General features: G+C 42.0%; 1 protein-coding gene across 2 annotated transcripts; it reads right to left on the bottom strand.

Annotated features, from left to right (window-relative positions):
* Positions 1-38,193: 38,193 nt before the first annotated feature.
* On the bottom strand, positions 38,194-114,704 carry SEPTIN7 (septin 7). Of its 2 annotated transcripts, none has more exons than XM_068670430.1 (13): positions 114,686-114,704; positions 63,194-63,300; positions 57,382-57,482; positions 56,649-56,783; positions 54,503-54,620; positions 52,583-52,675; positions 51,253-51,349; positions 49,634-49,685; positions 48,883-49,008; positions 44,843-44,863; positions 41,907-42,042; positions 39,749-39,888; positions 38,194-39,214 (listed from the first exon to the last, which is right to left on the bottom strand). In XM_068670430.1, exons 1-13 carry the CDS (start codon positions 114,687-114,689, stop codon positions 39,175-39,177), a joined length of 1,170 nt encoding a protein of 389 aa, XP_068526531.1. In that variant the 5' UTR covers positions 114,690-114,704; the 3' UTR covers positions 38,194-39,174. The 2 variants fall into 2 exon arrangements, with proteins under 2 accessions (XP_068526531.1, XP_068526530.1); XM_068670429.1 differs by lacking the exon at positions 114,686-114,704 and adding an exon at positions 96,751-96,847.
* Between the last annotated feature and the right edge of the window lie 28,162 nt (positions 114,705-142,866).

The following is a 142,866-nucleotide window of genomic DNA, read 5'->3' as shown; positions in this document are numbered from 1 at the left end:
TAGGAAGGAATTTATTGAGTAAGCAACAGCAAGCAAAACAGCGCTGGGCGGTCGGGGAGTCTCGGCTCCACCAACGGCGCGCATCTCACCCCCGCCAGGGTCCCTTTTTATATCTTGGTAATTCCGGATTACGCAGCACATCCTGGTATATTCTGCGACTGCACGCACTGTTGCTAGGGGGTCGTCTCTGTCCCTCTGGTGGTCGTGAAGATGAAGGCCATAGTCTTCCTCGGCGTTGTGGTTCAACTTTTTTTTTTTATTTGGTCATGTTGGCCCAGCGTGAGACAGGAAGGCAGGATGTTGATACACTAGTTTAGCAACTTATCAGGAGATGGTTACATGAGGTTTGCAGCAGGGTCTTTAAACAAAAGAGGCAACTGAGATGCAGAAGGAGAGAAGGGGTGGGGGTTCTCTTTTTTGTTACATTAAGCAAAAGAATTTTCATAGTGTCTAGCCAAGCATTATACAGCTCCTTCCTTCAGCAGGGAGTTTTCACAACTCCTGTTCCTCAAACAGAACTCCTTGTTTTTACAAAAGACAATGAACAAACATTTATTGTGTATTACAAAGAGGAAAATCCAAATGGGGATGGAAATGCCTTTTTACAAGAATATTTGGAAACTGCCAGGACCCTCTGAGATGGGCTCAGCCCTGTCTCTGTACATCTGCACCTAATGTCAAGGCCACTGGCTGTTCCCACCAGTGTCTTGTTGCATTGTGCGTGTTTGTACTGTTTCTCATGCAATGAAGCTCTCCTCAGAGCGACACATTTTTCCTTGTGCGCACTACACAAGGGAAGTGCTGGACCTTTTAGCACATTTCAATTGCTCTGTGAAACTGCCTTTCCAGGAGGAGCTAATATCCAGCATCAAAACTGGGAATAGCTTATCTTGCAAAGGAACAAGAGGGGCAAACGTCCTTGACTGTATGGAGTCAGTGCTGTTCAGCTCTTTGCACTGAGCCCTGCCTTGGCAGTGGTGAAGGACATCACTCTTCATGTTCTGAAGCTGCTCAACTTAGTTCGCAGTTTCCTTCATGCTTGGTGACAAGCAGAGAGGACCTGCGTGAAGAAGAGAAGCTGGCTCCGATGGCAGCAGCCCATGCCTTTGAAGCAGGGAGAGCTGCTTTTTCCCCATCTGTCACTGGTGACTTTCTGAGCAACCGTGGCATGCAGGGGGGTGACAACCACTGAGACCCAGTCAAGCACTTTGCTACAGCAATGTTGTTTCCAGATTTACTGCAACAAAAGCAGGGAAGTCCAGCATAGTGTCCTTCCCAGACAGTGAATGACTACTGTGAACACCCCCCAGCAGCAGGATTGCTGCTGATTTTCCCATACTTGGACTCTAATCACTTAGTACATCTCCACTTCTCTTTTCAGTCCTGCGAACATGAATCACCTCCAACAGGAGCATGTACCATTTGCAGTATGTCTGGCAATGTTGCACAGCAGCAGGATTATCCTGTAGGGATGTCCGAACTTGTCTGACCTAATTTCAAATCCCTTCAGATACAATTAATTGGAAAGTTCAGCTCAGATTCATGCATTTCTGTGTGTGAATTGATAAAAAGTAAACAGGGAGGAAAAAATGCAGGGGAAAATGGTACTCAGCCTATGAAAAAAAAAAAAAAAAAAAAAAAACAGATAAAAATGATCATGAAATTAGAAGCCAAGAAGGGAAAGAGAAACTCTCTAATAAAGCCATAATAATCCATGCTGTGTGCATGTTATCTCTTCGAAGGAGAAGGAAAGGTCATTTTATCCCTGTGTCATCATCTGTCTCCTACCTAGAACATGCTTCCATTGTAGATTAAGGGACCACTGTAGAAACCATAAAATAAAACATTTTGGAAGCTAAGCAGATTTGTAAACCTCTTCAAAAAGTATTTAGAGCAGTTTGTAAAGACCACATTCATAAATACCTACTTGCAGAACCAAAATCTGGGGAGGCTATGGCAGATGACATCATGCTCTCACTGTAGGTGGCTTGCTCCTTTGTTGTTTTTTTTTAAATCAATAATCCTGAGGCTATTCCCCAGCAACATTTGCAGGCCCATCCAGCCTGCTTCCCCACGAAGTCCTCACTCGGGACAGCCCCAGCTGCCTACCTGCTCTCAGGTCACAGATGACTTCTGTGCAGCTTTCCATCCACACCAGGGGGTGTGAAACTCAGCAAGGTAGGTTTTCCAGGTGGAAAACTGAGTTATGGTGAAGTGAAACAACTTGTCTAACACAAGCAGCTCCTGTCTATGGCTGGAAAATAGGCTTTTGCTTGAAGAAATACATTTCTGAACATTTTTACCACTGGCATTCTCATCCTTTTGGGACACCCACCCTTAAGCCCAAGATGTTTATGGAATAACCTTTTTCTTGATATTGGGCTTCACTGTCCACTCTCACCTTCCATAAAGCTCTTAGGAATGGGCCAATTTATTATAAGCATGGATTCCCCATGGATTCTCCTCCCTGCACCCTGTCAAGCTGGTTCAACCCTCTGTTTCAGTCACCTTGTCTATAAAATGGGACTAAAATAATTTGCTTGCTTATAATAAGGGTTATTATTTGATTTAGAGTTTGTTTATAAAGAACTTTGAACATCTTACCAATGTGGTGAAAGTGCAAGATGTTGAACTTTATTTTGCTTGAATTTGATTTTGAAATGGCATCATGCACCCTCAAGTCCACTCTCCTTGCAGAAACACAGTATTACTTGACAAAAACTTCAGTAAGAAACAAACTTATCCTATTAATAAAGAGAAAATGAGTTCTATTTTACCAAATACCACTCTTTCTCTTGAGATATATTCCTCAAGTTTTTATCATGATTTATGGTAAATCAATAAAATGACTTCATTAAGTTCTTCATGGCCCACACAGCAGGTGTGTTATGGCCTGGTCTATAATTAAGCATTTTATTGGTGTAACAATGTTAGAAGTGCATTTTCCCATATTAATAGCAACAATAAAGAATAAAGGAAAGTGCACCAAAAATCCTTTTGCTAATACGTTTTGCACATTGTAGGGAATGGATGCTACTTATAGGTTGTAGGCTAAAAAATCTTGCATGCAGGTGAGATATCCTGCACAGATGAGGTGGAAATGAGCCCAGGACACCTATGCCTGCATGATATACAGCACTTCCCTTCAAATGCTCTTTCGTAAGAAAGCTGTGGTTAGAAATGAACCTTTCCTGATCCTTTTCGCACCTTCCCTGGGAAGGATACACTTGGTGAAACACAAACAGTTGGACAGTTTGGGGGTTCACCACTGAAAATCCCTCTTTCTCACTTGACACCTCTGATTTCACCTTCTAAATTGCTTCCAGATTTCTGATGGTTTGGGCAAATTCCATCTCCATTTCTTAGCTAACTGAGGGACAGTAAAGTTCACCTGGGCTTTGAGGACATACTCCTTGACTGACTTGGAGGCAGGAGGGATGTGAGAAAACCCTCCTGCTGACTGAAATCTCACCACATCTGTCCATTGGATGGTTTTCCACAGCCTTCAACTTTCATAGTTTCCTGGACCAGTGCCTGAAATCTGCCTCAGATAGCTGAGCTTTTCCTGGGGGAAAGTTAATATTTTTACAAGTGTGAGTGCTCTGGAGCGGGGTCAGTCCCTTCACTGTGGTGCGCACAGCCCAAAAGTACAACTTTAAAAATATAATCATGTTATTACTACGGAGTGCAGCACAGCCTGGGAGAGAGCTGAGCATCCTGGCCCAGCTGTCTCCTGGGGATGTCTCTTGGGGAAGACAAACCCTGCAGTGTGCTGTGGTGTCTGGGACCACATGGCAAGGCCAAGCACAAGGTGATGGGCTTTGGTGGTTCCCTGAAGCTTCTCCCCAGAGGATTGGAGCTGCTGAGAAGAAACCTGCTCGTCCTGTTCAAAAGTGTCCATTAAACTCATATTTAAGAATGTCTTCACGGGTAATTCAGCATTATCTGTAAATGTGGATTACTGCCTTTGTTAATATTTTATGATTTCAATTAGTCATTTATATTTTTAGAAACAGAGACCATAAAAAATGTAAGACATTTTGCTTCAGTTCTGCCATGGCAAAGATCTTTTTTCTCTAAATTATATTTTGTTAGAGCTTTATACGTCTGATGAAAGGAACTGTAGTGAAGTTAGAACAGATCTGCCTCGTCTCTAGTTTTCCACCAAAATATGGGTCTACCTGAGTGTATGGCAGTGTATATAGTTTCACTAGTCAAGCAGAAAATTTTCCTCTCCAGATCTCTTGACAGCACTGAATGCCCTAAATACCTCTCATTTCGCTCACTGTGTTTCTCCAGGGCTTCTCCTTTTCCTACACAAAAACATACCTTAAAAGTTAAAGCCATACCTTTGTGCTCCGTTATATTTAAAGCCCTCCTAGCTTTTCGATCGTGTGAGTATCCCTGCACCATATATTTCCACTGCCTTGGGCATGTTTCAGCACAAGGGCAATGAGAGAGTCCAAAAAGCCAACTAGCCCATGGCTACCAGCTTGCCCACCCTCCCTTCTGAGAGGCTGCTCCCCTCCTGGGGAGCCCTGCGGGGGTTCAAAGAACAGAGGCCGTGATGATCCATTATGATTTCTCTCTCCCACATCTAATTACAGGCAGGTCCAGATTTTGGTCTGATAAGCTCTGAGCACAAAGATGACCCATGGCCATCAGTGTTTGGGTCAGTTGTGGTGGACTACGTGGTCTGAAAAGTTCAAGCAGCATTACAAAGACTGAGCTTGTGCTAGTCCAGGGCGCGAGCTCTGTTCCAGCACGCAGATCACTTTAATATCCCCAACTCCAGAAACTTTCATTAAATTTTATCAAATATAATAAAAACCTGCATTCCTTGTGGCTGGCAGGCAGGAGATGGATCTGGTCAGGCAGCACCTGAACATGAGAGCTGAGGGTGTCACTGCACTGTGCTTTTGCTCCCAGCTTTTGGCCAAACTGGGCAGACTGCTAGCTTCACGCAGATCCTACTCAAATGCAACTTGCCACATTTCAAAAGATTTTTAATAGGGAGTTGGAAGACACAGTGCTGATGTGATGTTTCCCAGGAAGGGGGAGATGACTAAAGTTTTCCTAGAATCCAGCTAATTGCTGATTTGAGAACAGGCTCAAGCACAGAAACTGCAAATGCTGGCAACATCACTGCTCAAGAGGCAGACAGAGTATTTCAGAGAGCAACTCATCAGGGTTGTGGGTGCTTTCAGCAAAATGTGGCTGTACATTATCGGTGCTCTGGATCTCTGCAAACACCCAGCTGCCCCATGGGCTGTAAGTGAAATTTGGGCACTGTTGCCTTTCATACCCCGGCTGTTCAAAACCGCGGCACAGTTGCAGGCAGGAACCCATTAAGTAGTTTTTTTCCTTTGTAATGTTATTGCTCACAGCTGCTGGAAGTGCACACACTCTGGCTTCCAAATATAGTAAGTATACGTTCACTGTATATCTTCCCCAGCACTCCCATTTTTCCACAGTTTGCTTTACATCCTCCAGGTCCACATTCTTCCTGGAGCTTTACATTAGTTTCTAAAATGGACTGGAAGATCCAGGAGGCCCGTGGTGGAAAGTCACCACCTTTTAAGTTCAGCAAGAGTAAGGTGAAGCAATACTTAGAGCACTGCCAGGTTGTCCTCTGAAGTGCTCCCAGTCCTTTTGTTTGGCACTTGTGGTACACTGAAAGCATCTGGGAGGAAAAATGTTTAACATGGGAATAAAGGGAAATTCAAGAAATCACTAGAATATAAATCTTCACTGACTCTGCCCAATCTGGCAGGATCTATCTTTTTTAAAACGCTTCGAGGCTTACGCTCTCTTAAAGGGAACTTCATCTACAAGCCACAGAGTTACAGCCAAGGTTAAGACCCACATTCATCCCACAGACCTTATCCTCACAGTACAACGCGAAGGGAACAAGGCAGACAGATACAGGCAGGCCATGATTTCCAGCCACATGCCCTCCCTGCTGCATGCCCAAGGACCACGCTCAGAGATGTGCCAGAATGTGGGAAGCCCAATGCCAGAAATGGCTTTTTCTATGAAGACACATCAGGTGAGCTCCAGTGGCAGCTTTTGGTCCTGTTGTACAATACTGTGCAGCCAGGACAGAAGGAGGAAAAGTAATTCAAGTTGTTTGATGTCCGTGTGATGGGACAAACGCTGTAGGACCATCCCCACTGCCCTGGGTGGATTTCTCCATTCTGTCCCTGCTCTTCTTTGCATATTTTTGCAGTCTAAAACATTTCTGTACTGTGTAGGTGACAGAGCACTGGTGCAGGCTGCCCAGGGTGGTGGTGGAGCCTCCTCGGAGATCTTCAAAAGCTGCCTGGATGTGGTCCTGGGCAACCCATTCTAAGTGGCTCTTCCTGAGCAGGGGTTGAACCAGGTGTCCTCCAGAGGTCCCTTCCCACCTCAGACATTGTGTGAATCCTTGAAAAGAACCATAGGATGAGAAAGCAGCTCTGGGCTTTTCATTTTAAATCTTCCAAGAACTGCCTCATGCATTGATGAAGCAGATTTTACAAATGTCCTTACATCTGATAACAAACCTACACAAAGTTGTCCCCACGCTTAATGAGATGTCTGAATGCTGCTTTCCTGTCAGGGAGCTGAAAAGGATCTGCTAGCTTTCCTCTGCTTGTTTCCCCTCATAATTTATGAAAAAAATCTAGTTTCGAGCTACTGAGATTAGCTGGTTAACAGTACAGGGTCAGTCCTTCCAGCATCCATCACCCAGGGCCTCGGGTGATGGATGCTAGAAGGTGAACACCCAGAGTGACAAGGAATGTCACTCTGATAAGAGAATTTCTCCACCTTCTTTATTTCATCATAGTTTTTCTGGTGGGCCCAACAAACAAACGAACAAACAAAACACAAAAACAAACAAAAAAATGAATGACAACATTGGGGTTAGAAAACACCGCCAAAGACTAATCCATCTGGGAAAGTTTTGCTGCTTATGTAAATGGATAAAAGTTATACTAGCAAAACTAGGCCTGGAGGGATATTTATTCTGTGTGCTTTGGTTTGTGGTTTGTCTTAACCTCCTTCCAAAATGGCAAACTGGAATAAAAGCAGTCTCAGTTACATACTGAAGTAAGCCTCTGTAGGTATGTGTATAAGTATTCATATTGTTTCCTTCCAAAGACAAAACCTGAGAAATATATTAAATAACGTTCAGGAAAAAAAATGTAAAGCTTGTGATATTCCAGCAGATGAAGTCTTGTATACTACAGGTCTTAGGACAAAAGGACACAATAAATGCATGTTACAAGCCCAATTCTTTGCTTGTCTAAAGCGGCAAACTCCTGGAGCTGATGTAACAGTGGCCATGTACATGAGAATTTTGTCCATCTGGTTGGCCACATGAATAGTAACAGCATTTACAAAAAAGTGTAACATGACAAAAAAAAATGCCCATTTTATGTTTTTGCTTTTAATTAAACATGGTCACCCCCTAACAGCTCTATTTCCACCTTGGCAAATCCTCATCCTTCTCCTATGCCCCAAGCCCCCATGTACTACCTGGGACCTCATGTCCTGCTGGTACAAGACCATGTCTGCCTGGGACCTCATGAGGCTCAGGCAGGACTGGTGGCCCCACAACGTGTACCTAAGGAAATATATCAAAGTTATCACCTTCCCTTCCCAATTCCTATATCTGCTCAGTGACCTTTGCCAAGGCATTTCACCTTTTACTGCCTCTACGTCCACATCTGCCAAGATAAATGGTAAGGAAACATATGGCATGTGAATGCTGAGTGCCACAGGAAGCTTATCAATGAAGGCACTGACAGTGTTAATCAGCAAGTGAAGGCTGGGCAATAAATTACCATTGCTAAAGAACTGTTGCATTTTGCAACGCTATTTCTCTCCAAAGTATTTGTTTCTAGCTGGAAAATTTGCAGCCCCCCCACATTTCTGGGAGACAAGTTTTACTTCTCTACTAACAGCACAGAGCTGAAACACTCAAGATACTCGTATTTCACTCTGTGTGTAAGATCTTTAACAGCATAACCTGATGGTGATGGCAAACAGGTAAAGGAAAAACATGCTCAGCTTGAAGTGCAGGTTTTCATAGCAGCATGACCTGGGAAGAGGGAAAGTGCACGGCATGCAGCAAAGCAGCTCCTTGGGAAACTGAAAGGAGCTCACTTGTGCAAACGCTCTCAGGGCACACATCGTGGTGACCTCACATAGCCACGTGGACAACAAGCTCTAAGAACAGCCACACTGCACTCCCAAAGCTGGACAAACACCCTTGCAGCCTTACCCATTGTGTATATTGTTGGTCAAACCTGCCTTGATTTATAGCCCACTGTAAACGAGGATCAGCAATGGGTGGAGAGACATTTGTCAGAAATCACTGAACACCAAGAGTGAACATTCAATCATGTATCAACGCAGAGCCAGCCTAGAGACCTGGGTTTACAGCTAATAATATCACATCCTGTTAACCTCCCTGCTGTGCAGAAGATGTTTTTTGCAAAGAAATCCACCTGGCTGTAGGGCTTTCACACAGTGACTTCTCCACTGCATTCAGCAGCAGGAGACAAAAATAGGAAGAAGGTGTGAGAGACATAATTAGCACTGTTAACTTTCACTACAGCCAGTCAATTAGGATGAGCAGTGACCGCTTAATTCATTCAGAACAACACCTGTTAGGAAGGAAACTTAACTCAAAGCCTAAGAATGAAAACCAGAAGGATAAATAGAGCGTATGACGCCCTTCAAGCCACGCACGTGGGATTGCAGCAAGTGGCAAAGCAGCCCCATGCAAGGCCTGGCCATGGCTGCATGGACCACTGTTGGCTTCTGTGGCTTGGCTGACTTTGTGGTGCCTTAAATTGAGAGATGGATGGCAGGTGAAGGGAAGACAACATGAGCAGCTTGTCTGAGCACACAGGAAAATGCCAGCTTGTGTTAACCTTGGCTTGGGGAGGCAGGGAGCCCACCGCTGCTCCTTGCCCTGTGGCTTCCTACAAACCTCTGCTGCGGGTACAGCATTTCCAGAGGCAACTGGGCCAGCTGGGAAAGCACAGCAGCAACTACCAGGAGCTGAAAGACTTCTCTTTTCCCAGGGATCTTATCTGTTTCAGCAGAAGTTATGTTTTTGAGAATCCCAGCAGCCGCTGTTCAGTGACTGAAGGATCCTCAAGCCCTAGAAAAGCTGTCCTCTAATCTCCTGCTCTCATTTTCCTGTTTTACCATCAGGTGCTGTGAGAATTAATTTGAGAAAGTATCTGACTGGACAGTGCTCAAGCTGCAGTGGGCAACATAGCTGGATGCCACCAGAGACGGATGTCAAGAAATTAATTCAATTTCTCTCTGGCTCAGTATGCACCCATTTAACCAGAAACACTAGAGGAGTTTTAACCTAACATAAGCAGCATTTCCAACTTACCAATAAATCCAGTTTCACACTACATGAAAAATTTTGTGAAGAAATATACCTTAACATTTCTTAAGTGTTTTCACAAATTGTTTTAGGCTTTTTTTTTTTTTCTTCTTTTTCTTTTTTTTTTGAGAGGAGAATATTTAAGAAGATGTGTGAAAAGGTTTGAATCATCTGTATTTATTGAATCCAGCAGTAGGGCTGATACAAACCTTGGAAAGAGCCTGCCAAATATGTGTATCCTGTTAGATTTTCAGCTTATTGCTAGCACATTTCAGAGATGGAAAGCAGGCAATTGCTCTGGTTGTATTTGACAAACAAGTCTTGTGAGATGTAAATTAAGAAAGCCTGTTTCTAAGATCTGTATCCTCGTTATGCCATATTATAGCACAGAGGGAACCCTAGCTTGTGCAATAATGGCAATGAAATATTTAGATGTACCCAACAGAGAATCAAACTGTCATTTTTCAGCTTTGTCTCTGGATTAGATGCTAGCAGGAGCCGATTTTCCTGACAGGAGAACAACACTCAGTCACTGACAGCAGAAGAAAAGATCACTGAAATCTGTTGAGCTGCATGAGTCTTATGGACGCTTCACTACTTTTTTTTTTTTATTTTTTTTATTTTTTTATTTTTTATTTAATGGATGCTACATGAAGGTGGCAGGCTTAAAATGAAGAGAAAGCCATGGTTCTTCAAACACAGCCTTGTCAGAGGTGGGGCAGTGCAGTGGCAGGGTCCTGTGCACGTGAGCACAAGAAAGTGGGGCAAAGCCACCCCTGAAGCATACAGCCAAATGTAAATAGTTCGATGGATGCCAAAACAGCAGGTGGATCAGCCCTAAGATCACCACCAGGTCAAGAGCTGCCAGGCAGCTGTGGCTCAGAGGCTGACACAGACCAAGAAGGCATTTGATTGCGTTTTTCCTCGGTGATCTTATCACCTGGCTCAGCTCCTGGCATCCCAGCTCCTGACATCTTATCAGCCTTTCTCAAGCCAGAAGGGAAATGCTGAGCCACGGCAAAAAATCAAAACAAAGGAGACTGACTGTTGTGGACAGGCATTAAAAAAATAAAAAATAAAGAAAAGAGTCTTAAACTGCTGGATTAAAGAGACCATGGGGCTTTTATATTTAATTGAAGCACTTCTGTATTATCTCAGTGACAAAGCTTCGCCAGGATTATCCTCTGATTTCCAATCTCATGTCCATGTTTTAGGGCTACCTTCAGCTGGTGAAGTGATTAAGGGACCAGCCAGGCACTGGGATCCTGCTCTGCACAAGTCTGGGTCAGCACCTACTTTTGTAACAAGGGAAGAAGTCCATAGAATGTTTAGTTGTAAAGATAAAAGGGCAGATTGTAATGTTTTGTTACAGAGTCACAGAAACCAGTTCTGGAAGGGACATCAAAGAAGTCACATCCTCAAAGGATATGAATGACCTGCTCTCAAAGATCTCTAGCCATGGACCTTGTGCAGTGCCCCAGAGATTAGCACCTGTGCGGAGACATATTGGTTTTAATAAATGCTTTCTTAATTCCTGGCAGTGCCCGGGCTCCTTTCTCCAAGATTCACGTACAAAGGCAGGACAACAATGACAAGGGGCTATAACTGGATCCTTCACTGGCTTCCCCAGTGCCCGGCTCCTCTCACCTTTATAAGCACAGTGAGCTTGTAAGGGTGTAACAGGTTTGTAAGGGCCATCCCAGCCCAGTAGGTGAGACCAGACCTCCAGGTAAGCTCCTGGAGGTTTAAGATCTCATTTTCTTCTGCTTGGTTGGTGCCACGGCTAAGTCCCTACATCCTTACCCGTGCAATAAATAAAAAACTTCTGAAATTCTGAGCAGTAGTTTGGTACCGGCTTGGGACTTTCCCTGGACTTCACTGGAGAAGAATGAAGCGTGCAGTGAACAGCACCCAAGCAATGTCCCAAACACGTCCTTCCCTCACAAAGCACATACTGCTGCCAGAGACCTCCTAACGGCTGTGAGAGCTGAGCTTCCTCCAGCATGTGCCCCAGGAGGTATCATTCTGCTTCTGTGCAATTTGCGTCTCTTACCTACATTACCATTTGTCTCCTGCTTTTTGCAAACGTTACACTGGGGCAGAATAGCAGGCTATTTAGAGAACAATGGCTCCGTTGTGCTGTATTTATAAATCACTGCTGATATGAGCACTGACGAGTACCGATTGCAGAAGTCATTTGTATCTATATATGTGTATGACATCTAATAACATTTTGTTATTGTTTATAATCTCTTAAAATACATGTTTACCTGGGCACCTGTAGTTGTATCTATATATAGTTCTCTGCATTTATCTGCTAACTTGGCACCCCCATCAGCCTCCTCTTAAAAACAGCTCCAAGGCCCCCATTTCTTTATCCTCCCACCCATGTCTCCTTCCTTTTCACCTCATCTACCTCTCTTCACTCCCTAGTCTCGTCCCCTTCATCCCCACCTAGCCTCCAGTGCCCCACTGACGACAAGCCCTCAGTTAGGCTGTCTGCACAAAAGCAACTCCCTACACTTGTGGCAGAGGCGGTAGCCACAGATGAATGGGAAAATGAAGATATTACTGTTAATTCTTTCCCTGTAGACACGAAACATCGAATCACAGAATGGTTTGGGTTGGAAGGGACCTTAAAAAGTTCATCTAATTCCAACCCCCTGCCGTGGGCAGGGACACCTCCCACCAGACCAGATGCAAAATGACCCCCCAAACTCCACAACAACATAAGTAGCTCCTCAGCCACCCACAGGGCCAAACAGGGAGGGCAGAGGGACCGGAGGGCATCACGGCTTCAACCTGGCGGGCTGGCAATGCAAAACGCCCTGGCTGGCATCATGCCGTCAGAGCTGGCTGTGTGCTGGGATGTAGCCCCAGCACTTGACAGCAGCAGATCTGGGTAAACAACCCCAGCCAGCCTGTCGGGAGGGCTGGCATAGCTCTGCAGGGTGTAAAGGTATGCCCAGAGGCTATAATTAGCAAGTAATTCAGCCCCATAGGTGAATGCACTAAAGCAGCTGGTGTCCACGCGCTATAAGCAGCCCCGAGGTTTTATTTCAGATGAGGTCTGGTTCCTTGGACTCAGTGTCCCAGAGGCCAAATGAATTTTGGGGCATGCATGGATGCAGTTTCTGGTTTGAGTCCCTTTCCTTATCTGCACAAGCGAAATTCAACTAGCTCTGAAAAACCATTAAGAAACAAAACAGGACAAATTCATCAAGTGGGCGAATCTCCTGGAGGCAGCGGCATTACTCAGAGGGTCAATACCACTTCATGCTTTTCTTTGTCACGTTATGAAATATGGAGAGCAACAAATAGCTGTTTTGACTGGAAATAGATTTCACCAAGGAAACGTTCACCAATTTTAGCACCCATTTGACCTAGGACAAAAACAGCAGCAGCGCGGATCCGCGTCGGCCGCAGAGCAAAGCGAAGGCTGAGCAAATTCTTTTAGTGGTTTGCATAGCTGAGGCCCCAGATGGCCACCACCATCCCTGTGCTATTAATAAGGACTATTTTGGAACAAATGATCATTTCACAAGCAAACAATCTTATTTATTAGCATTATCATTGTTACCGCCAGCTGCAAGGTGTTTCGAGTCCCTCGTGCATTGCGCTGCAGTGCAGATGTATCCTGACCAAGAGAGGCAATGGTGCAAGGCAGGGCCATGAATTAGCCTCTCTGCTCAGTGGTACCACTGGGAAAAATCTCACAGCACTTTTCTGCCCACTTGGCTCCTTACTGTAATGACCTGCAGCAGCCGTTCTTCACTGCTAACGATAGCAGAGACGGTGCTGCTCACATTATCTGGGTTAGCCCCCTCAGGTATTGCTGTTTTCCTCCTCAGTGTGTGCTCTGCAAACGGGCTTTGACAACTCTGAGTGGCAGAGCTGGTCCCAGCTGAGCTGGGCTTCAGCCTACTTGTTGCTTTTTATAGGTTAAGCTCTTGCAAAGTGATGTATTCTGGATGCTAAATAAAACCACAATAAAAAAATAAGAGGGGAAAGCAGGGAGGGTGATGAAGTGGTGTCAGCCCAATATAGCACACTGGGGAGGTGCTCATTTCAAAGCCATCCTGAAACTTTTACTCCTTCAACTTTGACACATAAAAAGGCAACAGTGGAGCTGGGGGTCATTGTTTGGTTCCTTATATGCTAATATTGTCATTCACTGGCATGAGGAACTATCAGAAACGACAGGACAAAGCCTGATTTTCAGCCCAGATTTCCCCACCATTGTCCGGCACAGACCATAGGTGTAATGCGGGAAGGGCAAGACCTAGCACTCCCTGGGATGCCAGCAACCATTTCCAGCCCCATCCCAGGCAGGATGATGCTCCACACAGCCGGGCTGCTCCAGGCACCCTAGTTCAAAATCCAGTGATAGAGAACAGCAAAGCAACCCTGCCTCCATCCTGAGGGCTGCCTGCCTACTGATTTTGCAGCATCTGTGAACTCTTTTGTGGTCTGGGGGAGAAGCCAAAAGCAGGCTTGTAATGGAAGTTCAGCCACAGCCTTCAGCGTAGCTTGGCAGCTCTGATCCTATAATAAAATCCAAAGCACACGTGAGTCTACAAAACAGCACCATGAGCTTTCTATTCCTGTCTGCAGTATTTTTAGCAAACAGAGCAATTTTTAGCCATTGTGGTTTCTTTCTCTTTTGATACAAAGAGGTTGTCAAAACACAAGCATCTGCTTGCAGTGCAAGGAGCAGTCGGTCAATTTGGACAGACACCCCTGACATTTCAAAACAATGACTGCTCAGCAATCAAATTCCTGGCATGCTGTGAAATGTAAACATGTGAAACTGTTACCTATGACAAACATTTCTTCACTGGATCTATCACAGGACCGCAGTGAGGAAATCCGAAGAGGAGGGAAAAAGTCAGCATTTCTCTTGTGCAGACAGCTTAAGGGAAAGGAATCCCAAACTTTGGGAAGATGTTTGTTTTGCATTGTGGCAACAACATTTGTTTCCTAAACGGAGAGAGATTACAGCATGATCTGCATTTTTGTTTAAAAATACTTCTCCCACTGTCTGGGCTGCAGCATAAACAGGATGCGCTAACATTTTGGTTCATCCAAGCCATTCGCCACGGCAGGCACATGCTTGTGCTTGTAAATCTAACCCACCTCCCCAAAATAGATCTCTGTCACCCATACGGAGTCGGCGTTGCCTGCTCAGCTTTCTGGGCATCAGGAAACGTGGGGATGGGAGGCTCCAAGGCTGCAGCCAGCGAGACCGAAGGCAGCGGCCAGATCAGGGCCTAGGGGACACAGTGCTTCACAGACAGAGCCCAAGTTGTGCGTGCCTCCCCGTGCCACCGGGTTAAACCCTTTCTGGCCAGCCACCAGCAGTTATCAGTGCCTGGCCATCCCTGCAGACATGGAGCAGGTCTGTACCTCCGTGACTCATCCCCACAATTGTCACGAAGAGACCAAGATGTTTGTCTTTGGCTGCTGTTCGTGTCGATATGGACTGAAGACATTGCTAGGGACAGTCCCACTTGCTTATTTTTTCTCCATTAAAAGAAATATGACAAGAATCTTGCAAACCCCTTGGGCACAAGAGCTGTCTTCGCCAGCAACAGGCAGCAGCTGAAACACCGGTGGTTTCCCAGAATAAAGTCATTTAAAATCTACACAGGAAAACTCTGCCGGGTCTGGATCCGAGCTTTCCTTACAACATGCCTTGTACAGTGCAAGCATCTTCCCCATAAATGCTACTGCCATAAGTCTTCAGTAATGAGAATATTTTTTCTTCTCTCTTTTCCTGAGCTCTGTCCCGACACAGCACATGAGTACTTGCTTGGCTTTAGGATGCCTGTGGTCACAATGAAACCAGGAGGGTTGCATCCTTTTGCACAAAGGCACGATGTGAGCAGTAGAAGGTAGCCCTGGTGGCTACAACCACATCAGACTAAATTATGCTCCCCACAAGCTTGTGTTCCTGCTGAGATTCTCAAAACTCTGGTGAACAAGTTTATTGTCTCCAACGGCGGCATCCAATCAAGCTCAAACAGTGTAAAAAGGTGTTGGGGAAGCATATTTCACTCAGCTGTCATCTCTTTAGCAAATAAAATTCCCAGAGAGCTGTCTGGAGTTTTATGGAGAAGCCATTTGCCAATGATAAGTGCCTTGGCTGTGGGAAAAATTTTACCAGCATGTAACAACTATAAGGGCTAAGGATGAAAGTAATTGCTTAGAAAACAACTCCACAAAATGAAATAAAGATATTTGTTTCAACTCAGTGAGCATAAACTGCCTCTTGAAGGAACAATCTTCGATTTTGTTTGCTTCTTTCTGGTTAATGAAAAACCAGATACGCTTGATTTTCAATATGTGGGCAATGACTATAAATACTATGGTCCCTTGAAGCAAATCTTTGCTCTCTGTGTTTCAGCCCAGAAATTGACGGGGAATGCAAAGATACTGCACATTTTCTTACAGGCAGTTGCAAGTCCTTTAGAAAATAGGTTTATCATTAAATATTCCTGGTGCCTCTCCTCCCCAAAACTACCTTGTACTCCAGCATGGAGTGCTCCAGTGGCGTGAGTACCTGTGTAACAGATCCTTTATGTTTCCCACAGCTCAATCCTGCATGCAAAGGTGGTCTATAACATACAGGTGCATCTGCTAAGACACAGCAGGTGCTGAAAGAGGTGAAGGAGGAAACGCATAGAGTTTTCTAATCATTGTAAGGCTCGCACAGGTGCCCCATATAGACTTGGATGTCCCAGCATCAATGGAAAGAGAAAAATCTGCTCCTGTAAGCCCTGGGTGAAGGTCAAGGGAAGCCAGCTGGGATGGCTAGGATGCTTTGAGTGGGCTGGCAGGTCAGGAAGTGCACTTGGGCTTCTGCTGACAGATTTTGGCTGGTGCTAGAAACATAAGATGGGGAGGCGGTGGCAGCAGCGGGCAGGAACATTTGACCAAGCACAGCTTTTACTGCTTTGAAACAAAATATGGGAGAGGAGGTAGGCCCAAACAACACCTGAAAACCCTCACCGTTTTCTCTTTAGCTTTCCTTTAGAGCAAAGGGAAGTTTTACTGGAAAGATCACATCCCAGGCAGAACTGGCTTTATCTCCAGGAGGTGTTGCTAATATAGAAGCACAGCCACATTTCTCTCCTCAACCCAGCTTGGCTTTCACCTATGCATGACCTAGGAGTTTTTTCACATCAGACTTCTGGGCTGGGGGCATCCAAATCCAAGAAATGCAAAGGAGAAATGGAGGCTCTGGACACTGATGGAAGGGCATCAGCTCTCACTCATCACCCCAGCCTGCAGAGGAGTGCTTGAAAATGCACTTTCATCCCCCTGAAGGGGGAAAGAAAGAGCCAAGCATTTACTGCTGTTTTTTTTTTTTTTGTTGTTGTTGTTGTTCTTTTGTTTTGTTTTTTTTGCTCAGATGAGGATGTTTTTACACCAGTCGCATGTTTTCTGGTGAAGGCTGAGCTGCGTCACAATTTTCAATGCCAGGAACTGGCAAGGCAGCGAAAGCCAAGACAAAGCTGGCATCCAGCTCTGCGAAACGAGCATGCCTTTTTCCCTCTCCCCTCACACTCCTTCCCTGCACCAGATGCCAGCCGGGACATGCAGAAATGCCTGCCATTTCCCCAGCCCCCTGCACGCTGCCTCGCAGCGCAGCCAGCTCCCCACCATCCTCTCCAGCAGGGCTGCAGAGGCATCTGTGCTCGCAGCTCTCCACCCTCCGCCTGCTTGTTACACATCACAGGGGTGCCACCCTGGTGTGGATATCAGATCAATAAAGGCTGCATTAAAAAATATTAATAAAAGTCAAGGCAGGGAGGAATAACCCCAGAGGAGCTATACCAGCAGGGAAATATTAATCATTTCTGATTAATTTCTTCCTTTCAGCTTCAGACAGGCAGGATCTCCCCCTCTCTCTCCCCCCTGCTCTGGACTTTGTGCTGTTGGGTTGGTTTGCAACCAAGAGAAACACCACATGGAAGGCCACCTTCGGAGCATCTCCATCCCACATGAAAGTGGTGCACATCCAAAGGCAGCACAGGGCAACCCACTTGCATGAGACTGCGAGCCTGATATTTATCGGGAAGGCTTTGGCCATACAGAGAGCTCTCTACAACCAGAGATGCCTGCAGTGAATGTGGCTTTGAAGGGGTGGGAGTTTTCCAAGCTGCTGGGCATTGGCCTGACACTGCTCCCAGGAATGTCAGCTGGAATTTCACACCTGACTCCACTGGAACCAGGGTCAAGCCAATGCTTCGTGCTTCCCAAACTCTTTCCCGGAGCTTAGAAACTTGCTGCCCACCTGTCTCTAACCCCCAGATGTAGCTCTGTATGGGATGGCACTCAGAAGACGGGGTTTTATTCCCTCCCTCCAAGACACAGAGAGGAAGAAGTTAAACTGAAGTCCTTCAGGACCAAAGGCTACATGGAAGCCTTGGCTTGTGAACCAACCCAGGCCCAGCGGTAGAAATATCAGCTAGGGACCAGCTGAATTTGGCAGACCCTGTGCGATGCCTGTGGCTGAGGAACTTTATCCTCTTTGTCCTGAGGAAACAAGACAGACTTTGTCTGCTCTGGAGAGAGGAGAACACAACTGGAACACAGGGGTGCTCTGCCCATGGGGAGGGCAGAAAAACATAGGGATCAAGGCAGGGGAAAAATGTCTGTGTGAGCTCACCAGGCATGACACTGAGCAGGAATCACGTTCAGGAGGAAATCTTTCCATCAGTTACAGGTGCTCTGGAAGAGGAACACAACCTGGATGCTAGGGTAGCTTTTTGCCACAAGCAGCAGCTGGGGGGCTGTGCACAGGGGCACTTCCCTCCCAACACAAGCTTGGTTCCCACCTCGCAGGGAGCCTACATGTAGATGCCAAATCCCTTCATTGCACAGCTTTCCCCCTTCAGGCAAGAGCAGGTCATGGTCATGGAGAACTGCTCTGATCAGGGACATGAGATTAAATGGATTAAATCCTCTTTCCCCACCTCCACCCCTCCTTGCAACAGCTGGTGGAGAAGAGCACAGAGAAGGCCAAAACAGCAGCGAAGATGTAGGGGCTCTGTGGCCTTGTGCTGGTCACCCTGCCTGCTGCCAGCTGCCACATCTTGGCCTGAGTTTTCAAAATACATCAGTGATTTAAGATGATGCCTTTTTAGGGGTGCCCAGATTAAATATTGCAAAAAGATCAAAGTTTCAGAGGGTGTTCGATGTTTTGAAAAAGCAAGATCCTTGCAGGGTGCCTCCAGCTGGTTACCCAAATGGAAAAACTGAGCACTTTCCCTTTTCTTACTTCATCCTCATCACTGGCTAAGCAGCAAGATCATACAAGGAGCAGATACCCAGAAAACTAAAAACTGCTTGGGAAAACACATACAAAAATAGCAGCAGTGACCATTTTGCAACGCAGGGCACACAGCTATGTGAAGAATACGTTTCTGTGCCAGCAAAGAAACTCAGACAATTCTGTTAATTAAGAAGCATCGATACACGGACCTGCTATCCTGCTCCCATTGACAGGCAACAGCTGCTCTTGCTTTAGAGCTGCAGCCAGCAGGGGGGTCTGCCCTGCAGAGCACAGGATGGAGGCTCAGGAGATGGGAATTGTTAACCCTTCATTACCAGCCTTCCTGCGGGCTTCTCCAGCTGTGAAATGTGCCTCCACTCTCCTGCAGCATCCCCGCTGCTTCAGAGCTGTCGTGGTTTAACCCGGCCGGCAGCTAAACACCACGCAGCCGTTCGCTCACCCTCCCCCCTCCCTCTCTGGGACGGGGGAGAGAAACGGAAAGTGAAGCCCGTGAGTTGAGATAAAGACAGTTTAATAAGACAGGGAAATAATAATAACAAAATAATAATAAAAATAATAACAATAATAATACAATGGTGATAATAGGAAAGTAATAATAGTATGTACAAACAAGTGATGCACAATGCAATTGCTCACCACTCGCTGACCGATGCCCAGCCTAACCCCGAGCAGTCCGGCCCCTTCCCCCCAGCTAGCCACCCCTATATATTGTTTAGCATGACGTCAGATGGTATGGAATACCCCTTTGGCTAGTTTGGGTCACCTGTCCTGGGTCTGTCCCCTCCCAGCTCTTACTGCACCCCCAGCCTGCCCGTTGGCAGGACAGAGCAAAAGGCTGAGATGTCCTTGGCTTAGTATAAGCACTGCTCTGCAACAATTAAAGCATCGGGGTGTTATCAGCACTCTTCTCATCCTAAGCCAAAACACAGCATTCCACCAGCTACTAGGAAGAAAATTAATTCTGTGCTAACTGAAACCAGGACAACGTGGTCAGTAACTACAGAGGATTACAGTAGTAAAGTGAGGATATATGTGGATATTCCTTACAAGGGGCTGGTGCACTCCTAACTTATTGCTCAGGCAGGTAGCACACGGTTTCTGAAATAAGAACTCCTAAAATGCAAGCTTGCAGTAACATAGCCTCCCCTTCACACCTTTACTCAGCTCAGAAGCTCCAGTGCTTCACTAATTCTTAATCCTTCAGAGCTGCCCAAACTCAGAGAAAACCTTTGCAGGCAGAGCCAGCATCCAAGCTCCTCAGGCCTGGCCATCCCTGGGCTATTGACAGAAAAGCAGCTCTGGTCCCAGGAAGACTGGTGGTACTTCACCAAAACCTTCTGCAGGGCTGAACTTTCCCCACATAAATGCTAACTAATGCTCTGGCCAGCCACCAAATGGCACTTCTATCTCCTGAACAGCTCCTGTATCATCCACAGCTGACCCCCTGACTCTACTTCAGACCAAGGGCAGCAAGCTCTCAGGGTTATTGCAAAAATGTCAGGTCTCTGTTCACTACAGGGATCTCGGGCATGGACGAGGTGAGAAGTGTAATCCCTTCAAGTCCAAGGGCCCTGATGATGGCCTGGGCAACCTCCTCCATGCTCCCAACATCAGCTTGTGATGGGGAACGTGCCCCAGAATCTACAGGATGATGTGGGCTGTTGCTACTGTGACTGCGGCCACAAGCATCCCAGGTGCATCAGAGCATTTGTTTTGTGTTCTCCCCCACCCCTCCCTTTTGCTTTGTCTTTTTCTGTAAATCATGTGAGTGTTTCCACTCTAGGAAGCCAAAGGCAGTGAAGCAGCACTCAGCAGCAAACGGCACAGTGTGTTGCTGGTGACCATGCTTCTGAAGGACGATGGTAATACCCACTTGACTTTTCTTCCCAAACCACAGCCATTTGTTTCTGCCATAGGATTGCACACGGGGCTCACTCTCCCTGGCAGGATTATCCACAGGGTGGTGTATGTTAGCTGCCTGCACGCTCCTGTGGGGGCGCTGGAGGTGAGCAGATGTGCCCCAGCTTCTCCTCTCTTTTTGCAGAAGGGTTTCTAGGGGCCCCCCCAAACTAGGTTTTGGCTGTGGAGCATGCTGCAGGGCATATCGGCTTTGTGAACAAGTCAGCAAATGGGAGTGATAGAGTAAATAGCATTTGTCAAGGCAAAGCCAAGGCAGGGAGACACGGGCAAAGAGCTTTATGGGACTCAGGATGGGGGAAAGTAGAGTGAAGGAGGAAAAAGGTTCGGATTGGAAATAAAACAGTAAATGATGCACAAAGGACAAGTGAGAATGATAGCTAACCTGTCACTGCCAATCCAGCCACATGTGCTACAAATTTACTACTACACATCGGGCTACAGCTTGATACATCCTCACTAGATAAAGGGAAAGGGGACAGCAAAGCTGTTAAAGTGGGATCACAACTTTCTAGCCCCCTCAGAACAGGAACAGAAACCCCAGCTTCCCCATCAAGCAGAAGCAGAGGTGTTTTATTTTTTATTTTTTATTTTTTATTTTCATTTTGCAAACCCAGGAGCTCCATTAGTGGCATGCAGAGATCTGGAGTCAGGAGACATGGTGGAAAGCTGAAATCTGGGCTTGCCCCTAGCCCCACTTTACCCGGCAAGGGCAGCTGCAGCACTGGCTGCAGTACTCATCAGGAGATGCACGTGTGTGTGTGTGTGGAAGCATAGGCATCTGAGAAAGGTTTCATTTCCCTGCTGAGAGATGCACTGAAAGTATTTTTGGGAAGCCCAACGTCCCCTTGGCATGCAAATCAGCCAAGCAGCCCAGCAATAGCTGAGGCAGCCCTTCTTTCTTCTTTCACTTTTCAGCCAGATGAGGTAACCCAAAGGTCAGGCTTTGCAGTCAGGATGGGCCATGAGAGGGAGTCCCCAAAGATCCTGGTCCAACAAGGATAGGCAGTATGACTCCTACAAACTGCAGGGAAATCAAGGAAACCAGTTGCTGTCTCCTGCCTCTGAACCACTGCTGCAGCTTCCTCACCCCTCAGCTTGATGAAGTTTGAGTTTGGCCTCTCTGGCAATTGTTAAAATTCCTTTTGTAAACAGAAAGATATTATCACAGAGCAGAAAAAAACAGGTGTGGAGCATTTGGGCTGAAGAGCACACAGCCACCCACACACCAAGCAGGCCTGCTCTGCCCACAAGGCAAGTGAGGCTCTCGCTGTTCTGCAAGATGTAGCGCACCTCACAAGCTGCAGGGCTCACCGCACAGCAGGGCCTTCTGCCTCCTAATGCCTTTGCCTTTCATTTGAAGCCCAGAAGTCATTACAGTTGGGGCTACACTAGTTATAAACCGCAAGCCAACAGGAGCCTTGCCTGAGAGCTGTTGTTTAGCGGAGGCAGCTGTGTTTGGGGTTAAACAGCAGGGTCCAAGAGCTGCCTGCTGCCATGCCTTCATGCGCCAGGGAAGCAGCAATGGTGCTCAAGGACATCAGCAGTTATTTATACACCTGTAGGTAATGAACACCCTTGTGCTAGCTGCTGCTATTTCCATCTTGTGGATAAAGATGTGAGTGAGCCGTGAGCCACACCTCTGCCCACAGGACAGCAGTGCCCTCTGGTTCACACACTGCCCCCAAAACCCCCCAAAAGTATGTGACCAAGCCCCCTGGAACACGTCAGGGGTGAGCACTTTGTATGGCTTCACTGCAGCAAGGGACACACACACTGCTCAAAAATCCTGATGGACCCCCACTCAGCTTCAACAAGGGCACAAAAACACTGGACTGCCTGTCAGCTATTCCCTCCTGCAGTGGCTTGCAGCTCAGCTTTGTCTTTACAACAGCTCAGCACTTGGAAGAGGCTGGCAATGAGTAGGCACTTGCAGCATCCTGATACCTCTGCACGGTATCCTCCCTCCATGGCCAGCGGCACCTTGATATGCCAAGGAGCAGTTGCTGTACTCCTACCAGCAAGTGACTGGCAGCATTTTGGCTCAGGTGGCGTGATAAAGGACCACCCGCAGTCAGCCAACATTCTGATGGCAGAGGCAGATGCATGAGGGGTGCTGGGTCTGATGACCTGAATGAAGCCACTTCTCTCCAAATGGTGTCATTTGGGCACTCCCTCCAGGCAAAACCCGCCTCCCTTGTAAAGGTTGCCCCAGAAGTCAGAGAAGATAGTGCATTCATTGACTCTGTAAGCAAACAGTGAAGCTAAGCCCACCTTGCATCACCTGCAGGCAGCCAATGCTCGGGTGGAGAGGAGAGCAGGAAGGCCAGGGCCCACACCACAGCTCTTCTCCGCTCCAGCAGGCTCGGACAAGTGACCCCTCCAAAGGACACAGCCGCAAATTGCTTAAACAAATGCAAAGTTCAGACAACTGCAAAGGGCTCACCTCACTTGCCAAAAAATTACAAAACACCAGTGTTTGCTGGAAAACAAGTCTGCACAGCGCGCTTGTGAGAAAGGCGTGATGCCAGAAGGCAGCGAGCAGGGCAGATGAGGAAAGACTGATCCTTGCCTGGACAAGACTGATTTTTTTGGGCTAGCTTTGCTGTCACTGCCCCAAGAGAAGGGTGTGGGGTCACCTGCAGCCCAGGGCCAGGGACAGCAGTGGCCCTGTGGGGCTCGTCCTGGCTGGTGAGGCAATGTTTGCTCACACCTCGTGGAGCAGGCCCAAGGCAGCTCCTTCCATCACCCGCTCGGTCAGGCGGTGACTGACCTCTGTACGGGGGCTTTGAAGTCCTGCATTGCCTTTTAATTCAGACAGATTTGGGGATAAAAAGCTGACCGCTGGGAGCTTGTCCTTCCCCTCCAGCCAGCAGGGAAGGCACACGAGCATCGCCTACTGCAGCAGCATGTTTTGAATGACAAACTGCTGCTCCCCTCTCTGCCCTTGAAGGCAGCACAGGAGGACAGCTTTCCCCTCCGCACAGCACCAGCTGTTGCTTGTCACTCTTGGAAAAGCAACTCAACACTGTCACCCAAAAACAGTGTCCGGAGCTGTACATAAGTCCAGTGAATGAAAATCTCAGTGGCCGAGGGGACAGAGCTGTTGGTGCCAGCACAACTGCTCACACCCAGAGGCTCAGGTTGGCTAGAAGCTCCTTTGCACTGGACACAGCAGGAATTACACAGGGATTCTGCAACTCATGGCATGAAGATGTGACTGCATCTTCCCCATGCGGTCTGTCCAGGGAAGAAGAACAAGGAGCACAGATAGCAGTGCTGGTGTGGATGACTACAGAAGGCTCCAGAATGCAGAAAGCCACCTGTGCCACGGGCCAGGAGTTATGCAGCCACAGAGAACCACCTAGGTTGGAAGAGACCCTCACAGCCATCATGTCCAGTCACCAGCCCGAGCTGCTGAGCCCCACCACTAGACCAAGTCCCTCAGTGCCATGCCCACATGGAGTTACAGAGTGGTTTGGGCTGGAAGGGGCCTTACAGATCACCCAGTTCCAACCCCAAAACGTGAACCAGGCCATCAGGGCAGATGAACTCGTGGCTTTCCCCATTCAGCTGCACAGCAGCATGTGTATGGGTATGCAGCTCCTTGCATACCCCAGGGTCAGGAGTGCTGCCAGACCTACCTCAGGCAGCTCTCCAGCCAAACCACATTCCTCAGCGTGGTTTGGCACATTAAGAAACCATGAATCCATCCCCCAAGGCTGCTTTTTGAACAATTAATTTCAGCCCCTCTCACCATTAGTAAACTGTTGCTCTTTACTGCTAGCTGCAATGCTTTTTTGGACATCCACCGAACATCTCACAGCACCTCTCCTTCCCAAGCACACCATTTTGCTCCACACAGAGCTGCACATCAGCTGCCCCACAGCAGGGACTTAAAACCCTAGAACTTGTTTCTTCTTTTCACCACCAAGCCCTACAACCCGCTCATGCTTTGGTTTCCATTACAGGGACAGCAGCCCCCAGATACATTTAGGAGGTAAAACACACTGTGTAAGGAGCTATGATGAACTACCTTAAACCCAAAATCTTTGTCAAAGAAGGGTTTGAATCTCAGCACATAAAATTTGGCTTCTTAAGCTATATAGAATGAATATGAGATACAACAATTTAGGTCTAAAACCTTCCTTTCCCCCCTCACTTAGAAGGATTTACCAGTCACCCCTGCCCTCAGATGCTGGAAATCTCTCTCCTGAGGTCACCACTGCAACAGCACATGGACCAGAGTGGAAACACAGCCACAAAACAACAGCCTCTGGTTCCCTGTATAACCTGAGCCATACAACCGGCAGCTGCAGGGGATTGCATCCCAGCTGATGGGGGTCAGCAATCACTCACAGCTAACACCCCAGGAAGGTGCTGGGATCTTTGGGGTTGGTGATGAGCCTGAGCCTTTTCTGCTCTGCCCTGTGCAGCTGTTGGTGTGTTTCCAGTGCCTGCAGAGCTCTGCTCTGCTCTGCTCTGTCCAGGAGAGGTGATGCACGAGGCTTCAGAGTGCCATCCAGCCATTTCCCACCACTGAGCAGGTGTGCTAATTAAACAAGCTATGCCATTAAACACTAATGAAGATACACAGCCTGGAACAGCATGATAGCCTCCCAGCAGGGCCTGAGCCATCACAAAGCAGTGCTTGCTTTACTATGCCTACCCAGAGAGAGCATCCTCGGGGAGCATCCCCACATCTGTCTGCTGCTGGTGACCAACAGGCAATCAACAGCAACACGTAAGAAGAAGAAATTCCCATAAACACCACTGGCTGCTGCTAAAATTAAGTGGGAATAGTGCCTCTCCCTAATGCACAATTCCTTCCTGCGTTGTTCCTACCTCCTGGCTTGCAGCCGTGTGGTGAGCCAACAGCGAGCCAACACTACATGGTGTGTCAATGGGTTTTGGTGAAGGTGTTTGGCTTCTCCTGTCCTTGCCCACTAGTTAAGATAGCTGGGGCTAACAGTGCCAACCCCACACCAAAGCACAGAGTGGGGCTGTGTCCCCAGCCCAGCTCTCAAACCTGGGTCCTCCAAGCAGGAATTTCTCTTCTTGTCTGTCTTAGGATGGGATCACCAACACTCGAACAGGGATCTGCCTCTGGAGCCATGCTGATCTATCCAAGGCACCCAGGTCCCACTGTATTTCAGCAGCAGTTGGAACCAAGCTGAGATTTTGGGGAAGCTCACAATGTTTCTACCCCAAACCATCCCAACCCTAGACCTGGGCATACACATGGCCCTCAGGCATCCTTGCTGAGGCTCTCCTCGCCTCCTCATCCTGAGACAGTGGGGAGTAATACCCCAGGTAGGGCTTGGGCATGGCTCTCCAGGCAGGGTGAGCCATGCACCAAGGTGGCTGGGGTGCTACCTCCCTGCTGCTGGAGTCTCAGCCACCTTTTTTTGTCCTGTGGGATGGGGAATCAGCCAGAGAAGGAGACACCGAACTAGATGTTTTTATGAGCCTCCTTCTCCTGAGCCACCTGCAGAATGCAAGCCCAATATCTACTGCATTGGTGCCAGCTGTGGAAAGCAGGCTGCCTCTGAACCCAAGGGCAGGTAACCCCAGATGGTGCTTGCTTCACACCAGGGTTAGCTGGTGACTGGATTTCAGATACGCTTGCCACAGGCTGACGACTCCCTGAGGTAGTAGCTCAAGACCCAGAGCTGCCAAGAACACAGAGTTCATCCTGTTGTGTCTTTGGCTCCAGCCCTGCTACCTTCCCCGGCTCGGACAGGGGCCAAGCTCTTCCTCTGTGAGGTTAACGAGAAGTTCAGCACTAATATATCACCTCCCAACACCGTGCAACCAGTTACCTCGTGCTCCTTGCTGGGCCCAAGGAAGCAACCTTCATCTTTACTACGCCAAAAGCAGTGGCACAGGAGGCTTTGCGTGAGGCATCATCTCCACCCAGAGGATGGAGACTTTGGTCAGTGTGCAGCACCCAACCACTAACCCACCATCTCCGTAGGTAATGAGGGGTTCATAAAAACATGGAAGCTGCAACCCAGTTGTTTCACAGCTTATTTGGCAAGAGCTGGCTGGGAACTGAAGTCATTTGGGAAGCTGGTGGAGAGCCATCCCCCCTGCCAGGTGTCACCTCTTCCATGGGCACCATGTGCCAAGCACCTGCCACATAATTTTGCAGTGCTGTCCATTCAGGAATCTTGCAAGTTTTTGTCCGAGAAAGTGTTTCTACCTTCCTGTCCTGGTGTTTCAGACTGAAAAGCTGGTGCCTCTGCAGCACGAGCAGATTGCTTGAGGACCCCCTGAGCCAGCAACAATGGTGGGCCCATGGCCAGGATGTCCGAGCTGAGCTCCTGCATGGCATGGACCCAGCCGCAGTGTCACTCTGCATGGGTTGCTCTCCAGGGTTGGAGCCAGCTCTGGGTACTTGAAACCAGCCTAGTAAACAGAAGCTGATAAGATCAGGAAGGACAGCAAAGGTGGGTTGAGGACAAAATGCAAAATCATGGTTATTTTTCTGATAAACGATATCTGAAGGCTGTCTGTGGCCCTTTCCGCACAAGCCTGTGCACCTGCAGCCAGAGTCAGGCTCTTGACCCAGCCAGATGCAGAGCTGGCAAAAAAAAACAGCAAGTAAGGGATGGGGAGACAGACCTCCAGCAGCTCTCAGCACCCCAAGCCCAGCACCCATTCCCACACCACTGCCTCTCTACTGGGGTCCCTGAGAAGGAGAAAGCCATGCTGATCAGCAAAATTTTCACTTGCTTGCCAGGTTGTGGTGTACCACCTCCTGTCCATCTCTGACCCTGCTCCCAAGGGACCCACAGGGATTTAACATCCCTGCCCCAAATCCCCCCTATCTGAAGGCAGACATCCCCTAAAACCCAGCCCATGGTGCAGCAAACCAGCTCAGCACCCCCAGCACTGAGCCCCACACTGTGCCCATCCCACAGGGCTCAGCAGGGCAGGATGCTGCCAGCTGCATGCCCACCGTGGCCAGCCACAAATTTGGGCCCCACTGCCCCACAGAGCCATGACTACCACAGCAATGACTCAGGACCCAAAGGACACTGCAGGGACACCAGAGCCAGGCTGCTGGTGTGGGATGATGAGCAGGGACGGCACTTGCTGGCCCCCAGCTCCCGAATTAGGTCAGTGGAGTTGTAACAGCTGGCAGCGGAGCTGCCTTTCTGCAGGAATTAGGCCCAAATGCCACTCAGAGGCTTTGCTGTAAATGAGCACCCACCCTGGAGTGGAACCAGGGGAGCTTTGATGTCCCCCCACAAACACACAGCATCTCCACTTAAGCAGATAATTGACAGACAGCAGCTTTGCAAAAACACAGGCCAGACCCCTCAGCCCCAGAGGTGCCTGTGCAGCCCAGCCAGTCAAAGGGACATGCACAGCTCAGGTTGTCTCAGATAAGCCCAGAGCCAGTCCAGTTCCTCCAAAATGTGACCATCATGTCAGTCCAGACAGAGCCACAGCTACCACTGGTGCCACAGGTTTTGAACACTGGTGCAGGAAGAGCATGTGGAAGAGGAACTGAAGTCATCAAGTAGGAAGCAGCAGGTGTTGAGCTCGTGCCTTTTATTGTTGTGGCATATTTAATTTCTAAGTAAATGGGAATGTTTGCTTGCATTCATCTCCATGCAGCTGTATTACCACAGTTCCATATGGCTGGGGATTGTCCTCAAGGATGAAAAGATTGATAGACATCAACATGGTATGTACAAGAACAACATTGAGAGCATGTTTTAAAAGGAAGACTTTGAGGCAAATGGAAAACTAACTGAAGAGTAACGTGAATCCCATCCCAGAATGACAGCCACTGCAAGAGCACAAGATGAAAAAGAAAGGGGAAGCATCTTTGTTGCCAGTGCCCAAAATGAACTTTGCTACTTAAATAATGTGATTTAAGAAACTGGTCTCCTCACCACTTTCAAATGTCATCTGCTGGGTTTTGAGGCATTTACTGCTGACCACTCATTTTTATGCACAGAAATATTTTAGTAGCCTTTAAATCCTCTTCGTCTCTTTGGGAATTTTCAGGACTTTCTGGGCTAGCCTTTACTGTCTGCATAGCTACAGAGATGACCTTTTGTTATACCAAAACCTTGTAATCTGACTTCATTTTCTGGCTGCTGTTTTGTCCATAATAGCCTCACTTATTTTGTCAGTTCTTGTGTGTTTAAAAAAATATGTGACCTCACCTCTGGACCTCAGGGTTGTCTGTCAGTGCCCCAGATGAGATGGCATTTACAGACTGTGCTTTTACGGAATATTATTGTCTGCTTTCTTGGAGTTGAAGCTCACTATGTAGATTTTGCACCATTCTGTGCAGCAACTTGTCTGCACTGTTAGCAGCTACTGCCAGATCTGAATGTGCCATGCAGAATTGCACTGTATTCAGAAGGGGAGTTGGTTGGTTGGCTTTTTATTATTATTGTTTTTAAACATCAAATTTTTGCACATCACGTTGTCCCTCATCCTTCATACCCTGGACATTTTGGTTTTGCTAGACAGAGGCAAGGAAGAACTGGACCATAGAGATGCTTCAGAAGAACAACAGACACAATGGGAAGACTTTAACCAATGTTCTTTGAGTAATCATAAATCACACTATTAAACCACTCTTGTATGGACCCTGGCCCTTTTGCCTGTTTACCTGGATCCTTTTTTTTTTTTTTTTTTTTTTTTTTTTGCCACGAATGCCCTAATTTTAGGCTTCTTCCAACAGCTCCCATTTTAAAAAGTTTTGGCCTTCTCCCTTTTGGGACTAGTCCTAGACACCTGTCCAGATGCTGGGGCTAAGTCATGTCCAAGCTATCAGCTCTGGGCTGATTACAAGTTTGTGGTCGATGAACTTGGAAGGCCGAGAGCCAAAGTTGATGAAACCTGGGTATCTCAGGTCTCAGCACTGTGGCATCAACACGGTGCCAGGAGATTCCAGGTCAAGGCTTGAATCCATGCTTAAAGGTCTTTGCTTGCAAGCCAAGGCCCACACAACTGTACTTCGTGAGGAAGCTGAGATTTCGTGGTGGAGCTAGACAAAATAATAGCAGCAACTCCATCAACACACTGTTAAAGGAAATACAAGAAATACACTGAGGAAGAGGAGCAGGAGGAGGAGGAAGGTTCTGGAGGAGAGAGGTACCACCAAGCACTTCCCTGCAGGGAAGTGTGGGTATGGGAAATTGCAGATGTTTTTTCAAATCATGCATTTAAGAAGCCATTAAAACACACACATGAACATCCCTGTGTTCAGTGAAAGCTTTTTTCTGCATCTTTCCCTAACCTTGTCAAAGCTGTCTTGTATGAAATACATTTGTCAGTGTGCATGGAGGCATTCCCACATGCCCTCACACACCACTGACTATTTCCAGGGAAAACCATTTGACCTATAGGAAAAACAAAACAGCAACAACAACAACAAAAAAAAACGCCTTCTCTAGAGAGGAACTGTAGTCCTACTTCAAGATACATGTCCACTGCATTTCCAAAGGTTTTCCTTTGGAGTCATTAGCAAGCTGCTCCTGAGAAATGTAGGGGCTGGAAACAGAGCCCGCTGTTTCTTCAGCTCCAAGAGAAAGAAAACAAACCCTTTGAGAACTTCAGTAGAATTTCATACCGTAGAGGATGTTGCCACCTGCTGTTTAAATACAGGCAGACACTAGTTCCCCTGGGCTTTGGTGGCTTTTGGTCATTTCTGAGTTTTTGCAGCCTGTTAAGAAGCCTGGTTGGTGGTGGGGAAGTACTGCACTTTCTGGTCAGGGCACTAACATTTAACCTTCCATGCTTCTAAATCAGCCTTCATCAGCTTCTCTTCCACTGTACCCTGGCAAACACTATGACCTGTGCAACAGTCCCTCCCTGCAGAGTTTCTTCACTGCAGTCAGGATTTCAGCTGGTGGTCTGTCACAGCAAGCAGACAGCAGCAAAGTCTCCAGAAGAGCCCAGGTAGGTACACAGGGGGCATGTCTGCTTTGGTGCCTCTTCATAAAATCATAGAATTGTTCAGGTTGGAAAAGACCTAGATCATCTGGTCCAACCTCCTTTAACCTAGTTCTGACAAGTCCACCACTAAACCATGCTAAGTTCTACATCAACATGTTTTTTGAAGACCTCCAGGGACAGTGACTCAACCACTTCTCTGGGCAGCCTATTCCAACTCCACACAACCCTTTCTGTAAAGAAATTTCTCCTAATATCCAACCTACACCTCCCTGGTGCAACTTGAGGCCATTTTCCCTCATCATGGTACAAGGTGAAAGTCTTCTGGTATGATGAAGATAAAAGCTGGCCAAGTCTTGGGGGTCTGAAACCAAACCTGAGACAGAAGTGTTTATTATTATTGTTGCTGTTTTGAAAGAGCTATAAATAGTGCTTAAGCTAAACACACTAGGAGCAGGTGTTGAACTGCTGCCCTTATTTGCAGAAGAATTAGGTCATAGTATTGAGGATTAGAGCATACACAGCTTGATATTAAAAAAAAAAAAAAAAAAAAAAGACTCATTTTCTGAGAGGGTGGCTTGGTGATCAGAAAGAACCAAGACCAATGTAGCCTGGGCTGTTCTGCAGGCACAGCTGATGCAGCAGCAAGGCTGGTTCACTGTTCCCCCTAGCACAATTTTTTCCCCCTGGCCATCAATTACACCTGCCCCAGAGAGAGCTTTGGCTGCAGATGCAGTCATGGTGCTGGGGAGGGGACAGCAGGGCAGAGCTGGGTGTGCTGAGCCAGGGCACACCACCAAACATCCATCTGGGGACCAGGGGAGAAAATCCAGCAGAGCTCCCTGCTCAGTAAGGATGGAGATGCAAAGTGTAGGAAATCCAGCTGATGAAATCTGGATGTGCCTGGCTGCTTCCTGCAAGGTTTTAGGGCAGGATGGAGTTACACAGCTACTCGCTTCTTTTCTTGTTATCTGGGAGCTGAATCAGGAGACTATTTCTGTCAGCCTTTTTCCTGATAGGGCAAGTTCACCTTTATGGCTGCTGCTGTCACCCAGTTACGCAATCCCATGATAATTTTCCATCCCCCAAACTACTTCCATCTAGGTTGCTTTTTAGGATTTTTTTTTTCTTAAATGCAGGGCCCAGACTGGTGGCCTGCATGGTCACCAGCCCCTGGCTCCTCCTGCTGGGCCCTGCGCAGCCAAGGTGGATCCTCTCACGTTCCAGCTGTGGGACCTCAATCTCTAAAGTGCCACCAGCTGGACTGAACGCCTCTGGACAATTAGGGCACTTATGGCCAACTGCCTTTTGTGAGGCCATCGGGTGGCAGTGACTCTGGGGTGACATCACAAGGGTCTCGGGGTGCCCCTGATGGCAGCACTTACAGAAGTAACCTGTCATGAGACGATGCTGACATGAAATGGCTGCTCCACAGCAACAGGAGCAATGTCTGCCAGGCTGGGGTCCAGGTCGGGAGCTCGGCCTTTGGCCTGGGAACTGCACCTGGGAGCCAGGAATGTCCTTGACATGCAGCTGGACACCTGAGCACAAGAGACATCCAGAAGAGACCATCAGGGGGGACACAAGAATCTGGGGAACAACTTATCAGCTGGGATGGTGATAAAGAGCCTAGGCACAAGGAGATTGGCCCAGTAAAGTGGGAACGGGCATGAGAAATCAGGAGTTGTTTAAAGAATATCAGGAACATCGTCAGCTCTTGGCTGTCCCAGGAGGATGGCAGAAACGGACAGCATCTCTTGGTTACCTGAAGTGGTAATCATCACAGAATGGACAGGGTTGGAAGGGACCTCTGGAGATCATCTAGTCCAACATCCTTGCTGAGCAGGATCACCTAGAGCACGTTGTGCAGGATGGCATCCAGGTGGGTTTTGATTATCTCCAGAGAAGGAAACTCCACAACCTCTCCGGGCAACCTGTGCCAGTGCTCCGTCACCCTCACAGTAAGGATGTGACCCTTCGTATTGAGCCAGAACCAGCTGTGCTTCAGTTTGTGCCCGTTGCGTCTCGTCCTGTTGCTGGGCACTACTGAAAAGAGACCAGCTCCATCCTCTCGACACCCTCCCTCAGATATTTATACACATTTGGGGGATGAGATGCTGGAGAGCAGCCCTGCAGAGAGGGATATGGGAGCTGTGGTTGACAGCAAGCTGAACGTGAGCCAGCAGTGTGCCCTGGCAGCCAGGAGGGCTAACCGTATCCTGGGGTGCATCAAGCATGGCATCACTAGTTGGTCAAGGGAGGTGATTGTCCCGCTCTGCTCTGTGCTGGCCCAGCCTCACCTCGAGTACTGTGTGCAGTTCTGGGCACGACAGTACAAAAAGGATATAAAACTGTTGGAAAGTGTCCAGAGGGCTACAAAGATGGTGAAGGGCCTAGAGGGGAAGACATATGAGGAGCGGCTGAGGGCACTGGGCCTGTTCAGCCTGGAGAAGAGGAGGCTGAGGGGAGACCTCATCACAGACTACAGCTTCCTCGAGGGCGAATGGAGGGGCAGGTGCCGATCTGTTCTCCTTAGTGACCAGTGATAGGACCCGAGGGAATGGTGTCAAGCTGCAACAGGGGACATTCAGGTTACATACCAGGAAAAGGTTGTTCACCAAGAGGGTGGTCACACACTGGAACAGGCTCCCCAGGCATGTAGTCACAGCCCCAAGCCTGTTGGAGTTTAAGAAGTGTTTGCACTGTGCTCTCAGCTCCACACAGAACACAGAAACACAAAGCAGCAACAGGGAGTGAAGGCAACGAGCAAGCAGCTGCACTGGCTCGTGCTCTAGCAGGTGACAGGACTCTTAGCTGTTAACTGTGGCCAAACCTGCTTCAATTTCACTAATACTCACTCTCCTGCCCTCATCTCCCACAAGAAAGGTGACATTTTTGCTTTTGCATGGAGACCAGAGTATCTGTTCTCTTTTCCATATGGAGAACTAAAGAAAATAATGACTTACGTGACTCATCCAAGTTCTCAATGGTCTTTGGTAGCCAGGTGGAAGCCTGAAGGCTGTTGGCAGTTTTCAGGCTTGCGACATAAAGCACAGGCTTTCTCTTAAGGAGAAATCAGCGCCTGCACCATGCCGTGGCTCTGGTTTACCTTTGCTGACGCCGAAAGAGCAGGGCTGCTTTGGCCAGAATGAAGATGGTGGCAAAAAATTGTCTCCAGATTTTAACACCACCTTCTCCAGCATAAGCAAAATTCAGATCAGTGGAGACTTCAGAACCTCATTTACCGCTGTGCTGCTGGAAATCAGGACAGCTTCAGACAGGCACATTGCAGTTGAAACCAGGGCAAAGCTGGGGGCAAGCTGCAGCCCTGTACAATGATGGGCAAGGGAGGGGCTGGAGCAGGGCAGCCCTTGCTCCAAAAGGCAGCAGCCACCCTGCAAATGGTGCTGCCCTTGCAAGACAAGCACAGTCCACAAAACACAGCATCATTGTGACTAGTGTGGGACAGGCTGTGTAAGAACTGAAGCCATGGCACTGGGTGAGACACTACTGGGTGCCACTTCTCTCCTGAGAAGTACTTGCCATGGTTTGTGTGTGCTCACCTCACGAGCACATGGGAATGTTTCACTTTAGGAAGAAGTGATCCAGTGGCTTCCAAAGGGAAGGAACAAACTATTTTAATATCTTCATGAGAAGCTATTGGCAGTAGAAAACAGGTTCCTCTTGGCTATCCATAATCTTTAAGAACTATAAAATCTGCCTCTGACATTGCTCCACAGCTGCTCTTTCCATTCCTTGGGCTTCCATGAGATTATTGCTAGCAGACAAGGAGGGAATTGGAGAAGGCAGAGGAATAATATTCTCTTAATAAATCAAAACCACAAATTTTATCTTGACTTATGCAGTCTATCTCAGGGCAAGCTGCAAGATGATCATCTTCATTAGAAAACTGCTCTAGCTGCAAAAAACAAGCATTGTAGCCGCCTCAGAGACCTCTCCGGATGCCAGCACCGAAGCGATACATTACAGGAAGATGAGAGAACTTGAGCTGCACTCCAAAACACGAGGCAAATGGATGGAGATTTCTACTAATTTCCCTACATCTGTCAGCGGTTTCTTCTCATTACATCACTTGGAAACCTGGTTTCCTCAATCATTTACTTTTAAAAGCTCATTAGAAGAGTGCAGCACAAAGAGCAGATTATTAGCACTTGCATTAAGCAAAGCTGCTCCCTGGGGCAGAGCTGCAGGTGCCTCAGCAGCATCTCTGGCTGGCTGCCCAGCCTGCTCTGCAGACCCTGCTCCCCTCCTGCCTCCTGAGGGTCCCCAAGGTGGATCCTGATGAATTGTTTGGGCTCCCAGGTCTCACAGCTGGAGTTACACATCCTGGAGACCACAGAAAGGGAAAGAAAGACCTCGTGTGTGCTGTGCTTCCTCACTGCTGGACATAGTCAAAATTAGGAGAAGACGTAGCAGCACAATGTAATGGTGGAACAACATGCTGCTCCACAATCACCAGGTGGGTGAGGAATCCCATTCGCACCCTCTGAAGCTTACCTCTCCTGTTTTTTTACCAGGAGACAGTGCACATTTATGAAGTGGAACATTTAGGGCTGGATAAAAGCCATGGAAGCATCCAAGAGCACTAGCTGAGTATTCCCTTGGAGAAATAACCATGTGACTGAGGTGGGAAAAGCGACAAGGCAATGCAGAATTTCAGAAGTGCTCAGCTCCTGATGGTACGTGAGCAGCTCATTCCAGGAGGAGCAACAGCAGGTCCTGGTTCCAGCAGCAGGCTGGCACGCTGGCTGGCCACCAACCCCACCAGCCACCCAGCAGAACAAGCTCCTCGATAGGATATGGGATAAAGCATGATTGGATTGTGGAGAAGGGAGTAATTGCCTTTCATGAACCTTAAACAGCACAAGCCCAGGAAACTGAGATGTTGGCAATGGAGGAATGTAAACGGTATTGAGAGGCTTGAACGCATTAAGATTAAGCTGGCAAGAAACTTGAGAATTGCATACAAAAGCTAGCCCTCAAGGAAAAGCATGCCCCTTAGCTTGGGCACATAACACAGCCTGCCCTCGCTACCCAAGGACAAACTGTGTGAGCTAAGATGGACCCTTAATATACTGGTTGGCTCCACACTTACAGCTACACCTGGTTTGGCCACACCTTTTGCTTACTTCCAAAGCATAAAATTTTAATCTCCCACCCAGTCCCTGATTCCCATACTGATTTATTTGTATTGAAACCTTTAAAAACATGGTTTTAAACTGTTTGTGTTTAAGCCAGACTGAGGTGTTTCTTGAATCAAGAAAACCAAACCAACCCTCTTCTCAAACAAGTAAGGACCTCTTTGTTATGCTTTTTCTGGATATTATGAAGATCACCTCTCTCCCTAGGCTGTCAAATTGAGGAGTGTTTTTGGTATTGCTTGAGCAGCATGCTCACAAGGAGTACTCGGGTGACACGAGATCACCTGAACTCAGGAGGTACAGTATGCGGCCTTTTGATGGATCAGAAAGGGCACCAGCTGGTCAGTGACTACCAGATGGGAAAGCTGCTGTGAAAAGTGAAACCCTCAACGTCATCCCATGTTGTGGTTTAACCTGGCAGGCAGCTGGGCACCATGCTGCCATTCGCCCACTCCCCTCCTCCCCATCCCACAGAGGGATGGGGGAGAGAATCAGGGGGAAAAGTAGAACTCATGGGTTGAGATAAAGACAATTTAGTAGGACAGAAATAGAAGGGAAAATAATAATAAGAGAATATACAAAGCAAACGATGCACAGTGCAATTGCTCACCACCCACTAAGTGATGCCCTGCCATTCCCTGAGCGGTGGCAGTCCCCCGTTTTATTGCTGAGCACACCACGCTGCATGGTGTGGGACATCCCTGCAGGCAGTGCGTGCCAGCTGCCCTGGCTGCGATCCCTCACAGCTCCTGGTGCACCCCCAGCCTCCTCCTGAAGCTGAAACTAAGGGAGGCAAGAGAAAACGTCACCTGGATGCAATAGGTTTCTGACCAACTACTATACATCAGCCCACAACAAAGCCTCTGCTGCAGGTACTTTGAGTTGCAACACAAATAAGTAAGCTTAAGTTGCTATTAAGTAAAGTGAGTTTTTAGTTTACAGAAATAAAATGTTTTTATTATTATATATTCAGTGGGAGAAAAAATGGGCTGTCATAGTACTTCTTCAGCTTAAACATTTTTATTGGCTACACAATTACTCTTTCAAGGTGATTTTATTTATTTCCATTTATTACAAGTGTGGAAACTCTGAAAAAACTCTATCTTTTGGCAAACTCATACTTTTCTGGTGAAGCCCAAACTTACCATAAAAATCCAAGCATTTAAGAAACAAGTTCAGAAGGGATGCCAAACGGACAATGTTCTGTTTCCAAAACCAACTCAGAACATTTGATTTCCATATGCTCTAAATATTCATTCAAATACAATAGCTATTATGTTATGTAATATTTTATGCCCTCATACAAAGACCTAACGAGAGCATAACCTCATTTCTGATTACCCCAAATGTGGAGGGTGGGGTGAGGGCAGGTTTAAGGTAGGGACAGAAAGAGAACAAGTACAATTAAAATGATTTGCTGATAAATTAAATCCTTACTTCTGAACAAATGGGAATGCTAAAGCACAACCATTTCCATAGGAAGCAAATCCAGAGCTTTGACCAATCCTAAAAGCAATTCAGAGCTGGAGCTTCTTTTCCTTGCAGTAACTTTTGCCTGTTCTTCACATTGTTCAGTTTCATAAATTCCACTGAAACCTGAGAGGGCAGGCAGGGCAGACACAGGAGCTGTGATATATTAAAAGATGAGAGATTTTGCAATTATTTTGCAATTCTGCTTATTTGAAAGGGAAAACTATGTCTACTTATTGATGACCAGTGTCTTCTGTGAAAAGAAAGAGGCAGTGTATTTAAATGAGTCCTTTATACAGACTACTGAAAAGCTCTTCATTGGGAAGCTGTATGAATAAATGACATTTCCAATAAGTATAATTCACATAAAAGAAAGCATGGCAGCAGAAGTAATACAGTGGCATCTGCAAAAAAAAAAAAAAAAAAAAAAGCTGTTCTTCATTGTTTTGCAGGCAAACAAAAAACCAAAAAGATATAAGGAGTCTGCAACAGTTTAAGAAGTTACAACTGTTCTTTCTGTTCTTTAAATACCAAGTTCCTGACTACTACTACTACTAAAACTGTCTCAATTCACTTTGAAATCAAAATAAAAGGATAGAAAACAAATGCTTGCCAATGACAGAAGTTCCTGAAGAGGCTGCACATGTATTATAATGCAGCTAGATGCACATAAAAGCTTCTATAGGGCATAAAAGACGATGCAAAAGGCAGTATTCCTGGGCCTGGAGCAGGTCTGACACACAGCAGGAGAGTGTGGACAGCTGGTGCCCTCTTCTGGACAAGCTAGATACTTATTCAGCCAATGCAGATCACAGCTGGCCCCCGGCTACTCACTCACACAAGATTTACTAACAATTCAACAACTCACAGGCATTTCTGTACTTTAGGCTAATTCCTCAGGAAATTCAAAGACAGGTCAATGTGGGATGAAGACAAGGCCTGTGGGAAAGAGAAAACTGAAGCACTTCCCGAGTAAGTGCTTGGCTATACAACTCCTTTAAGATTTCTGACACATCACCATGTTACATCACAACATTGTTTATTATGTGACTTTTTACAATACAAACAAAAAAAAAATACAGAAATGCAGTATATGAATACAGCTAAATGCGAAATGGTGACTTTTTCTTGAGGCCATATTCCCATTTCTAGTAAAATAAAGAAAGACTGCACACAGGTAGAAACAGGTTGGTAGTTAACTCCACAATTTTGCCTAGAAATGACCTATAAATGCATTTTCCTGCTACTTACCATAAAATGTAAAAAGGGAGTTAAAGGAAAGTTTTACTCACTGGTTCCTACCATATGAAAGAAGCTATATTCTATTTAGGAGGGCCAATATATGGAAAAATATCTAAATTAAATGTTATTACAAAAATGAAGCAGTAATGAGATCCTTCAGGCTAAAGAAGTTACTAAATGAGAATAGCATATATTTAAAGAATCCAAAACATAAAAGGGTTGTTAAAAAAAGCTTAGGTGCACTTTAAGCCTACAACTTTTGTTTTTCCATGTGTACTTTTAAACAATGGAAGTGTCAAAAATAGGGTCAACTGTGTTAGACTAAATTACATTATTGTATATGCTGCACTGAATGGAATTCTTGTATTATAGTAATAAAGAAGCATTGTTTGCATCATATTATGGCAATTTGTCCTCACTAAAAACCGTCTTGAGTCCTTGCATTTTTGAATATCCTGTAAACCGTCAAACCACCAGAACATGATTGTACAATAGTAAAATGTTTTCTTTTGCATTAAAATGACATCTGTTTAAAAAAAAGGAAAAAAGGTACTTAGAGCTGTTATTTTTCCAAGTACACAACACCCTAGACAATTCAAGGCATCTCATTCTCCATCAAAATTAACAAAAATTTGTCATGCTGTTAAATCCATTTCTATGGATACAACTGGTGCAAAATTGATCAAACGGATCCAACAAACACTGATGTCCAGGCTGGCATATTGGCAACTAATACATAACTGGTGGTCAAAATGATGCATTTAAAATATCTTCCCTTTCTTCTTGTTCTTTTCCAAGGTTCTACAATGATATAAAAAAAAAAAAAGTAAAACATCGAATACATGTTATTAAATTCACTTTTTTACATGATTTTTTTTTTAAATAAGCATTTTCTCAAGTCTTACAGGTTCCAATACACTGTATGAAAATGTATTATATTCACAGCACTTGTGCATGAAGTCAAGCAGTGCATTTATCACGATACCCCATCTTTTGGATATCAGACTTAATCAGTTTAATTCTTGAAGCTTTAGCTCTCCACCCTTCAGAAGTCTGATACGATCCACCTTTCAAATACAACTTTTTTTTAGATAGATCTGGCTATGTATGAATATAGCATTTTTCCAGATTAAAACTTGCTTTCGAAGCTAATAATAATCCCAGTATTTTTGAGAGGTGTTCATCTGTACCTAACTGCAGTTTCATTTTTTTATTGGATTTTATGTGAATTTCCATAGAGGTTAAACACCACTGACCATTATTACTATGGCAATTTCCTTTTAACAGAAAGCTACAGAACATTTACCATGAACTGCAGATTAAGAATCAATTTACCTGGAGGAATTCTGTTGTTCCAGAATACGTTGCTGAGCTTCCCAGTTTGCTTTCTCATCCTCAAACTGGCGACGCTTTTCCTCTAATTCTTTGTGTTGTGCCTCCAAATTCTTTTTCATTTGCTCATGGCGTCGCTGCAGCTATAGAAAAAGTCATGAACACACTCAGCAAGGACACAGAACATTGCAGCAACAAACATCAGCAACTATACTAAAGTGAGATAGTATCAGTTTCTCTTCAGAGAAAGTAACTATTAAACTAAAAGTTCTAAGGTTATGGGTACAATTAAACACAAAGAAAAGCGTTTTAAATCCCTTAAACACGTTGTAAAGCTCACAGAAAACTCCCCAAATGCTGCCTGAGTCACAAATAGGAGTTGTAGCCAGTTACATGCAGCAAGCAACAGGAAACTCAAGGAAATGTTGGTATTTGATGCAAACCTTAAGCAAATTACAAAATATTTTAATATCAGTAATACATAACATAGTAGCTTTGACTTTGTGTGTAGGAAAAAAAACACACAGTGATTTCATCCTATAGCGTTAACTACTTTAAGGATCTGTTTGGAAAAACATTATTAAATGGATTAATTTACTCACTAATTAAATTAATTATTAGTAGTATTACTGAAGTGAATTGTCTACACTGCCAGTATTGCATAAGAAGTCTCTCCTGAAAGCTTCTGGTGATGGGACCGGCAATCAAATGCCCTGGATGCGAGAATGGAGACACTGTGAGGAAAAGTAATCCCATTCATGTGCTACAACAAGTTTTTTTAAACGAGTTCATTAAAACTCCCTCTTCTCTCTTACAAGTCCTTATTCTTATGCAAACCCTTTAACACAGATTTTACTTTTTTTTTTTTTAATATACTTTAAACTCAGCACGGTCTACTGCCTACTTATAAAGATATACAATGGAGTTTACGAAGTCATGAATGAAGAAAGGGGGGAAAAAGAACTTACCAGTTTCTAATTGTTTGTTCAATTCAGCAAGATGCTATCAGTGAAAAAAGTCGAGAGATAGTACATGCAAAAAGACATTTTTTTTGCCCTGTTTTTCATATAACAATTTATCTACAGAGTTGTTGTCACAGCACATTGTGGAAGCCAGAATTATAAATGGGTTTGAAATATTTACAGAAATTAAGGAACCAAAAGTTCATCAATGCCTAAATAAACACTGTGATTCAAATAAAACACTTAGCTTTAAAACTCCTAAATTTCCGACTGGTCTACCTTAGTATTTATATCCTTTGTTTACCTATTGACTTCTTTTAATGAACAAAAAAATAGACTGAAAAAAATGCAAGCCATCAACCTGATTCAGTATACAGTGGCTCCTTACAATGCCTAGACTGGCAAGCATTTCAACTACCCTGCCAAATTTCCTCACTTTCCCTCAAATTTGGAGCCACACTGTATCTTTATGAACATTGACTATTTAAAGCTCTTTCATTAAGCTTCTTGAGAGAAGCTGCTTACCCAAAACTTAAAATTAATTTTCTAGTTTAATGTAATTTTATACTAGTCTCTTAAAAAGAAAACACTTCAAGGACTGCTTGAAACCCATAAAAACAATTTCACTGTGAATAAAATCCATTCACCTGGATGAGACAGAAATTAGGAGTTAAATATCAATAAAATTTATATATGTTTAAATGATACAAAAATAGTGCCAACAAGATATGCCTGCCTCTTTCTTCATCTAGTAACTCTTATTTAGATTATCCCTTAGACACTGTATCAGAAGTTCCTCAAATGCCTTTTCAGTATGCAAAGCAAATTATTATTAACTAAATCAGCTTATGTAAAACATGAAAGTCTGAAGAACTTTTTTAAACAATTGTAAGAAAACAGGTATAAAATATTCCAAAGAGGGGAATATTTTAATAGTAATAATAGTATTTTAATATTTTAAAAGAGAGGGTAAGAAAATTAAGGAGTATTTTAAAATACTGTGATTGTGAAAATAAAACAAGAATGTATATGAACATTAAAGTTGCATTTGAAGTTTGTGCTTATACTATTTCAGCAAAGAGAAAAAGCTGGGAAAAATAACTGAGTTTTTGTTACACATAAAATGTTGGAAAATCTTGGAGAAAAGAACCATCTTTGTATTTGTTCACTTTCAAGCATATTTAAGACATTTTCCTTACCTCAGCTTCAGAGTCCTTCAGTTTCTGAACTTTTTCTTTGACTTTCATCTCAAACACCTGTTCCATCTCCATTTCCATTTTTTTCATTTTGGCTACATGCTCTCTCCTTTCCTCTTCCATCTGTGCCAACGGGCTCCTGCCACAAATCCAGAAGAAGTAGTTAGCTAATAATAACTTTTTTTTCTTTCTGTAATATTTGGGTATCTGTATAAAAAAAGATAAAAATGCTGAAGCATTATGATAAATAACACAGCCTAAATTCATTTTGCATTATTTCATTAACTGTTAAGCTTTCTACCAAAAGGAAATTTCATACAGTATATCTCCCCCCCTCCCCCCTTTTTGATTTATATTACATTAAGGTTAAAGAAACTCTTGACTTTTTATCTTTGGTAGAACCTGGTCATAGGTAGGGAATAAACCAAAGTTACGAGTAATAAAAAAAAATGAGTATCTTCCAAGTGATCTTCAGGCATCTTGTTCTTTGCAGTTCAAATATATATAAAAATCAATATAGAACCTTTATGTAGAACAGATTAATAAAAATTTTTTAATGGTGTTTCAGACAGAAGTCCCATTTTTCATTTAAATTGTCACTGTTCAGAGTGATAGTAAGCATCAAGTTAGCATTGCAACTGTGTTGAATGAGGTGGTCATACTTCCAAAGAGATAACATAGCAAAAAAGTTTTGGGCAACTGAACATTCATCAAAATGATAGCTGGAAGAATTTCCTTTAGAAATTTCCTTTAGAAAATTATTCATTAAATTGATGTATAAAAATAATATAATGTCATATATATATATATACATATATATATATATTTATATATATTTATATTTATTTATATTTATTTATATTTATTTAATGCTTACTACTCCTTGGAATCCTACAGAATTTTTAAAGCTGTATAAGCTTGTGACCCACACGAATGTGGTGCAAGCTCTGAACAGCAAGTTTCCCATTAAATACCCAATAAACAGGATGGTTTTGATCTAAGGATGATTGCTATATACAGCCTTATCATAAGAATTTCATGCCGTTCAAAAAAAGCAACCCAAACAAATCACTGGCCTCTTTTTTCAGTTTTGAGTATGCATGGCTTTGGAAAACATCAGTTTTAGTTGTCTTATTGATAAAAATGGAGAAAATGTATAGGGAGCAGTTACAATCAACAACAAAGGCTATCTGCTGTAATGTATGCATAATTTGCTCAGGCAAGCAAATTATAAATTAGAGATGGCAAGTTTAAGCCCTAGCAGAAATATTATTTTCACTTTCAGTGCTTAAAACAAACATAAAAACTCCAAACTGTTCTGCTTCAATTCATGCAGAAAAAGTACTCTAGGAGGCAAACTAATTAAGGAACTTCCAGCAATGACTGAAATAAAATTAGCAACATCCATTTTGATTCAGAATGTACCACTCATTCTTAAAGGAATGAGCTTACATATCAGCCATAGTTAAAATGTGTTTTTTAAGATCTGTTTTGACTGTTAATGGCTCAGTTTATCCTTATTGCTTGCTTTCGACAACTAGCCATACAGTGAAAGTAAGCAGGGTCCCATAAAGTTTAGGCCACGTGAACAGTTTTTCAAATACCAGCATTTTAAAATGTGCTTTAAAGGTGACCATCAGGAGTGGTAAGGAAAAAGAAAATGGCATTTCCACAAAAAATCTGATTGAATCTGAACTAATAGTTGCCAAGTTTGGACTGCTGAATAAAATTCTGTATTACATATGGAACTGAAACTGATCCTCAGTCTAATGCTCTCTAGCCATTCAAAAGGCCAACTGCTAGGAACTTTTGTCAAGGAAAAAAACTTGGTTAAACACGGGTCACATATAATAATACACAAAAAATATCTCGCGTAAGAAGAGAATGAAAGAGGAGGTGAGTAGCAGTATTTGTGTAAGCTAACCATCTGTCCTAATAAAACTATTTCACTGTTACTTTTAGAGGTGTAAAGTTCTCAAATATGCCTGTTCTTCAAAAATTAACTGAGACATGGATCTGAATACTAACAGATCATTGCTGCATTTCCCATAGACTTGGGAGGGAAGTAGTACTGTCCTTCTGTTGACAGCCTCATCGTCTAACACAGATGTCAGGCAAGCTTATTTGAGAATTTGAGAAAGTGGCAAAAAACAGTCCGCACAGAACATTTGATAAACTTACAAGTGAACATTTACAGCTGAGATTTTTACAACAGAGGTCACAGCTAGTTTTGTTGGGTCATAAGTATGTGACATGGGTAAGTACACATTATCCTTTATTTCAGGATAAAATAATACAAGGGGCTTAAGCAAAAAAGAGCTAAAAGCAAAACACTAAATAAATATGTAAAACATTTAACTGATTTAACAGGATGTGTGTTAAAGCAGCCCTCTAAGATCTGCAAAAGTTAAAAAGTTATTCTGCATATGTGCAAAGTGGAACCTCTGCAAGCCAGTAGTAAGATAAACCCATGGTCAGAAAAAGTTGAAGTAATTGATTTCCCAATTCAATGAAAACTTGTAAATTTACAGATAAGCATAAAGAATTAGTGGAATTTTCATAAGCATCTATATAAACATGATGAAGCTTGAGATAGAAACTGGGTAGATTTCACAATTTATGCACTGAAACAGCCTTTTCTACTCATTGTTGAAATTTGACCATATTTGTCTTGAGGCTTAGCCAAAAAGTTCCCAAAGAGAAAGGGTTTTTACAGAGATATTTGTCCCTGAAATTATTTATAAGTTCTTAAAATTTACATTAGCAGTGCTTTATAAGAAAACCAACAACAACAAAAAAACAGCTAGGGAAAAAAAACAATGGCAAGAGCTGGGTAACAGAAAACTGTTATAAATTTGAAACATTAAACAGTAAAACCCTTTTTGTGTTTAAATAATTTTTGTCTAAGTTTTTTTGGAAAAATTTAAATGACCACTTACATGCCTTCAACTGTGTCAAATCTAAAAAACAAAAAATACAAAGGCTTAGCTTAGCATGCTTAAATAAAACCACAAAACCAAAAAGCAGTAATTAAAAAAGTAAATTCATTATTAATAGAGTCCTAAAGCTAATTATCTGCTCCCCCAGAAAGCAAGTTTTTCACAGAAACAGGAAAGACTGTTAGTTAAAGCTTATTATATTTAAAGTTCAGTTAGTAAATCACTACACCGTGTAGATATTAACGCAGATTTGATGTGCAGATATTTTCAGCAATAGTTTACCTAGAGTATGCAAGCTCTTCAAGCAATTTTAAATAGTTTAGTGACACGAACAACCACTTGCTATAAACAAGTTTTATGAAACCTAAGCCATATCGAGGCTTATCTACTCATTAAAAATTATCTCCTAGTAAAGGATGTTATCAATTATGTCCTTTTATTAATGAAATTAATAATGTTCCTGTGCTGCCAAAAGAGCACTTCACATCAATGGCCAGCAGAGGTCTCACCGGAGGCTGTGCTCAGCTCTGGAGGAGGCTTCACTGCAGTTACTTCCCCTGAACTTGATGCTTTACCCTGAGCTTGTGTTGGGTTAGCATTTCACATACACCATAAGAGGAGAAAAAATTGTCTGAAAACAAGATTCTCATATTAAATCTCACAAGTAAGATGGGTTTAATACGCTAGAACTATTTCACTGAATTTCCTTCTCTCCGGTGAAAAGGAAGAATAGAACCTTGGCTTTTTGGTAAGATAACAGTAAGAATTATGGTCAAAAGGAATTAGAAGTAGTTCAAACTAGGCAGTTAGAAGGATTTATGCATTGTGTATTTTGTGACCCAGTGTGCCAGTTTATTGAACAAATCCCTAGATAAATAAGGCTGATCTTTACAGTATACAACACGACTCTCAATGAAATATGGTTTTATGTTGAAACTCACTGAAAATATCAACTTTGCATAGCAATTTAAGAATTTTATATTTCAGAGCAAATGCAAATTTTAGCATATGCCACAGAGTGCACATGTGAAATTATAGTTACTGCACAGTGTGAAGAGACAAGTTATTGATATACCTGAAGATTACCCTTGATGATTATTTATATATTATTTAAGAGATGGAATGATCTTGACAATTTGAAGGAATCAGACACTAAACCTAAAACACAAAAACACTACATAATCATGGTGCATGCTTTGGATGGCTCTTAGGTCAGTGTGTTACTTGTAGAAAAGTCGATTACAGTTTTACCAAAGCAAAGGAGGGAAAAATCAAAGAAAATTATCATCTAGACAGAACAAATTGCTTCAGTTCATCTGCACAGTATTATTAAATCTTGTAACATGGACTCATACTGATTTTCACATTTGCACTTTTGTTCAAAGAAATAAGTTAACAGTTGCCTGAAAAATAAAGATCCGCTAGGATCAGAAAAATATAGCTGCATTGAAGGTAAAAAGATCTTGTCTCCAATAGCTTTTGGAGAAGTGCAATAACCACAGCTTGTACAATCTCTTCCAGTTTACAAAAGAAACAGCAGGTTAGGAGTTTCCAGAGCCAGAGGTTGTATCTGTGTTTAACAGGATGCTTGTAACACCACCAGACAACATCAGAGCATGTCTCTATTCTCAGACAGAGACACTGGACCCATCTCCCATTAAAGAATCAGATTTCCAGAGGACAAGTCAGATATTGCTCCATTTTGAGACACAGACACTTCTTTCAAAAAAGGAAGCAGCCAAACATAAGATTCTTCAGGAGATGCACAGATAAAGCGTTAACATTCATTCTTCCCCCTTTCAATTAATTTCTAGGAAGACATGCATGGTTATTAGGAAAATTTTCTCTATGCTGATTCACCTATACTAAATTCAAAACCATGAAAGCACACTAAGCTTTAACATGCTTTTTGGCTTAAAAAAAATGCTGATAATTCAACATATGGAAAAAGTAGCAAGACAAGAATAGCATCAGCTCCTTCATAACCTGCATGTGCATTCATGATTTATAATTTTTTAAGTCACCCTGAGTTTGAAGAAAAACTGCAAAAAAATTCAAAATTTTGTATGTTTGCAATAGATTTTGCCATCTTTCAGATGGCTGAATCAAACTGTTAACTTATTTCTTGAGAAAAAAACCTGATAGCTCAGAGTGCCACCTTTATTAATTCACATCAGAGATTCAGTGCTGCAATATTATGTGCAGCAGATTTCTTAGCAAGAAAATGAGTTCCAAAAGGCACTTTTAACTATAAATATTCAGGTGGAACAGCACAGTGACCTCAGATGACAAAAAAATAAGCATGATTCTGAAAGCAAAGTAATTCCAAACATTTGGAGCACAAATCCTAGTGGAAAAAAGTTTCAGAAATTAGCAACTGATTGACAAGATTGAAAAGACTGAAAGAGGAAGAACACAAACATAGTTTCTGAAGTCCTTCTGGTACAGGTATATATACAGAAATGCATCTTATTTTGTTTGTAGTATGGGAATCAAAAAATCACTTTCTTAAAGAAGAAAACCAACAAACAGTACCTTGGATATAACTAATAGACTAAGTCTGTAGGTACAGACTAACATAAATACAAACAGGCACAAAACACAAGAAATAGTAAATGTTATCACAAAAACCAAGGTACTTCTAAATCCGAAGAAAATCCACTGAGATTCAGAAACAGAGAGAAACTGCTACTAAACACTGCATTAAAAAATCAAAACAAATTCCTATGATACACAAAAGAGCAATAAAAAGTTTCACTTTTCAGTACAATGATAGCAAATAGCACAGTAAAAAATAAAGAGAACAGTACACTAAAAAAGTATAACAATAGCAAGTTAGATAGATGCTGGAGGCAGTGAGTAATTCTCTATTCTGCATTTTCTTTAATCCACTGTCATTGAACAAAGAATTAGGCTAAAGATCTTCCAACCAAAGGCTCAAGAGGGCTTTCTTCCCTGTTGTTCTCCTAGCTGTGCTATTTTGTTCTCCATGGTGACTATTTCATTTAGTAATTTCTGTCTTTAAAACTCCTCCCCTCTCAGCCATAATACTGTACTGTCATGAGGATGAAGTGCAGCTTGAGAAAAAGTTCCAACATACTTGCTATATGTACTTAGGAGCCTTGACATGTAAATCAGGGATAACGTGATGGCAATAAATATAAGTGAGAAGTAACCACTGTGCTATAAATATATTTGAGGACTACTTCTGTCTGAGACTTGACCTCACTACATCACTAATTCATAATAATTTAATAACTGATTATTGTTGATAAATATAGAACTGGGGAAATGCATGTATTAAATGAAAAAACATGGTATTCTCAAATAGTATTGTATATGAAGAATTCAATAAAGCTTGCTTTTAAATCTTCAAATAATTTTACCGTGTTGGCAAACAGCTTGCCGTCAAGATGACCGTCAAGGTCAGTGGCCGTCAAGATGACTTACTAGCATTAAAGAGCAAAAACTGCAACAAAAATAAAAGCAAAACCCCTGCATTGCAACTTTCCTCTCACAATGGATGAAGATGTTGCAATAATTCCACTATCATGATAAACAACCTTAGAAGAAGCCATGGCAGCCATTCAATAATGACAGTGCGTCTGGATTGCCAAAGTTTCTAAATAAACATTGATCTATTTTTCTCTCAAAAACATCCCTGATGCTGACTATTGAGTATTCATACAAAAAGAAATAATGACAAAATAGTATATATACCAAAATAGAAACACTACTGCACAAAAATTTTCCAGTATCTACTAATGAAATACAACTTAGAAACAGTGAACGTATGGTTTCTCTTCAAAACTGAATCCAACTAAACCCCATTTTTTTAACCTATTCACTGAAGACTAGTGTAAACCTTTATGAAACAGAACAAAACATGAGTAAGCCAGAATTATAGTGTTCACAGACCAGAATGCAGCAAAGAGGCAAATGACTGAAGAATAGAAAGTGAAATAAATAATTCCCACCATGAAACCAACTAAAAAATAGCAGAAGGATTAAAGAGCAATACAATCTCAACAAAAACTTACTTTGTTAGCTGCCCTTTGTTTTTGTTGTTGTCAACACCGTTGTAGGTAACAGCTGCCAGTTTTCTGCTCCTATAGTTCTCATAATGTACATTGTTAGTGACATCCTTCAGGTCCTGCATATGAGTTCTGTCAATAAGTATAATTTATCAGCTTAGTACACAAATACAAAATACTATGTGCAAAATTAGTCTCTGCACCTTGTGCAGATTGACTCAAACTATATTCTGCCATTAAAGTCCCATTCCCCACAACGTTGTCATTCTTCCATTTAAATAAGAGTTGTCAAGACAGCTAAGTCACAGAAATAGCTGATTATTTTGCACTGAACTAGCAATTGTTAGAGCAGATGAACTTACTGAACCGCTGTGAATACAGGAAGAAAAATCTCTCAGCGCTTAACACAATGAAGGTTGCTTTAGAAAATGCTGACACTGAAAATTTAAAAAGATGTCTGCAACTAAGTACACGTCAGCACTAACAGACAACTTGGGTTCCTATCGTTTATCACCTTTAAAAAAAAAAAAAAGAACAAATCAGAAAGAAGAGTGCTATCCAATAAAAAAAATTCACTGGCACCACTAGCTAGATATATGGTTAAACAAATTGGTTTCAAAGAGTACAAATTTTGTTTACAACTAAAAGCACTGGATTAGTATGAACTCACAAGTTTAGATCTTTTTTTCCTCCAACATAAAACTTTCCAGCCTGTTAGACATACTAGAAAACTCCATGTTACCCATTAGTTGCTTACCTTATCAACATGTTCCTCAGAATTGTGAAGTCACAGTGTTCCCCATTTTCAACTGTGGAAAATGATAATTTTTTCTTGAGACTCCAACCAAAATATATGCTTTACTCAAAGACATCATCCACTTCCTATGCTCATTCAACAGGTTACGCCCAGACTTTTTTCACTCACACAGGATGCGTGTTTACAGTGGAAGAGAATTAGTGATACGACTTTATCAGTACATCTCACCAGCCAAGGTAGGTTCCCTTAAGCCATACTAGAAAATTGCACCCTGAATCAGTATAGCAGAATAAACCACCTCAGCAGAAACAGTTTTGCCAGTTTAACTAACTTCATGATCCCTTGGAAGCCCTGTCAGCACAGCTGTATTATTGAAGGTCAGACATTAACTGAAGACCTCAGTCTAGATCCAGTTATGCCCAAAACCTTTAGAAGACAGACTTTATGAAGTCTATTTCTCCCTCCAGCCCCACCAAAGGAGATGCAAGTCTTTAGTTCAATTTTAATGCATCTTTTGTTGTTCAACTAAACAAAGGAAGTCTGTATATTCAATTTGATGCACTTGTCTACAACGCGAGTGTGAAACATTTCTCAAGTTTGTTTTAAAATAAAGAAGAGCAGTACCATTTTGTACATTTCAAAATACTAACGCAAGAGCCTTAAAATAAAGCTTGATCATCTCTGGTGCAGCTGGTTTTTGCTTTGTGCCAAACCTCATTTCCTGCCAGACATGTACTTTAAAGAGACATACTGCAGCTTTTTAAAGTATTGGTCCATACTGTGCTTGGATTCTTTGCTATTTTGACCCATATTGAATTTATAGTCATTGCCCTTGAAAGGCAGAAATAGTGAGAAAAATCTTCTCTTTCTTCAATACATGCACACTACAAGGAAAAAACGTGTAATCATAATGGAAAAACAACGCAAGTTTATAACAATTCTTTTCTTTATATGGCATGGTGCGAGCTTTATTTTTCATGTGCTGTTTCACATAGGTAAATAGATTTGAAGCACAAGCAATGGTTGTCAGAAGAACATCGTTATCTTTAAAGCTTATCTTCTACTGTTAGAAAGATCTAAACAAAGGAAAAAAAGGAACTATGAAAACTATTCAATTCAATACAAGCTACCTTCCTGTTGCTAAGCCCCAACAATTAAGGCTAATATATTTTGGGTATTTGATAGGTATAAGAATTTGGGTATTTAAATTCTTACAGAAACTTTAAACTGAATTTATGCTAGTGAAGCTGATCAAATTAACATTTATAATGTGAATACCCTGAAAAAAAAAAGAATTCAAGAAATAAACACAGTTTATATGTAAGAAATTAAAATAAGAATGCTAGTAAACACTTGGAATTTAAGCCTCATCTTATGTAGGAACTGTAATAAGTTACTACGGGTTTTTACAGTTCCTCAGTGAAGCTTCAACAGGAATCTGCTTGCAAAATTACACGTTGCTGAACCTTTACCTTGTTCCTGTCAGAATAACAAAAAATAGTACGTTCAATAGATTTCCAATGTACATTATACCAAGCATTTTAAAAACATTTCAAATGTTTTTAAACATTTGAATCCTAATACGTTTCAAATGGCCACAAATAATGAAAAAGCCTTACCTTCTGCAACTCCCCACGGGTACTGCCTTCCTCTAACTCTCTTGCCATTGACTTCAATGATCGTATTACTACCTACCACAGCAAGAGGTAAACGATCCTACAACATAAAGTATTGCTTTAAAAATCAAACTTCTCTAATGCAAAAATATACCATAAGCATATCATGTATAAACTTGACTGAGACCAGTTGGGTGCTGTAACACTGTGGTGCAGCTTGCCCAAACAGCCAGAATAGTTGCATTCACTAACCTCTGACTTGTTTTTATTACACACATTCTACACACACACCTTTCTGAAATTCCCTATACACTGTCACATACTGTAAATCTGGGTAAGAAGCAGACACTACTGTTACTTGGTAAACTGCACAGGCAAAACCATTTTCTATTTAATTAACTTGCACAGTAATTATTTATCACTTTGTATCCCCACTGGCTACAAGGGTTGTTGTTTTGACTGGATCTTGCATCCAATTTTCAAACATTTGCCAAAAACACTAATTCAGGTCCTTGTTTTCAACTGAAGCAAAAATCTTTTCAGTATAACAAGCAAAGTAGTCAAGAGCTGCTTCAAATAGCTGAAAGGAACAGCATACAAAGCCAAATATTTTGGACTTCCATCCTTGCTTTTATTCTTCCTCTTCTCCTTTAGGCTAGCACATCTTAGTCCCAGAATAGCATTCATTTGTGCCCTTTGTGTTTTATCTATCCTAGGCGATTCCCACAGTAACAAAAGATGTAAAAGCTTTTATAGGCTGTTAAAGTTACTGAGCAAAAAAGATAAGTCCATCCACAAGATGGACTTCAACATGAAAGAACGAACCAAAAAACACAAGTAAACAAAGAAGTCATGCAACAGCCTGACAGCCCAACAGTCATTCAGATTTCCTTTAGTCATTCGTCTAAATTAAGGTTTTGGTATATCAATTGGTCAGACATCACTTCTATTGAGTACAATGCATGCAATTCATGCCACTGCACACCTTCCTTGCCTCCTACCAAGCTCACAGTCAAATGAAGTGTGGCAGGCAGGTAGAAGTCAAACAGGGATTAAATAAAAAGAAAGCAAGTGATCTGTAATCTTTCAAAAATTTATCAATGAGAATGTGATCTCATGTTCTCGTTCTAAATTTCACCCATTAAAGGACTAAAGCAAATCTGAGAAGAACTTCATTCTCTCAAATAAGAAACAGTGCATCTTTGAACAACCTCTCATCTTTTTATCCTCTACATTTTGGTGGGTTCTTCACTATCAACTAAGCTTTTCACTCTCCTCCCCTTTCCCTCCCCCCCAATCAAAGCAAAAGAGATGCAGTTAAAGATATATTTACCTTTATCTTTTTAACAATCTTACTTTCTTCTTCATCATCTGTTTCTGGAAATTCATATATTTTAATTTTGTGTTCTTGGATTTCTTTCATTATCTAAAAACAAGAACATGTTATTTGCTTGAGGTATGCAGCAAGAAATAAATTATAAGACTATGAAATCTGATTCCCCCTCTTTGCATACTAAGGTGATTAACTTACATCATAGAACTTATACACATTTAACACCATCAGGCTACTCCAAGGGATTATTAGCAGGACCATCACTCCTGTGGCAGGAGAATGTGGATTAGAGCCAAAGACCTCATAGCTAATGGAATGCTGTCCATCAATGCAAGGAACAAGAATCAACCAGCAGTTTTCTACGTCTGGGCCAACAGGGAGATTTACGTGAATGGCTGCTCCAACTGCACATGCAAAAACTAATATGATCAAACTTAAATTCTCAGACTAGTCTAGCAACTGAATACCTTATAAAAAAAAACTGAGTAGATAACTGCTGGCATACTTCAGCCCTTTTAATTCCCACAACAGCTACTGCTGTCACACCTATTCTTTTCTGTTTCCAGCTTGCCTGAGCACCGATTGCTTGAAGCAAGATCATCTATTTTAGATAGAGCTTGTGACTGATGGACTGATTCCAGTGGCAAGTTGGATTGAAAAATATTTGCAGGCACTAATGAAAATGTAAGAATAACTGACAGCCTGATCAAAAATGAGGCTTTACTGTTTTGGTGCCTGATTTGTCCGAAGCATATTTTTAGAAACAAGCTGATTAGTTTTCCAGAATTTTGGAATGGAAAAGTATTATGCCATTTAGCTGACAGCTACATTGCAGAGCCTTTGGGAATATTTCTGGTTCATGAGTTTGCAATCTTACAAGAAATATATGCTTCCAATTCAGGCAAGGACTTCTTTTCAAAGTTTCATTTTGGAAAGTCTGCCGCATTTAACATCAACTCATTGATAAAGCTATGTATGTACTAAGAAATATTCTGCATTCTACCTTTTTTTTCCCCCTTCCACACAGGGTTACATCCAAAGAAAAACCACTTGAAAAGCTAACAAAATGGACTTTAGGTCTACAGCATCTTGCCTACACTTCTCCAAGGCAGAAAATGTCATTGCATTTTAAGTCTTAAATCAAGAACTTTTTGCACAGCATTTCTTAATGCCAACTTTTTTTTTTCAGAACCTGTGTTTTTTTAAAACTAGGATGGGACTCAGTTCAACAAAATCAACTTCATGTCTCATTTTATCCTATTCTGTGTTCTCCTTATCCTCCTCCTTGCATAGCTGAAATAAAACAATCCACTTGGGAAGCATTACTACTAAATTTATTGTAAAAACACAAAGAAAATTTCATTGTGTCAATGTTGCAATTATCTAACCATCTTTAAAATACATTGCTACAGCCCAAAGCTTAACAGAGGCATACTGTTTCAAAGCTAGTATTTAATGTATCTTTACATGGCATTCACTTTCATATTGAAGTGCTAATAAAGTCAGTAACAGTGTAAATACTGTTAAATACTGTTTTTGTGTGTGTTTTGGGGATTCTTTGTTTGTTTTTGGTTAGTTGGTTTGGACGTTTTATTGTTTTCTTTTCTTTATTTTAAACAACTTCTGTTAGGCACCTAAATCTTGAAAGTTCCCTTCCTACCTTACTGATTTTTATCTCAGTAGTGAAATACTTCACCTGCCAAGAATCATGCTACACTTAAAACATCTTTCCCTGCGGACAGAAACAAGATTTCACCAAGAAATATAATTAAATCTAGAGATATAAATTACTTAGCTTTGCTGTCTCAAGTCACTGCTTCAGGGTTTAAATTTTGCATACAAGAAGTTAAATCTCACCATTTCCATAGGGACCGGCTTACTAAATTAGTCCACGTCGTAAATATTCGTCTTTCAACTCACCTGTTTTTTAAACTGTTGGCATTCCTCAGGTGTAAGTGTGTCTGCTTTGGCAATGAGTGGAATTATGTTCACTTTTTCATGCAGGCGCTTCATAAACTCTATATCCAAAGGCTTAAGTCTGAAAGACAGCATTAATTAATATAAATTGCAAGGCTTTGAACAAGAACATACAAATGATTCAGGATTTGTCCTGACAACTGTTCTTAAGGCACTGATTTATAAGTGATAGATGGTTGAATGAAATTCAGAAAAGACTACCAGCAACTGCTATAGGAATTCCTTAGCATAGTATAATGCTATGAAAGTAAATCATACATTAATGTTACTAAGCAGTCAAGAGAATTCTGTTAGCTGAAATTACATTCATTTAAGCAAGTGATAAAAATTCTTCTACCAAGGCTCGTGTCATTAGCCGGAAAATAGTTCTATTTAAAACCTGACTTGGTAGGAGTTTATAGTTGTGAATCATACCATGTTCACATATCCAGCTCTACTTTCTGAAAATTATGTTTATTTACATGTCCTTTCCTGAGAGTGAGCTGTAAGATTCTTTTTTTATATGTATTGCTAAAGACAGTTAAAACTGTGGCCTGCATACAAACAAAACAGAAGTATCTCATCTCTGAAGTACTATGTTTAACAAAAGAACATTACGAAAGAGGATGGCAATGACTTAAAAAAAAAAAAAAAAAAAACACCCACCACACAGGTACATCAGAACACCAGGTACGGGTCAAAATGGTCAATAGTTCCTGTTTGCTAAAGTAAAGCCATAGGTTTTGATGCATTAATGCTTTAGAATTATAACAAGTTCAGTCAGGCTTAAAGGATTCACTTAAAGGATTTAACAAGATTATTTCTCATATTAAATAAATTAGGATTAGGAACAGATTGATTTGGTACTCAAATTAGCTTCTCCTTGAAACCATATACATACATACATAAAAGAATAAACAAAACGTCACAGAAAACGTATTTATCTCCAGTTTAACAGCTTCTACTTGCTGCTGAAAGTCACAGCATGATTCCTTTAAATAGCTAACATTAATGTATGTCTAGTTTAAGAGCACTGGTGTGGCTATCCATTCACCCTTGTATGCTTTCCCTCCCATTTCAAAAAGCCACCTAAATCAACTTCTGGCTGATGGGCAGCTGCCAAAGGAGGAGGATAGTTCCCAACTACAGCACTTGCTTGATTAACACGCATGTTGATCAAAAGAAGTTTAGTGAAGACAAGTCTACATTAGAAAAATAGCATTTTCTTTCCAAAGTTTAGAACTCTGTGTAGTTCAAAAATGGTTACTGGAACCATTCAGATGCTAACTAGAGAAGCTGAATGTAATAACAGGCTTTTTTCACTACCAGAGGAATATTCCTCAGGATTTCTTCATTACTTCCTTCACAGCATTTTACTACTTTCCATCTATTCAACAGAATAGGCTACTTATCTTCTCCTCCTCCTGGTTTTGAAGGTACCACTTAAGGAGTCTCTGAGAAATTTAATCACTTGTAATACAATAAAATGCTAAGCAACAAATTTCAGATCTAGCTGGCCTGCATCTAATACACCCCGGAAATGCAGCTCCCTCTCTCCACCACTAGATAGAAGTCTGATCAAGTTAAAAATAGGAAGGGGTGAAGGATTGCATAATAACTGGAAAAATAAAATCCAGAACATGGATATTGCAATTGTCACTAGTCAAAGGATTACACTCCAGGTGAATAAAACATTCTTAAAAGGATGCAAGTAGCTTTCAATCTTTGATTTTATCATTAACCTCAGAGGGAAAGAAAAATCCTGTTGCCTGAGATGTGTACCAGCTTCTACAGTTGAAATTTAAATGTGTTTGGGCAAAGACATACATATCAGAAGCAATCCTGGCACTTTTGAATACTTATGTGTTTTTTAATTGTTCTATTTTTTTCTTGTTATGTTATTAATGCACCATCATATTTTCTCGTGGTCTAACTTATTACCTGGCACGCTTGCTGATGTTTGACAAGTCAAAGTAAGTTCGTCTTTGAAATTAAACATGGTCTGCAGTTAATTAAGAAGCCATATCTGGAACTTTCCATACATAAGAATGCCAAATTTGGGTGTTTGAGATATAGACAGAGAAAGGAAACAAAATACACTAATACTAACCCATGTCCTGAAGGAGCAATGAAGTATAAACAGCACTGCACTCTATTATCTGGCATCTGACGTCTGTTTACTCGAGATTCTGCGTTCAGGTAGTCCTCGAATTTACTGTCGATGTAGTCAATAACAGGCTGCCAGCTGCAGAGGTTACATGAATAAAAACCTGTAAGTTACATCACTTATGTAAAAAAGTCTGACTTTGCTAAGAATTAAGTGTACACTATTTCCCTGTGACTTTTTTTTTATTAAAAGAATTCAACACAGTATATTGTAAGCAACCAGCTCCTCAACACACTATCAAGTTACATAGCTGTACAGATACAATCTACTAGCTCACTGAAAAACCCTTTCAAACACCATTACCATCACTGTAATAGCATTAAAGAAAATCCTTAAAGAGAGTATAGGAATACACCAAAGGAATATACTTTCTGGTCAAATCTTGTGAGAGCATACAACTAGGTTTAGCATACTGTAAGTGTTGATACAGTTCTAAAGGTTCCATTCACTTTAAAGATAATTAGAGACAAGCTGATTGTGTTTCAATCAAGTCATAATGGTAATAGAAACTACAGTAGTCTAAGTTTTCAGTTAATAGCAAACTGCAGACAAGTTTAAAGCCATGAACATTTTAACTGAAGATCAAAGTGTACATTTTGAAAAAAGTCAGAATGCATTGTCTCACACATACAAAAGAGATACAGAATTTTGTGGGAAAACACAAAGAATGTCTTACCAATTACTATTATCCACAGCATCTCCAAATCCTGGTGTGTCAACTATTGTAAGCAGTAACTGAACACCACCTTCTTTGATTAGAACTTTTGACTGCTCAACCTGTAAAATGAATGAGATTAAATGCTTGGCAATTTAGCCATTGATTTTAAACACTAGGAAAAGGATTCAATGAATAAGAAGTCTGACAAAGAATTGCTGACCTTTCTGCTTCAGAGCAAACTTGCTTTGCTTATAAAATCCAAATTATTTTGATATTTGTTGATTCATACATTTTAAATTTAAATCACAACTTTTTTTTTAAACTCAGTAATAGAACCCATCTAAGCATATAAAATGTCCCAATAGTTTAACTCCTGTTCAAAAGAGGAAAAACTCTCAACAAGAATACCGATGCCAGTACAAAATTGAGAGAGAGAAAGAGAGAGAGAGAGCACTAATCCCCCCTGCCCAAACAACCCAACTAGGCTAGAAACGTAGCTATACTCTAGTCCAGGTTATTAAAAAGATATAACATATTTATTTGTCTGCTTTTAGTGCAATGCTTGGGAAAGGAATCCTAGAAAGTGAGGGTTTCCTGCTACAGAGGCAGAGAGATGGGAAGATAATGCAATCTCGCTGCAATCTGCTGTGCCAGAGGTGACGTGACTGTAATGGTTTCTGTTAGCTCAGTGCTCGGATGGAAGCCTGACTCAACAAGACAACTGCTGCAGCGCAAGACATGATGCAAGTTTTGGGTGTGGGAGCGCCTGCCCGAGTTGTGACCACCCATCTGCAGCACAGCTCCGTCCTCTTGCAGGAAGCAGGTTGTGAAACAGAAAGCTCAAGACACATGGCAAATGAATGGCTAACACTTCATATCTCAAGAATTATCGCCAATGCCAGCATCAGGTGCATCTCCCTGATAAAGCAGCATTCGGTGAAAAGAGAGCTATAAGCACTGTTGTATCCGCCAGTCTGACCCACAGCAGTGAAAAAAAAGAAAATCACATTAGCAGTTTGGCTCTTTTGAACTGCTCACATATTTAATCATGCTTTTTCTGATATTAAGACAATTTCTATTAATTATTAGTGAAGCTGCTTTCTTGACACAAAATCAATAAATTAATTATGCCAGCCATTTATTCCTAACAGCAAGTGGCTGCAAATAAGTTTGCAGATGTTTACGCCACAGTGTTGCTTAACATACTTCTTAAGCCTCCTGATCATTACCTGGGGAGAGAAAATTAAGTTAAAAGTAACTAGGTGAACCCTTAGAGAAGATGCAGTAATGAACTTTCAGAGAGTATAAACTTGGATAATAAATCCCATCTGGATGGCCTCTTTTCCAGCTCAAGATTTGAGAGATCTCCTCAATGCTACTGAAGTGCTTGCACATACCCATTTGCACAGCTGAAATGGATTGGCTCACAACCACACCTGAAACTTGTTGCAAACTCTTTGCAGTCACTGGTTATGTGATGCAACTCCAAACTACAAGATAAATTAGCACTCTGCAGAAAGTCAAACTAAATACCTCTTGCACAAGTAAAACACTGACTATAATTAAGAGGATGTTCAGAAGCACAGAAAACATCAATAAATAACTCCAAAGAAGCTGGGGCTCTGTATTTAACCTCTGAATTTGCAGAACATTATTTTCCCCTACTTTTCAGCAAGGATCCTATCCAAGCCAGACCTATCCATTTTGCTCCTAGGTCTTGACAAACAAATACAGCAATACCATGGCTGTCTGAAGCCTGCGGTAATTATGAGCTGGTTCCTAACCAAACAAAAAGGCAAAAAAGAAAAAATCATTAATGCATCTTCACAAAACAAGAACGCCCAGCTCTGGGCTACCTGGGTAGTCAGTCACAGGAGAAGGTAAATTGGAGTGGACTTGGAGGTCAGTTAATTCCATCTCCTGCTCGAGCGTGCCTAACCACAAAGTTGGGAAGGTTTAAGACACGATTAAAGAACAAACAACAAAACCGAAACACACAACACCCAGCAGCCTAAGACACCACCAAGTTACCCTTTCTATAACTGCACAATTTCTATCCTTCCAGAAGTGTCCAGTCCAAAGCAGCGAGAGCCTGGGAATGCATATGCAGCATTTGAAAAACTTAAGTTTTAATTGTTGTGAATAGATCTTTTTTTCCCTCGAGAGCGCTACAGAGAAATTTTATTGTACACAATTGATGCCAGAACTCAAGGCAGTAATCCCCAGGCACACAGTCAACTCAGCCAAGAGTTTACTACTCACAAGCTTTAGCACGCAGGAGATTAACTTCTGATTCCTTTAATTCTTTTTGCTCTCTTGCATGCAGTAACCACAGAGCCCTCACATAACGGAGCTCTCTGTAAGCATAAGAAACCTGTAACACTTTCAAAATATTGCAGATGATAAGGTTAAGAACTGTAGTATTGCCAAGTGCTACAAGGTATCGACTTTATTCTCTGGCACACAAATTCCCAGCAAAAATCATTAAATTATTACACTCTCATAGCAGAATGCTTATTCAGAAAAAGCAATTAATCAAGTACAAGTTTGAATGTGTGTTTACAACAATGAAAAAGGAAGGTCAGGAGCTCTGTAGAAATGCCACACCATACGTTTTTCCTGACCCTGTATGCTTGTAAGTGTGGCTAAATTCCTGAAGTCACCTTCTGACAAGTGGCCTGCAGTAACTGAGTACCTGCAGGCAGCACTAATACCTTCCTAGGTGGTGGGGATTTAAATTCTTACGTTTCATCAATTCATGCAGGTATCTTGCAGAGCTTTCAAATACCTACAGAACAAGAAACTCAGTGCATCTAGGTAAGTGTGCCGTGAAAGCATGGGAGACAGACAGACCATATCCACCACACACTGTAAGCAGCAGACATGGCTGGTGAGAGACAGCAGGTGAAGACCCTGCCATAGAGCCTCTGTGTCTTTCTTTCGTAACCTGGATGGACGTGCCCATACATGGTCAAAGGCACAGCAAGCAGCAACATCTGGCAAAGACCCAGAAAATCTCTGTAAACGAGTGTCATTCATAGTTAAGCATCCAACTGCATCCTATCATCTGGTTTTAGAAGTATTCCCAAGGGATTCATGGAAAACATTAGTTCAAGCCTTGGAATTTAAAACTTTTTAATGAAAATCTACTCCGAGCGGCCATTTTCCCATGCACTCTGGCTAGCTGGGTCACGCTGCTCTGTCCTCCAGCGCTGCACCGAGTCTTGTGATGCCACACACGTCACAGCTCGAGGAACTTCAGTGGGTTAAACAAGACTGCACCCATCTGACATCAAGTCATTTACTATTAGCTGTTTTCCGTGAAAGGAATACAAAGAATCTGCCTCACAAAACGACATGCTGCTGCTTTCAAACATTGCCCAAAATACAGTTTGCAATTATCTGAGTGAGTCTCTTACATGATGCCTGATCAATAAATGGTTCCCACCATGTAAGAACAGGAAATTATTACGACCAAGATTTTAGGATGCTTTGGTACCCTAAATTTTCTTTTGTCTGTTTCACCTCTACGCTACAAAACCCTTAGCGTTTTTCAATTCAGAAAGGTTTGCAGTGGCAAAGAGCACAGATCCCATGGATCCAAAGAGCAGCTTCTGCTGCTAACTCTTTGGTTTCACATTTGATTGGAAGCTGTGTGCTGGCAATTGTGGCTGTCTTGTATGTGATTCCAAGGCTGTAGTGGCAGACTATTTTATCCTCACTTCGAAACTGAAATAAGACAGTTTCATCTCTGAAGAATGCAACATGTCAGGATGATTAGATTATCTAATTTTGCAACCAAGCAGATGAAAGTACTTAACTCGGATTCCAGAAACTCCACAGACAGAGCGTTCAGTTAGTTTTCCTTATAGTGATCCACCATTAATCAGGGATGGGCTGAGTTAATTTGAAACCTGTCTTGCAATTTTTTGTTTTAGCTTGTATGTTTTTTTTTTTTTTTTTTTTAATTGGGAAAAATAGTAAAGTAATATCTTCTAATGACAGGAATCCAACTCATCCTGAAGTTATTTAAAACTATGCCTGTAAGTGAACTTGAATTGATTTAGCTTCGGCTAACAATGTGTAATCAACAATAGCAGAATCACAAGAAGCCCTTCTACCAATAAAACTCATCCTTCTGCTAAGTTTTCCAGCATTCACCAAGCTTCATCTCCTTTCCTTAATAAGCGTATCATACTAGAAATAAACTATTTGCACCTTTTCCACACCACTTAACATTTCTTTGAACCATATACCTAAACTCAGCCTAATTCAAATAATACTCTACTACCCCTACTAACAAGCCCATTTTGTCAGTCACTGTTATCTTATATTAAAACCAACCAAATAGTTTAACAGACATGGCCGAAGCTTAGAGAAATGTAAATATATTATCAAACTCTGGATGTTCAAAAACTTTCCTCCAAATAAAAAAATAAAGTAATAATAAAAAAATCAATATTCTGCAAATACATTTTTTATTAGTACTCAAGCCTGATGTTGGCCTAACCGACAAGCAGTTTTATTTAACCTTTTCAAGTATGAGCATAACTAACTTTTCCCTGGCCCTCTGATAACGAAGTAATCCAATGTTCTGAGATTGAAGAAAAAAATCCCATACTCCAAACAAAATCAGAAAGCCCATAAAACACTAAGGTCATTGGGTCATACCACTGGAGCACTGTTATCCAATTCCAGTTTAAATAAAATAAAATAAAATTAATTTTACAGCTTCTCTTTAGAGTTTTGACTACCTACTAGCTCAACATAGGCTTCCTAATCCCCTCGTGACAGCTCTGTAAGTACACCACAACTTCAGACACAGCTGAGGTGCTCTGAGACTGTCACTTTTGCAGCTGGTAAAGCCATGCTGGACCACAGCAACTGTGAGCCATAACCTGGTCTTCACCAGGGGGTGAGTATGAGATTGGATTATCACAAACTGTCTTCACCAAAATCTTAAACAAGTGACTGATGTGCATCAAGGGACATTAGCAGAGCTCATCTGTTCCTACTCAGCTGCTCAACTGCGGAGGCAGAAAGTAGCATGCTGAAGAGCAGGAATTTCCTAAATCACCCACAACATTAAGAGGACATTTCACTATTTCTTAGGATTAGGCAGTTTTCACTTTCTTTTTGAACAACATTTTTATAATATAAACAGCATACTTTTTTTTTACTAAGAGAAAAATATATTGATTCATAGCAAAATATTACAGAAAGCAAACCAATCAAGTTCATTTTTTTTGATTTAAGTGTTTCAACCGTATCATGCACTTGCAGGAACATTGTCTTTGCTCATGTAGTGCTTAAGTCAGTCAGGTTCACCCTAGGCCAAGAAGTGTCAGAACAACAACTAACAACAGGTAAAAAATGTACCATAAAGGACACAGGTTGCACAATATTGCCAAATACTTTTACATAAAAGATTTGCAGTCAGTAGAAAGACCGAATAATACAGTTTCTAAAAGCCTGCTGTAAACAGTCAGAGGTTTTAACACACATTTAAGTATTTCTAATATAGATACTTAATATTTAAATTGATAATAAGACATTCCACTTCCTGACAGGACTGCACCTGTATCACATTTGTAAAGCACAGGCAGCACACAAAGCATCTCAGGGATCCCGCCCTTCAACATCCTACAATTTTCATAACCTGAAAGTTGTGTAGTTACTGTATGCTGAGTGACACCCTGAATATTTCTGTGGTTTACACTGTGGCTGCACTTACTTAAAACACATGTACTTATGTGACAACTATAGCATTTTATGTCACTACATTGCAAGTTAATTTACTCAAGCTGCAGTCTTCTGCCCCAAGACGTACCTGTACAGTCTTTTTAATTCTGTGTGAAGGACCTGGATACTCCGGGGAATATAATTCTGTTAAGAATAATGAGTTGATTAATGTTGATTTTCCCAGTCCAGATTCACCTAGAAGAAAACAGAACAGCTTCAGTAAAACTGGTAATATCACACACAGTATAAGCACTTAGCTCTAGATCCGTGTACTCTTAAAACATAATACCTGAAAACCTTCACTACATTCCAAGGTTTTGAGAAGCTGTAATCTCTTTCAGTTTCAAGGAAAACTCTGCGTTTGTTGTTGTGTTTTTTTTTTTTTTTAAATCAGAAAATCCAACTGTCACTATTGGATTCCATAAATATTCATTTTTCCAATCACATTTTAAAGTAGTGCTAAATGCATTTAGCACTTCTCCATTGCTCCCATTACAACACTTGAAGATGATATTGCCCAAATTAAAGTTTATAAATAAGCCATCTTCCTGGTATCAGTTTCTGTCACTACACCAAAGCACACTAAGCTTTCTCCTTTATGTCAACTATTATTTGAGGGTCTTAAGGGGGGCGGAATTTCAGATTACCCTAATTACTGAAGTCACAAAAGCTAAAGAAAAGTTTTAAAAAAAAACAAAAACAAAAACACCACCACCACCAAACAAACCTATGTGATTTGCATGGGAAATTTGCAAAAGAGCTATTTCAACACGACAATTCACACCAGAACAAGAACTAGATAAAAAGGTATATGAAACTGATGCTTTCTGGTTTAATTTTTCCATGTGCAGTGCTGTGAACATGTTAACCTAAACACGGAGAGTGACACAACTTCGCTCTTAAACTAAGAATTCTGGATGCAAACTACTGTAAACGTATTTACACTAAAGGAAAAGAACCAACTACACTGCCCCCGTACTTTAAAAAGACAAAAAAGTTTTCTAAGCCCCATCAGCCACCCAAAACGATAACTGATTTTGAGACTAAACTCCCAGCTTCAAAACTCGTCCTTGAGCTCAGTGCCCTAGGCCAACACAAGTACTGCAGGGCTAGGAAACAGAAAGTAGCAATGGACCTCAGCAGACAAGAGTGTGTCTCCACTGTAATCACTGGCTGGATTTCATCCACGAGCTAGCTTATACACATCAGCCAGCTCAATTACAATTGTGGCGCTTGAAGTCTCTGCGGCATTGAGCTGAGCAATCTGATTAGCTATCCTGTAAATGGATTAGCAGTTGCTGAAATGCTGCAAGCAGAGCTCCTGCAGGCTGGCTCCGTTATTAGTGGCGCTTGTTCTCCAAGTCTGGCCCTGGGTGAGAGATGAGCTAACGCGTGCTTTGAGAAGGTCTGGCTGTGCATGAGGACAGAGACAAGGCGTTACCACCTCAGCAGAGCACTGCTGGGAACACCAACCCCAAAACGACAGCTGTACCAGGGCCAGAAGGGGCGGGTTTGCTGGCAGGCACCTCACTGCTACCATTATGGATTCTGCCTTTCTCCGTGGTCAGACGTGTCAGAGCTGTGCCTCAAAGTGTTTGCTTGCAAGGGATGAGCATCCACTGCTCTTCTGGGCATGGTCAGCAGGAGCTTAAAGGCCTTTCCCTACTGAGTTTGCACAAGACAGAAGCTCCTGAAAGACACGGCTTTCCCAACTATCTCCGCAGCCAGACTGAAGCCGTGTCTTCGTCTCAGCACCCCGCCCAAGATGCACACATTATTCCGGATAAGCTGGAGTATTATTTATCCACCCTGCTGAGCCTCCCTCTAATTCTGCCATTTATAAGATTCATATTCTTTCATCCATCATCCTGTTATATATGGAGTGGTAATTCGTGTCAAGAAAATGGTTGATATTAATAAAGGGGGAGATTTGGGAATGTGACCATGGGGGTTGGAAAACCCCGTGATTGAGATAACATTAAACTCTTAAGGACGAGGCCGTCAGGAATATAAAAGAGTTCAGAGGGAACAATGAAGGGTGATTCAGGAGACTCCATGCAGTCTCCGGTTTCTTGTTCTCCAGCTGGTCTCTTGTCCTCCCGCCGTTAAGGCATGGATGTTTCTGGGTGTTTGCTGTTGTTGTTACATTCAAAGTTGTTTGACCAATGAAAAGTTGTTTTGAAAAGAACTGCTGTGGAGAGAAGGGTATAAGAGGGGAGCCTGCCCTCAAGATAAAAAAGGCAACACGATGAAGTTACATCAATAAAGAAGCAGGAAAAAGAAGTGAAGAGGAACAGGCTGGCAGAACGGAGACCAGGATGGGAGCAGGCACATTGATTGCCTCATGAAGATAGGTTCGGCCAGACTCAGCAAACCGCTCAGAGAAGCTCGTACAGAAAGTCGCTGGAAATAGGCGCACTGGAGCTGGAGAGAAGCTCGAGCTGAGAGAAGCGGACCTGTGCACACAACTGCCTCTCGCTGGTAAGCAGTTGCGCATTATGGGGAATCATACGTCCTTAGGAACAAAGACTGTCCTGGTAACCTTACAGCTCATTCTCCTTCTTAACAGTCAGACAGTTTGAGCCTGAAAGATGAGGCCAAACTGAGGTCAAGGTGTGGGACTCTGCAACTAAAAACGACAAGGTTGCCGGGGGATTGCTCGGCACCCGGCGAGCAGTCTCCGAGGCTTTAAAAGAGCCATGTGGAGCCACAGTCAGAAGCACATGGTTTGCCAGATAGTGAGGGAGCTGCGGGCTCCTTTACTGACCCGACTGCTACGCCATGCGCCCCTCTGCTGCTACAGCCATAGAAGATTTTGAACTCTGAAAGGATCCAATGAAAACCAGGAGCGCACCCGAGATGGTTACAGCTGGAGCACTCCATACAGGATGGCCCCTGAACTACTGCAGCACCAGGCACAGACAGATCTGTGTGTCCCCAAACCCAGCACCAAGGGTGAGGTGGCAGTTCTGAGCTCAAAACATCTATGAAGGTAGTAAAAGGCTGCAGTAGCAAATACAAAATTACACTGAAACAGTAGAAAAAACACCCGTAACAGGAACATTTGGTCTAAGCTTTTGGGCAGACCTGTGTGGTGCCAGGAGTTGGACTTGATGACCCTTATGGGTCCCTTCCAATTCAGGATATTCTGTGATTTGGTACTTTACTATGGGGAAAATGCTGCTTCTACTGCTGTCAAGCAGGAGTTTCTCTGCTGATCTACAGAGGATGCAGAATTAGAGAACCCAAGTGCATTCAAACAAGTCTAGCCAGCCTCTTCAGACACATTCAAGTATTCTGAATTTATCTAGAAACGTAAAACAAAAACAAACAAGCAAAACCTTTGTTTTTCCCATATAGAAGCTTTTTCAATGCAAATTCACCTAAAAGGATTCCCTCCCTACTGGAAAGCCTTGAGTTGCAGCTACAGAGGATTCCAATAGGCTATGAATACTATGAACAAAACAGAAGAAAACAGGGAAAACAAATAGAATTTACTTTGCCTTAACATAACAAAAAGACATGTCCACAAAAAATGCTTCCTCCCACTTTTTGTACCCACTTCTAATGACGTTTTGCACTGCTGCCACACCATGAAGCCAGGAAAGCACCATGGCAGTGTGCTAACTCCAGTCACTCCATGCATCACGATGCGTTCCGAGATCTAGCTGCCTAATTCACACTAGGTGAAATTTCTTTTAGAAATGTCCTGACTTTTCTAGTTTCAGCATAAAATGTGTCATTTCACAATGAAAAAAATGAGGAAAAAAAAAAAAAAAGAAATCCTCTGACTTTGCAAGATAATTGGAAACCAAACACTCATTTGCTATCTCCTGTCTAACTACTGCTAACTGCCTTTACCTTGCCCTCACTCTATATTTAGCTTTTTCTTTTCTATTTCAAACGCATTTTTGGGTCTGAAGAGACTACCAGTAACTGCTGGAGTGGCCTGCAAACTAAGAATCATAGTCTCTAGAATAATATGAAAACAGGTAAGTACAGAGAATAAAGAACTGGAAAACAAGGAAAACATGAAAACAGGGGTAGAATACTGCCTTCTTTTTTTTTTTTTTTTAATTGGAACAAACAAAAAAACACTCCCCCCTATCACCAACTCAGGAACAATTGCTTCTGGCTATGCTATACAAATCTTTCACCTTCATTTCCAAATTGCTCATAAATTATCACAGATCAGGAGTTTTGGAAGATCAGTTACTGAATTTATCTACAGTTAACTTGCATGTGTTCAGTGCACGTTCTTCTCCTGTTCAAGTTCCATCAGCTCTTGTTGCAACTTTGATACTTTAAAGGAACTTAAGCTGCAAGCATCTCCTCCCTATAATAACAGAAACGAATTGTTATCCTTAAATCTTAATGATGCTACTTTTTTCATCATTCATTGTTGTGGCACGTTGAGAATGTGGCCTCTTTCCAACCTCCTCCAACTTTTCTACCTCCTTCATCCTTATTTAAGCAAGTACAGAAGTGGACAAGCAGTCCAATTCCATTTCCAACTTTATACCTAGTTGTTATTTGATGAATAACTCCTACTGGACAGAGCTATCTTCTCATTCACATATTACATTTCCTGATAACGCACCACAGTACATCTTCCGGCTATCATATGGCTCTGAAAATCCAGGATCAGTTTTCTATTGTGATCTCCTAATATTTTTAGAACCTTGTTTTGCTAAAATCCAACCCTTCAGCACGTAAACGTGACTTACACACTTGGATTTATGAGGGTTCATTAAACATATCAAGTGATCTAGCTAACTAATCGATACTGAAGATTCTCAGCGTGCTCTCTGCATGTTGTATCAGCATTTCCTACCCCTTCATTACTTACGAATTACTCTGGCAGAACTCACCAGCAGTCTGTCCACTCTTCCCTAACGAGTGCTTGGCTACTGGCAGTCGAACAGCATTTCATGTTGTGCCCTGTGACATACAACCACACAGCTGGGAATGCAACCACATATCCTATCTGTACTTTGGAGTTTCAAGTTGCTTTCCCAAGCCCCAAGCAGGACAATTTGTAAGCCTTCTGTTAAATTGCCCTAAGAAGCATGCTTCAGGTATTCCCACCAAGAAGACCCAGTCTCAGTGTATCTGCTAACTAGTGTATCTCCTAGCACCAACAGACTAAAAGGATGCATCAACTGCTAGCAACTGCAGTGGGTGAGAGAAAGGGGGCAGAGATTTTTAAATGCACCTGATAGCCCCAGATAGTTATTACAAAGAGATCAAATGCAACAGAAAAATGCTGCACTTCCCAACAACACAGATATACAGAATATTTACATCAAGGCACATTTTATTTTTAGCTGGTGAGCTAGGTTTTTGATGGAATTTCTTTCATTTTATGAGTTCTAACTCATGTCATTGTTTGTTAAAATATAACCCCAGTAGCTTAACGCTGGTGATTCAAAAGAGGAGAATAAGCCTGTCAGACAACAAAAATAATGTACGTCATCTCCTTTCATCCCTGTACAACTCACAGTATGTGCACACAACAGCACTTGCATCTTTATGCAGATGCCCAATGGCCTTGATGGTACTAGTTTTGATACAGAAGTGAAGCTACACGATTAATCAAAGTTCATTACGAGGCTGCAGACTAACACGTAGCACTGAGAGCAAATAAAAGTATTAAGAGCCCAGAAATGACCACAAAAAACAGAGGCTACAAGATGCTTTTAATTTTAAGGCTGATTTTAGAAACTTTTGCAAATGCTTCAATAAATGTACAGGAAAACCCAAACAAAACCTGTTGGGAGCTGGGGTGGGCTCAACACCATGCTCTGTGGCTGTTCTCCCCTGTAGCTACAGTACTACGAAGGACGGTGTCTCATGCAGTCATGCAGATAGTTCAACTTTGTGTTCTCAGACACTTATAAAGGGAAGAAATCCAAAGCTCCGCCATTTCGTAATTTATGCTCCAAATTCAAGTTATGGAAGTAACATGTGCTAGAGCCACAGAGTTGATCCCAGCAAAACATAACAGGGAAGTCTGCTGGCGATAAATTTGCTTTTGCCTATCAGCAACTGCGTCAACAACAACAAGAATTTGACATTCAGTATACAAGGAGACAATTTCATCAACTTTCTTTGAGCATAATTTAAAATTTAAGTGCAGTAACTGAGGACAGACTCTTGGCATATTGTTCTGGCCACAGATCCCATTTAAATAATTCAGAAAAGCCATTAAAAGCAGGGAAGTACTTCAGAAGAATACTGAAACGGATTCGAGATAGCATTTTTCAAATGATGTTATTCCCTCTCAAAGCAGAAGCAGTTCTCGTTTTCTACAACTTGACAGATTAAAATGGCCGTGAAGCAGTGGTTTAACTGACCACGTTAGACTTTGGCTGCTGCCAGAATGAGTGGCCCCTGCTCCCAACCCACTACTTGTGCTGGAACTCCTAACACACCATGGAGAGGCAAGAAGTGATCCTGCTAAGGCATTAGGGTGTTAGGGGTGGGAAAAGGAGGGAAAGTAAGGGCCAGACGGATGAGGTAAGTCAGGTCTACAGGTTTCCATATATATATATATATATATATATATATGTATTATTTATATACAGTTTAAAAATCTACACTTAAAATCAGCCCAGGCATGCCAAAGCTTATCTTGATTTTGTTTTTGGTGCTAGTTAAAAGAAACCCCTATGCCTGATCAAGCTTCAGTCGTACTGCAATGCAGTTTAAAAGACATTACAAGCAACAAGAAGTTGTCAAAACTGACCTACATGGAAAATCCAAATGCACAAGCTCCCTGTGAAATAACTGAGTTGAGGGATTCAACTGAAAATGACAGTAACTGCAGAGCTCCAGGACAACAACCTTCTGCGGTTAAATTCCATGACCAGCACGTACCTTGAATTTTCAGACTTCAATGAAGCCAAAACAAAGCCATCACAAGAGAAGAAAAAATATACAGGTCCAAGATGAAAAAGTGAGGAAAAAAGCTGCTTAGATGCTAAAGGATTTTTTTATTTTTTTTTTTAAGGCTAGTAAACATACATCTGAGAATGCCACTGCTTGGTCTGGAAGAACTATGCATCTAGAGGAAGCTGCAGAGCTGGGCTTGCTCTCTGGAGAGATACAAAGTGATGCATATGATTCATTACATTCCCCAGTGATATGAATTGAAAAAAGAGAGAGGGAAAGACAATGGTAACACAATTTTCATCTATACATTACTATCGGCAATGTACTATATAGCATTTCAAGCACATGGAGTAATTTCTAAGATACCTTTAGTTCTCTAGTCAGCAGATGTTAATAAACAGACCACAGATTAATTAGTCACAGCAGGATCCTTCATTACTTGGGAAAAAAAAATACAGAGCTATCTACATGATGATGAGAAAACGTTAACAAAAAAAGTGACTTGGATTTCTTTTTTCTGAATAAATTTTTCTGAATAAAAGAGACCTTGGTACAGATAGAGGACCCACACCTTAAGGACAGTATGGCTTGCACTACTTGCTTTCTACTTAAAAACAAGTGCTACAGAGCAACTCAAGCAAAAGGAGAGACAGGTGAAGCACATTAGGCAGGATGTCAAAAAAAATGAAACATCTGATACTGTTGCTCATGCTTTAGTGTATCACAGATAATTTGCAAAGGACAAAAAACCTGATTTTTATGCACACGGAAATTAGTAAGTCTTCCACATAATTCTACAAAGAGCACCTTGACTTACTCAGCACTCCATTAGCTCTTTGCTTGCAAATCACGCATGAGAACAGTGAAAAATATTGAAAATAAGTGCTGAGTGCTCTCAAAATATCCCAGGTGAAACATTCTGCTATTGAAGCGATCCACAAAACATGTCACAGGACTGAACTGAGAGATTCCTAGAGCCAGTCATAATTCTTTTCAACATCTTATACCTTGTTTCTAAATACCATCTCTCCTGAATGTCTCTGCAAGTGCTTGCTGTTGCAGGCAGCACAAAGGAAGCTGTTTTTGGACAAGGCTCTTCGTATCTGGCACGAGTGTCAAGAGAATGATGCAGAAGGCTCACTTAGGGAACTCCCCAAGTTTACCCGTGATATAATTTGGGGGCAAAAAAGAAAACAATTAGGGCAATGACCTCTGCAAATTAGGATAAATGGAGGGAATTCTATGCCTGCTTTTCAATATTTGGCTTAGTGCTAGTAAAACAATGAGCAAAAATGTTGCGGAGATGCTCTTCTGGATATGCTGCTGCCTCTTCTCATGACAAAATACACAAATTTGATACCTCATTTACTTGAGGTGGTTATATTCTTTAGTTTCCGTAAGATAACTTCCACCGTATTCCATAAAAATGGGCCTTTTGTCTCTAAAGGAGAAACATGTAAGCTGAGGTAGGTTTGGATTGGCTTGTGTTGTCAGAACTACATCCTTCTTGATATGTTAAGAATTTCTTTTGTTTAAATGCTAAGCCACTGCTTCCAAAGTACTGCCACCACTATTTGGCTTTCTAGTAATTACTTAAGAGTAAAACTGAGCTGCTTTTAAAGCCAACATCAGGAGCATACGTTTGGAAAGCTGAAAGGAAAAGAGACAGACCTGCTGATAAGGTTACACCCTAAGGTCTGTCTAGCATGCTTGCGATGTTCTGCTATGGCTGAGCATGAAGAACAGACACAGGAGGTGGTCCAGGACTCCTCCTGGAGCTCCTGAGAACTGGTGAGGACAGCCTGGAGCCCAGGAGGCAGAACTGGGCAGTCGCTGCCTTGTCCTTCAGAGCAGGTGAGGATGGTATACAAAGAGTAAGCACATGACAAACGAAGCAATTCTTAAAATATTTTCCCATAGAATTCTTAAATCATTCAGTCAAATGCCATGTTAAAAAAAAATACTGACATGGTAAATTAGTGAATATCTAGCATCTTCTCTTCCTTCTCAATGTCTGCTGAGTTGTTTAGCTATCAGTTTCTGCCATGCCTGGCACTGATGCAGCAGAAAAGTGGTGAACAAATACTTGCCAATAGTTAGCTTCCTCTGATTTAGCAATTTTGAATGTGTTCTGCATTTCTGTCAGCAATGTATACCTCCAAGACCTAAAATGCAAAGGATCTTGCTATTTCTCCTCAACTACAGTGTAACAGTATCCCTTTAAATTAGCCTTTCTAATACAAAATACCAACAAAATCTCACCTCATCTCCAATTGCAGTGCCTATGCTATTCTCGTCTCTAGGTTTCACCAGGGATTTTACAGTCATTTTCTTTTTTAGGGATAGGAGTACATAGCATATTCTAGTAATTTCCATATACCAGAACCCAAAATATTAGCATAACAGCTTTGCAGTACTATGGATTTCTATTTTATCTGAACTTCACAATCTGAGCTGAAGAAAAAAAATCTTATGTTGCTCTCCCACAGTCAGAGCTCGTGCCATCTTGAGGAACTTGCCTTAGTAACAGTCAAATGGATTCCTATTCAAATTAGTTCTTGCAGGTAAATGCTTTATCATCTACTTGTTTCTACTGAAATGGAAATTTACTAATGAGCCTACAAAAATTAAGAAAAGCTTCTGTGCTGCACGGAAGTCTAAAGAAGATACATTAGATTAACATGAAGCTATTTATTTACAATTTAACATATTTGAAAGCTCCCCATTTAATAAAAACCTTAGAGAGTCAGCTGCAAATAAAAACAAGTGAGATTTCCATACTCAACAGCTGTTTTGTTTGAAAGATCCTAAACAACTGCTATAAAGCTAAGACTACAGACACGCTAAACAAGCTATCATTCATTAAACTGATGTGTTTTTCTTTTTAAGATAGGACCAAAGACTTACCTTCATCCTACACAGGACTGGGCAGCAGCATTAATCAAGGCTTCAAAAAGAAGTGTCAACTCAAAAGTACATTGCCAAACGATGGCATTACGCATTTATTAACAGCAACTACTTTGATCCATGACTTCAGCTGAGCAGTGCTACAGGTTGTGATCCTCCTGAACTCTCAAAAATTTCAGACAGCTGCAGAGTCCACAAAATACAATTTCTAAATACTTACCACCTTGGATTATTTCTCAATGGCCGATTATTTCTCAAAAAAAACGACTGAGGCATAGCTTCACTTAGTATCTTTAATGTGGAAGGTATCCCTAGGATGATCAGCTCCCCCAGCTGCAGAGGGCTGAAGATTCTTCAAGGAAAAGTATCTTAGATCATAAACACAGATCCTTCAACGCACTCACCACAATACAGGAAGTAATTCTGATGTTAGAAGATTTTTAGCCAGCACCAAGCAAAATTCCAGTACAACCACAGTTCATTTTGACAAGTTACTGCAAAAAAAATGATTAATCACAAAGTTGTATCAACCAGGATCACCAACAAAAAAAAAAAAAAAATCCAGACTCCACATCACCTGTTCTCTGTATTTACGTGTTTTGGTGTTGTGTTTTTTGTTTTTTGGTTTGTTTTTTTTTTTGGTCACTCTGAAAGACTGTCTGAAGACTTAAACTTCCATGCTGCTCCCAGAAAATTCTCCAGCTGGATCCATACGCTAATCCAATCTGGCCAAAGCACTGTCAGTTGTCTCAGCAGCAGCAAACACTGCAGGCTGGTCAAAATCTGAACTACAGCCTGAAGAAACAGTTGCTGTTGTTGGATCACAGTTTTTCCTAATTAAACCAGAACGGCGCTTCAAAAATGCCACTGAGGCCAGTATGCCTCTTCAAGTACTTAGAAGTGACAGATAATCATTTCTGTAGTCTTATTTATGCAACTGAGATCCTCTGCAAGTGAACTTTCCATTTCTAACATCTTTAAAAGGTTGCCTGCTACATTAAGCAATGGGGTGAAAAGGGATTTCCAGTGTCTGTTAAAAAAATGACTCAGTTTAAAAAAAACCTCTAGACAGTAACTAGTCAAAAAGAGACTGACCACATAAGGAATGCACAGTTTAATTTTTTCCCTTTCACTTTGTTCTGTTTTTCATTAAGTAAGAAAACTCCTCAAAGGTTTGCAGTGAAAAGTACTTAAGTCTCATTTTCCTAAAAGTCACAGTAACCCGGTTTGGAGAAAAAAAAAAAAGCTGACACATACGTGATACTGAAATGGAAATATCCTCTTAAACTTTAGTTTTTTGAAGGAGTGTGATTACTGAAAGGCTAGACAAATGAGAAAACACAAATCTTGAAATAAACGAGTCTAATGCTGACTCTAGAACCACAAAAAGAGTGTTTTTTTTTCCTGTATAGTGTTTTATCCATTACCTTTTGTGACACTAATCATCCTTGCCATGTTCCGATGGGAAATCTCTCAAAGGAACCAGTGATCTTGGAGAAAGCAGCTCCAGTTATTTTCCACTGGTAACTTGATGCTAGTCACATTACAGAGCCACCAACAAACAATAAAACAATGGAAGGAGGACTAGAAAGAGACACTTTGCCACTTCAAATTGGTTGGTGGAGGTAATGAACTGCAAAACAGAGCCATGGCCAAGGCAATGGCAGCTAAGGAACTTGTACTGATTCTAATATATTTGAAAAGAAAGATGCAATTCTGGATTTTTCCTACCTATTTCTAAACGCTATGACTAGAAGAGCTCATTGCATAGTATGGTGTCCTTGTAAAATGGAAAACAAAACAAAACTTTTACAGTGCCAATAGTGTCATTTATTGTTGGAACTTACTACAGGGAAGAAAACAAGGCAAGTTTTTATAATTGCATATCCGTAGTATTATTGGGAACTCCACCCTCAAAAGCAAAGGCAAGACAACAGCCCCAAACCAAGATCACTTAAATGAAGGTCTGAATGAAATCGCCTAAGGAAAAGGAAAAGAAAATGAAGAATCCAACAGATTCAGCAGTCTTACTGCACCGTAAGGCATCTCAAACATCAGTCTGCATCAGAAGATACATAAGCATACACACACACACACCAGAATCAACAAAAATTAGAGGAACTTGGAGAAGAGAAAGTTGGAAAGTCTTTGAAAAGCATGAGGAAGTTGGAATAGAATTGAGAAGTAAGCTGCTAGCTGGATCTAAAAATAATAGATATGCAACAGCAGCCCCAGTCTATGCTGCTTTGACCAGAGCTTGCTGGCACCAAAGCCATGCAGGGGAGCTAATTTGAAAGCAAGGGCAGAGTCCTGAATTGGCTGTCACACAGGGAAAGTAGTAGCAGTCACCCCAGCACCCAATTACATAGAAGTCAAACAGTCCCAGAGAAAAATCAATCAGAAAGCTGTGGAAAATGGTTTTAGGCAAGATTCAGACTTTAGCAGAAATGTCCGCACTATAAAATACATCAATAAGGCCTTTGCTCTCCCAAGAATCTTTGTTCCAAAAATAAACCCACTGCAAGCAACCATAACAAGCTTCCTCTTTACGTTATGCATGGCAGGTTAACTACTTTTTACAGCCTGTTCTAAATTCGTCTATGCTGAAAAACAAAAACATCAGGGTTGTCACTACCACCCTCCAAAACGTTGTCTTTCCTTCCAAGTAAAAAGAGACTCTTAGAAACTCATCTTCAATAATGGTTCATTTAAATTACAGGATTATAGACCTAAATTTCTCCAGAGATAATTCAGGTACTAAAATGACCAACCAAAGTTATTCCTAATTGGGCATAACTTGCTATTTTTGCTACCAGAGCTCCATTTCCCAATACCATCCCATCCCCTCAAGCAGTGGCACCTGTCAGGGTGCTATGCTTTTTTTTGCCTGTACAGGCAATTTCAGAAATTAAAAAGAAAAAACTCCTTCTCTACCAGGTAACATCCTAATTACTGCAAAAGGAGTCTCCTCCTGCACTTACCCCCCTCAAAAAGGGTAAATAAAAGATGCAGGCTCCTGCCTCTTCTTATATTTCAGGGCTTCCCCTCCCAACGTCGTGAGCATGAGCTGTGTCATTTCTAGTAATTAAAACTATCCTGAAGGCCTGAACATAAAGGTAATACATTCCTTGGTCCAAAAACGTTCCTAAAACATACTTACCTATGATTCTGAAAGGAATTATTTAAGAGTATTCAGGTAGAGACTTAAGTTGAAGCATTTCTTTAGAAGTAAAGTATTTTAACTTTCTAGTCCTGAAGTCCTTGTACCAGTCCTACTGAAGGTATCTCAGGAAAAGAAAGAAAAAGTGTTTTTTTGGTCGTTTGTTTGTTGGGGGGGGTATTATTTTCTTCCATTTTACAGACTTCACTGCAATGACTAAAAGGGCTAGTCACCGGGACTGAAGGAGATGGAGAAAAGTGACCTGGACGGCTACTTCCAGTCCCGAAGTTCAGATTTGTTTTTCAAATAATAAATAGCCCATAAAGCTCTACATTAACATATTTAGAGAGATCAGACAACACTAATGCCTACAGCAAAGGAAGAAACAAAGGATATTTTCAGCTCTAGTGCTTCTGAAAGCAGACATAAGATGTTCTCTGTCATTAAGTTTATGATCTCAAATCAGGTCAGGTTTCTCAAAGGCAAGTTGATTTCACAGCACCTCTACAAGAGCACAATAGATTTGGTTACATCTTCATTACCAAGCAGACTTTAAGGAGACTTTCGCTGGTTTCTTTTTGCTATTAGGCTCAATTTCCTCACAGGTCAATACAGCTCAATCGGCCTTAATTCAGCACACATTTGGAAGCACCTCATCCATACGTTCCTTCATGCTTAACTGACCATGTCACAAGTGGGAACAAGCACAGAAAAACAGCACTAGAAACTCTCAGTCCATCAAAGAGGAAATGGATCTTCCTGCCAATTTCCTCATTAGGAAAAAGCAAACTCAGCAGGCCTACTGAGGGTCCTCGAGCGCTCTCTCTGTGCTAAACATCTTGGCATTTACGGAACTGAGAGCGACAAGCTTGAAGTTTTTTACTACTGGCAAGTTTGCAACAGTTGACAAAGTAATCTAAGAATGTTCAGAACTACTCTGGCTAATTCAACTTAATGATGCTGATGCAGAATTACATGAAATGATGGCAGACAGCCTACTCAGGCTGTGGGACGTCTTCCTTCAGTTAAGTACAGTGGCGGGGAAAAAGGAAAAAAAATACAATCACCTTTTACTGTTATGTCACGAACACTCAACACCAAGTTGTGCCAGGCCAGGTGTGCACTCATGATCACTTTAGACCTAAATGCTACAGAAGAGCATCAAATGGTAACACTCTCTGAAGGAACCCATAGCTCTTATCTCAACGTGGTGTACAAGACCCTCAGCACAATATACACGAAAGAGAACAAAGATGCACAGTAACTTCTCAGGAATGCTAATTTATGCCCAATTCTCCTCTCCTCCATTCTGCAAATTTCTGCTTTTCAAGACCTAAACTTAAATTTTAACATTATGAAATAACACTAAAATGGTGTTTTACTTGAAATGTTTAAGTTAGAGCTTACAGCCCGCATTTAAATTCATCATGTGCTTTTATGGATTCTTTCAGCATTTCTACATGTAAAAACTCCAAGCTTCTAAGATGTGTTACTAGACACGTAGTGCCTTGCTTCTTTCTCCTTTTAAAGACATCAGCATAACTTAACAGCAAATATAAACTACTTTCTCCATGCAAGAAAAGCCAAACACTGAAGAATTTCCTTAATAATTCATACTACTGGAGTTAAACAAGATTTGACCACACCTAAGGCCACGTTTACACTTTCACAAGAACAACAGCTACAATAAAAAAAATTCTGTCATTTTTAAAGAGTCAAGACGGGGTTTATCGCACGTCTACAGTAACAAAAGCACCTAGATCTGTGCATTATTACTGCAGGAGTTGTTCTGTAACTGTCAGAACCAAGCCTGATTTCCCAGACACCAGTCACCGTTGCTTCCTAAAGGAGACAGCAGCAGCTCCTTCCTTCAGCCCTCTTGCCCGTCTCTCTCTGCCTGAGAAGTGCCCTCAGCATATGCCTGAAAACGATGGGCCAGCAGCTGGAACCTGCTGCAAGCATGGTGGACACACTCTCCTGATTTCGTTCATCTGAAAGAAATGCAGTTCTTGTGCTGCAAGGCTACCCCATGATGTGGCAAAGCCCAGTAAATGGGAACAAATGGGAGCTTCTCTACCAAAACAAGTTGGGATCAGAGCTAAAACTCCATTGCAGATGCAGGCAGCTTGCATGCTATCTGCCCAAACCAGAAACACAAGTGTGACTTGCTAGCCGCTAACAACTTTGCTAACTAACCAGCTAACCAACACAAACCATAGAATAAAAAAAGCTCGTTTATACTGTCCTCCAGGGACAGAAAAGCACACAATCCTATACAAGTTTCATTAAAAGCATATACCTTCGTGAGATTCCCGATCTTTGGTACCTCTTGAAGTTCCTCAAGAGGTCCCAGTGTTATCCAGAGAGGGACGGAGCAAAAGGAATGGCAACCAGCAGCATGAGCACGTAGCCTTCCGCCCATACAGAAGAAGAACAAATTCACGGGTGTCAGACAATAGCTATGGGGAAAGCAGGACTGATATTTTATGCAGACATCTGCAGTCCCGAGGTGAACCACAGAAGCACTGATTTTAATATCTGAATGCAGAATACTCCCCCAGTCTCATGGGGCTCTTTCGCATGATCACTGCCAGCCTCAGTTATCTAAACGATTTTTTCCTGGATACATGACCCAATGGTACAGGCACGCATTTACGGGTCAATCCAGAAAGGAAACATACTTCCCTTCTCTTTCCTCAAAACTGAAGGGTCTTCCTTCCCACACCCATGGAAAGGAGTGAGGAAGTAAGCTTTTATTCAACCAAGAGAGGAACACACCCATAACAGTTTTTTCCTTATATTTCATATAGTTCTGTATTAATTCTTTTGAACTCTAGCTTCCTTACACAGAGCCTGTTGGTCTTTTAACTCTCTCACCCTTCAAGGGCAGGAAGTGTTTCAAATACAGCAGAGCAGTGCCTTCTAGTCCTCACTCCTTTCAGACTAAAGCAGCCTTCCTCAAGCCAAGAGTCATTTTCTCCCCGAGCACGGTGGCCGTTTGCCAACCAAGGCAGCAAGATTCACACGGGACAGTGGAGATGCTCCTGCTCACAGGGGACAAGCTGAAAGAAATCCATTGATGTTGGCGTCTTGGAAGTGGGAGGTAACTACTGGGAGCAAGGAGTTGACTCCACTATCAAATAGGGACTAGAAATTAGTTCTCTTAACCTTCTATGCAAGAATCCTACCCAAGAAAGCAAACCTGAAACAGCCTATATAAAGCTATGCAATTTTTCAACCATACTCCTACTCTCAAATCTGTGGTTTCATACATGTACCGTTTCATAACCCACTGAATACATTTACAGCTCTAACATTAGCCCATTCACCCCAAGAACAACAAGCTGCAGAATATGGTTAGGCTACCTTGAAGAATATTTTGTAAGACATGCACATACGCTTGCAAAGAAACTGAATTTAGGTCACAGGGGAGTGATGGGAACTTAATGCCATCTCTGTCCCCACAGTTATGAGAAGAAAGGATGGCCTAGTACAGGTGCAACAAACACACTCCTATCTGACACATGCTGTTCTGCACCAGACCTCCTAAGATTTCATTAAAAACAAGCCGCATACAACTTTTGTGTAAAACTAAAGAAAGCAAACAAACTCCAAACCACACAGAAGTGAAATTCTGAAGTTGCTCTCATCTTTTCCTTTTACTTGCTCCTTTCCAAGAGCACTATTCAACCCAAAGCACAGTTGAAATACTATTTCGGAGCTTCAGTGCACTTAACCAAGAAGGATCAACACTCAACAATTACTGTGTTTCATATATCCTCAAAGTGCCAAGAAAAACATGTATTTAACACGGCAGAAAGCTCTATTAATCCATACTATTCATAGCTTACACAAACAGTGCTTAGTTTTGATTTATAACCAACGCTAACGACTGATTAGCAGGCTTAGAACAGAGAGATTAAGCAGGCTGTTCCAAAAGGCAAGCTAGAGTCGTTTCAACAAGTTTTGAGTAGTTATCAACACAGAACAAGTCACAGTAACTATGAATGAACTCAAGTACAGCCAATAGGATACATTAAGATAGTAAAAAGCAAAAAACACCTTTTAAAAACCACAGAATGCAGCAACTTCAATACAACTTAAAAAGGTAAGACTAGATTGCATTTTTAGCAAAACTTGTACTTTACTGGCAACTTTTTTCTTCTTCAAATATTCAAAGTTTTCCTTATAATTTTATAGACGATCTCCATATCCAAGTTTTGTTTTTAAAAAATAAGAATTCCAAATACCTACTCTCCATAACTTAGAGTGAAATTATATGTCCCAAAGCAGATGGAGAAGGCAAAGAGCTTGAGAACAGCTTCAACGTATCGTTTGTATTCTTTTCAGCAATACTAGACTTCAAAAAGAAAAGCAGCATATTCTGCTGTTCTGGATGCAGCTAATTTGTTATCATCTAGAGGTTAAAGCAGAGACTTCAGATGAAAATGTTATGCTAAACCCTCTTATTTCAAGCTAGACAACTGACCCAGCTTTTCAACAAAGCACGAGGAGAAAGGAAAAAAAAATAAAACCCTTCAGAATTGAGAATATTCAATATACCCAGGGCATGATTCAGACCACGAGTGAGGAAATGGACCACCACATCTGCAGAAGAACTAATTTTGCACTTACCCTTTATGTTGCTTGCCTGTTAGACATGACTCACAGAAGACCGAAATAAGTCACCCAGATGGCTACAGAATGCATTTAGCGATACTCTTAATACACCAAGGGCAGGACCAAACTTACACGTTTAAGCCTTCGAGAGGAAACACCCGATGAGCTCACATGAAGCACAACACAAGAAATATCTTAAAGAGCTACAGAGAGGAACACACACTTGTAAAAGGGCATCCATGACGACTTATACAGACTAACTCCAAAAGCTTAAGCAGGACATCAGCAATTGAATTTATTCTGAATAGAGTATCTATGCACAATGTCCTCAGCACGGTACCCAGTAGCCACAGTCCATCAGACAAGAAGTCTCCCACAAGAGATCTGCTTGGAAATAAACGGTGTTAAATGGCAGATCTTTTTCTTACATTTGGAGGAAATGCTGAATGCCACCACCTCTACTTCACTTAGCTGCATGATTCCAGCGCATTGTCACATCCCCATCTGCAAGGACTTCAGTCACCTTCTAGAAAGACCTCAACATGGTGAGAGAAAGCTGATGGGCAGGAGGGTACTGTGGAGACCTTTTTGTGGTACACTGGAGAAGGCTGAACAAAAATCCACCTGTGTTCACAGAGATAAGGAAAATTCCTTCCCCCAGCACCGAACCCAGATTGTGGCATTGCAGCTGACAGCAGCACATGCCAGCACTACCTAGCCCAGTCACTTTGTTATTTTTAAAACATTTTATCCACAAGAACTTAATTGCTAATTATTTTTGCACTGGTTATCTTTGCAAATCAAAGTTTACTGTATGTCAAAGCTAAGTAACAATAGATAAAGTTGCCTTAGTCTTCAGTTTTCACCTGCTCTTTCTGGATTTGCTATGTCCAGGTGGGAAAATACTTGCTTTCTCTCAGAACAGCTTCAAGAACAGTAGCTTTTGCTTGCTTCTAGAAGCAGATAGATCTGAAGTTATACATATGTTCTGGCATATGCATTCATTTTGTTACAAAATGTGGAAATAGACGAAGATGTTTGTGAATACTGAGCAATAAAAAGCCTTCCGGAAAGAGTCCAAAGTACATCAACAGTAAGCTACACTCAGAAACAAGACCTTTGGACATGAAAGGATGCTAAATATACTCAACACTAGTTCTGTGGCACAGCAGCTTGAGCAGAACAGGTAGCAAGGCATGTGAGGATATGGCTCTTGAACTTCCACTCTCAGAAGCATAAACATAATCAAGACAAAGTTTAGCAGACCAGTCCTACGTGATCCTCTACAGGTACAATGACAGTAAGTTATAGTACTGTTTTTGTAGCTGGACAATAAAAATTGCCAAAAGAATTGCTTCTTTCTTTTCTTTTTCTTTCAAAAAAGATACCTAATTTAAAACTTTTTCTCTGTATCCTGAAAAGTCAGCTGAGTTTTTGGAATCCTTTTGCTTTTGATGTAACAAAACCTACCATAAAACTCAACTATGAGGATGCTTCATGTAAAAAGCCAAAATGATAATAATAATAATAATAATAAAATCTTAGCTAATTGTGACTACAATTGATTATAAGCAAGAGCAGCTATTTATTTATCCCTCCTCATAAAAAAAAGAATAAATCAGTACCACTTACTGAGGCGTTCATGTCACCCTGATAATAATGTAAGTACTGGCATGTGCACCAGAAAACACTTGCAGGAAAGAACAGGAATTAAAAAAAAATTATACTTTGTGGGAAAATTCACAGGAAATATATAGCAGGCACCAACAACCTAAATTTGGCATAAACACCCACCTCTCTAAAAGGCACCACAATCTGCAGTATTTCTAACTGTGTCAATGTTCATTTTCTATCTCCTCTGCAGAGTTTAAAATCTTATCCAATAAAAGCCAGTCTCAGACTTGATCTGAAGAGTGTTGATAGCTATCATTGTTAGATCAATGTCTACCTGAAGAAAGTAAGCAGCTTTAACGAATGTGAGACTTTTTTTTTCCCCTAGAAAATACAGGCTTTCTTCTGCAAAGGTCTAGCCCTCGATAGCTGGAGCAAAATAGCAAGCAGCTTTCTTCTTATTAAGACACACCCTACCAAAAGCAACAACAAAATGCAAAAAACCCACCTGCCACTTCTATTATTAACGGGATAGCAAAGGTGGTTCTAAAGAATTAAGAGTTGATACAGCTCGGTATCTGAATGAAAATGCAAATTAAGCCTTTAACCACTTTACGGGGAGAAAGGGAGACTTCAAGAGGGCATGCTCAATAAAGCCCCAGTATGAAGAATATGAAATTCTTCAGGTTATGAAATATGAACAAGTTACTAAATGTCTCCCCAAAAGAAAAAATGTAGTTTAAATTCATCATTTAAAGGCTAGGGTCTTAAGCCTAATGCTTATTTTTCAGTTCAGCAAGATGAAGATAACCTAACCCTAGCAAGTTATATCCAAACTACATCACTTACAAACATTCAAGCAAGGAAAGAACACAACAAAAGAACATTTAAGTGAATCATGGTTGTTTATTATTATTATTATTATTATTTTAATAGCCCATTTGAATATAGATCATATTGAACATTCATGACTTTCTTTTAAGCAGACAACAGAAGTCAGTCAAGGAAACTGGTAAATACACAACAAACAAGGTTATTTGAATAAGCAGAAGAACTCCTATTTCTGTGATCAGCTCGTCTTTCTTACCAGTAATGAGGAAGCTTTTTTTGCCCTGCTTTCCAACAGCATAATAACGAATACAGTAACATATTGGTTTTAAAAATAGAATAGGATGATCAACTCGTTTTATTCATTAACTATAAAATCTTTATTAAGAAGAGCTATATTGACAAAGGTATTAGCACTCCGCAAATTGAAATCAGTGTCATTCGCATAAGAATTACCATTAAATTAAATTTAATTGAACATAGTTTCTATCTGAAATGATACTATTTAAACTCTGATTAAGCAAATACTTAGTACCATGCCATGATTTCAACTGCTGTCATAACGCTAATTCATGCCATGATTTCAACTGCTGTCATAACGCTAATTCTTCTCTTGATTTTCTGTATTTTACGTATCTCCTGCTGTCTGTATGCTAGCCAGGTCTCAGTCAGCCACCCAACATAAATTAATAGGCATTAGAGAAGATAAATGCAGCACTTTGCACTGGGTCAAAAACAAGTTACTTCTACCACAAAATGAAGTTTCTTTTTACTCCTCTCTCCCCCCTCCCCCCCCCCCAAAAAAAAAAAAAGTAGACTGATAAAATTTAAAGAGATCAACAAAACCAGGAGCAAACGCATACACACAGAGCCATGTATCTTCCCATTCATTACACAGTACGGTTTATTTTTTGAACTTGTAGGTCTCAGCTCCTTTCTGACTAGACAGATGTACAAAAATGTTTTGTAGTTGAAGAATAAATGTTTTTGTTATTTTAAGCAGAGGCTGATTTTTTTTTTGAGTAGAACCTCAAACAGCCTGAGTATCTGCAAAATTAATAAAGTACTTCCCGAGTTAGCTTTATTTTATTGTTATCTGAATGCTTGCCATTTGACATAAGTCAACGAAAGCAGATTCACAGTCAAGTACAAATTTGAACAAACACCGTCCTCGTTCAAACCACAGTCTAAGAGCATATGCGGTGTATAAAACCCACATCCTTTTATGTGCTGTATAGACTGGAATAGCTACGATAATTCAAGGCAATTTGTTCCCATTCAAGGGATTGTTAAAACTAAAATCTGGCCTGATTATCCAGTCTCAACTCATTCGTTTCCTATCAGTCACTAAAAATATTTAATCATTGAACAACCTCACTATTAAACAGTGTCATAACTTTACATAAAAGGATCAAAGTGTACAGAGTGAGAACTCCTTTAGAAGGACAGTGTTTATTCCCCCACAAGAAATGGGCACAGATTTAGTTTCCCAACTACTAAACTGCCTTAGCCTGCTAATGGAATTAATAAGTAATGTACATTGTTTGATCAAATTCTACCTGGTTTTGCACAAGGAGCAAATTTGAAGCATATATCAAAAGATTTTGCAAAATGACCAATAGAATACTTTTCCCTGCAGTTTTTTTTTTTTTTTTTTTTTTTTAAGCTTCAGTTGGTTGGGAAGAACTAAGAGCCAAAACAAAACCTTGAAATAATCGTTCAAACAGAAGTTTTATGTACTCTGAACATCCCAGACTACAAATGAAAAAAATTCATCATGGCTTTACAGAACAAATGACTGTAAAAAGCTATCCTTATTGATCCAGAAATCTACATACAGGAGTGGATGTGGTACAGCAGGCAATGAGAGTGCCGGCAAGACCTCTTTGAGGTCTGACGTCTTTAGGGTTTCCCTAAAGCTCATAAACTGGCTACAAATAGTAGTGACTACATTTCAACTTGAACACTGTGCTTTATGCTGCACTAACCTCTCTGCAGGTCATTAAATAAAATCAACCTTAGCAATTTGATGATCAGAGTCAGGGTCATCCACTGATGCTTTGAAAAGTCCCTTCTGTCTTTGACTTGTGCCATCCTACACGAAGACAATAGTATTTTTACTTCGGGTATTACTTGAATTGCTCAAAGACCTCTTTGATAGGCTGTTAGTTTTTATGTAAAGTATTTTCTGGGGGTATCAAAACAAAACAAAAAAATCATTCATCAATGGAAAATGTAAATAGTTAGTAAGGAGATCAGTGAAGAAAAAAATAACAGGAAGCAGTCAGTAAACTTTCTCATACCTTCATGAAGCATGAACAGATGGTAAAAGAATTGCTGACTTTCAAGACAAACAAAAAAAGTTTACTCAGAAAATCCGTATCTCCCTTTTAACTCTGCAGGACAAACTTGAACAAAGTCTCCTCATGGGAAGATGATGTAGACGTGAAAGCAAGTTAACTGAATAACGCAGACCCAAACTGAATGGATTATAGATTTCTAACACAGAGTCTGAGAAGATACTTATAAATGAGGAGGTATTTATAAAGGAAGATTCAACCAGATCTTTACCAGAACATTGTATCACAGATCAACCATCCATAAGAATCTTCAGAACACTCCTGAAATTACCTCATTTTTAACAAAAATTGGGCTATTCCAAGAGAATACAAGTCCCATAACATTTGGGACAACACTTCAAAATCCTTTAACTTGATGAACATCAGATGTTGGTCTGATGGGTGAAAACCAGGTCCTAGATAACCTTTCAACCACAGTAAAAACAACACAACTTTTTGTTTTACCACAAGCTAGTAATGTTCATGAATAACAACAAAAAAAAATACAGATTTTAGGCAAAAAGAGATCCATGGCAGTATGATCCAAACATCAGAACAAACAAGATTTCAGTTGCTTCATAAACATATGGCTCCCTAACTTGCTTTTGAATATAAAACATTATTCCTCTCCTGAAAATAGGGGCAATGTGGATAAAGGCAGCAATAATAATCAATGCATGTGTGCAATCTATTCCTATTCATGTATTTGTTGTTCAAGTTCGTGCCATTTCAGCTTATCAAGTACCACCAACTGCTTATGTGTTAATTGCAACATTTTTCAGCAGCGGTTTGTTTTACAGTTCTTCGTTTAAACACAATGCTTGTTAGTCTCTTCTGGAAAGTGCCCCACAAACATTCCAGAAACTGCCTTCAGACCACTGGTTTGCTATTTAAGTACATCTAGCTACAGAAAAAAGACCCAAGATCCAGGATCAGCCTATGAATTCAAAACATAATAGATGATGACTTCAGACTGCAAAATTGCTATCTTAAAGAGAACTGAACTGCAGTTTGCAGCTACTGAGGTCATCTGAGAACGCCTCAGATTCTTGTCAAGTAACCAAGCTGTCACCTTACATAGAAAACAGCTCGGCTTCACATGCCCCAAGAAATACACCAGCCAGGTGCCGCTAGAACTGACTTGTTGCCCTTACCCCCTCGGATTTCTGCACTTCAGTTGGGCTGCGTCTCATTCCGAGGAAGGCCAACAGCTCAATTCCCTTAAATCACAGACTCTTTCTGCCCTTCTGGAGGAGTGTCTCACCCTGCAAAACACTTGCTTTTCATTAATGGAAGAAGTACTTGAATGATGCACACTGCATTAGCTTTGACACATTCAAAGTTTTGTTTTAAGCTGTCAACATAATTTTTGGCTCAAAGCCTCATCACTGATGAAGGCTGTAACTACAGTGCTCGTAACCAAAGCTGCTTGTGAAATTAGGAAGTTGGGCCCCTCCAAAAACAAACAAACAAAAGCAAAACACTAAAAACCCCAAAACCTCTTAGTTCCTTCTTTCTGTTAAGCCTGGTATGTTGAACAATGTCATTACATACTTGAGATGCTTACATCGACACTGACAGACACATAGCATCATTTCAAGATAGTTTAAGAGTTCTTCTATTTGCATTTTTGGTACATGTAACAAAAACAGCTACACCGAAAAGCCGGGACAGAAGTCAAAGCTAAGAAGAAACTAAACAGAAAAATTAATTTGATGAAACATGCAACTTGTGCAGCCTTGCTCCCCTTCAAGCACTGACAAATCGAACTGCTCTAGCCTAGGTATTATATAAAAGCAAGCGAACGAAGAAAAACATCAGACACCACCAACATCACAACAGAAGTGAAGAGAAATTCTTCCTAGAACATGTTCATCCTCTTTAATAAAAATAATCCTAGGCAGGAGCAAGGTACGAACTCAAACCTGTCAGTAAACATACTCAGAAGCTCAATAGAAAAGGACCCCAAAAAAAAACAAATGAAACATTTGCATGCCATAGCCATACTACACACAAAAACACTGGAGAAATGAACTAAATTTAACAGCTTCAAATGGAGTCACAGTAAAGATGTGAGCTGGCTATGGCAAATCAGCCAGAGTGAAAACATGTACATTGGATCAGAAGGGTCACATTTAATGGGTCACTGCAGCTTTACTACAATTGGAAGCTTGGACCATAAATACTCCAAGAATATCACTTCAGTCACAAGATTAGAATCATAGAATCATAAAATATCCTGAGTTGGAAGGGACCCTTAAGGATCATCAAGTCCAACTCTTGACACCGCACAGGTCTACCCAAAAGTTCAGACCATGTGACTAAGCGCACAGTCCAATCTCTTCTTAAATTCAGTCAGGCTCGGTGCAGTGACCACTTCCCTGGGGAGCCTGCTCCAGTGTGCAACCACTCTCTCTGTGAAGAACCCCCTCCTGATGTCAAGCCTAAACTTCCCCTGCCTCAGCTTAACCCCATTCCCGCGGGTCCTGTCGCTGGTGTTAATGGAGAAAAGGTCTCCTGCCTCTCGACACCCCCTTACGAGGAAGTTGTAGACTGCGATGAGGTCTCCCCTCAGCCTCCTCTTCTCCAGGCTGAACAGGCCCAGTGCCCTCAGCCGTTCCTCGTACGTCTTCCCCTCCAGGCCTTTCACCATCTTCGTAGCCCTCCTCTGGACACTCTCCAACAGTTCCATGTCCTTTTTATACTGTGGTGCCCAGAACTGCACACAGTACTCGAGGTGAGGCCACACCAGCGCAGAGTAGAGCGGGACAATCACCTCCCTCGACCTACTAGCGATGCCGTGCTTGATGCACCCCAGGACACGGTTGGCCCTCCTGGCTGCCAGGGCACACTGCTGGCTCATATTCAACTTGCTGTCTACCACGATCCCCAGATCCCTCTCTTCTAGGCTGCTCTCCAGCGTCTCATTGCCCAGTCTGTACGTGCAGCCAGGGTTTCCCTGTCCCAGGTGCAGGACCCGGCACTTGCTCTTATTGAACTTCATGCGGTTGGCGATCGCCCATCTCTCCAACCTATCCAGATCCCTCTGCAAGGCCTTTCCACCCTCATTCGAGTCCACAACTCCTCCAAGTTTGGTGTCATCAGCAAACTTGCTCAAAATACCTTCTATTCCTACATCCAGATCGTTTATAAAAATATTGAAAAGTACCGGCCCTAAAATGGAGCCTACTCATTCATGAAATTTTCAGCATTTTTTAATACAGCAGGCCACGCCTATCATTTTTAGCCAACAGGAAGAGACAAGCTATTTTCAACCCACACAGCACTTTTATTAAAGCAAGCAAAGAAAAGAAAACGTGCTTTGAATCTAACTCCAGGGTTGTGGCAAACACTGCCCTAGAAGCAGCCCAGCAATAAACTGGCACCTGATTATCCAAGGCAAAGAAAAGGGATACTAACCACACAACTTTGAAACCCATCATTACTTACAAGATGCGCAACATTTTGCTCATACCAATGCACTACAAAAGCTCGGGACAATCTGATGGCTTCTGAGGTTTGAATCAAAAATCAGCCATCTGATAACCAAGTTAAGCAGCAGAACACATCTGCTAGTTAGGTACCTCCTTAAGACCTGGTTAAATTTGCATGTTACTTTAAACACCATCACATCCAAGTACGTACAACAGCAAGACTAGGACACCAAGCAATGGCCAACCACTCTAATGTTAAAAAAAAAAAAAAAAAAGCTTTGTTCATTTCAGTTAAGTTGCAAACCTCAAACCTCTAACCAAAAGGAACAAGAACCAGATCCAAATGCTGATCTCACCATGAGAAGGGTTCTTCAACAAGAAGAACCCATGAGAAGGGTTCTTCAACAATAGGACTGCAATATAGGAAATACCAGCTTAGTAACAGCGTTTGTGTACATGCACACACGTGCACAGATGGGTGAATTTAGCAAGGACAACTTTATTTAGAAATACACTGAAAAACTGATAAGCTAGCAGAAGGAAAACGAAGAAAAAATATTTCCATAGATACATGGAAAGAAGTTTACAACAGGCTTGAAAACAACTACGATGAATGAAAAGGGTTAATTATATAGGTTTGTACTGGAAAACTCCAGAAAGCTTAAAAAAGACAGAGAGAATAACACCTACACAGTGTACAGCACAGTACCTCATTAGGTTTTCATGAAATTCCCTGAATCTATCCCTTGGAAACACTATTTTCAATATAAATAGAAGTAAAAGATTTCATATAATTTATTATGAGGCTGACAACAAAATGATACATGAAACAGAAAAAAAAAGAAAATGTTTTTTTTATAAGAATCACCATTTGTTCAAAGAAATTAAAACCAAATGGGTTATAGGCAGCTTTTTGCCAAGTTACGAGTTCATATTCACAAAGTTTGCTGCAAGTCTCTTCCCTCAAAACCTCTGTGAGGAGACAAACATACACATTACAATAAAAAATAGGTTTTGACCAAAACACTGCCACAACAAGAAACAGTTTGGTTGAGTTAAATACACAAAGAAAGCTTCATAAAACCTTTCCTCAGCTGCTTCCTCAACTTTCAATACAATATTTGAATATAGTACACTTGGCACATAGTCATCAGGACTCTGTAGTCATATGATTGCATATTTTACATGCACAGGCAAAGCACGGAACATACCTCCCCCTAGGTATGGCATCTGGGAGGAGATACTATGCTCAGGTTGGCCATCATATAATCTAGTCAGCAAGCATGGCATCCAAGCAGTTAATAAATTAAAAAAGAAAAAAACAACACCAAAAGCTATTAAGACCTGTGCAGTGAGCACTACAGTCCCAACTAACGTCGTAAATTGCTAACTTAAAGAAAATGAGTATGGAAGAACTGCTGTTTTAAATATCAGATTCACTTTTAGCCATTATAGTCTCTACAATTTTTCTTAGGCGCAAGCCTAAACTGTTGCACAGTGAGCAAGGGAAACCCTTAAAAGCAGTTTAACAAAAATTAAGGTGATTTTTTTTTCACATGGACTGAAAAAAACACTACAGCGAGCAATTTGTGAGACTGCATGAAGAGCTAGGGTTTCTAGATAAACACTAACTGACCTTTAGCAACACTAAACACAACAATAAATTCAACAATAATACGATGTACAAAGTTTTGCTTTCTCCATCAGGTTTTGGTCATTTGTTCCCCAGATTCTTGTGTCCTCCTTGACGGTCTCTTCAGGGCATCTCTGGTGCTCAGGTGTCCAGCTGCACACCTATGATGGTCCTGGCTCCCAGGTGCAGTTCCAAGGCCAAAGGCCAAGCTCCCAGCCTGGACCCCAGCCTGGCAGACATTGCTCCTGTTGGTGTGGAGCAGCCATTTCATGTCAGCATCTTCTCATGATAGTCAGGTTAATTTCCGTACCACAGGGTGCAGTCCTTCAGGAGCAGACTGCTCCAGCATGGGCTCCTTTCCACAGAGCAGCACAGGAAGCTTCTCAGATGAAAGGGGCTCCATTTGGGGTAGAAATCAGGCCCATTTTATACCATTTTTACCTCTTACCCTCAAGAAGGCATAGGACAAGGGGGAATGGTGTTAAACTAAAATAGGATAGAGTAGACATTAGGAGGAAATTCTTCACTGCAGAAGGGTGGTGAGACACTGGCACAGGTTGCCCAGGGAAGCTGTGGATGCCCCATCCCTGGAAGTGTTCAAGGCCAGGCTGGAAGGGGCCTCGGCCAACCTGATCCAGTGGGTGGCATCCCTGGCTATGGCAGGGGCATTGGACTAGATGGTCCCTTCCAGCCTCAGCCATTCTGTGATTCTATGGTCAGGCGTTACTCCAACACCAGCGATTATCCCCAAGGCATGTGACACCTTTAGGAATACCCCGGCTCCATCCTAGGCTCCACCAGTTTTCTGCACCTTGCACATCCACAAGTTCTCCTGAATTCTACGTGTCTTGCTTTGTTGCACGTGTTCTATGCGTCTTGGGTGTGTTGGTTAGGGGCAAGGATTAAGCTATCCATTTTAACGCTCTGTAGACATCATCACTGGAACATGTTGAATCCACACAGCCAGTATGTGAAAGACTAATTTTTTAGGTCAAAACATTCCTCAAAGGCCCTTTCTTGTTTCTGTACTTCACTGAAACCTCACGATCCAGTCAACAGAATACCTCTAAGTTGAAATCTTTTTATCTGGTTTCCTAAGGGAGTCACGTCTGCTCCACAAGGGGTGGACACAAACACTTTTCTTTACAGAACGGGCAACAGTGGGAACTGGGAGAGCGCTGACCTGGCACCAGCCAACCGGCACAGCAGGATCATCGTGCAAGGAGCCCCAAACGGGCCACAGCCAAGGCAGCAGTACAGAACACACGACTGTAACAAAGGTTGGAGGAGAGGACTGGAGGAATTGAGGTACTTCGAGGAATGGAAGTTACAGGGGAAATGGCAGCATGGAGGCAGGACACATTCAAGACTAAGCAAGCTTTGGTAGCTCCTTTCTTTAAGGAGCTTTTTGCTTCTGAGATAGATGCATGTGCCAGGGTACACCCCTGACTGTACATAGACAAGGAAGAGCTCTGTAACTGGTAATGCAACCACACAACCTAAGGAAGCTGAGAATTGACTGGGAAGATCAGAACTCTCTTTTCTTCCCATCTAGGTCTAAAAGCAAAATGTGTTTTAACATAAACTGTGTTTGTATGACAATAGAGCCTTCATGACTCAAATATAATGGCTCAGTTAGGCACTGAATAGTCAGCATCACTGAATACTCTTCATTAATCCAAGCAAACCAAATATGAAGGACACATAAAAGCCCAAACATACACTCAGATACTGTGGTAGTAGAGGCAATAAAGAAACCTTAATTAAGAGCATTTCAAACCACAGCAGATCAACAACAACCGGAAACATCCTCAAGTGGTTGGACTGCCTGTCCAATGTTATTTTTCACTTAATTATTTTTCCTATCCTGTCATATACTTGATGGTTTTGTTCCTGGCTCTGAAGTGCAGCTGGGGAGGACGGGAAGCCATGCATCGGCAGAAGACAAGTCCACATGAGCATCTGAGGCGGTCGGCATGCCTGCTGGCCTGATAAACAAACTGCACCAGAAAGTGAACAGAAGTGTCATTCTCACCAGAACATGATCCATCATCACAAGGTACCACTATTAAACTCGTCAGAGTTTTCTTCAGAGACGAGTAAAGCCATTTTAAAACTCAAGGGTGCTTTTTCTTTAAGGTAACTTCAAGTCCTGCAAAATACAGCCTTCTACTTTGTGTCCAAGCCAAAAAGCCATATTTAAACCAAAATGTTTTAATGTTTGCATGTAATTACAAACAAAATGCTATCACAGTACTGTATATTTTCCTTTAAGCTGTAATCCACAGGTGAGCTACAAGGGTAAAGCAACAATTGGAAAGCAAAACAGACAATTTGCTACAGCAAAGGGTTCAAAACAGCTCTCCGAGTCAAAGCTACCACACAGTCATTCAAGAAACAGGAACTGTGTAGAAATGCCTTCTGGAAAGCCACCTGCCTGGAAGGCTTCTACTCACGGAAGAAAAGCTGATGATTTACAACAAAATTTAAAAGTCCAACCTCCAATAAGAGTCATGACACCCAAACACCTAAAAGCATATTGCTCTAAGAAAAGCTACCCCAAATAATTACGCTGAAGTACCTTGAGAATATAGGCAAAAGAGAATTTAAAAAAATTATGACTGTATTTACTTGGGTGTTATTTCAAAACATACCAGTATAATTTCAGTACAAGAACAAGAGGGATTTTCTGATTCAGTGCTTAGACAAAAGACCACAGTGAAAAGCAACACTTCTTATTCCACACCTCCTTACTCTGAAACAAAACAAAAAAACAAACACACCCACTACTTATCCAAGTGTAATTATATTAATAAGCAGACAACTACAATTTCACAATTAAGATTTCCTTAATTGTGAGCTCCCAACCATGGTAGTATTACTACCAGAATTTCTCTTGTAAGTTTGACTTCAGCAGGCACTTTCCTCAATAAAAAAAAAAAAAAAAAAAAGATTGAGAAAGGGAGACTACAGTCTTAATATTAGATGATGTATTTATATTGTTGAAACACTGGAGAGTCCAACCATCTTATATGTGAAGAGATTACACAAAATTACAACGGTAATAGCCTGCAAACTTGACAATTTTGCAAGTGGTGAGCTTTAAATATTCAAAGTGTAGAAGTAGTTCAAAGTAGTTTGTATTAAAGCATTATATCTTCTTTTGAACGCATCAAGACTTAAGCTTTCAGTGTGTATTTCTGCCTCCTTGATGTCTTATCCTCAGAGCAGGCACCTGTTAGCCTTCATTCTACAAAGAGAATTTCAAAAATAGTGGGATTTAATTTAAAATACTGATTGGCCTTTTAGAATAGGTCCAATCCAGAATTCACAGTCCCGTGAAGGTTTTAAACACAAAATAATGTCCTAATTACACATGATCAAGTAGGAAAAAAGGGCTCAGTCTTCAATTTCGTAAGAAAAGTTTACAAACTCTACCAAACAAAACAACACAATTTGGAGAAAGAAAAAATGAATATAGCCAATGAGCTATAGAGCCAAAGTTGCAGAGCCAAGGCTGCAGAGTAATGCCAGTTCCTGTTAAGGTTAGCTTTACAATGATTCCCAAAACATTAAATACAAATGAGGATATATAATAACAGCAATGATTTATCTTTACATGCATTTCAAACACTTTACATTTAACATAAACGCCTTGGAATTAGCAGCTGTGTTTACAGAAGAGACCTCCCTAGCAATACATGGATCTCACCAGGTTCAGCTCAGACCATGTTACAGGACAGCCTGCTGCCCACACAGCTGAAACAGAGCCACTTCCAAAGCATGCCCACAACCACCATCCATCAGCTCCAGTAAGGAATACCTGCATCCTGGATCTGCTCCAGAAACCAGCTTCTTCAACAGCCACTGGGCCTTATGCTCGCCTAATTTCAAAAGCCCTCTATCTTGCTACACAAATCCTTTACAGTGAATTGGTAATTGCAGACTAAGTGAACAAGTAGGAAGCAGTACCTATACAAATGAATTAGCTGCAATGGTAAGCCTCATCAACACCTGGAAACTGCTGGGCGCAGACTGCAATACGCTCCCTTGTATCTGTAGCAACCAGAAGCACTGGTCCCTGTTTTTCATTTCAGACCAAACAGATGATATACTGACGTTGAAGCATCTATAAATATAGCACAGCCAGCAGACCAGTGATTGTGCAATCTACAGTAAAAGGCAGCTACGCACACATGACTCTTGGCAGCACAAAAAGCAAAAGATATTTTGGATTTTCACAAAGAGATGATACAGTGTTCTTATTCAGCCAGCACTGACCATATACAGATTAGCACTACATTCTGAAACTTTGAAGTCTTAATAAATAGATTATAGTTAGCTCCCTTTACTACTGCAGAACCATACCCTAATGTCAGCTGAAGAACCTAGCCCAACCTAGAGTACACTACCTCAAAGCAAGAATGCAACAACAGCTGATTACTATTACTAATCAAACTGCCCACTACAGGTCAATTTCTACCAACAGCAGCATCCAGTAAAATATAAACTATTTCAGCTTAGTATTTAAAAAACATGTCTTTTCAGCACATGCGTTACTATAGACATCACTGAAGTACCAGGAGAAAAAAACCACCACCCCCATGTAGTTAGTACCAAACGATCACATAGTGTTGACGTCTATACTTGGGGTGGGGGGAAAACAACAGCCAAATTTAGAATATTACTGACAACCTCCCTCAGTGAATATCCACACAATGGGACAAATTTGCTTACAAATGAAGTCTTACTATTATGTATAAAAACAGTACTAAGTATAAAAGGAGTAACAAAATTTTCTAATTGAGATCTCATTTCCCATCAAATTTTAGAACAAAGAACACAATCTTCTACCATTTTCCTAAATGCAATTTCATTAAGCCATAAGTTATTAAATTAAATTATTAAACAGGCAAAAGAACTGTAAATTAACTGTATGCATTTTCTACAGCTCTAATACATTCACTACATGTATTATTTGCATTTTAAGTGACTTGGTTTTTGCAGGAATGAAACACTGAACTGCAAATTATTGCCCATTTTGTTTAAAATTTACAAAAATCATTTCCTCCTTTCTGCCTTCCCTTTCTCCGCTCCCCCCAGGGACAATAATGGAAAATCAAATTTTATTTAAGACTGAACAGTTTTGTAACTATCATTATGTAGTTGGATGATAGATTACGATGGGACTTCAAGTTGCAAAAGAAAAAAGCAACCCTAAAATTTTGAAATTCTCACTTTGCCATCAAAATAAACTGATATTTGACCTTAATTTCTAATTCTGTCAACAGCAGTTTTGTTACATATCCATAATGACTGCACGATACAACCATTGTATTGATGACAAAACATCAAAGCATTAAGCAAGCTACCCAAATTACAAGATAAAGGAAGACATCAAGGAGACAGATGACTATTACAAAGTTTCTTTTGTTTGTTTTAATAATTTTAACCATTAGCATGACAAAAGTGAGTCACATAACCAGTACATATGCATCAGTTGGGTACAGATATACCTAAACCTTAATAATGATCTACTACAATTCAAATACTCAAATGGGGGGGGGAGGGGGAAGGGAAATCGGATGTCCTAGCAGGACAGGTAATAATTTGGGTCATCACCAAAGCCTAAATGAACCATTATGCCCAGCACTCTTCATCCATACTAACTACAGTTTCAAATTCTCTGTAGTCCATAGGGAACCAACTTTTTACATTTGGTTTTCTTTGCAATCATACAAGCTAGAAAGGTTTGTTTAAATTAAAGCTTTGATTTTGTAGCACAGTTTTGTGGCCACAGAAATGCAGGATACATGGGATCGTGCTGAATGGTGATGTTCAAAGAAAGACTCCAGCTTTACTTTTGGATCTCAGATCGTCATGCTGCATTCACAATTTTAAAAGCAGTTCCATTTTTTATTCAAATGAAAAAAAAAAGCTCAAATTATTTATATTCTGTCATAGTTGCAAGTATACATCTTAGACAAGAGCCACACTGGCCCTGTTTCTTAAGCTCTATGAACTGTACAGTTCATTCTCGTTCTTTCCTACTTGCACAAGACCTGTTCTTTTGAACACTATGGACTTAACAGTATGGAAGTGAAGACATTTTTCTCATGAGATCACACAAAAACATACTTACATCATCACGTTAAATTTTAAGAACTATGCCAACATACTTCGAGTGATCACCACTGAATGAATAAAAAAGAAACATACCTACTACCATGAGCGTGAACTCAAATCCTCTCTTCACAGACTTCCGGTATACTTGATTTGGAAGATTTGCAAACCCCACATATCCTTCAAGGTTCTTCTGTTGCTGAGATGAGATATTTTGAAGAAAAAGTTAAAAGAAAAGCTTCTTATTGCGCTTGTATTTCAAGCTATTTAACAGTTTGCTTCATTTTCAAAGAAGGGTGCTATCTATCCTACCTCTCAAAACCCTAAGCTGCCTACATCAAAGACCATGCAATGTACTGCAGCAACAAACAGGAAACCCTAGGGTTTTTTTTTTTTGACTGGATTGCTAAGAGACTGGCACGGAATGTTAGCAAGTTCAACTGCCATGTAATCGCTGTGCAAGCACAATACTGTAACAGTGCAAACATTAAAATATACTCATCTTTGTACAACACCCATTTGAAACACAGGCAAGTAGTATGAGTGTAGCTCTTCTACAGTTTTGAGAGTTGTGGCGGTACTGCCCCAATATTATCAGGACTAACTTGGCAGTCACTTCTCCTGTATCACACAGTTGGAAGCCTTTATTAATCTTTTCGTGGTAAATCTGTTTCTGATGTATACTAATGCAGCATGTATCGCAACAAACCCATCACACAGGCAAAACTTCAGTTGGCTTGCACCCTGAAGGAGTCATTCAAAATATTGCCTACTATGAAAAGAGATGAGAATTTCGGATGTTACCCATTACTCCTTCTCACAGCAATAAAAATGTTGAATGTGCTTAAAATGCCTCTCTATCACTCTGCTAGACCTGACTAACCTCCAGAAATCACCCATGTCATGTTACCTTTAAACCATTCTTTTAGTAGAATTCTACCAGTGGGCTTGTTGATCAGGCAGGCCTGAGCATCTTCTGAGATAAGACAATTCAGTTCTTTTACAGAAAAAAACAAAAATACTTTTGACACAATTGCCTACTGAACACAACACAACATACTGTTTTACATGGAGCAAGGGCTTTAAAACCTTAAGCTTTATATCTATCCGAAGTTGACAGGATGTGATTTGATAATACATCAGTTTCAGATTTTACAGCACTTATGCACATCCTCGGAGCTGAAGCACTGTCTACAAATTTGAATTCCCCTTTCCACAATTAACTTCAAGAGGACAGAGGGATTCTACAAACACACACAATGTCATCTGTTCTGCTACAGGCATTATTGCCTCAGAACTTGACTGCATGGGACGGAGTATGGTCGATTTAAATTTGGTATGTGGTTGACTCATGTTTATTTGGATGCTTTTTTCTAAACACTAAAATCAACAAATAAACTTCTTAAGAGCAGTAACTTCTTTAATTTAAAATAAATATATTTTTAACTCTAGCAAACATTCCTTGCAAGGATAGAAAAACTCTCTCTTTTAAAGTCACTGAATGCAAATAAGAATTAGCTTCTTTTCCTAGTGTTGAGAGATTGCAATGAACTGACTTTTTGCTTTAACTGACATAATTGCTTTCTCCATTTGGCAAAGAAGCCATTATTTTCTATCAAGATTACACCACTATAAAGATACATTATACTGGTGCTACCACTGAATTTAAATAAATCCAGAGTCTGAATTTAGCAGAACTGTTTTGAAAGAAAGGATGAAATCCTAGAACAAACAATTCCCAGCTCTAATTTAGTGATAATATATTAATTTTCCTTCAAGTTTAAATAACGCAGTATCTTTTAATTCATTAACTCATAGAGAATGAAGAGGAACATTTAATGACAGCCTGCTAAAGCCAGGCATTGTAACTTCGAGTTCAAATACACACAACAGTACAAATGTTAGTACTTCTCCAAATGTGCAAGTGTTTGCCTTCTGTCATCAATAAACTCTTTACGATGCTTTTTGATTGAATTCAGCCTTAAGTGCAGCACTAGTCTCATCTTAAAGGTTTCAAAAGATGAAACCTTTAAAACCTTTAAACCTTTAAAAAAAAAATCAGCCAGAAATGTAAAAATCCAGGGACCATTTTACTTCTCCAGGCTATTACTACAACTTTTGAGAAATACGTCACATTTTAAAACACTAAATAGGAGCCAATGCTTCAGAGACTACCTCACAGGCAGGTGGATGCTCTTTAAGGCATTAAAACTTTCCTCAACAGGGCAGGTCCTTAATAACTATTAAGGATGCGTAATTACTATTCAGTCTACAAAGTATAAAAGACCTAACCATATTCAGACACTCCTCATACATGTAGTTCTACTTGTCGACCAGTCACCTGCATCTTTTAATTCCTACATGCCTTTTAATGTAAGCCATACTTACAAGAAAGAGCTTATCCCTTGCTTTATATCAAGGTATTATTTCTTTTGCTATTAAGAATGCCTTTAAAAGTAACTCTTGTTTTAAAATATTATTTTTTCTTATCTCCTTGCCTTCCTCTTTACATAAGAGTTGCACATTTAGAATAGTTTAACTTCTAGGAACTTTAAGAAAGCTGAGTATGAACTGCTAAGCAAGATCATATAGCAACTTTCAGGTTGTTTGCTCCATTAAGTGGATGTACAACATTTACATCCATAATTTGTTTTATTTTAGACAACAAAATATAAATTCCACTAATCAGAAAGATATACGAAGAAATGTCATACCTAGCGTTAATGCTGTGTTTAACTTCAGCATTTATACTTTACCAATAAGACAGCCTTTCTAAAAACCAAAGCTGGTTGCCAGACTCAGATTTCTCATACACCAATATCAATTAAAATCAGTGCTTTCAATGTACAGGTTTTGAAAAGGTCCTAGTTGTTCAGGAACCTTCTGTTTCTAAACAGAACAACAACAACAAAAAATACAAAATCAATGTTCTTAAATTCCTCAAACAGCTTTTACAAGAAGTTACTTTTCTGTTGAAGTATTAGCTTCCACTGTATGGATATCTGTGTAGGGTGAGATCTCATGTTTCCAATACCTACAAGAGCTTCTTATCTTTTATTCCTTCCTAGTTTTCAACCAGCTGCTACCTAAGTTCAGTTTCAGTTCACCTACTAAAGCCTTAATGTTTCTTGCATTTGCACTATAGCTGTAACGTGTCTTTATCAAAGGAATACTTACAGCTACTTTGTAAACAACACATTTCCGTCATTTCCAGTGTTGAAGACATGGATAGAATACATCCAAGAGTAGTCCAGTAAAATGATGAATGTGAACCATCACAGCAAGGAGCCCACACAGGCACAGCAGCAATGCAGGGAGATTAACAGGGGTGGTGTGAGGAGAGAAAGAAAAAGAAAGAAAAGTTACTTACATTTGATCAACAAAGTTACCCAAAATATTTTTAATCTAGTATACTTAGAATACAGTGTTTTACACAACCACGATTTAGTCTGTTTTATACAGATAGCTTCATTTCGTGATAATGAGCTACACAGCCTGCAAACCATTTGCCAATACAGGTGGTCACTCAGTAGTCCTTACTATTCTAGATGTTCAGCATTTACCACATGCTACCTGAACCTGCAATAGATTCACAGGTATTTGTTTTCTACATAGGTGCTCACCACAATACGTAATCTGATTTCACCACAATACTGTACATCCTTTTTATTTTAGAGTGGAAAAGGTAAAAAGATCAAAGCCACCATCATCATGAACACCTCTCAGGTTCTTGTATTTCTTTATCGCTTTATACATTCAGTGAGCAGTGCCAATTAACTCCATTTCCCATACTGAGCATTAAAGCACTACTGCAAGTTTGGGCATAACTGTCTTGGTTAAACAGCCAGAAAATAAAGAACAAATCAGTGTGCACAAGTTAAGTGCCTTTTTAATATCATCTGACCCTGCAGATGACAAAAGACCCAAGCTAGCTCTCCAACACAACACTTTAATACTTTAACGATAAAACCATATTCACAAAGACCCTTCGAATTTCTGGGGGTTGGTTTGTTTGCTTTTCCACCAAGTATCTTCTGGTGCTGGAGCATTTCAAGATACTGTTAGAAGAAATAAATAAATAAATCTCACTGCCAAGTTCTAAGACAGCAGTCAGTAATGCTGCTGAACCCTAACACCCAGTTTTTAATCAATTCCATATTCCCAGAGGCTCAGAGCCTATTTCTAGACAATTTACACTGTCATGAATACTAGCTCAAGCAGCACTGAGGTTCCCTTCTCCTTTACTACCCAGTGGGATGTGTGCCTTCTGCTTTCCCAGCCCCCCTCACAGCGTACCAGTGTGCAGAGCCACAAGAACTCTGCCTATTTAGCTCTTTGCTGCTGCACCCTTCCAAGGAGGCAAAAAAACAAAGCCCTGCCCATCAGTCCCAGTGCCCCTCTCTGCCTGCTGAAACCAAGATGCAGCACAGGACACTCCTTGCAGCTCTGGAAGGACAGATGCACATGCAGCAGAAATGGAGCTAGCTGTACAGGCTGGGAGACCAAACAACACTGCAGACACTGCAGCAGTATAAACACCCAAAAGTTTTGATACCAAGCACCAAGTTACTAACATTTATCATGTTGCACATCACCACTTTAAACTTTGAAACAAGGCAGTGCTGTGAATAAACAGTGACATTCCCATCAGTTTGCCAAGCACACAGTGCTACCTGTGTTGGAAAACAGCCTTAATAACCAAGCACGCTTCTCTGAGAAGCAGCTGTTTCTGCCTCTGATCACCTCCAGCGCTCTTCTGCAACACTTCCAGATCTGCAAGCTTCTGGAGAGGTGGGAACTATGCATGGTATCCAAGAGGCAAGAAGTCACAGACCTACACAGCCACATCACATGGGATCTCCTGTTCTCTGTTCCTTTCTTATTTTCTCCCAACACCCGGTTTGGTTTTCTAACTACTGCTGAGTGCTGAGCTGAGGCTTCCAGGGAACCGCAGCACAGGCCCAAGACCTTTTTCCCAGGCTGTAGCAGATGGTCACAGCTCCCTTCTGAGTGCACAGCACAAAAGCCGTCTGTGTATGGATCACTTTACATTCACCTACGCTGCGTTTTATCTATCAACTTTAATCAAGTCTTGTAATATTTTCCTGTAAGCCCTCATTGTCATTCGTCATCTCTGCTCTCACTTAGCACAAATGAAAGCAAGTCATACAAGCAATTTAACGTTGGCCTTAGCTGACTTATGATGCATCCACTTTGTATGCTCAATGTTACTCTAACAGAGGCTTGCCCCAAGCAAAATGCCAGAGCCCACATAAACAAGCAGCAGAGCTGGTGCTTTTAGATCCATCATTTGACCTGGCAGATTAATAGCCAACAGCAAGCTGCTGTAACTATGCAAATGATGAGAAGAAAGAAAGGCGGCACTTTCCTAGGAGGCAATCAGGAAATCCTCATTACCTTGCCTTCCATTAAGTCTATCATCTGTGTTGTCACCCAGTCACTGTAATTTACATCTCTCCTTTATTCTGAGCTGACCATGTCCAGGAACAGAAGAACTCCAAGTCATTCTGCAAGTAATGCCATCTGGGCCAAAAGATGACTGCCATCATGCCCACTGCCTGACCAAACAGCACACCTTATTCCCTTATCAAGGAGAGCTGCAAGTCCAAGGTGAGCTAAAGCCATTTTTTGCCTCTGTGCAAGCCAAGAGCTCAGCTCAGAGCCTACATGGGTAAGTGCAGCTGCTGCGCACTGCCAGTCTGTTACAGGATGTTATGATAAATGTGAAGGATTTACGACCCAGCCAAACCAGCAGCAAGTATGAATGAAGACAGCTGGAGAGAAAAAAGGATAAAATAGAAAAAACAGTTAAACACTGGAGGAATCTCTGATCCAGCCAAAGCTTTTCTGTTATACTGGGGCTTTGGAGCTTCTCGAAGTTATTCTAAAAGCAAGAAATGCAATACATTTTTCCCCTATTCTCCTTCTAGGATTTGTCACCATTTTTAAAAGTCTCCAGAAGCATCCCAGAAAACCCAAGAATGAATTGTTGAACTCTGACTACACTATAAGCAACATAAAATAGTCTTAGAAAGGGCACAATTACTTGCTAAATTAGACATGCGATAGCAATGGCACTTACAGTGCAAACAGAAGGTAATCATTTTTAACTTATTCCATGCATTTGGAACAGCGAATACATTCCCAACATAATATTTTTTTCTAAAATTCACATTTGCTACACAGCCAGTCTGTTCCTGTACAGTATCTAGGCACAGGGCAACTTTCTCTTATACACAGTTTACTTAGAAAATTCTTTTCTTCTGGCAGGTCCAGCATCTTCATCTGCTCTAACACTGCTTTCAATAAAGCTAGAACCATCTTTTTAGAACTTTAGAACTAATTTCTGCATATTTCTAGCCACATTCAGTTCCTTACCATCACATTATAAATAGGGTCAGTTTAGGTGAATTTCTAGTTTTACACAGAAAGACTGTTCTATAAACCACTATTTCCTTAAGTATACTTGATGTAACTTTTTATTATTATTATTATTATTACGATTTTGCCCATTGCAACAGTGCTAGTTGTTTAAAGTCCAGCAGGTTAAGGAGATTTCTAGGAACTGGGGTGGACAAACTAGGAGATACCCTATCAACATCTTCGGGGCCTTAAAAGCTTCCCACAGCTTGACAAAGTCTGAATATTTTCCAATTTTCAATATGAGGCAATGCATAAAGCATACAGCTAATACACATACCCATCGTGCCCTGCCTCGTCCCAAAGGCAGAGAGCAACTGCATGTTTTGCAAGTGACAGTTTTTGTTCTTAGAATAGGAGCTTTAGGTAGCAGTATCTAGTACAGTAATGCTTCTACTACACCCCTAGCACTTGTTGTTACAATAGATAATACCCTAATCTTGCTTTTACAAACAATAAGATATACTCTATCCACATTTACAACAAATACTGAGTTTAAGTATGGAGAAAACAATCTGAAAAAGGAAACTCATCAGCTACAGCTGTAGAGTTAAACTTGTGCTGAACATCTACAAAAATGTTTTTCCTTTCACTGTTGAAAGTATAAACATCTGCAGAGTCAATAACATGTGCCATAATCTGCACAGCACAAGTCTAGCACTGATGAAAGGGAAACTGGCACTTCTATTCCCTCTAGCACACATCAACTGCAGACAGCAGAAAGCTACTAAAAACCTTTTGTAGAAGGAAAGCTTGGCTTGTGAGTGCAAGCCTGGGGTCTTGCCTATATTAGAAAAAAATTAAAACTCGTCAAAAAGGATCCAGAAGATAAAATTCTTTCACTGTGCAACCACTACCAATAAACCACAATCTCATTCAGCCTTCAGGAGCAAACTGATCAAGTCAGTAATCAGTAACTTCGACTGCTGATGCAGTGACTGCAGTTCCAAGGCAGATTGTTCCTCTAAGTCTCACTGGGCGTAGCCACTGAGTCAGTATCGGTGAAGAGTCAGCTGGCTTCAGACTCACTCTCTCTCCCTGTGCCAGACACTCAGATCCGGTTTATTAGCAGATAGTGCTGAAGCACATGAGATTTCTAAGAGCAAAAGGATTCTGCACTGCAAGAGATCAGAAAGAGCTGGCAGTACAGTATCTGCTGGGCTACGGGCAGTGCGCCCACATGGAAAGTGGGAAACTCCAAAGGAAAACAAAAGGAATATAACTAACACACTAGTAAACCTTAGTTCATCTATTATAAAAAATGAAATAGCTGCTCTTCATAGCCAGCGTGCAGCATACAAGGGCACGCCTGAGCAAATGGAGCAGGCTGCAGTAGCTGCAGGGACCACAGACAGTGCTGTCATTCTTCCAGCAACCAAACAAGTGCGAGAAAGCAGACAACTGCAGGAAAAAGAAGCCAGCCAACTATTCCGAAACAACAAAACTAATGATGAATAGGACGGAAAACAAACAAACCAAAAAGTTGTCAACCTACAAAAAGCAGGCCTCTAGAACCGCAGCATGCTGAAAGAAGTCCTGCCCAAGATGACCCCACAAGACACCCAGGCCAGCCACACGCAGCAACAGTTCCTGTGTCATCCTCTACTGGAATTAGCTAGACAACTAATTCATGGAAGGAAAAGGAAGCTTTCTTCTGCATTTTAAATACAAGAGTATAAACACACAAGATGCAATTTAAAAGCTTCTTGCTCTCTTTGTTCATTTTCCCACTTTACCCTTTCTTTAAAAGAAGAAAAAGGCCTGAAGTCTGGTTATAGAAATTGACACACAGAACACCACCAGGTAGCAACTTGCATCTAACTGCAGCGACCCATTTGAAATCAAATTTGATAGCAAGTGACTGATTATCTTCTGCTCCATAAAGCAGGGGTGAAGAAGAGACACAGAAGACAGGGATGCCTACAGAAAGGGGTCGCCACGAGGCAGCCAGGGGAGCCAGTGTCAGAACAGCAGAAGTCTGAGCTCCGACCAAATGTGACATGGTGTTATCCATCACTTCTAACTTTCCTTCCTAACTCCTCTGCCTCCTTGGTTTTGCTAACATTGCCTTAGTGTTTGGATCAGCATAAACATTCAAAGCGTGAAGCTGAAAGATTCAAAGGAAACATGGAAAAAGCTAAAATATGAAAGAGCTTTGTTTCAAAATATTTCAAAATAGAGAAATCTTTATATGATTCTGCTATATAAAACCTCTGAGAAAAAAAAAATCTGTATTTGGCTTCATATTTCACATGTCCTTTGTCTAGTTGGTTTGTGTAAGTTTCCCAAAGAGATGTAAATAAACTTGAAAAGAATTAAGAAAATGGTGGGAATTTTCTGGCAGTTTTACCACACACACTCTACTTTCACCTCCTGTGAAATCCATTAAAGTACAGGTTTGAGAAGAGCCACCTTTCAGGAACCAGAAATTCTCCACAACATTGGCAAGTGCCTCAACTTGGGGTCCATTTCAAGTCTTACTCACTGCTGGAAACCTAGTAGAAAGGGCAACAAAGCATCCTACCAGCACCATTAAGAAACACGTTCAAGTGCTGTGCTGCCACGTATTGGTTTTGATCCTTAGCCATTTCCTTTTAATCCAAGGTACTGGTGAAAATACTTTCAGCTCCTTCAGGTTCACATAATCCAAGTAAGATTGTATTTTCCTTCAGAATTTGCATACAGATCAGCCAGTTTAACAAAGACTCAGCAAGTGGTGATAGATTATGGTTTATCGGTCTCACTCTATGAAGTGTGCTGCTGATTTCCTCCATCTCCACCCCAAACCTTTGGGCAAAGTAGCAGTAGCAGCCAGGGCTAGCTACAGCTGCCCAAACATCGGGGTGAATTTTTCAGGAAGAGAAGATTCCTGCAACCCGACTGCTCCTATTTCAACTGGGGTGCTTAGAAAAAGGCAGACCTGCACTCTGTGCCTACTTTTGCTCTGTGCCATGAATACAGAAGTAAACCCATTTGGCTCATCAAGGAGACTTAAGGCTGGCAACCCAAGAAATAGCCCATTAGGCTAGAAATGCAGCAACACCAGCAGACCTATTTCGAGTACCCAGAGCATGCAGGTAAGCCACAAAGACCTCAATTACTCATGCACAAAGACTGTGGTACCTTCACCATGCTCCAGGTGCAGTGCACACCCCGAGAACCTTGCGAGAAGTTGCAGCATGTCTCCCCTGGTGTTTCTGGTAACAGCAGGACTTCTCTCTTACCCTACCGAGGCTGAGGGGCTTTTGCCACGTATTTCTGCATGGCGGATGCCACCCGTTCCCATATGTAAGCCATCTGCTTTCCTATATATGCTTTTATTTTCCTACACTAGTTTCTGTACCAAATACCTCAAGTTCTGACTTGCAGGAGGCTTCACCGAGACAGACATGCCGAGCTAAAACTTTCTAAGAGATACATACTTGTCACTTGCCTTTTACTATCTACTGCCTTTTGGGCTGGCACAAACAGCCCTCCAGAACAGTGTGAACTGAGCACTTCTGAAAGTGCTCAACCCTATGTCTCCAACAAGCAATTCCTTTGGAAAAATGAACATATGAGGATATCTCATCGCTAACAGAAGTCAGGCTTTTAATTACAAACTGAATTTTCTGAATGAGACTGAACTGAATGAGACCGAAGAGATAAAAATAACAATCAGGCGCTATTTCAAAGAATGATGCCAATTAATAGAAACAGTCAGTGTGTTAACCTCAGATGCTACCAAGTTTTGAAACACAGCTGGCTGCCTGCATTGTTTTGAGCTATTTCTTAAGCTGGAGAGATACCACAGAAAAATTGTTCCATTGTAATTACTACGTAGGGAAGACAGTAAGTAAAGCCTGGTTGCCATCAAGATCTCACACTATTGCAACCTGCAGGGAAACATCCTGATATGAAAGAATGGTCCATACTGATAATAACATTAAAGTTGGATGATATATTTTAAGATGACTACAATATATAATTGTTATCTTATAGATGAGAGGTAATTATAAGCTGGCAGTTAGAAACCCTAAGTTTGGATTTCATTTATTCCACGTAAAGGAATTCATTTTTACCTCAGTGATTACTGCAAACATTTTTCGAAGAGGAAGGCAAACCTTGGGACGGTGTTCAGGACGCCAGCCTTCCAGCTCCCTCAGGTGCACAACTGACTGCAAGGACCACAGCCACAGCTCCATCCTGATGATCAGCAGCATCAAATCTGCTCGTTTCCCCACTTCCCAACTACTTTAATTCCTGGCACTAGACACCAAGCTGGCTGCAAAGAGCATGCGTTACGCAGTCCAAGATATAGAGCAGCAGAGCAGCTCCGCTGCAATTAGCAATGCTAAGTTTCAGAGTGGGAGTTCGCACCTCTCCTTACCTGGCTGCCACACCAGAGTGCCTGACAGCCAAGATTCACAACTGGGAAAACAGCTGGAGAGAACAAGAAACACAGGGTCATTTTCACTACCTACAGCAAAAAAGAATAAACCTTACGGAGAACGAGTCACCTTTACCAAAGGGGGATACTGACACTGGATGCCTTGCAGGCATATCGCTAGGCAGGAAGCCAGAGACACAAAGCGAGGGCCGAGCAAAATCCATTCCACGACCAGGTTAGAGGCCATCTCTAAACATTTCTTTGGAGAAGCTGTATCTTAATCCCTTCCAAAGTCTTCTCCAAAATCAACTCTTGCATCTGTTCAGACAAACAAGATGTCAGCTTCCCTTTGTTACCAACACATTAGCAATCACGTACCATAACCTGGTATGCATGAAATACTGAATTGTGATATAATTTTGAATTCACTGATAATTTCAATTGCTTAAGGATCCAGAACACAGCAAATCTTGAATGCCTTCTGCAGATGCCTTGTTAAACAACTATAAAGGAATAAACAGCTATCAGCTGAAAAAAAGTAACTTGCTAAATAAATATAAAATGGCTTGTAAGGAACAAGTTTGTGTTGAAATTCCAAGCTTTCCTTGCTAATTGTTTATAGAACGGGTGCTCAACATCCCCATCTTCTTCTCTTCCATTCAAGCACCCAGCCTTAAGTACTGTTTGGAACTTCTAACACTTTAACGCAATTTTCTTTTAACTGACTAAAAAGAAAGCTCCTGCAAGTTCCTGTGAGAGTCCTCAACCTCACAAGGTCTGAAAAAGGACTGCACAACCATATCCTCTAACTTTTGCCCTGGTCTCTTTAAGGTCTTGTCTTCCATTGCTTCCATCTCTTCCTTGCAAAGTCAGGTTCCCTCCACTGCTCTGAAGTCTGCAGATGCCCAACTGCAAATAAAAGCACTGAAGGTCAATACTTGGCACGGCTGACCATCAGGAGATGTCTGTGAGCTCCAGCAAACAGCACTGCAGCAGTTTGCAGACTATTCTTCCCTGGAAATTCTCCATCAACTACCAAAAACATAAAAAAAAAAAATACATATAGAAGGTAATAAATAGGATGGCCGCCCTTTGCCCATGATCGAGGGATTACTCAGACCTTAATTTCACGCCATCTGTCAATGCCTCTCAACAGGAAACTAATATCAAATCTCTTGGTTTATTACTATACCTTACCTAACTAAAATTACAAAGTCTTGTTTGTTTTCAGAGGCAGCGAAAAAAAATATAGAAATAAGAAAAAAAACAGGTTTCTTGGACTCACACCACTTTGGGAATTTTCACTGCCCCAAACTTGAAACCATTCAATTACATTTGAGCCAGCATCCGGAACTCAAATTTTGAGTCATAGACTCTGAGTTTTGCATTCTTGTTTTAAAAAGCTACAGGGAACACTGGCAAGATTATACAGTGAGAAAAATGTTTGCTGTCAGAAAGCTTCCAGAAAAATCACATTTCTCCAGAAGCAGCTGCTAATACCTCACACAACCACTTTGTTTTTGACAAGAAGTCAGCTAGAAGCAGTATCTTAACTCAGTTAAAACATCGTCACAGTAGGATCTGGCCAGGACAAGGCCCTCTGCGCTGTAGGATTTCTGCAGACATCATCAGTCAGGGCTTATGAGGATCCACATATGAATCCTCAGCTCAGTCAGCAGCTGGGCACGGAGGGGAGAGTGCTGCCTTTAGAGCCGCCACCACTCCTTGCTCCAAGGGGATGGGGTTTTCCCCTTTCCCTATCTTAACCACGGGTTGAGTGGCAGTAAACAAGTTGTACAACTAGATCAGCTGCCGCGTATCTCCACTGCCTTGGGCACACCACCACAGCCTTCAGCCTACGTTAGAACGGAGTAGAAAAAAACGGGTGTCAGGGTGGGAACAGAAAATCAAGCTCACATCTCTCCGCAGAAGTACTGGGCTAAAACAGGCACTGAACTAGGGATGCACAGAGCCATCTATAGCCAAAATGGTCCAAGTCCCGTCTCCTTCCTATAGCACACTTGCCTTTTCTTTAGCACCAACAATTCTGTGATCCCATGACAGGACAAGGTTCAGGGAGCTCAACTGAGAGGAAACAACAAAAAAAAAAAAGGGGGGGGGGGGGGGAAAAAAAGCAATTCCTGCAAGTTGAGCTCCATGAAAAGCAGGGCCAGGGAGGCACCACTGCAAGGGCAAGGAAAGCAGCTGAACTGCCTCCCTTCGAGCCACTGGCCAACAGATTTGCCCAGAAACCGTATCACCAGGGTGAGCTTAGGCTTCCCTCCCGTCTGCCCTGGTAATTGTGCAGCCAAAGAACAAGCCAGATCAGCTCAAATATCCAGCTGACAACTACCCTACCCTAAGGTTAGCTTTCATTTACATCAGCGAGCTCATCTAGTCATACCAGTCACATGAACACCAGAGGTAACACAAAATAGAAGAGGCGAATACACAAGCAAGAAAGTCTTTTTCAGCTGCAGTCCAGTTACACAAGTGTAAGCTATGAAATCCTGGGGTAAAGGTGTTTAAGAAAGGGAACCACATGGAAAGGATGCTGCTCATGAGTATTGCTGGGCAGCTAAAACTTCCTGTACACTGTAAAATAATTATTTTGCATGTAAGAGCCTAAAACACTCCACTCGGCCACTATCAGAAAAGACATGAGTTAAGCTTTATGCTAACCATTCCCTCAAGTACTCTTGGCAATCCTGTCCATCTCCCTAGGTTAAGTTTCATCTTATTTAAAGTTCATCTTGAATCACTACATGAATATTCTTTTAACGCATGAGATATAAAAAAAAAAAATAATCAGTTTTTCATGTGCTCTCCTTCTAATAATCTGCTTCCCCACAATACGGTGACAACCACTGGCACCAGTACCAGCGTTCACATTATCTTAATTTTTTCTTCAGTGTCAACTACAGTAACTTACAACACTTCTCCAGGCAAGTGTCACACCAGAAATTTTGCCTTCAACAGCAGACTGACTTTCTGAAAGGCCTGATTTAATATCATTAGTCTATGATAGACTGTTTTCTACAAAGAAGGTAACTATTTTGATTGAGATCTGGTAAACTGCTACTTCAAAGCACAACACCCCAGTCTCACCAAGCACGTGGAAGAGAATGCCTCATACCTCGCTTCCCTTCCTCTCGTTCAGGCCCTTGCTCTTAGGACGCTTCACCACAAAACAATGGAAAAAGTTTACCATGTGATTTTCTTTCCCTCCAGAACATGCTTCTAGGCTACTGTCACCCCTTGGTCTTTTTGTGGCCAAATGAAAGAGTCTCAAGTCAGATTCACTCTTTCTTTCTTCAGATCTCTCATCTTTTGTGATTATGATGCAAGCTTCCCTTAGAAGGCTCTCTTATAAAAACGCTGAAACTAAAACAATATGCCGTATCCTAATATCAATCCTCCTAAAGCTACAGGGGTCAACGGAAAGAGAAATCTCCCTGATGTTTTATTCATTCCTCCCCCTGCTTTTAAGTCCTAACTGCTTTGCTACTCAGATAAACAAACACACACAAAACATTTAAGTGTAAAATGGGCAAAAATCAATTAAAAACATTCATTGTGAGAAGCGATTGTCAATGTCGACTAAAAATTGCTTTTCAAGTCTTCTACGCTAAGAAATCACTCAGTTGTAGTTCAGTTACATTCAGAAGCTAGTGAACTTACGCAACACCCGTAGTGTTATTGTTCTGCAATATTGTTTCCACAATTATTTGCAAATGCATTCTGAACCATCACCCTTTTAAATGATGGAAATCTGGCAAGAAAAAAAACAGCCCTATAAAGAGTAGTTTGTAAATAAGGTACAGAGTTAGAACCACTGAAGAACAACTTTGCCTGAAGTGGCTGTGGGAAGGCCAAGGAAGCTATGCACCAACCTGTGCAACAGCACCACCGGCCTGGACAGGGAGCTTGGCACGCGACTTGCAGACAGCTTCTGCAGAGCACGCTTACGACGGTGGAAGAGCACAAAAAGCAGAAGTCGGATGAAGCGGCTTTAGCAGAAAGGAAGTCTGGGATGCACATCAGAACAAGGTTCGGTCAGCCATGTGCCTTGTGTACCTCTCGCTCAAATTCCAACCAAAGGAGAGCGGATACACGCTGTCTTCTACCTGCTTGTGAGCCTGCAGGTTATTTTCCCATTTTTAACTTAGCACGAAGCATCAGAACATTATGAGGCTCGGTAGCCTCACAGCCATGCTCATGCAATGCAGCAACTGCCTGGTTTTGCAGGGCAGCTGCAGTAAACCAAAGCAGAAAGCAAAACTACACATTACATAAGTGAAGAGCGTTTTGATTCCTTACTGAAAAGGAAAAACCAGAACAAACTGCGAACAGCTACGTGATGACGTTATGGAACCATCGCGATGCTGTGATTAAACAAGGGGCAGCGGCAGGAAAAAAAGTCCAATTTGACTCACCACTGACATACACGAACTGAAACTCCCTCTGACAAGGTGAGCAGGAAGTCACTGGTTTCTGTGAGCAGTTTCTAGCCCTTGCAGTTGAGAAATCTCCTTATTCCACCTGTGTCACCATCCCCACCTCTGTAATACATCTCATAAACATCAGTTCAAGTCTGGCAAAGCCTTGTTAAGGACAGTTTGTGTCCGCCTAGAGATTAACACTACCCAAAATTTGAATTACTAATTTATACGAGACTTAACTAAACTACTTAAATGGTGACTAAATGCCATTCTAATTACAGAGCACACATTTGCAATTAACTGGCTTATTTCGGGAGTGAGAGAATGAACTTAGAGAAAACAGAACGTCGCTCATACATACACATCTCTGGTCTAGACAGGTTAAGTGAAGTCTGGCAATAAATTAATGCTAAAAATGAACGTCGCGATACAGTTCTGAGAAGAAACCTCTCTCCTACACCCTCCCCAAGGTAAAGTTTCCTCCACCGACTGTATTTAGAACAAGGTTGGGATCTGTAGCCCTTGTAATGCATTTGTAATTTGTTGTATTAATGTGTATTTCAAGGTGGTATTAAAAACAAGAAAAATAAAGCACTGGGGAAGTTACTGAAAATTAAGAAATTTAAGAGTAATGAAAGCACCACTATATCAGCAGTCAGTCAGAGGGGAAAACACCCAAAAACCACACTACCATACATGCTTACAAGCACTTCTAATGGGAAAAAAAAAAAACTCCAACCAAAAAAAAACAGAACTTACTGTATTTTTGCTTACAAAAAGCATAAGTCTCATCCTTTATCTCTGCTTAAGACAAACGATGAAGTTTCTGTGCATATATACAGACACATTTCTTCGTCACATTAAGTACACATTCAAAGCACCACTTTAACTGTGGCACGTCACTTGTCCTTGTGGGTAAACTGAAGGAAATACTGCAAGTTATTATCAGAGCACAGACCAATACGCACGGTTCTGGGTATGTTTGCTTCAATTTCAGAATGACTAAGGAGCAACCCTTTCCCCCACAGCAGTAGACAGAGAACAGGTGATGTTCTTGCATTTTGATTCCAGTTTCTGTGTGGACAAGGCAGTAGCCGACCTTTAAAGTAAAATCTTTTTGACACTTGCTCTCCTAAGTAAAATTTCTATTTATTGGTCTCTGCTATTTACATGTTAGCTAAAAGACAACTAAAAAAAAGCAGCTATCTGAAACCAGCAGGTAACAATGCTCTTATATGTACAAATCATCAGCCAGAGATGCCAGTAATCTTACAGAAGTGAACAAGACATAAACATGATAAAGTACACCGGCATCAGATACCTAAATGCTACACTACCTAATAAAGATACCTAATGCTACACTAAACTACATTTTATCCAATTTCCTAATATTTCAGCAGGCAAGGACTTTAAACTACACGCAGACAATTACAAAGCAGAAATACAGTACTATTACTTTGGTGTCTGGTCAGAAATGAAGTTAGCATCGAATACCAGAAAGCTACTGCTACGAAAACATCTTGCATAAGAAGGTACGATCTGCCTTCTGGTGAAGATATAAAGCAGTGGCCCATCTAACTTCCAAGGGAGCTGCCCATACACTCACATGGATGTTTGTTTGTCTTTTTTTTTGTCTCAACATAAATATAGATCATGGATATCCCTACGCATGGAAGAATTTCTTTCCTGGCATGTAATCTAAAGCCAGAGCGAAGCAGAGGGAGGTTGTAATGGACATGAAAAAACATGGATACTTCTGACAGCCTCGCGTTCGCTGATGTTTTGTCAGCAGGAGGTGGCATACAACTGCACGCAGAAGATTCTTGAAGGCTGTTATGCTACAGAATTACATCTGTACATAACCGGTTCCGTCTGAAGTTGACAACGTCATGGTAAAATAAGTTTCACTGCTTTTCCTAAAGTTGCCAGCTACGATTATTCCTGCAGGAGCCCTGCCTTTCCCTTGGCCCCAAAACATTAAGCAGCACTGCCTTTCGTCCTGCAGGACCCATCTGGCAAGCGAGTGGCTAGCATCTGAGCTGCCTGCAGAGCGCTGCTCCCAGGTTTTGGGGGTACGGGGTGCACTTGTGATCCCCCCTCTGTTTTTAGTCACAGCCCAGGCCAGGCGCTGCAGGTGAGGAGCGGCCGGGAGCCGAGGGGAATAAAAAAAATAATAATAATTAATTGAATGTAGGGATCTGTAAGAATAAGAAGCGGTTTTGTGGAGGGAAAGCAGGCTGCAGCCTGCTGGGTGACCCCGGGCTGCCAGCAGACATCCATCCCCGGGCGGCCCCTTCCTCCTCCTCCTCCTCGCAGTCCCACCCGCTCCTCTCCCCGCATATTTCCAGCCTGCTTTAATTCCTGCCGCGAATTCCTCCCTCCCAAATTTGGGCGCAAAACGAGAAAAGGGGAGGAGGGAGACTGGGGGGGGGGGGGAGGGGGGGGGGGGGAAGAAAAGAGAAAGGGAGGGGGAAAAAAATTAAAATAAAGGGAAAAAAAAGGGCCGAGGGCGCAGCGATGCCTCTGGCATTTTCGCTTCCCCGCCGCCCTCGCGCACGATGCAGGAAGTGAGCGGGGGGCGGGGGGGCCGGGGGCAGCTCGCAGCGGGCCAGGGGACACCGAGGGACACCGGGGGACACGGATGGGACACCGAGGGGACCCCTCGGCCCCGCTCCCGGCCGCCGGGAGGGGTGAGGAAGGCAGCCCCCCGCCCGCCCGCCTCCATCATGGAGCCCCCGGCGCTCCCTCACGCCGTCACGGCCTCGGGCTGGAGACTCACCCATGGCGCCGGCAGTGTCGCTGCTGACGCTGGGCTCCGGCTGCTCGCTGCCCTCCCTCCCTCCTCCGCCGCGGCGGCGCGGACCGAGCTGCCCCCCTCCCCCGGCCCTCCTCCTCCTCCTCCTCCTCCCCGCGCGCCGCCCGCCGATTCTCCAACGCTCTCTACGCCGAATCCGCAGAGGGGCCGCGGCGCTTCCGCACGGCGCCTACGCGCGCGCCGGACGCAATTAGCGTCCCTCCCTCGCCTCACACGCCCGCCTCCCCGGGCGCGCAGCGGCTCGGTGCGGGGCTGGCCGCCTTCCCCACGTCTCTCCGCCCGCCTCCCGCGCCGCCGGGCCCGGCCGCCGTGTGTCCGCCCGCCCCCCGTGTCAGGGGAAAAGGGGCCACCCGGCGGCCATTTTGGAAGCGGGCGCACGCCGCAACGCCAGCGCTCGCAGGGCTTGCCCGGACTAAAGATGGCCGCCGGCTCGGAGGGGCAGAGTGTGGCGGTTACGGTCCCTTCATTCCGCTCCCCCACCCTCCTTTTCACTAGGGCTATTCTCGGAATGCTGTTATGCCACGCGCCGCTCGCGCAGCCCAGCGAGCGCTGCGTCGCCTCGCGCTTCCTCTGCACGCCCGCTCACGCAGTTGGCGTGGGAGGATCCGGGGCCGCTCCCTCACGGTGAATCCCTGCTGAGGAGACCCCGCCTGGGGATGGCGCCGGGCTCTTTTCCCTCACAAAGGAGCGCTCGGGACCCTACTGAGGATCTCCGCCGCGTTCACGGAGCCGCCACCCATCTCCCCTCACAGCTCGGCGGGAAGCGGTGGCGGCTTCGGGCCCGCCTTGCCGCCCCTCAACGCCGGGGGACAGCGGGCAGCCCTCGGGGGAAAAAGGCGATTTCCTGAGGCAGGTGTGAGCCCTGCCGCCGGGACGGAGGAGGGAAGGGGCTGCCAAGGCATTCATCCTCGCCGCCAAAAGTCTCGCCTCTCTGGCCATCGGCGGGGGATGACTTGGCGCGCACGTCCCAGCAGCGAATGAAAACGCGTTTAAAAATAAATAAATAAATAAATACTGTTTGAAGGCAGCTGTTGGCCAGATAAAATCCTGCCAGGAGATGAATGCGCTGAAAATCACACTGCCAAGACAGTGTTTGGGCTGGGCTGGGGTGGTGCTGAGACCGTAAAGTGGCTCCTCAGGAGCACCCACACCAGTCAGGGCAAACTCGGTCATGGTGGAGAAGTGATCCTGGAAAAGGATGCACACTAAAAGAGGAAAAATCAAACAAACAAACAAACTACTTTTGCCTTTCCTGTTCAACTACGTACCTCAATGTTGTATTTCCTTTATATACTCGGGGCATCTCTTTGGAGCCATTTAAACTCTTTGTAAGTTTCATGCTCAAACTGAAATAGTGGATACCTATATTTATGATGTGTGATTTGAAACATAACACGCTTTCTTTTGTGTTAGGGATTTGTGAGCATGGTCTGTGCCTTGCCTTTTTCACGAGACACAGTACATTTCACTAGTACAAAAACAAAACAAAACAAAAAAAGGTACTCACCAAAATGAGAAAAATACTCAAATTTGTTGTATCTATGGCTTAATTCCTTTCTGCTGTTATTAAAGGTACATTTTAAGAGCATGACCTGGTACTAGAAGGATGAAAGCAGCAACTTCCATTTCAGTTGTCAAAAGTGAAGATGGCAGTAATACAGTATTTTTGTAGGTAGGCTTGTAGCAAGGCAGAAAGGAGCAGCAATGAAGATGCTAAGATGGTCCTTGGTTCATTTTTGGCTTCCAGAAATTCTTTCTAATATCTTACTTGACTTTTTCTGGTGTATTTGATAAGCAAGTACTTTTCACAGCAACAGTGAGAAATGCATCATTTTTTTCAGAAAGATATGCAGCCCTGCGCAATGTGGTTCAGCACTGTTTAAGAACTGGAAGTATTACAATGTACTGTGGTTCTTGGATGCCCAAGGGAAAGAGATTTTTATTATCATTGGTCACAGGACTGCCAAATGTTATCTCATAAATCTGTGTCTTTCACAATGGATGAGGTAAGGAATAACCTTTTTTGCATTCTGGTTGGTTTAGGTGGTAATGTCCATGGCAATGAGATACAGCTGCATTGCTTTCATGGTTATCTGAATACCAAAAAGAGACATTTTTACATCACAGAAGTTGTTCACTGAATACAGAATATGGTCCCCACAGCTCTCCCATAAAAATACATTGCGGGAAAACAAAAAATGTGAGTAATACTTGTTTTCTTCTTGTAGCACAGGCTTCAAATTCCTCAAAAAATGTTTTTTGGTCTTCAGATATGCTGAGAAAATGGCTGAGGTATGTAACTGTTGGGGATCTCTTTAAAAAGTGACTTTTAAAGTAATTTTCTTGTACTTCATGGATTGATCATTGGGAAAAAACAAACAAACAAAAAAACAACAGTGAGCTTGCACCTTTGAAATCTACTGCAAAACTGGCACACACTTAATAAGGAAGCAAGATGCAAGCCAGTGGGTTTTATGTGAGGTTAATGTCCCATTTTTCTGTGTTGTGAATAGCTGGGGGGGGGGAGGTCTCTTTTCATACGGTAATTTATGGGGTTAGGAAGATTCTGCAAAATTGTGTGCGTTTTGAGAAGAAATGAAACAAATGCAAATGGGTCCCTGAGGTTGAAAGAATACTGTGTTCAGTGTAAGATATAACAAATTCAACCTTTTACATTCCTGCGGTGATCTGCTGTTCTGCCTTCAAAAAGAACAGGCTTCCCTAAATCATCACCAAACTTTGAAGAAATGAACTCAGCAAGTAAATTTCAAGACTCTTCAGATTCTATGTAAGTTGATTTTTGAAAGAAGATGCAATTTTATTACTTTTTTTTTTTTTTTGGTGAAATTAGTAAAACATTTTGCAAGGTTAAATACAGAGCGCTACCTGCCATAATGCAGAACCAGTTTGTGTCCTTCTTGTCCTCAGATACAGAAACAAAACCCACTCACCTTATTTACAAAATGTACTGACTAGGGTTGCTGCCAGGTTGGTTCCCAGCCAGCCTAGCCAGTTTTCATGTCTTCTTGCCAATGAGACATATGAAGACTACTTTGTTTTGTTTTGTTTTGTTTTTTAATGCAAGCAGATGTGACTCACTAGGTGAACCAGCTCCAGCATGGGATGTGTTAGAATTACGGCACATGTGCCCTGCTGCCTTGCTCCTGCATGGCAACTGCAGTGCCTCCTGTGTTTGTAGGGTACAAACAGTGCGTTTCCAGACTGAATCGTGCTTGCAATGCGTGCAGCACCCTTCTGAGCTCCTGTGCAACTCGAGCAGGCCTTTGCACACCAAGCTTTCATTTGCCAAAACAATCAGTACGGTTATACCACATGGGTGGAAGTCCCAAACTCCCATTCCCAAAAACAATCTAGCTCTTTCAAGACACGAGGCTGAGGATACTCAACAGTAAATAATAAGCACAGTATCCTCCCTCAAACCCATCCTTAAATCTCAGCTTCATGGTGATGCCTATCAAGATCTCGACTGCTCTTTGACCACTGCTTGTCATGCTGACCAGTAGTGTCTTCTGTCTTTACACTCTGTTCCCTCCTAGACATCTGTTGCCTTTATATTGGATGATTTTTGTGTAAACACTCTCATTCTGCTTTGTTCCCTAGCACAAGAAACAGACCAATACAATGGTAATACAAAGAGCAACAATAGTATGAGGCATCTGGTGTTACATCTGATTGGGCCCTGATGTCTCATCTGTCAGCCCTTTCCTATTTTGAGATGTGCAAACTGTAGGACCACTGGTGTGAGTAAAGGCTTCCAGAACCAGGCCCACAGCTGCTCTGTATTCAGAGAAGGGCTTTCACCAAACAGAAACCCCTTGCTAACTCCAAAGCCGCACAATAACCTGCTATCCCAACTATTCCCAGTGCTGCCACCATAGCTGTCGTCTTTGGCTGCTACCTATAACATGATCCTAGGAACATGCGAATGAAACAACATCAAATGTGCCTCTCTGGGCCCCCTCCTTAAGTCCCACTGTTTGCTGGTTAAAAAATGCTCTGCAGCACTAAGAAAGAGCTACGTTCATCAGCAAATGCTTATACAACGCTGTCAAAGTTCCACACACAGGCTTCTATTAAACAATTGCTATGGGAAAAATACAGCATCTCTTGTTTTGTAGTGTGTTTACTGTATCGTCCTGGTATACATTCATTACTTCAATTATCTGAAGAAAGAGGCTTTGATAGATTATGACCCAGTGATGTGATCCTTGTGAGAGGCACACACATGCACTGATTGTTGAAGATAGAAAATGGTTGTTTTGTGCAGTCATGGTTGTGTAGTGGAGAATATAGATCAGTAGAAGCAGGAAGGCAGCCTAGCCCTTAGCCTAGCGCTCGCAGAAGGCGAGTCAGTGAACAGGCAGATCATGAGATAGATTTCCTACTCCAGAGAGTCGGAGCCCGAAGCAAATGCCCCTCTCCCCTTTCCTCCCCTCCACTGGCAGGCAGGACTGACTGCTGGGAGGACCAGAAGCAAAGCGTGCAGCACGTGGCCGGTAATTCCAGCTCTCTGTTTGTTTATTTGTTAATAAGTAAGCCCCACTTGGGCTGGGCAGGTCTCGGTAAATCCTTAAGAGACTTTCTGCATACCCAGGTGTGTAATCATTAATGCCCAGCACTGCAGCCAAGCGCACACCCCAGCGAATCGTTGTGCCTGAGCAGAGTCCTGAGGGCGCAGAGGGTCTGCACACCCCGACACCTTGGGACAGCCCCGGCTGCCTGTTTGCATTAGCAAATGCTCCCTACTGTGGTAGAAGGTACTGCCATCATCCTTTGCATATTAGATTAGGGAAAAAATACTTAGACGCTTAATGCAATGTGGCACTGCATTATATTTTTCTTGTTGAAGGGAAGAAGTTTTGCTCTCCAAAAGAAAAATGTATTTTTTAGCTTAGAATGGATGTCCTGTGCAAATGCTTGACAGATTTATTTTTTCCCCCGACATTCTGGAAGTAAAATAGTATAGAAGAAAAACAAATTAATTTCCTGTATAAAGTAGTCAGCTCTTTATTTTATTCTCCATACTTACATCTGAACGTTGATTCTACAAAAGTAAATGACGGGTGCTGATAAGAAAGTAGTGCTGTGTACTTTGTGCGGCTGCTGTGCTTTGCATTTCCCAGTTGTACGCTTTTGACTAAAGGACATCACACTAGGGGTATTGAATCAGGCTTTGTCCTTGCAAACAGCAGAGCAATGGTATGCCCAGTACTTGAAATTGGACCTGAGGCATTTGCATAGGTGCAAATGTTGCAAAGTTGCAGCAAAGTTTGGGCCCCTCGCTACAAGAAGGACATCGAGGTGCTTGAGCAGGTCCAGAGAAGGGCGACGAAGCTGGTGAGGGGCCTGGAGAACCAGTCCTACGAGGAGCGGCTGAGGGAGCTTGGCTTGTTCAGCCTGGAGAAAAGGAGGCTCAGGGGCGACCTTATTGCGCTTTACAGATACCTTAAAGGAGGCTGTAGTGAGGTGGGGGTTGGCCTGTTCTCCCACGTGCCTGGTGACAGGGCGAGGGGGAATGGGCTTAAGTTGCGCCAGGGGAGGTTTAGGCTGGATCTTAGGAAGAACTTCTTCACTGAAAGGGTTGTTAGACATTGGAACAGGCTGCCCAGGGAAGTGGTGGAGTCACCATCCCTGGAAGTCTTTAAAAGACGTTTAGATGTAGAGCTTAGGGATATGGTTTAGTGGGGACTGTTAGTGTTAGGTCAGAGGTTGGACTCGATGATCTTGAGGTCTCTTCCATCCTAGAAATTCTGTGATTCTGTGAAAGTGTTACTGATTGTACAATTTTCTGGCATTTTAATCACTTTTGTCCCTTTTCATTTACTGGGAAACATGCAGCTCTGGCTACTGGGCTCCTCTCTGGCCCCACTGCTAAGGCGATGGGCCTCTTCCTTCACACCCGCAGGCTGGAGCCTCGACCAGGACTGGCCTGGCCCCTGTGCCCCAGAGCTCAGGGACACCCCGCGCCCTCCGTGCAGGCAGGCTCGGGCTCCATGGCTGCGCTCACTCTCCTGACCTGCACGTGACTTGGCTCCCAGATCCGCCATGTGGGACTGCACCTGGTACTTCCGTGGAAGGAATAAGCAGAAGGAATTGCTTATCAGGACCATCAGGAGCCTGCCTCCAGAGAGGAGGACTTGAACCTCTGCACTTCTCTGATCTACTTTACGTGCACATGTAGTTTGCCCTGTGCGGTCAGACCATCCTTCCTGTTTTTCTGACCAACTGCTTTGTATGAATGAAAGAAGTGGTGCCTTGATACCCAAACATCCACCCTGCATTTCCTGAAAGACATTTTCAGATATTCAGTTGTACTGTTCAACTGCAGATATTCAAGGTGCTTTTGATACTTTGGTATCAAAAAAAAAAAAGGACTTTGGTACTTTTCGGTTCCATCCTAAAAACAGGTGTTGGATCCTTTGGTTACAGTCAATGAATGCAACCTTTACAGTTCACTGCTTGGCTTTGTCTCCCGCCTTACTCAGAGGATGGCTTATTTGTACCTGTCTTTTGGGCTTTGCTGGTAGTTTATCTAGAATTCAGCCATTAAGCTGAACATACCTATGCATGGCGCTCCAGTTAATCTAATACAGCTAATCTGTCCCTTGCAACAAAAGGTGATGATGTCACTTATCAATAAGTAAAAAAGAGTGTTTTTGTTTGTTTGTTTGTTTGTTTGTTTGTTTTTGAGGCTATCTGTAAAGATTGGTATCTGTTTACACATGGGACTGACTGAAGCCTTCAGTGACTAGTGACAGCAGAAATTTTGCAATTCTTTTTAATGGTTATACCATCTCCCATCGCCAAATCTGTTATCAGAGAACATTTCTCAAGTCTGTTTTTGATGAAAACAGAAAACAGCTGAAATATGTCTGTAAAATACAGAAATTCAAAACATTATAATTCAATCAGTTAATTAAATTATGAGCACACAATAGGGAAAAATTAAAAACTGAAATGTAGATCAAGGAAAATGATGAAACTTATTTCAGATTGCTTTTTCTTATTTATATTCTGAATTTTATATTCTATATTTCTTATTTATATTCTGAATTGCTTTGTGCTGAACTGCTCTTTTACAGGAGACTAGTACTTAGTGATTTTGCTCTGATGACTGAGCAATACTAGAAATAGAAAATAGTTCTAAAAGAATCAGTTATATGGACGTTTGGGATTCATAATGGAAGATAATGGTCTTTTTGATGATGAATCCACTGTATAAGCCAAGAATATTTCAAGAGCTTGTTTCAAAGTAGATCCATTAGCATAACCTGGGACATATCCTTCATCTTCCAGATAAGAAAAGTTCTTGTACCGTTGTAATAACAAAGTTAGAGTGTTGGACAATTTTTGAAGTAATTATGTGCTTTTCCCAGAGCCAGACTTCAGACTTGGTTCCTACAGTGTATGTATTTTCAAGCAAAATACATAATCTGTGTTAGTGTAGAAAAATTGGGGTTGGGGTTATTTGCATAACATCATAGACATGTTTTAAGAAGCAGATGTTTTCTTCCACTTCTGGATCACAGGGTCGTTAAATGCCTTTTTGGACTAACTGGCAGCATGGACTGTAGCTATCCAGAATGTTTCTAAACTCTGTGCCAACATTTCTTCTTCTTCTACTATTTTTTTTTCCTGAAACTGTCTAATGCAATGCCCAATGACCTGTAAAAACTGTGGCATATATGAAGCATGCACTATTTGGTTATAAACTGATAGCCCTTTTTGATAGTTAATCTTGTGCTCTTCAGAGCGCATGGTAACAAATCTGCTACACAATATGCTAAACAGAACCACTTTTTTCTTTTTCTTTTTTTTTTTTTTTAATATATACCTGGAATACCTTGTAGCAAGATTTTATGGTTTATGTGTATACTAATGCTTATGATGCACATGCCCATTTTCAGGTATTGCTTACCTCCACCAAAGACACTGCAATAGAAATAGGCTATTGGATGTGACATTTCCTTACAGACTCATGGCAATGTGCTTTTTATTTGCTTGCAATATCAATCTGCAGAGCTGAATGTTACTGAAAGAGTGTTCAGCTGTGTAGGAAGCAAATCTTTCCCTAGGTTACGTTTCTTTACGTGTCCCTTTCTTTAAAGTATTTTGACTTCTTTTCTTGCAAAAAGAAGTGCAGTATTGTTCTACCTGCAATATATTATTATGGAACATAGGCAGTTACTGATGTGTTGACTAGCTGGCCCCCAAATTCAGCGTATTTAATTCAAGTTTGCAAGCTAGTGATCTCCCATTTTCTATCAGTTTATTTCTTGGTGGTTTTCTAGTTTATTTTATTTATCTCAACTATTTAAAATGTCTGCAAATATCCCCATGGTAATGGAATTCACTTGGCAGCAATATATAACTATATGAATCATGACTAGAGAGTAAATAAAGGGTTTAAGGCATAACTAAATACCAAATGGAAGTTGATAGGTTTGGTAACAGCAGAAGGTGTTTAGTGTGACTATACTTCCACACCATTAATATTCTTTCCTGGAAAAGCAGAGTTCTAGAAAAAGTTGTATTGGGCACATTTGAAAGTTTGGTCCTGCTGTTTGGGGAATGTCACCCAAAAGAAACCCTGAGGCTGAATTCTGAGAGCAAAGGTGGCTATTGTAATTCTGTAAGATAGAATTTGGGATCATTGAATTTTTTGTGATTATAAATCTATTTGTGCTGTGGGCTATCCACAGTGGATATATGGAAAAGTAGTCTTTTAGAAGAGCTCTTAGCGGGAGGCCATGCTTTTGATATACTGCTGGCTAAAGCAGTATTTAGGGACTTTCAGAAGATCTACTGTACATACATGTACATATACTTCCAACGAGTATACAAGTCACTGTTTTTCATAATAGTATGTAATGGAATAAGATGGCTGAATATTTGCAGAGCTTTTTTTTTTTTTTCAAAGGAACAGTATTCAATTTTCTTTGGCTACAGCTGGCAAAGGAGCCTTTTTAAGAGTATTCACAATTACCACAGCTATGAAAAAAGTGTCCATTCAACTTAATGTCTTGGATGGACCCATTAGCTACTGATGTCTTTTTGCATAAATGCACAGAGTTGTAAAAGTGACACAGGTTTTTAATGCAGGACATCGTAATCCATTGTGATAGCTATGGGGCTTCTCCTTCAAAACACAGAGGGGAGACTGTGCAGTCAAGGGTATCTTAATTCCATACCTAAAGTTCAGCAAATGGAAGAGAGAGCATTGAAAGACTTAAATAAACCACAATGTGATAAATCATAACGAAGTACAAAATGAAAACATTCAGTTTATTTAGGGAATGCTCACAAAGAAAGGAATACATCAGTCTTGGACCAATGCATACATTTATCCAGACTGCTGTTAATTCACAGTTTATTTATAAAATGATTCCATTTCTGATAACATCTGTGTATGGCAAGATGCCTAACCTCTGGGGCACAATGGGGAGAAGCTATTAAACTAACGTCCTCCTTTCTCTTTATCTACAGAGAAAGAAGTTGGAAGGAACCACAGTGTTAGGCTGCTGACTCAATTCCGGCAGCAACACCAGGTGGGTCCGACTGCTTTACGCCCATCAGAGGAAAGAGAGAGCTCCTCTGAAATGGAGAGGGCAGGAAATCGGGATGGGGGATTCTCAGAACAGCCAGCCAAAGCAAGCTGGAAGACCTATTCTGATACAAGTCAACACTTTGTTTTCTCTCATGGAGGAAATCAAACAAAAGCAATTGCAATAAGAGACTAAATCCAATCAGAAACTACCTGGTATGTTTTGTGTCAGTTTGCAATGAAAACTCCAGCTGTCTCCAGGTGGTACAAAAATTTGTGATTATTACAATTCTGCTTTTCTGATTGCTGACTGGGAAAACACTAACGCCTAATTTCTATTTGTGCACATTTTTGAAAGAGCAGTGCGTGCTAGTGACTAATGCACCTCTAAGGCAAAGTACTGATCTGAAACAATGTTCTTGTAATGCATTTTTGTGTACAGAAATTCCTGTTGCTGCCTATCACTGTCAAATTTATTATGGCTGAAAAAAATAAATCAGATTAGCCACAAAATGTCTTTCTCTAATAGTAATGACCTAAAATATATTTTTGATAATGGAAAAAATAACATATTGGTCATTTCGTCTGACAGATTTTACCACTTCCTGCCTGATTATTGAGGAATTCAGAATGCCTTTTGGCCAACAATAAGTATATCTACACTAGGGAATTTCTTGTTCTTTTTTTCAGGAAACACAGCTACATTAGGGCTATTAATGCAGGCTTTCTCACCACCATTTATCTAATGCTGTCTGGGCTCTGTCACTTTTCTAGATCCCTTTTATCTGCTCCACAGTGGGCCCCTATCCTGCAATTAATTCCTCTTGGTACAGAGGTTGGCAGCACTCACCGCGGGGTCCCAGCCATTAGTGATATCTTGACGTAAACGCGAAGGCGATAGCAGCACCTGAGCTGGCAAACACTAGGCCGGCAGCTTGCATGCAGAACAAATTGGGCTCATTGAGATATGTGGCCACAAAGCCACCATTTACCCTTCTGTGCACATCTTGCTGGGGCAGGAGCTGCGTGCTGTGGGGTCCATGCCCTCCGCGGGGCACTCAATGTCCAGTGCAATCAGCTAGAAAATGGTCAATCTGCTTCCCCTTTTATCTCCTCCCAGTGTGAGCTGCGGAGCTATTTCGCTTTGGTTTTTCACTTTTCTGGAGTTTTCCTGCTCATTTCTTTCCTCCCCTCCTCTTTTTAAAATTATTTTATTTTTAATAAAACTTCAATTTGCTACAACAGATCACTTTTATTTAATAAGAACTAACACGTCAGCAAACGGAAGGGTGTCTTTCAGACTTCGGCACACTAGCTTTCACTGAACACCACACATGTCCCTGGTAAATAAATTCGGAAATAAAGAGCACTAAACTGATAAAACAACGGCTGTGTTTTGCTGACGGCTGGCATCCCTGCACTACAGCTGCTTCTCCCAGCCCTTTGGGAGCTGAGAAGGGGACAACAACAGCGAGCTGTGCGATGTGGCTGGCACCTCTTCCACTCCACCAACCTAAAGGCGCGCACCTACGTGTACCTGCCCTCACCGTCAGTCCAGAGGCATTTCTATAGGTTTTGTAGCATCTTAACAGATTTTTAAGACACTGTGAAAGATTTTTAAGACACTACTTTTTGGGGGAGCTTCTCTAGAGCATCCATTTGTGAAAGTCCTGTAGGGGTGGTCACGCAGGAGGTCACACGGGATGACATTAATGAACTCTTTCAAGCATTCAGTCTGTCTCTGAGGAGACAACCTGACCGTGTCCCTCAGAGCAAGCCTTTTTATTTCATTAAGCATCTAGCCCAACAGGTGCAGCTATGCCTGCAAGCAGCCCAAAGCAGCCAGCTGTATTTCTAATGAAATATTAAAATCTGCAGTCATCAGGGGAGGGGACTCCTCACCAAAGACTGTAAATAAGAGAAGAATAGATGATAAACCTTGACTTCTGTCTGCTTTCCTGAGAAGCCCCGAGTGCTGTTCCTGGTTGGAGGGGAAAGAAGTCTTCTGCTGTGACCGTCGGGACTGGAGGTGGCCGTTCCAGGCTGGAGCTGATGCTGAAGGCCAGCAGTGCCAGGGCTGAACCTGCAGTGTGGCTCCCCGCCATGGGCAGTGCCCAGCGCTGCTGTCTAAATGCAGCCCCTGGTTGCTCCAGCCTAGTCCCACACATTTCCTCCTCCGCTGCTGATTTATGATGGCTTTTCCTCAGTCACACCCTGTTTGCCAGTGTCTGAGTCCTGTGAGGAGCCCTCTGCTTTAAAGTGGGTGTTGAAAAGGCGAGAGGGAACAGGAAGGTAGTAAGTAACTGGGTGATGGTTAATTAAGTTAGCCTTCCAGGAGCTAAAAGACAAGAAATCTCACACACTGTAAGGAGAAGTCACTCCTCAGGAAATCCTTGTTCCAAAGGGGCAGGAAAACAAACCTCTCACAATAGAAAATATCTTCCCATCAGCAGCATTAGAAAATGATAAAGCAACCAAACCGTGGTAGAGTGAGTCACCACTCAACAATTTGTCTTCAGTGTTTTCCCAGTGATTGCTTGCAAAGGCCGTGGGTTGCTGAGCCAGACTTCGGAGGCTCTAAGATGGGGAAGGCCATCGGAAAGTCCTGATGTAGTAAAGGCGCTGACTTCTAAATTTCAGATGAGCTCAGAAGCAGAGCATCAGCAGGAAGATCCACCTTCCTTGTTCTAAATTAAAGGCGTGCATTTTAGCAAATCTGAGGGAAGTGTGGTTGCTATGGATAAAATGCATGCAGAGTCCAAAACTCTGAATTCATTCTCTTTGCTGACAGAGAGCAAAGAAGGCAGAAGAAGTTAAAGCAGCCTGGTGCTGTCACATCCTCTGCAGAGATGCAGAGTTGGCTCCAGGCTATGCCATGGAAAATAGCTTTGAGTGCAGAGTTCCACTGCCCGCCGCGGTACCTGGCCTCAGCAGCCGTCTAGTCCACTGGAGTGACTGAAGTATGGAAGGTCTTCAAGCCATTATTCAGCTCCCTCTTTGTTACCCGTTTGGATTGTCCAAGTAATTCATTTACCACTTGTAATTCTGTCACAGTAGGAGGACTTGAGCTTAAAAACAGAAAGCCACTGGATCCTGCTGCATTTGTTTTAAAACTGACATCCTACAGAGGTGTCACATTCTCTTCCTTCCTGCAGATGTTGGCTTGTCTAAAATATCCACCCTCCTTTGCCATTCAGTTATCTCCGGTGTAGCACCGTTGCCTGTAGCAGCACCGAGAACAATTAAGATAAGACATCAGTGTTTTATCACTGTGTGGTCTAACCTTACTTAGCGCAAGTCTAGCTGATGTAATAAAAAAAAAAAAATATGCCTAACAGTACGTTTCCTGCCCTAAAGCTCATATTATTGCTATCGACAATCCAGCCACAAGGGATGTCTCAGTGATGGAAATTGTAATGGAGGAGAAGCTGGTGGAGAGCAAGGTTTGGGGAGTTACACTGGGGCAGCAGGCATAAGGACAGGAAAAAAATGCAGCAAGGTTTCATGTCCATTGTGCTTTTGTAATGACAAGAACAGTATTCCTGGGGAAAATGGTAGAAAAATGCTTAGGCAGTGTTAATCAACCTAATGGTTAGTGACCTCCTGATCTCAAGGGAATTTACAGCTTCCACGGAGCTCCCTTCAGTTCTGTTTTTTTCAAGACTGCAGAGAAATTGTTTCATTTCTGTGTTTTGTGGTGGTTTGATTTGCTGTTACTCCCCCCCCAAGAACGATAAGCTGTGCTGTGCTCCTGTCCTGAGAATGTCCAGACGTGCTCCATACCCTTAATGGGATTATTTTTACTCTGTCTTAAAGGTATTTTAGGTCTTCAGAGAAACTGGGTTTTAGCTGCATATCTTACAGGCATGTTAGATGTATAGAGACTGATGTCAGCTGCATACACTACTGAGTAAAGTATGTCAGAAATGTGTAATGTATGATAAACACAAAGATGTGCTTGGGGTTTCCACCATCTTTCTTCGTAGTGAGGTATTTCAGGACTTCAACTAAATGCACATGTCTTAAATTAGAGAAGTTTAGCGGGCTCAGAATATGTATATCCCCATTTCCCTTCAGCCTGTGAAGCTGCCTTACTACCAAAGCTGAGTAAAGTATCTTTATTGAGTCACTGTAAACAGCTCCTATTCAGCTCTCAACCCTGCAATCACACTACTGAGTGTTGTTGTTTGTTTGTTTTTTTTTTTTTTTTTGTTTGTTTGTTTGTTTTTTTTTTTTCCCTTGCAGCTTTTTTTCTTTTTCGGAAATAAGAACCTTCTCATGCCCATTGATTTCATCATTCAGGAATTTAATTCAGCAGTCACCTTAAAAGGCCATTCATTTCAAGTTTAGGGAGGAGTGCATTTGCTTCCTTTGCAAAATGTGATGTCAAGGTTTATAGATTTTTTTTTCCACCCTCAATTCATCTTGAAATAGGAAACGCAGAAAGCGCAGGGCCTGTAGTAGAACACAGCACACATTTATATGGGGTCGGCTAAATGAGCAAAACTGAAGGGATCGCAAGGGACACCTTGAGCACACTGGGTACTCTTTCTGAGGGTTACAGATACAGAGAAAGACATGGCCTGTTTTGGCAAGGTGCTGATTCAGGCTTCGTAATTAGCCAGCTAATGAGATCAAAGAGAGAAAAAAAAGTCAGATGAAAGCAAGGTGCTGTTGTGGCTGCAATTCCTCTCTGAAATATCTGGTTCCCAGATTACAGTGATGTCAGGCTGTGTCTGTCACAATTCCCGTGGGGAGGAGAAGGATAAAACAAAGGCCTGCAGGCTTCACCAAAGCACTTTTTTTATAGATTTCTCCACGTTGGACCAGTGGCTGTAGATGAGGCTGGTGGCTCCACGGGTTATTAAAGTTGTCTGCACATCTCATTATAAAGCCCTGTGTACAGCCTCTTGTCACTTTTTTGGAGTTCAGCCTCTGGAACTGGGCCGCTTTTGGCTGCTCTCACCGCCTGAACATACACATGGGTATGTGACGGTACCGTTCAGATACAGGATAAAAGGCCAACAGATCTCACACAGGTCAAAGGCTTCTGGAATGAGTATTTGGCATTTGGTACTGGAAGGTGTGGAGGGGGGAAGTGGGCTTTCTGAAAGGGCTCTGTCTTTTACGGTCCTTGAGCAAATTGAGCCAGAGTTAGCTAAGACAGAAGCCTTTCAATGTCTGCAGCTCACACGTGTTCAACAGAAACCTTTAAAATTTTAGCAGCTAACCTCCTCGATGATTTTGCCTGCCTTGTGCACAGTCTGGTCCAAATTTAAGATTTTTTTTTTTTTTCTTGGGGGGGAGGGCGGGGGGGGTTACATTTGTTACAAGGCTCTGTGGCAGGCCGTGCTTATGTTTAGATCTGAACTCAGTGCCAGGCACTGCCTGATTTCCAGCCAGCAACCAGGGGCTGGTAATCCTGGGCAATTCCCCTGGGCAAGCTGCTGGGGATAAGGAGCCTGAGAGCGGCACAAAGTAGACCCAGAGGGGGCAGGAGGGAGGGCAGGAGGTTTAAAACAGGAGCAGAGATGGGGCACAATGCTGATGCAGACTGCAAGCCAGAAGCCAGAGGGAACTGGGAAGGGAGCAGTGTGTGCACCAGAGCTGGGGGACCTGGGAAGTCCCCATGAGCAGAGTCTGGGGCTGAACCCCGTGAGGTGGCACAGGAGGAAGGCAGCATTATCTTGGATTTGCCAGGGCCAAGGATTTGCTAGGGCCGAGGATTTGCTGAGCAAGAAGATTAGGAATGTGTGGGAAGTTTAAGGAGCAGAGGCCAGGACTGGCTAAATCTGAAGTCCAGGACTGAAAGCTGAAGGCAAGAAAATGGGGCAGTGGTGTAGATAAATCACCCCTGGTTGCTGCCTGGGATTTGGTCACGATGCTCCAGAACTTGCACACAGGGCAAACTGTGGCTAATGTTACCCAGATGCTCCTCACTTCCTTTGTGATCAATATGATGCCTAACATGAAAAAGTGCTGAGTGCTCAGAGCTATAACTAAAGTCTATGAGGACTAGGTTTCTGCATATACAAAAACATACAATGTGAAGTGTTTGGAAAGGTCAGGTTTTAATATTCCAAATTGGATGCCAAAACTGAACGTATCTTTCATCTGCTCACCTTAGCTTTACAAAGAAATCATCAATATTTGTGAAGTACTCAAATTTTATAATACTGAGTGTCAGTAAAAAACCTACTTTGGGGAACAAATGATTCTTTCTTCAGAGTGAAGTAAAAGAATGCAGCCCAGTAAAGTCTCACGCCACAGTGAACAACCGGGAGAACACCAATCATGCAGTCATGCTCATTATATGGCCACCTCTCGTTCTGTGTGCTGGCTGAAGCAGGGCTACTCTGAAAAAAGTTATGTAGCATGTCAATAGGAGCTGAGTCACAGTACATCCATGGAAGTGCTAACTGGAAAAACACCATCCTTTTCCTTTCATGTAATAGTAATTATGTAAAAACAGTGTTTTTCCAAACAGTCCCTGCTTATATATCCCTATAAACTTTGCAGGAGGGATGCAGACCATTGGATAAGGGCAAGATAATGGCTTCTTCCTTAGTTACCTCTTCTGCAGCCCTTGGAAGTCCTCCGTGGATCCCTAGAAGTCTGTAGGCCACATGTTGTAAACCAGTGTCACTGACTGTATAGCTCACAAAGGAAAAAAAAAAAAGTTAAATCAAAAGTCATTTTCTTGGTCTTTCTAGTAACATATGCTGCGTAATAAGGAAGTGCATGAAACATTCAACGCCCTTGCTGCTAGCAGTAATCTTGCAAGGAGGAAATGAGTTTGTTCTGGACTCTTCCATATCAGACGGTCTGCCTAAAACTTTGTCCCCCCATTTACTTTATTTGTTTTCTCTCCCTCAATTACCACTGCCATACTGGCTCTGGTTGACCACCATTATTGCAGCCCCAGCCTGAGTTAGGGTTTCAGTGTGCTGCCTTACCTCTGCCCACTTAGTCCAGCTCCTACCCTGCCCCAGCCTGTGCCGCCATCTGGTTGAAGTGCTCACATACTTGAGTGTTTCCATTCCATTGCAAATTGGGAGATTTGTTTGATTCTGCAAAAACAAACATTATGGAGGTGTTTGGTGCTTGGGAACTTCTGACACCGATGCATAAGGACCTGTAATTACAGCAATGTTCCCCTCCATCCACCACAGCTGTCTCCGGCAATGTTCCCCCTCATTAGAAATCTATCCTATAATTTCAGATTAGAACTGGAACATGAAGCAGTAATTGCCCCTTTCTGTTCAAGTCTTTGAGGAATTTACATTGTCAAGCTGAGACGTTTGCTGTGCTTAAACCTTTCCACCCCTCAACAATAGGTCTTTACTTGAACTTCACTTCACTTTGCTTCATTTGCATTGGCAGTTCCCCTGGTTCAAATGCTGTGAGACCTGGTTGCTGACAGCATTTGCTTCAGGAAGTGCAAGCCTCTGATTCTCCCTATAATATTACAATCACCAATTTACTTATTTTTTTCTTACTGCTTGACATTCAGATTTGTGTGTGTGTGTGTGTTGATGACCTGTGTCGCTTTCCCATTAAGTTATTCTGGCTGTAAAAATTATAGAATTGAAAGTGATGTGAAGCAATAGGCTCATTCAGTCCCCTGTTCTGAATACCTTCTCCTTTATGGGATATAGATCAAGAAATACATATTGTCATTTGTTACCCTTTAAATGACAAATCTGTAAAATGTTTGGTTGTTCCATGTGTCAGAGAGAAATATGAAAGACTTATTCAAGCACAGAATACATCACTGCTGCCTCAACATTGCTGAGGCCGCACCTGGAGAACTGCGTCCAATTCTGGGACCCCCAGTACAAGAGAGACCTGGACATACTGGGGAGAGTTGTATGGAGGGTCGCTGAGATGCTCAATGGACTGGAGCATCTCTCCTAGGAACCTCAGCCCTTCTGTGATTCTGTATGAAAGATTCTGTATGAATTAGATGCTTGAGCTGGAGGCATTGGCTGGAGCTCCCTTCTCTCTTATTCCTGCTGCTTTGTTCTTTTAAGCCTTTAGTCTTGGCTGCTCCCCTCTGAAAAACTCTGTGCTTGCTAGCAGAACTGTAACAGCACATAGATAATGTACATTTGCCAGTGAGTTCCTTTTTGCTATTTATTTATTTTGATTGCAATTTGAAAAATATATAAAAAATATGTTTATTTTCCCAGCCTCTGAGCACATCTAACAATGGATTAAAAAAGCAGACCAACCCCCTAAGAGCTTTAGCAAACCACTAGCTTTTTCCCATGTGCCAGGATGCATCGTCAGATTTTTCGAAAGTAGCAACACAGACAAAAAGGGCTTTGTGTGGGTGGGCTAAAAGAAGTCTAATGTGTGAACAGGGGACCGGAGCACTTAGGATGCTCTCTTCTCCTGTCTTCCTGCCTCTTGCCTATGATTCTACATAGCAGAGGTATGCACATACATATGCATGTATGTACATGTGTATGTGTTGCTCCAGATACATCTATAACATCCATGTATTGGGATTTGTGCTTTGACTGGCTGCACACCACATTAGCTGTTCCTGACATTTCCTGTTCCAGCTTTCCCCTCTTGAACCACCAGCACTGAGTTTCTTCCGCTTTATTGCTGCCAGCACATAATACAACGCTAAAGATAAGTTTCTAAGTAAGTTCCACGGGTAATTTGTAATGCTTTCTTCCTTTCTAATTACCCCCAGTTAGTGGAAATAATTTTTTTCCTCAGAAGACACAGCACTAAACCAACACTCCAGTACTCGCCTTGACTTTCTGCAGAGGCTGACCTTGAAAAAGTGATCTTCTTCCTAGCGGGAAGCAGAAAATTGTCCTCAGAAGTGCTTCTGAAAATCAAGCCTTTCCTTCTGGAGAAAAGCATGCAGTTTGCATTTGCTGACTCTCTTCATGTGTTGCCAACAAGTGAGGGATGGCCCTAGCCTGACTTTTCCTTCCTCATTATACTCGGTGCATGTTTGCTTCCCTCGTGGGCTGTGTTTTGAATGTGTTTGTTTAGTTTCTCACTGTTTGCCATACTAACTTCTTTATTCTTTTCCTCGGGAGCTTGCTGCATATTTTATTTCTGTCCTGAATCTGCACACTGCTTTGCTTTGGTTGGCTGGGTCTAGTATGCTGATTGTATGAGGATGTCATTTTAACCTCTTGAGGGTTACTGCGCTGTTGAAGAGAGAGGAATTCCAAAAACTAAAACTTTAAAATAAAGCCCTACTGACAGCAAAAGGAAAATAAAGAGCCAAAAAAAAAGTACATGCATAAGAAAAATTAATAAAACGGGCATGGGATAAAAAAAAAACAACACAAATGCATAATTTCTTCACACAGACGTAATCCAGATGTTATTCAATAAATGAATCACATTTAAATATAAAAGAATCATATTTGTTGCGTTGTATAATCACTTCTTTTTTTGAGTAAGAAAAAAATATGAATAATCCAGTTTTAGTAATTCCCCCCCATTCACAAGAATCCAATTTTTTCTTAGCATGGTTGAAGGCCATTGTGGAATATGATCCTGTTATCTCTGATAAAAGTCTGTGAGGTCTATCAGCAGCTTTTGACACAAATGAATTTAGGATATTGCTGCTTTTCCACAGAAGCTCTCAGGGATCAGTGGGGTCATTCTGAAGACGAAAACTATCTGCACTCCCTGCAGAAACATCGGAGAGGGCCATAGTGGTTATCCGACTTGCTCCACGTCCCCTCATGGAAAGCCAGTTGTCAATACTGGTGTTGGTGGGATGTCACTTGATGAGATACCTCAGACCTCAGAGGTGAACAGCTACATGCGCCTGATGATTTGTACTGAACAGCACACTCACCAGGCTATAGCCAAGCCTGGGAAGAGCGAATGTCAGAAGGAGAGAAAAAGCTAACTCAAAATAAGTTTGAAGAAAGGATGAGTAGCGCTGACAGATGGTACAGCCCGTTTAGGAAATCACGACTTTCCCCTCCTTCCATCAGTTGCTAAGGAGAGATTATGGATGAGAGACTACCATGGGTATCAGCATTCAGGGCGTGCTTCATGCTGACCACTGCTCGGACACCCTTAAAGCCATCTGACACAACTCCCATCTTACCAACCTCCTTCCTGGGACTGTGGCATCCATCCCCGCAGCTCTTTATTTCCAGGTGGAAGATAGGGATGCTCTACGTTTTAAACTGGCCAGAAAGCTGCTCAGAAGTGTTACCCGGTCCCCCGTGCAGCCGTGCATCTCTGGAGCTGCAAAGGCAAATGGGACCGCATCGGAATATTTCCCCACAGCTTAGTGACTCCACATGCTGTAGCTGCTCTCAGCCAGAACAATGATCTTTCTCTGTGCAGCCTTCCACGGGACAGGCTGCAGCCCCATTAAGGACTGCATTTCCCTCCCTGCCACTCCAAGGGTACTTGCTGAGAGGAGATGATGTAATGGTCACGACTGAAATGAAACTCAGATGAGTGGAGGAGAATGCGTGTGAAGAACATGCATTTGTGACAGAAATTCATCTGGCAAAGAAATAAAAAGAAAAAATAGCAGAAGATCACTGCTTGATTTAAAAAAAAAAAAAAAAGATGCAAAATGTATATTGTTTACTCGAGCCTTCCTTCAACAGAAGCAGTGACATATTGCCTGCTAAACTATCACCCTCATCCCCCACTTTAACTATATTATATCCGCTAATTCCTCTAAGGAGAAGAGCTGTGGTAGGTGCATGCCAGCCATCCAGTCCTCAGAACTGTTGGAAGCCATATTTTCAGCAGGCTCCTCTCAAATCACATACAGCATACTGCAAAGGGGTTACAGGGTGGCCCCAGCCTCTCTCCTCTCCTGTCTGGGATATAACTGGCCCTTGTTTTAGTGAAGCAATGCAGAAAACTCTGTCTTTTATTTGTTGGCCATGCACAACAATGACAGTTATGACAGGAAGGCGTATGAATTAGTGATGAGCTTACTAATGAAATCTCTACGTAAGAACTGAGACCTGCCAGGTGCATAGGATGCAGCCCCTCACCATTGCAGAGAAGGTGGATGCAGTTACATGCTGCAAACCAGTATTTCATGAAAGGCCTTCAAGGAAGCTCAAAATGACCAGGCTTCAAATTTTTTTTGCAGCAAAAAGCATAAAAGAGAACCCGAGTCACCTTTAATGTTACTGGGAGAACCCCTTCGGCTGGGGTGGAGGTATGGTTTAGGTGACTGGCAGCAAAACGTGCTGCAGATTAAATGCAGGAGGCTATAACACCCGAGATGGAAGGCACAGAAAAAACAGAAGGCTGGGAGAGCTGACAAGGAAGACAGGACCAGTGGTGGTAGCTAGGGAATATACATAGATGTTATGTCTGGAGAGGAAGATAATGCAAAGCAAAGCCTGTAAAAGTGACTGATACAGTTTTAAGGCCACTAGGGAGAGGGAGCAGAGCTGAATGAATGCAGCTGTCATGGTAGGCATGCTTTTGGGTTAGAGCACAGCAATGAGGCTGCGGACAAACATCACTCAGGCTTGTTTCCCAGGACTTCCTCAAGACACACTGCCTCCTCTACTCCCCATAACACAGACTTTCCTTCCTAACACTCCTTTCCTTTTTTTTTTTTTTTTTTGGCTTGACTCTGACTTGACAGTAGTGATCTGACTTTCAGGCTGGCACTATATGGCCTTGGTCTTTCCCTTGGGTTTTGCTGCATGGTCTGTAACTTTCGCAGCCAGGCTGCAAGCTCCATAGCGTGCTCGCTGCTCCACCTGAATTTTTATACCTAGCTCTCTGTACTGTGCTGTGCAGACCAACCATTATAGCATGAAGTATAAAGCCCAGAGTATTATAGCACCTACACAGTATCGAAAGCACACCAAGGGTGTTGCACATATAATAACCTACTCAGCTGTAAAAAAGAGTCGCATACATCTATTACAAAAGGGTGTGATGTATAACTTGTATGTAAAGAACAACTCTTGCAACAGGGTTAAAATGCCAGCATAGCAGTCTTCTGGGAAAAAGTAGTGATAAAAGAAAGTTTATTTTAATGTTTGGAGGATCTCCTGTGCAACAAGAACACTGTGTTGTGAGCATGCAGAGGAGAGCGGTGCCACCAAAAGAATACAATGACCCAGATGCACTCGAGCTCTGGTCAAATTCAGATGCAGTCAAGAATTTTAAACATCAAACTACACTTTTTTTTTTCTTTTTCTTTTTTTTTTTTTTCCCCTAAAACATTTGTTAGCACACAGAAAGCCTCTTCACTTGGTGAGAAGCTGTGACGTATTTCTAAAGCAAGAAATATCACAGGCAGAGCTGTCACCAGTGAAAAATAATTTGGACCCGAGTGAAAGAAATGGTAAAAAAGATGTAATAGGAAGCCATTATAGGGCACTGGGGGAGGATGAGAAAGCAGGACAGGAAATGTTTATGCAGATAAAGGAAGCCTGCAAAACAACTACAACAGGGATCATAGGAATTTCAATCTGCCTGTCACTGAGTGGAATCGTAATTAGGAAATATCAAATAAGTGTGAAAAGCTGAAGACTTAACATAGCCCTGAATCACCTTTAGGCTGAATGTACAGCTGTAGCTAGAAAAGTAACTGCCCCATAAAGCTCACAGCCTGGAGGTCCTTTCTTTTCCCTCTGACTCCAAAGCAATGCGGGTCCAACAGCATCAGTTCACTGACCTTCTGGGTTATGCTACCGCCTCTGTTTTCTCAGGCTTTCTGCAGATGGCTGGGGGCCGGTATATTCACAGAGGATGTGGTTCATTTAACTTGTGGGGATTGACTCTTGTCATGTTTGTGGGGTGAATGAACTATAAGTTGTTGGGCAGATGACTCGGTGAGGAATGAGACAGTTGAATCTTCATCCTTCTGGATGGAGAAGTGGGTATGGCTTTTCTACCTCCTGAGTTATCATTAAAGTTGGAATATATGATAGGTTATAACCATCACTCTGGAAACTACAGCATACACTAAAAAAAGTTTAGTTCTATTTGCAGTTAAGAAAAAAATTAGTGACAAACAAAAAATATTTTGCACCATGTTGGCTTTTCTGAAGTGGAAACTCTCCACTGCAAAAGTGCATTAAAGGACATGAGGCTTTGGCAAAATTTTTATGTGATTCAGTCATAAGCACGTATAGCTAAGTGAAAATTACTAGATGTTACTCATGTGATGTTAAAGCACTAGGTCTTGGCGCTATTGGTTTTCTGCCCATCCCTAGCTTTTGCTTCCCTTCTGCTCAGGCTGTGTGTATCCTCTGCAGGGCTGCAGGCCTGCCTGTTTCCACCTGGTCCAACCCTTTGCCACTCACAAGTCCTTAATGCTTGTCTCATCCAAAAAAAAAATGTGTTCTACCATTGGGCTGGCATAAATCAGGCAGAAGTCTCCTCTGATGCTGGACTTGAACAGACTCAAGGAACACCATCCCATACTTAGATCTCCTGCTAGGAAATAAGAAGAGTTGCAAGAGTAACCACCAAATATTTATGGGCAGTAGTTCAAAGCATGCTCTTCTGAGAAGCTGAAGCTGTAAAATTCACTGTGCTAGACTTCATTTTTACAAAGACGCATCTGAACAAGCATCTGGTATGTTCCGATTCACAGCACACGTCTGCTAGTGCATCATTCTGCACAGCAGTAATGGCTTTAAGATTTGTCCTGACTTTGGTCAATATTCCTACTATCATGCAGAATTTTCCTTGGCATCTGCTAAAATGGGTAACACATTTTTATAGTCTTTTATCTTTCCCGGTCTCCATTTGTCCTGGGGAAAGATTATCTCGTCTGATATTTCTCAAGACATAATTGTTGTGTCTGAAATCATGCTTGTTTGTGTAACAGGGATTGCACTCGAGAGCCTTGCAGGGAATTACAATGAGCACTGATTTTACAAACAGGCTGGAATTCAATAAGGTTTTGATGAAACAGTGGGAGAAGAGTGCAGATAGTAAATCCGCTTCCCTCTGGTTGCGTGTATACACCGGGTTCCAAAAGCTCTGCAGAAAGGTTTTCAGGAACAAACTTTCTCCTAGGAAACTCTCATTAGCAGTCAGCAGAAATGCCTGCTTTATTTTAATGAGGCCTTTCAGCAGTATCACACAAGTTTTCATAATCTCAAAGCTCATCTTTAAATAGCTGTGACAATCAAGTCAATTATGCTCCCATGGACCAGTTTTTAGTTATCTTTGGTTGGCTTCCACTAAAAACATGTTTGTGTCCCTTTGCTGTCAGCTGAAACTTTTTTTTTTTTTTTGAATTCAGTATTATTTATCTCACTAATTACCCTTTAACTTGTTTTTGCTTATTTTTACAAATTTCCTTTTTTCCTCCTACTAGATTATTTTTTTTTTTTTAGGCTTACTACTTTTTGTTCTACTGACCTTTTGATCCCTGAGCCTATGAGGCTCTGGCATATTTTTCCTATTTAAAATACAAAAGGAGGCATTTCAGTTTCCTTTTTTTTTTTTTTTTTTCCCCAAATATTTTCTGCCAGCAATTCTCTTTTGTATGATTGCTTAATTTGATTTCCCCAACTCATAGAAATTTATGTTAAAATGGGAGTAGAAGAGATTCTTTTGGCAGCCTGCCTGCTGGACTCTAGAAATGCCACTTCACATAGTCCGTGCTTTGGATGGTTGAATGACTTCCAGGGGATATTGCTGGGAAGACAAACCTGATGACTGAAGCCTTTTAATCTGAGGAGAGGGGAAGCCATCACAAATTGCTTCATCCTAACCATCACGTCTGCTTTATTCAGAGTGCTTCGTCTTGGCAAAGCAATTCTTTCCCTTTGCCACTTAATTTGCTGGTAACTGTGATAACTCAGCTAGAAGGTACTAACGGTGCTGGTGGATTTTGGGATTCTGACACGCAGACTACTAAACATAGTAAGCTATGCCATACAGACAACTAGACAGTTATTAGATAGTAATAACTTTAAACCTGTGCTTACCGGGAACTCCTTTAAGACGGGAATCTGGCAGCAAAAGGATGACCCTGCTGTCACTTCGCGATCATGTCCCAGACAAGATGATCCTAATTACGCATCTGAGAAGTCCTGAAAGCATTTTAGTCTTTCCAAGGGGAAAACAAGCTGCAGGTTTACACTCAATCTTTGTATGGAAAATGTTAAAATTCACAGCAGATTTCCAGGCGTCTGCTTCCCAACTGATTTTAAAATCTAGGTCATTATATATAGGTGGCATCAGATAAGTCTCCATGGAAGTTCCAGAATGTTTTAAACAGCAAAATGGGTCAGCATTCATTAAGGCCTGTAACTGTCTAACACACGTTTTTCATGTGTGTCCAGTCCAAGGAAGGTTAAATAACTCTCTTGACCTCTTATTTAATGTGAATTTTTAACTTTGCATGCCCTCACAGCTGTGTAAGGTGGCATTTTTTAGGTAAATTCCCTTGCTATTTCAATCTGTTTGCAGTCTGCTTACCATCCAGTGTGAAACCTACACTAAACTAAATCCACCTGTCTTGTTCCAGACCTTGGCCATTCACACGCAGTGCAGTCACTCCTTGATTGTCTGTGAGCTGAAACGTTAGATGTTCCTCACGCAGTGCTGCTTCTTTGATTCTGTTACTATTAATCTCCTCTATGATGACCCAGCCTGGGGCTGAAAGAGCGCTTCCAAAACGCGCTCCGCTCCCTGTGAGCTCTTTTAGGCAAAAAACTTCCTGCACTCACATGCCTGCCTGCAAACAATTTTCAGATTAGCGAGCAGGACACATTAATCTAAGCCATGGCAGAGCAGGGGTGCAGGACAGTGCAGTCCTGGAGGGGGTCCCGGCCAGGTGCTGAAGGGGACTGATGGAGAGGTGTGCTTGTTGAGCCTGCCAGAACCAACACTAGGGAATCAGAGAGCCCCCAGAGCCAAGTATGTAGGTGATTTCAGAGGTTGCTTCATGGGTAAGGCACTGCTGCATGGGGAGAGCAGTGGATACTCTCAGTCTTGGACTTTCTACAAGTAAAAGTTATTTTACTGGTGGAGGAAAATATTGGAGGTATGTTGGAAAATGCTGCCATAACTGGCTGCAGACATCATCTTGGGAACCTTTATCCTGGTTCCTTTGACCTGGATCGGGTCCACTACTTCTGGGCATACTGCAGTTACAGGCAGGACTTGATTACCTGCCTCAGGGGCAGAGCCACAGGGGCCTTCAGAAGCCCCAAGACAGCACTGCAAGCCAAAAGCCTGCCACATTTTCCCACCACCGAGTGCCTGAGGATCCAGCTGAGAGCCAGGCCAGTGTGAGAAGGTCACTGCTAGCTACAGTAAAATGCGTGACATTTGGCAGCTCCATCACTCCACAGCCTATTGAAACCCATAACAAAGTTCCCAGAGCCTTCAGAGGACTGCAGATCCATCCTGCGGGCTGCTTTCCTTGTGCCGTGACAGCACTCCAACAACTCAGGTCACGTCACCACCTTCTGAATGTAAATCCACCTGCAGCTGAAAATCTGAAACTTTTTTTTTTTTTTTTTTTGTCTTTTCCTGAGCTTTTTACATCTGAGGCTTTTTTTGCAAGTACTTGCCCACAATTGCCAAAGAATAAATGTGTCTCTTTTTTCAGTTCTTTCCACTGTGGCCAATACAATCTCCTTGTGTCCGCCACAAATTCCTCTACCACTGAGCTCTTCTGGCATCATGCTGCCTTGTGTTTTTAGGGCAGAGGGGAGAGTTTTTTGTGTGGCCATTTAATGCATGAGAAAACTCATGAATAGACTTTCTTGGTTACTGAAATGCTGTTTTTTTATCCGCAGAATAGAGAGGGCCTAATACTGCAAGCTTCCTCCTGCTGCCCAGGCAGTTGCCTACAATTCCAATTTGGCTTGGATGCTTTTTTGGGAAGGAAAGAATAGTTACAACTCGTTGCTGGGGCTAATCAATGAAACAATTGTATTTTGGTGGTGTGAGCACCGGTGTGTGTTAAACTGTCAGGAAGCCACACACACGTATTATCGCTAGGCCAGCAGGCGAGAAGTGGAAGGAACGAGGACAGTGACTGTGAATACGGACCAGATCTAAGCTCACAGCATTACTGAAAAAACTCACAGCTCATTTTGAAGCAGTGGAAATACCCAGGTCTTCCACAATGGCATATCTGTGACTTTGCAACCTGTTGCTGTGAAATTAAGTTAGATGTCAAGAGCAGGTGGTAATTCCTTCAGCTAAGGCATACAAAACAGCAACAGGTAGACAGCTCAACCAGAGCATTAAAAAGATTTTGTGCAACTAACAAATATCTAGATAAAAATAAATAGAGGAATGATATTGTGTGCAAGTTGAACCACTTTGAAACAACCAAGTGCAAAGGTCTGCAGGTACTGTCGGTGGCTCCTTAAATCTCTGGGAAGCAGCTCTCTCTTTCCTGGCTGTGGAAGTGGAATTTTCTTCCCTGAAGATGGCTAGAAGCAATACAGCCATCTACTGACTGACAAGGTTAACCACAGCATGTTTATGTGCTTGTCATTTAACTCCGTCTCTTATTTCCATCCTAAAATTGTGGCCTGTGGAAAACTGGTTTTCGGCAGAAGCTAATTACTGCAGCACACAGTTATTAGCTGATTAGTAACTTGCTGTCTCTCCTTATTACTCACTGCTTTGACATCTGGTTAGGTAGCTGTGTGCGTAAACACCTCTCTACAAGCTAAGATGGCTTCACATCATGCAGTTGACATGACACTCCCACTGCCTCTGCTGCTGTGTAGGGACAAGAGGGAATCCTAATCACAACACACATTTCCGTGGAAGAATGAGACAATACTCCCTGGTGTCTGTGGCTTTCCTGTTCCACTTTTGACACCGCAGCGTGGTGTTTGATGAACCGTGATCCCATTGTAGGTGTCAGGGCGTCACTCCGGACACTGGTGACTGAGAAAGGCCAACACAATGCTGATGGAGCAACCTGGCAAAATATGCGTTTGACTCAGGTATTATGCAGGATATTTAAACTGCATTTATCTGAGAGCTGGTCATAGGTTGGGTGATTGATTCAGGTGCTTGAAAATGGAGGCTGATGTGTGAAACCCTGTATGTTACTTGATGTGTAGCCTTGCAGATCCTAAGACCCTGCAATCTTGCAGAAAGTGCATGTCCTGCCACAGACTGTTAAAACAAACAATTGATGAAAAACATTTTGAGTTCATACGACTATAACGAAAGACATGAAAATGGAAATTGAATGTAAGTGGATGAAATAACACTCTCAAAGACAATTTATATTGCACATAGATCCTGGATGGATGTCAGGACATTCCCCTTTGCCAAAAGATTTTTCTAGTCCATAAGGACTAGAACTAAAGTTTTGGTTTATAATCTTGTAAGGCTCAGCAGGAACAGTGTCTGTGTCAGCAATCTGAAAAAAAATACCTGGCATACTTGGGGCACGAGTAGCTGGTTGAGCAGTCCAAAAGGCATTCCAAAAAAAAAAAAACAAAAAACAAAACAGGGTGAGACAGCGCACTGTGTAAATATAAAAACAGTATTATGTTGCTATGAAATGCCTGCAGGGATCAAGGCTGACCAGGGTCATCGGCTCTGCACAATGAGCCTCACAACAGCTTACAGAACGTGTTTTTTA

This window comes from Anas acuta, chromosome 2, assembly GCF_963932015.1.
Source record: "Anas acuta chromosome 2, bAnaAcu1.1, whole genome shotgun sequence".
In the NCBI taxonomy this organism is placed as follows: Eukaryota; Metazoa; Chordata; class Aves; order Anseriformes; family Anatidae; genus Anas; species Anas acuta.
This window is presented reverse-complemented; position numbering and strand designations above follow the sequence as displayed.

Coding starts and splice junctions, on each gene's coding strand:
- SEPTIN7 (XM_068670429.1), bottom strand. Junction 52,676..54,502: donor GCCAACAGTTTAAAAAACAG/GTGAGTTGAAAG, acceptor TCTTGTTTTTAG/ATAATGAAAGAAATCCAAGA. Junction 49,009..49,633: donor CTGAGGAACATGTTGATAAG/GTAAGCAACTAA, acceptor ACTTATTGACAG/AACTCATATGCAGGACCTGA.